This window comes from Schistocerca serialis, chromosome 3, assembly GCF_023864345.2.
Source record: "Schistocerca serialis cubense isolate TAMUIC-IGC-003099 chromosome 3, iqSchSeri2.2, whole genome shotgun sequence".
In the NCBI taxonomy this organism is placed as follows: Eukaryota; Metazoa; Arthropoda; class Insecta; order Orthoptera; family Acrididae; genus Schistocerca; species Schistocerca serialis.
In genome coordinates this window covers 51,580,038-51,724,216 of record NC_064640.1, presented here as the reverse complement: position 1 = coordinate 51,724,216, position 144,179 = coordinate 51,580,038, and positions in this window count along the sequence as shown.

Sequence of the window (144,179 nt, the reverse complement as noted above, 5' to 3'; positions counted from 1 at the left end):
GATCAAGTGTATAGATGATCTGAGGGTATAAAAACCGCACAGTTTACAACAGACAACCGCCACCCCCCGCATCAACAACTATATGGTTCAAATGGCTCTGAGCACTATGGGACTCAACTGCTGAGGTCATTAGTCCCCTAGAACTTAGAACTAGTTAAACCTAACTAACCTAAGAACATCACAAACATCCATGCCCGAGGCAGGATTCGAACCTGCGACCGTAGCGGTCATGCGGTTCCCGACTGCAGCGCCTTTAACCGAACGGCCACTTCGGCCGGCTGACAACTGTAACCCGACACTTCATCGAATCGAACCGACCTTAGGTCACTGATATCTGAACGTCATTCCAAACTGCTGCAACTCTCTGGTGAAGGTCATCAATCTTAGTAAATGGCGGGTGCAGGCATCCTGTGACTAGATGTTTTCAGTGAGTGGCAGATCCTGGAAACGTTCTGTTCAGGGCAACATCCTCACAGAGCGGGAAACATGCGGTCTTCCTATATCTTGTTGATAGACAGCGTCACGGAGACCTGAAGATAGGACACAGCCAGCAGCCTTAACATGTCAGAAATTTAGCGCCTGCTTTCCAGATAACTGGCTATGTGAACAAGAAGAGATGGTGTTGTATTGCCAATGGCAACCCGTTCCTTCACGACAGGTGCTGGGCCCACATGACGAAGACAGTGCAAGCTGTCAACGTTGATTGTGCTTGGAATGTTCACTCACGGGTATGTGCACAGTGATTTAGTACATACGCCTGGGGTTTGTCTGAAAACATGGGGGGGGGGGGGGGGGGGTGGCATTGTTGTGCCCAGTATTGTCGCTGGGTGCACCACTACTAGGGCACCTCTTTCTGCTGCTGGGTTGCTCGCGCCACTGCTAGAACGCCTCTTGCTGCTACTGATGCACTGGGCACATCCCTACTAGAGTACCTTTCCCTGCTGCCACGTCAAGCATGGTTGTTGCTGAGTATTCTGTGACACTAGAGACGTCGCAATCTCGAAATAAGCCTAATTCCCAGCTCAACAACCGTGATGCAGCTGGCCGGTCGGTGTGGTCGAGCGGTTCTAGGCGCTACAGTCTGGAGCCGCGCGACCGCTACGGCCGCTGGTTCGAATCCTGCCTCGGGCATCGATGTGTGTGATGTCCTTAGCTTAGTTAGGTTTAATTAGTTCTAAGTTCTAGGGGACTGATGACCTCAGAAGTTAAGTCCCATAGTGCACAGAGCCATTCGAACCATTTTTTCGTGATGCAGCTGTACGATCTTTGATATCAGAGCAAATAGTACGCATGGTCTCTTCCACTCTAGTCATGTTGGCCGGCTGAATTCCTGGATGGCGTTGATTATGGCCTTCCTGAACCAATCGATTCCATATTCGCAGGAGGTCGTGGAATCTTGACGAACGTGAGCAACAATATACCGAAACGATAAACTGCCAGCTCCATAGGCTACGGTCCTGTTAGACGTTTCCTCTCCTTGCAAGAAGCATAACGCGATATTTGCACAGACAAACAACATTAAAATTTGATTTATGAATTTGAAATCTGATTCGTGATCTTTCCTTCATATAGAATGAGGATTATATTACTCATCCCTACTTTGTAAGTTTATACATTTGTGCTCAAATTCTATTTATTTACACATCAAAGCGTACAGTAAATTTCATGCTAGTTTTGCTTTTGATACTTGCTGCCTTCATAGAATTGCACTTTTAATGACCAACAATGTAGAAAACCTTGAGATGAAAGTGTCTGAATGTCTCTTACCTGGCAGAGCTGTGATTCCGTTTGCCTTGAGGTACAGCAGAAATGTAGACACGATATTATGGTGGTATAGGAAGATATGGTGGTACATTCAGATATAAATATCATGTGACTAGGGCATCCCGTCGGGCAGATCGTTCGCCGGGTGCAAGTCTTTCGAGTTGACGCCACTTCGACGACTTGCGCGTCGATGGGGATGAAATGATAATGAGTAGCACAACGCAACACCCCGTCCCTGAGCGGAGAAAATCTCCGACCCAGACGGGAATCTAACCTGGGCCCTGAGATTGACAGTCTGTCGCGCTGCGTTCTCGCTTCCCGCGCCCGGGTTCGATTCCCGGCGGGGTCAGGGATTTTCCCTGCCTCGTGATGACTGGGTGTTGTGGGATGTCCTTAGGTTAGTTAGGTTTAAGTAGTTCTAAGTTCTAGGGGACTGATGACCATAGATGTTAAGTCCCATAGTGCTCAGACCCATTTGAACCATTTTCGTCGCGCTGACCAGTCAGCTACCGGGGGCGGACGGCACATTCAGATGGACTACAACGCTTCCCTCATGGACGAATATCCTCAACAGCAATAACTTCGGACATTGGAGTGATCGACTCTATTTCCCGAGCTGAAGTGCTTGGACTACGTTTGGATCTTCTGTTGTGCGCAATCATCATCCGAAAATCCTTGCCGTGCTGTCATTCACACCCTATGCAGATGATAGACGCAGTCGTTAACAGACTGAGGTTTCGTAGAATGTGATTTTGGTACATTCCGTACTGGCGTAACTTGTGCCGTACAAAACTGAACCTTCACTTCTGCACGTTTAAAAAAGTTCTAAATTTGAACAAAATGCTACGTCTGTAGCTGCGGTAGTTTGGTTTACTTGCACTATGTCTCATATTTCCTTTACTGACTGTTTCATCACATTTACGACACAAATGTCCTATTATTTCTATAGTTTTCCCTTAATTGGTAGTAGTCTGATTTACGTAGACTTGAACTTAGTTCCTCCAGTTCTAAGTAGCTTCTCGGGAAACAAGTTCTCTCCAGGGAACTACCCGTAGATAAGCAGCCAGATTTTCTGCTTTCACCGAGTTCCGGTCCATGCAGTGAAGATTCTTGGTTGCTTTCCAGGTGGTACGAGGTCGTCCTCTACTTCTGTATCCATTCGTTGGTTTACACAACAATACTTATTTCGGGATTCTTCCCTCTTTAATGCACACAACATCCTGCGAAATCATCAGTCATCTTTGAACAACGATTTTGTGCACTTTTCGTAGGCTATGTCTACTCAGTACTTCATCCTATGAAACGTGGATACTCTTTCCAACGTATACCGATGTTGGAGTTGTCCATAGGTTTTCTCATTATGAAGTTTGTGATTAATATAAAGAGTTATAGTGACAAAATCCATCCTTCCTTGACGTCTTTCATTATGCTAAAGAAAGATATTCTCTCATCTTTTGCTCTTACATGGCAACTCTCGTCTAAGAACGTCAGTGAGATGGTCAGGAATTCCATATGGACTTACAGTAGTCCACGATAATTTTTGGCGTTTCTTGTCAAAAGCATTTTTAAAAGAACGAGATTTAGGTGCCGTGGACAGTTTAATCCCACACATTATTAAGTTACATTTCGCAGCACTAATATTTGTTCAGACCAGGATCTCCCACTTCGTAAGCCAACTTGTTCTCCTCACAGCCTATAATCTTCTGCTTATTCTATCCTTTTAAGAAGATCAAAGAAATAGACTTTACTTGGCACTGGGAGAAGCGTGATAACTTTCCAGTTTTCCAGTTTCTTCCTTCGGTTAGATTTCCTTTTTTTCTGTTTTAACAATCGCGTCATGTCTCTAGTGTTTTGTCAGGTGCCAGCCTTACCTACAGCTGTTGTATAGTTTGTTAAAGTGGTAAATGAAGTCCGGACCCACATTATTTGAGAAGTTCACGAGAGATTTCATCCAAACTACACTTGACGCTCCATTGTTTTTAAGTGTTGTGATTGCTGCACACTCCTTTCTTCTGTGATATCATCTGTTTCTTCCGTTAGTCCTTGCATTTTTACTTATTTTCGAATTTGTAAGAATTGAGTGGGCTGGGCTGGTTTAAGGTTTCTTTGAAGTACTCAACACATCGGGCAGTTCGTTCATCTTTTGGGGGAAGAAGTTTACGCTATTTATCCTCTGTGGTCCTCTTTGAAACATTATAGGTTCCGTTAAGGTGTCAACCGATACAGTTTGTCGTCCTGGTGTCATATAGTAAGCAATAGTATGCGCCTCCCTATCTTTCCGTTCAAATCACACTTTTTGTCGGCTGTACAACAGCTTTGCAACTACATATCTTTGTCTAGATACTTGTGGCTAACCTTGATCCTTAGCTTTTTGACGCTATTGCTTTACCATCTTCCTTTCATGTATCAGATGTCACTTTCGGTATTGAATCCACAGATCTTCCCGCGCTCATCTACGTCGTTTAATTGTATCTTCTGCACATGTACACGCAGAATCTTTGAATTGAAATATTTGCGTTTCATCGCCATCGGATGGCTCTTGTAGTGTCTGGAATCTATTCTTAAGGCTGCTTCAGAATTAACTTCCTACTCTCTCGTCTTTTAGATCAGCTACATCAAACGATCGCTCAGGTTGTCGCCAATTCTGTGATTTGAGTTTCATTTTCATGTCCGGTTAGACAATGAAATAGTTCGATCCAACATCGGCTGCGCGATTTATTAACAGATGTTCTGCTATCCTGTCTGCTCTTCTTGTCAGTATTTTCAATATATTCATTTCTTCGCCGATTCTCCGGAAAACCTTCCCATTCCTTACCTTATCAGTCCACCTAATTTTCGGCATTCTTCCGTAGCACAACATCTCAAATGCCTCGATTCTCTTTTCCTGTTTTCTCACAGTCTGTGTTTCACTACCATACAATGGTGGGCTCCAGACGTACATTCTCAAAAATCTCTTCCCTAAATTAAGGCCTACGTTTGATACTGTCATATTTCTCTTGGCCTGGAATGCCCATTCTGCTAGTGCTGGTCTGCTTTGTATGTCATCCTTGCTGCGACCGCCGTGGGTTATTTTGTTACCTAAGTAGCAGAATTCCTTACCTTGGTCTATTTCGTGTTTACCAATACTGACTTTAAGTTTCTTGCTGTTCTCGTTTCTGCTACTTCTCATTAATTTCGTCTTTCTTCGATTCACTCTCAATCCATATTCTGTATTCATTAAACTGTTCATTCTATTCAGAAAATCCTCTAATTCTTCTTCACTTTCACTGAGGATAACAATGTCATCAGCCAATCCAATAGCTGATGTCCTTTCACCTTGAATTTTAATTCAATTGTTGAACCTTCCTTTTATTTCCGTCATTGCTTCTTCGATGAATAGATTGAACAGCAGGGGCGAAAGACTTCATCCCTGTCTTAACCATTTTTAATCCGAGAACGTCGTTCTTGGTCTCCCACTCTTATTGTTCCCTCTTGGCTCTTGTAAATATTGTATTTACCTGCCTTTCCGTATAGCTTCCCCGTATTTTTCTCAGAATTTCGAACATTTTGTACAATTTGACATTGTTGAAAACCTTTTCCAGGTCGACAAATCCTCTTAACGTGTCTTGATTAGTTCTGCTTCCTTTATCAACCGCAACGTCAGAATTGCCTCTCTGTCTCCTTTGCCATTCCTAAAGCCAAACTGATCGGCATCTAACGCATCCCCAATTTTCTTTCCCATGCATCTTAATATTGTTCTGGTCAGAAACTTGGATGCATGAGATTTTAAGCTTATTGAGCGATCATTCTCTCTGTTTTCGGCTGTTGCAATCTTCGGACTGAGTAGATGATGTTTATCTGAAAGTTAGATGGTATATCGCCAGACTTATATATTCTACACACCAACCTGAATAGTCGTTTTGTTGCCGCTCCCCACAATCGTTTTAGAAATTGTGATAGAATATTATCTACCTCTCCTACCTTATTCGATCTTAAGTCCTCTAAAGCTCTTTTAAATCCTGAATCGAGTACTGGATCCCTGATATCTTCTATATCGATTCCTGTTTCTTCTTTTACCACCTCATCAGGCAAGTCCTCCTTGTCATTGAGACCATCAATGTACTCTTTCCATCTATCCGCTCTCTCCTCTGCATTTAACAGTGGAACTGCTGTTGTATACCGCCCGTGTTTTAATTTAACAGAAGGTTGTTAAGACTTCTTTATATGCTCAGTCATTTCTTCTGACATTCATTTCTTTTTCGACTGCTTCACATTTTTCATGCAGCCATATCGTCTTAGCTTCCCTAAACTTCCTGTTTTCATTCCTAATTGACTTGTATTTCTTTATTCTTAAATTTCCCTAAATGTTTTTGCACTTTCTTGTTTCATCGACTAGCTGAAGTATTCCTTCTGTGACGACAGGTTTTCTCGCAGTTATCTTCTTTGTACCTATTTTTTTCTTTCCACCTGCTCTGATTGCCCTTTTTAGAGATGTCCATTCCTCTTCAACTGAATTGCCTACTGAGCTATTCATTATCTCAGTACCTACTGCCTCAGAGAACTTCAAGCGTATCTCTTCATTTCTTAGTACTTCCGCATCCGACTTCTGTGAGCGTTGATTTTTCCTGACTAGTCTCTTAAACTTCATCTTGCTTTTCATCACTACTAAATTTTGATCTGAGTCTATATCTGCTCCAGCACACGTATCTGTTTTCTGAATCTCTGCCTGACCAGGATGCAATCTAACTCAAATCTTCCCGATTCTCATGAGAACAAAACTATCACTGAACTTTTCACAGTAACTTACTCTCTGTCCTACCTCCCTATTCATAAAGAATTCTGCTCCCGTTATACTATTTCCTGCTTGATATTACCGTATACTTATCTGAAAATAAATCTTTGTCTTCTTTCCATTTCACTTCACTGACCCTCACTGTATCTAGACTGAGCCTTAGCATTTCCCATTTCAGATTTGTTAGCTTCCCTAACACATTCAAATTTCTGACATTCCACACCATGACTCGTAGAATGTTACTCTTTCACTGGCTATTAAATCTCTTCTTCGTGGTCACCTACTCCTTGACTGCCCCCTCGCTGATATCTGAATGGGGGACTAATGCAGAATCTTTTGCCAATGGTGAGGTCATCAATACAATTTTCATTTACAGGCCACAATACCTGTGGATATACGTTATGTGTCTTTAATGCCGTGATTTACAAGGCGTTCTGCATCCTCACGCCGTTGATAATTGCTGATTCCTCCGCCTTTAGGAACAGTTTCTCACCCCAAGGGCAAGAGAGTTTTAACGACACATTAATAATACGGGCATAATGATGCTGAAAAGAGGTACATATTTTTTCTTTATTTATGTATCTTAAAGTTTTTAATCTGCTTAATATACGCACTTTCCATGTGGGACCCAGTTAATTTCATTCACTTTTGCAAATTCGAAGTCTCTCGCATTTATTGTGTTTCATTATAAAATAGTTTGTCGAGAATTTCTATGTGCATTTCACTATATGATGACCATTTTGCACAATAAGCTCCTTTCTATTTGTAAACCTAAACAGCTAACTTTCCTGTTCTTTTTGAAAGTGAATACTACTTTTAGTGCTGGAGACAGATTTTCTTGAAACTGAGAAATATAGGATTTAGCATCAATACCCACTAGTCTGATGACACTTCTCCATCTGCAACATCAGCTAATTAATTCAGCTGTAAGATGTGTTGACTCCAAACTATGGTGAAGCAAAATTAAGCACTAATATCTTAATGAAACAACAGTCAACAACAAAACTCAGTGGAATTTAATTTTTTAGACTAAAGTATTACGCAATTTTGATGCATTGAATTAGAGCAGTTACTAATATCAACTGTCAATTACTGAGATTTTACGTTACATATTTTCGTTCATCTTTGCTTAAATATTATCATTTCAATGATTAGTACTCAGTAAACAGTTTTTGATGTTGCTGAGCAACAGTCATACAATAATATATATATGAACTCACCACCATTTGACTGTATTGTTGTTTATTTAATTACCACCCAACTTTCGGCATTTTATGCCATTTTCCAGTGATTGAGAGTACGTCATTAACATATACATTACGGCTCAAGGACATATGTTCATCTTTTATATACTAAAGCAATCCTGCTTTTATTAAATGTGACGTGCTCCCACTATTATTTATTGATCTTTTTACAAGACGATGATTTTACATCTCGCATTCCATGGGGAGCGAATATTTTTCTTAATTTGTGGCCAATTCTGAGCTTGATGTACTGCAATATATGTTAATGACATAAAGTGGCTCTGAGCACTATGGGACTTAATATCTATGGTCATCAGTCTCCTAGAACTTAGAATTACCTAAACCTAACTAACCTAAGGACATCACACAACACCCAGTCATCACGAGGCAGAGAAAATCCCTGACTCCGCCCGGAATCTAACCCGGGAATCCGGGCGCGGGAAGCGAGAACGCTACCGCACCACCACGAGCTGCGGACTGACATATAGTCAATCACTTGAAAATAGCATAAAAGGTCAAAACCTGGGTCATAATTAAATAAACAACAATACAGTCAAATGGCGATGTGTTCGTTTAAAAAGAAAAAAAGATTAATATTCAGTCGCCACAGTTTATATACAGGTTCCTAGCACTTTCTCACTAATTTCTCATATTTTTTTCTTAACTCAAATACTACCATTTTAATTCACGTGATGTACTGTCTATAACATATGTAACCACACGGAAGTAGAGACGTTTACTAGCATGAATGCATTTTTGTTATACCACCAGGATCATAGCTTGTGTCTGATTTGCAATTGTTTTTGTGATAGCATTTGTTCGCTCTGCTTATAATCATAAACACACCAAAGAATTAATCTCAACATTGTGATAGCTCATAAGTTGTGATTTTAGGTTATAATAATATTCACGAGTTCAGTAAATCGTTATCACTCGCAATGTGGTCGCTGTAATCCGATGCCACGCTCTGTAAAAATTATACTTTCTAAATAGCAGAAAACTTAATGACTTCGGCCGGCCGCGGTGGTCTAGCGGTTCAGGCGCTCAGTCCGGAACCGCGCGACTAGTACGGTCGCAGGTTCGAATCCTGCCTCGGGCATGGATGTGTGTGATGTCCTCAGGTAAGTTAGGTTTAAGTGGTTCTAAGTTCTAGGGGACTGATGACCACAGATGTTAAGTCCCATAGTGCTCAGAGCCATTTGAACTTAATGACTTCGTTGTACGTGACGTCTTGCTAACATATAGGCATACCAAACTTGGTGTCCGCGCAACTCATAGCGAAAGCACGTTGCGCATGCTTGTAAGGTAGATAGTTGAGAATTAACCCCATTTTCACAAGCAACAGTTTCACAGTTCTGTTATTTCTCTCGAAGAACAAGTGGTGTATTGTTGAATCCAATTGAAATGTTTTGAGGTTCGTGGAGCAAAAGTCACAGCTGGGTGCTAACACTTTATAAACAGTTAGCAACAACTTTAACTCTTTATCAGCGCTAGATTTATATTCAAAATTCAGCAAGGTGTTACTACGCTTGAGATTTGATTCTGGTGATAATACCAACTGAGGATAGAAGACGCAAATCAGTAATTGCATCAGTGCATTTCATTTTCTCAGCATAGGCTTGTTAAAGTTACACCAGTCACATACTTCTATCTCAGTGCCTACGGTAACGATTCTCTAGTAACAACTAGTCGAACAGCTGCAGCTTACAGAAGTGCAATGCTCCTACTTTTGAACCTGCGAGATTTGCAACACTGCAATTCGTAATATACTTTCCCTTCTCACTTTAAGCTTAAAATAATATCTACAGACAGAAAACAACACGGAAGCTCAACGAGGCGCGAACGTTTCACGACAATGAGCGTAATTTTCATTTCTCTCTCTCTCTGTCTCTCTCTGACTCTCTCTCTCTTTCTCTGTGTGTGTGTGTGTGTGTGTGTGTGTGTGTGTGTGTGTGTGTGTGTGTATGTGTGTGTGTGTGTGTGTGTGTGTGAGTGTGCCTATGCTGCTGTGTGTGCAGGCATGGACAATGAGAAATTCTTGTCCAAAACGTTGTAATGTTGGAGATAAATGCTGCCGTGTTATTTTCTCATATCTAAATTTTATTTGTACAGCTCTTTGCCGACCCTCTCAATAATCGTAGCGTAGTACGCATGCCTAAGGTATTTAACATATTTCTTGTTTGGCAGCTGTTACTATGTGTGGTCGTTCACTTTTGCGGTGTCATAGCTTTCACAGCAGTGCAGCTGGAAAGTAGGCGTACTCCGTCTGGTACGAGTCGTTAAAGCGCAGCACAGAGATGCAGCACTCGGGCCATATGCATATTGTAAATATAAAATAGATATGATACAGTTAATCAAGATATCTGGAAGGAAGGTAGAGAATCTCTTCAGGTTGTAAAGCCAATGAGGAGCATAACATTTATTCTTCTGTTTCAGCAGAAGTAGTATGACAGAACCATCCCTTACATAAGCAATGATTTAGAAATGATCAGTTACTGCATCTTCCGGTTCTTGCCGTATTCTTAACGATAGAGGTGTTTAGAATTTGGGACGAGCGCCGTCAGCCAGCTATGTTTAGGTTTAGCGTGATTTCCCTAAGTCGCTTGAGGCACGTACTGCAATTTCCTTCCCCATCCTTCTCCAGTCCGAGCTTGTGGCCCGTCGTTAATAACTTCATCGTGACGGAACACAGAACCTAGCTTTTCTCTTTTCTAACAGATGGAACTGAAACTATTCACGTGTTATGTTAGCAGTCCGTAAGAATGTGTTACTATCATGATGGAAACATTCATTCTGAGATTTTAAGCTTACCTCAGTAAAACATATCGATGGGGACAAATGTCTAGAGCCGTTTTCGTTAGAGAATTCTAGAATTGGATCGGCATTTACTTGAAAAGGTAGGCAAGTTTGCTTCAGCAGTTCATCGACCAGAGCAGGTAATAACATTATTTGCGTGAAACTGACTTCACAGGAGGTTTTATTCTGAAAAATCAAAACTGTTTTCTTCTATCAAAGTTCTTCCACTATTCGTCATGCGCGAAACCAGATATTCTGGAAAAGTCATTAATAAGCAACAGAAATCCTTTTTCAAGCGTTGAACGTTATAATACGGATATAAAAGTATCATTTCCATCGATGCTCTAATGTTCTCGTCTGTACTCTCCAGGGGCACTCATTACTTAATTGCACATGAATTTATGGTGTAGAAGAAGAAATCGACCACCCAACTATTCAAAAAACTGGATGTGTAACGCATGTTCTGAGCAGATTATGATTACTTCAGGGTATGCAGAGAGGAAGATGCCCGGTCAGCTTCTACAGCAGTCCGGCTGTGAAGCTGGCGTGCGCTATCTGATACGCAGCAGAGAGATCCAGCGCTCGCGCCACATGTACGGCTGCTTCCTGACTCGATGGGGAAGGCTAACTGCCTGAACGTAAAAAGGAACACTGTGTAATGATCTCAGTGATCTGATTATCTTGGTAAAAGAATCTCAACTGTACGAAGGGCGGAGAAAAAAACGGAAGGCATCTGAACACAAAGTTAATAAAAATGAAGTGATAACTTTTGAATACGGAATTTCAGTATCATAAACAGAGCGTCATTTGAGAACGGGCATTAAGTTCGCAAAGCAGATTACCGTTAACCGTAGAGTAATCAGACATAAACGCACTTTCGTTATAGAAACGTATAAACAATTAGTTTCTTAACTGCTGTATTTTAGCGTAATTCTGACGTTACCACATATACGTTTATGAGGAAACACTGTACGTTCAGGTAGCTCACAGTTGTTAGATATTACGAGGGCCTTTCTTTTTTCAACCTCCGATAGGCTATAAATAAAAGACATGTTCATAGAAAATAATTATTTTATTACCAAAAGTTTTGTACACTTATTTTGTACAGTAGATTTCTACATTATTTCATTCATGTAGATCGTCCTTGTGTTTGACGTTTCTGTTTCTCTTTTGTATTTGAATTCATTGTAATATTCAAATATTAATTTATCTTGTACTATCATTTTTAACATCTATCGATGGTTAAATGCGAAGGGTGAGCACGCTGGTGTCTGTCCCGGTAATACCACCAGCAAGTTCTCCCGGAGCCCCTCCCAAATCCACTCTCCCTAGTGCATCATCTACAATCCTAATGGAGCCATTAAACATCACGAAGGACGCTAGACCAACTCCCTCAACGCTCACCTGATAATTCCCTCATACAACCCACAGCTCCTCGTCAGCTCCCCACTCATGTCTCTTCTTTACTTCTCTTCCCACAACCCACACCATTTATACTGCCCATTCAGAGATGGATATCATGCCCCACACAGACCATCTTCATTTTAAACACAGCAGCTCCGGCATCAAAATGTCCAGAGCATATCAAGGCCACACCTCTTAATTAATGAAGTATGCATTTTTTATATTTTATTGTTTTTATTTCCCTCTCTGTTCTATGTAAAGTATCTACGTAGATGCGCAGATGCCTAATTGCTGCCAGACATCCCAAGTACAGGAATGGAAAGCAATAAATGAACAAGAGGGCCATCGAAAGTCGATTTTGGTAAGACATACAGCTCTATTAATGAAGCTGCTTCGCTTTCTACACTCTATTTCATTTTCATCCTGAGCAGTCACCTTTCTTTGGGAAACACTCCTGAATATCTTCGTGGAACTCTTAATTTTTCGGGGATTTCAGTGAACAGTTTGGAATATATGTAGCTATGCCAGCTACAATAATTGGAGGGACTTTATACGTATGCATACTTGCGCAAAACAGTTAAAAATACAGGGGTGTTCAAAAAGAAGGAAAAGATTTCAAATATTTATTGCTTCCAAACTACAAAAGATAGAAATACAATTCCAACATTCCTGGAAACACAAAAGTTCAAAGTTTTATGCATTCAATGTGAGCACCATGTGTTACATGACAAATACCAAAACTGTGGCTCATTTCCTGCCACACACAAAGCAGATGGCGCTCCATTGTCCAGTTGCTTCGTGTGTGGCTAGAAATGAGCCACCGTTTCCATATTTGTCGTGTATCGTATGGTGCGCACACTGAATGCATAAAATTCAACTTCCCTCTTTTTAGGAACGTTGGAGTTCTTTTTCTTTTTTTTGTATTTTGGAAGTAGTAAATGTTTCAAAGCTGTTCCTTCTTTTTGAATAGCCCTGTAGTTTGTGCGAGTTTCCTCCCGACCTTAAAAACACTTTCAAGGTTTCTCAGGAAAGTATGAATAGCGAACTACCACCATTATGGCTGGAGTGCGTTATTTGACCAACCTTGTTGCCTCAATATACAATATTTCATCGTGCTGTATTTTTATTGGAATAATTCCCTGCTGACAGTTGATTAGCTAGCTGCAAAGTGAGTTAAATTTGTCACAGGTCGCAGTCCATCAAAAGGAGAGGAAAAAATGGTTCAAATGGCTCTAAGCACTATGGGACTTCACATTTAAGGTCATCAGTCCCCTAGACTTAGAATTACTTAAACCTAACTAACCTAAGGACATCATACACATCCATGCCCGAGGAAGGATTCGAACCTGCGACCGTAGCAGCAGCGCGGCTCCGGACTGAAGCGCCTAGAACCGCTCGACCACAGCGGCCGGCTAAAAGGAGACCAAATCATGTAAGAATTGAATTATAACAGCAATTTACTTTTAGGCTGGCGAGGTCCGGGAAGAAAATTCAAATCTGTCTTTCCATTCCCCGAGGCAATAGGTCCTCGAGAAGCTCCTGTCGTCTATCTTAGAGCCTAGAACACTCCAGTTTGGCTAGCTCACCTTACATATATCTTGTCTGTAACAACGTCAATGCGTACGCTTCATCTGTGTAAATCATTTGGTAATTTTATCAAGTGTAGCGGAATTTAGTACAATATACGATTGCCATGATAAAAAACGGTTCTGGTTTGGGACACTACTGTTGTGAGCAAGGTCCAAGCGACACATAAGGCCGCTTTGGGCATCAAGCTTAAATCGGCTCCCGAAGACACCCAAGTGCGACGTTTTCAAAGGTCTTACCACTTGATCAAGAAAAAGGGGTGAGGTGGGTGAGCGCCAAATGATATGTCACCCGCGTGGAAATATATTTTCTTTAAAAGGTGTGGGATGGATGGTGCGGACGAGTGGTTCTCTGCCGGAGACGAGGAGGTGTGGTCGATGAAGTCCTTTATCGTTAATCGTGAGAAAGTGTAATGTAGCATACCTGCAGTAAGTACAAGGCAAGGCGACGGGCGTTAAACCCTGGACGTAGGCACGCAGCTATAAGCGTTTTTCGTCGAGCCCGGTGGCAGGTGACCCTGCTGTCAGCTCATCCCGACGGCTGGCTTTGGCCGTGTCAGGATGGCGTGACAGTGTTTCACCTTGGGTTTGCCGGTGGCCTGTCGGCGGTGTCGCCCGGGGTAACTTGCGTTGGACAGACGACTGCGGCGTCGGAACCAAGCGGCACCGAGCGGCACCGAGCCAGCAGGTCATCAGTTTGTACCTCGGGCCACGAGGTGGCGGCAGGCGACCTCGTAGAGACGGTGGTCGAGTGAAGGCTGTCAGGTAGCGGTCGTCGATTCGGTGGCCGGCTCGGACGGTGGTAGCTGCGTCAGAAGAGCGTCGGCGACGCCACGATTGAGACGACACCCGGTGGGCGTCGCTGCGCAGTCCGGCGGTGCTTATAACCTGCTCGGTTAGCCTGGGAGTACACAGAGTGGCCAGAAACAGTGTGAAGGGCTTTAAGGGTGGTTCTACATCTACATCTACATCTACATCCATATTCCGCAAGCCACCCGACGGTGTGTGGCGGAGGATACCTATCGGTTCTCCCTTCTATTCCAGTCTCGTATTGTTCGTAGAAAGAAGGATTGTCGGTATGCCTCTGTGTGGTCTCTAATCTCTCTGATTTTATCCTCATGGTCTCTACGCGAGATATACGTAGGAGGGAGCAATATACTGCTTGACTCCTCGGTTAAGGTATGTTCTCGAAACTTCAACAAAAGCCCGTAACGAGCTACTGAGCGTCTCTCCTGCAGTCTTCCACTGGAGTCTATCTATCATCTCCGTAACGCTTTCGCGATTACTAAATGATCCTGTAACGAAACGCTCTGCTCTCCGTTGTATCTTCTCTATCTCTTCTATCAATCCTATCTGGTACGGATCCCACACTGCTGAGCAGTATTCAAGAAGTGGGCGAACAAGCTACTGTAACCTACTTCCTTTGGTTTCGGACTGCATTTAATTAGAATTCTTGCAAGGAATCTCAGTCTGGCATCTGCTCTACCGATGATCAACTTTATATGATCATTCCATTTTAAATCACTCCTAATGCGTACTCCCAGGTAATTTATGGAATTAACTGCTTCCAGTTGCTGACCTCCTATATTGTAGCTAAATGACAAGGAATATTTCTTTCTATGTATTCGAAACACATTACACTTGTCTACGTTGAGATTCAATTACCATTCCCTGCACCATGAGTCAATTCGCTGCAGATACTCCTGCACTTCAGTACAATTTTCCATTGTTACAACCTCTCGATATACCACAGTATCAGCCACAAAAAGACTCAGTGATCTTCTGATGCCATCCACAAGGTCATTTAGGTATATTGTGAATAGCAACGGTCCTACGACACTCCCCTGCGGCACACTTGAAATCACTCTTACTTCGGAAGACTTCCCTCCATTGAGAATGACATGCTGCGTTCTGTTATCTAGGAACTCTACAATCCAATCACACAATTGGTCTGATAGTCCATATGTTCTTACTTTGTTCATTAAACGACTGTGGGGAACTGTATCGAACGCCTTGCGGAAGTCAAGAAACACGGCGTCTACCTGTGAACCCGTGTCTCTGGACCTCGTGGCGAAGAGCGCGAGCTGGGTTTCACACGATCGTCTTTTTCGAAACCCATGCTGATTCCTACAGAGTAGATTTCTAGTCTCCAGAAAAGTCATTATATTCGAACATAATACGTGTTCCAAAATTCTACAACTGATAGACGTTAGGCATATAGGTCTATAGTTCTGCACATCTGTTCGACGTCCCTTCTTAAAAACGGGGATGACCTGTGCCCTTTTCCAATCCTTTGGAACGCTCCCCTCTTCTAGAGACCTACGGTACACCGACTAAAGAAGGGGGGCAAGTTCCTTCGCGTACTCTGTGTAAAATCGAACTGGTATCCCATCAGGGGAGACTGTTGTGGGAAATAATTGTTAAGAAAAAGATTCGATACGTTGCGTCGTCTCCGAGTTATTTAGCATCGAAGTTAGCCAGTCAGGTCGTAGCGCGCGCTAATAGGACCAACTGCTCGTGCTAAAATATGGCGATGTGCAGACATTTGTGGGTCCTTGAGTTACCACGTGTTGAAACGCTCATTAACAGTTACAATGTGCCTTTCTCGAAAGTGATAAATTTAAGCTAGATGAGCAAAAGCTACGGTTCTTCGTATTTTGGAAAGCAAACGAAGAACATCTTTGGCGACACCGCCTCTGACAAGCTGCTTGAATTAGCGCGTGTGACGACCTGATTCACTAAATTCAATGTTAAATAACTCGGAAACGGCACCATGTAACGAATTTCTTTCTTAACAGTAAACTTCCCCTGCAACACCCGTACAAGCTTTTCACACTGTTTCTGACCACTCTGTATATATGACCGAAGTGGGCTTCATAATGTGGAAACATGTACTGTCGCATACTTCAGTGCCGTCGAAACTTCCTGGTGGATGGTCACAGCTCGGAGAACAGGGTAGCTACTGCGGATGCTGGCAGCGGGATCAAATGCTGTGTAGGCTGGGCTCCTATCTTGTGTCGTTACATCTCAAATCGACACTGGCTATGAGTGCTACCTCTTCCTGATGGATGGCCCTCGCCTAATCATAATGAAGTACTCAGAAACATCTAGGTAACTTTCTGGTGTTAACAGATGTAATCATTTTCGACCGAAAATTAAACCGTAACTTGTTGTGATCCCCACTGTGTAGTGACAACGTCTTGTGAAAGTAGTCGCACGATGCAAGAATAACACTAAAATGATCCGTGAAGTGTGTCTTCTATGGTCAGTATGAGACCAATGCATTAACTTTAAATTGAAACAAGTGAAAATTTTATACATACATTCTCTAATTTTTCTGTTCCCCTCTTGTTTCATTTTACGCTTAACCGAAATTTTAAATTGCAGTCTCCAATTTTCCAAATGTAAATCATATTATCAATTAGCTTCCGCTTGTGATCCCAGTAGATTTTTTTTTGGTGTAGTGATTATTTCGTTAAACTCTTGTCCATAGAGCGAAACAAATGCGTTTTTCCTTATGCAACATGGTAAGATTCACCCTGGCACACGTATATGTATACGTATATTACAAGTGGACTGGCAACTAACACCACACACGCCTCCCATTTTGGGCTGGTTGAATCTTTGTAATGACATTTTATTGCGTATGGCACACCAGTAGATACGACTGGGCGTACGGCAAGTGTTTCCAATTTCAAGTGTCACTGAGTTTAAATACTTAATCGGTCACCAGCTTACTTATTTCATATTCCTTCGTTGGGTCGCAGCATTTACTACTTTCCTGAAGTGCGTAATTGGCGACTGAAGCTTCTGGCTGTGACGTGCCGTGGATCCTCACATCGTGCCGAATTTGTAGCGCGAAACGGTAACAGTGCTCAAGAAATCGTAATTTAGTTGCCGAAACAGTGGAACGAGTATGCCATTGATTGCACTTGTAAGATATACATCCAAGTGCGTAGCATCTTCAAAGGAATAATTGAGAGACGAAAATATATCTTTGAGTTTGTAGGAAAAACTATACGTTGATGCAAATTGTATCAAAATATTACTCATGATGCATTATTTCCAGAAGCTTAAAATAAAGGCGCAGAAATTAATAGGATTTCGTAAAATATTATGTCAGTTTTACATTCCCATTCTCCTCATAACATAAAAGCGATGTTGAATAACATACTGTATTACACAATGGTGTTGAGAGAGATGGTTTAGCGCTAACACATTTTTTGTTCTCAGATTGCACACATTTCCTTCAGCCGTCGTCATTTAGATATCATATTAAAATTCTGTTTCCTTACCGGAAAATTAGACAGACTACTTCTCTAAATTTTAATTTTCCAGCTTGTAGGACTTAAATATCATATACCAGACGAAAATTGTTCTCCATCTATCACGGGAAGTAAGCATGAAATTCGAAAGCGATAAATCCTTTTCCATGTATCCTACACACCACATTATTTGCAATATACTGGTGTCCTGAATACGTCCTGACAAAGAACGTGTTGCCCTGTCTTTATCGTTGAATTCATTTACTTTTTTGTAATATCGGATACTAAGAAGAAGCTACCAATCTCTGACTCTCGAAGAAACAAATCATTTTCTGATTTAGGTGTGTGAAGCAACAACGGAAGCTGAAAAGTAATGAAATTCCACGTGCATTGTGGAATGATTCGCACTGTCTGAAGCGTTGCGTCTTCCTTTTTTTTCTCTGGTCGCAGGTGTAGAGGAGGACGTCTTAAATGCCTCAGTTGGCACTCTGAATTTCTCTCTGTTATCATTCATATCCGAGCTCGCTGAGAATGTAGCTGGCACCGAGATAACAGAAGTGGATGTTGCGCTCTGCATCTTAAGCAAGAGAAGTTGGCCTCAGGCAAGCCGTGCTTCAGCTTAAACTTTTTCAGCATAGCCTATATATCTTCCCTGAAGTGTATCCGTATGTACCTTGCTATCATGCGGACAGACAAAAATATAGGTCCCACACAAGTTCCAGTTTAGAAGAAAACGTTAAACATGCATTACATGTACCGTACGCTGAGAATTCAGTCAGTTTTCCACATTCAGAATAGCCTTTAAAAGGGTCGTCAAATGGTTTTATATTTAATATTACGCATTGTAAGCGTCAATATCTAGTGTAGGTTAGTGAGAGAATTTCTCCTCTTTAGAACTTCTCAAAGTTGTTAATGTTAATACTCGAAAATATTTAGCCTGTTATACTTTTTACGTTGTTTAATGGGCTTTAACTCTGAGTTCCTTAGACATGGGAAATTGAACGATGACCTTGTCAGAATCTCATTCCAGTGTACATCTGAAGCAACTAAGAAATACTACAGAAAACGTAATACAAGATGGTCGAAGTGATATTTGAACTAAACGTGCCTCAAATATGCCCATGTGTCGCTCATTTTAATAGCTGCGTCGCTAGGGTTCTCTGTTGACTTTAAAGTTTTTGATTTACGAATTTGATGGTTCTGCATTGTATGCTTTTAGTGAGTGTGCCGCTGTCTCACTACTTTTTTATAAATTTGGATTATATGGTAAAGCACGTGTAACGACGTGTTCTGGAAAACAGGAGTCATTAATACACTATTACGATTCTCACTTTATCGTAAGTGAATCACCACGAACGAGTCAAAATTACAAATTCACATTCGAAACTAATCACCTTACGTAATTAGCAAAAATTTAAAAATAGAAGCACAGCTACTGCCTTCTTAGTATAAAGGCTTTCCAAATGCCCCAAATTCAGCTACGATTTGTAGTTTGATAATCATTTCGTCAAAATTTTCGTCTCATTCCCTTGTGACCAATTCAGCAGCAGCATGAGATAGAATAACAAATATTCATGACTCACCTACCTATTACGATGTAAATAAAACGACATAGTTAACGCATTCCGTCTCTGCGGTATTTCGTGTCAGCGAATGCCATGTGGGAATAGGCAATTTGTCTGATTTTTGGTACGATCGTTATTGATAAAACAACAACTGTTGCATCCACATCTGAATTTGCACTCTGAAAACCACTTCGAAGCGTATAGCAGAAGGTATTTCCAATCCCACTACATACTAAGGGTTTTTTTTCATTCCATTCGGGGTATGGAGTGTTGGATGGGTGATTTCTTGAGTGCTTGTAAATAGTGTAGTTTCATCCTGGCTTCGTGGTGCCTGCGGGGGCGATACGTAGCGGGTATATTTTATTATCATATTTTTGGCTTAACACTGTTTCTGGAGACATTGTAAGAGGAACATGTGTTTCTAGCTTGACACGTCTCCCAGCAGGGGTACTTCAGTGTCCCACTCGTGGCTCAAACAAAACCGTGACAATTGGCACCACCCTTCATGGATACGCTCAAGATGTCCAGTAGTCCACGCACTTACACAATATTCAAGAAAGAGTCGTTCAAGTATTTTGTAAGCAATCTTCTTTCTAGACTTATTGCATTTTCAAACTATCTTCCAATAAAATAAAATAATTATATCATCTGCAACGAGGTAATGCTTTATTCGTTTTCATTACAGTGCTCGAAACAGGCAAGAGGTAACAACCCGTCACTATTACGACTGAAAGTGGGAAAAAATCTGTTTCGTACACTCTGACACACTTTTAGATTTGTAACTACCCAGGACTAAATAGTCAAGTTTTGGAACAACACGAGTCGTCCTTCGATGCGACTTAGGATCATCAGATGTGTCAACTATATTGTTTACTGATACCTTTCAATAAAAGCTATTACCACCCCTGAGGGTAATCAGATTCCGTATGAGCCGGCCGAAGTGGCCGTGCGGTTCTAGGCGCTGCAGTCTGGAACCGCGAGACCGCTACGGTCGCAGGTTCGAATCCTGCCTCGGGCATGGATGTGTGTGATGTCCTTAGGTTAGTTAGGTTTAACTAGTTCTAAGTTCTAGGGGACTAATAACCTCAGAAGTTGAGTCCCATAGTGCTCAGAGCCATTTGAACCATTTGAACCAGATTCCGTGTGAGGCATCAAATGCCGTTATATTGAACGAAAACATAAAATCACGGCTGTTGATGCGCTTTCTGACAAAGATAATTTTGCAATGAAAACCTAGTATGCACTTTCTTAAAGGAAATATAGCCGAATACGGAAATTACCACTCTCTCACGCCTCGTGCTAATAGTTGGTATTAAGCAACTCAAGCTGACAGCATTTATAGACGGTGACGAAGAGCATAATATCGGCTAAATGCCCGCAGTCGTCTACACATAGGTGGGCCTCGGTGTGTTCCATTAACCAAGCAGTATCACGATGCTCTAAGAACTGTGTATGTTGGCTGACCGATGGAACAGTATTTTTATCTGCATCAGACGGATGTTTACGAAGGTGAGTCAATACATAAGTCTCACATTGAGATACAGATGCCAGCCTGGGATTTATTTTACTATTTTACACGTTTCTCCCGTAAATTTACACGCATATTCCATCGACACAACGAAAAACCAGCCAAAGTTGCAAATTTCACTTTTTTAATTTACTTGTTGACTAGTTTCAGGTCAGGAACCATTTTGAAATCATCGAAACAGATAGACAAAATGATATTTCCGAAAATGCAAAAAAACATGGCAAAAATGTATACGTATTATGAAGTGGAAACGAACAGTTACAGCGCTTCCAGCATGCTGCAAGTTCGTGCATATTCCATCGTTCGGTAAGGCCTTAAAAGGCTGCAGCATGGAGTTCTTTTGGCAGCGTTAGTATCCAACGAGTGAACTCACTGGGTGTGACAAGTTTATTTGATTTCTCTAATTGCTGCGACCCACAAGACCGATGTGCAGTGCGCGTAGCAAACTATCCCTAGACAGGAAAAACAATGTGGCGTCAGTGGATAACCAGGGCGACCAGGACGCTCGTTGTTTGTGAATTTTTTTTCCTTCGTTGAAATGCTGTATTCGGCTGAATGCAAATTTCCATGAAATACAGTTCTAACCATATACGGGACGAATTTCTCTATCAACGTCCTCTGCAGACAGACCCCTGGCTCACAAAAATCGTTCTGTTCTAATTGGGTCACATATACGTCTAAGCTGCAATATTGGCCAGCCTGCAAATCATTTATTGTTGGTCGCGGAATACTGTGTGTCGACTACCATCTATGCCACATGTTTTTCCATCTTCTATATACGTACGGGCACGAAATTAAAGTGATATATGGTACTCCGGTGTTTGCGACTTAGTTATTGACTCACCATCGTAATTAAGTGCTAAAGAAATATTGTGTTCCCGCCTAAGGAAAAACATGAGCTTTGAAACTATTCCACGTTTATTAAAGGTACCATCTTTAGGTTCGTTTATATTCGAGCGAATGGAAAAAAACACAAGCGAACGAGAGTTCGCGGAACAATTCGCTATTTTTCCCCCAATGAAGAAGCTTTTATTCAGGAGCATAAGGAAGGGTACACGAGAGACGACGTAGTTTCTGAATGTTTACTCAAGTCTGTTACGCGTGGCGGATATATACTTGTCACCGCACTGCAGCGCCATTCTTCATTTCGCTTGTTCCATCAACATAGAAGTAAGAGTGTAACCGATTTTCACTGAATTCTCACGGAAATTTACGGGGAAATATCAGAGCAGGACCCAAAAACTGAAGACGAACATTATCTGAAGGAGGTAAGCATTTACAATTGGTTCTCAACAAATGGAGACAAGTACTCCAATACGTATCCGAATTTCAATAGCTGCTATTGTCAGACACATCCTGACGTCTGCTGTACCTTTTTCGAAGCACCCAAGAATATTAATAAAATATTGATCACTGACACGTTAGATATAATTCAGTTAATGTAATGTAAAAATTTCCCTATCACGTACCATATAGGCTACTTCATACAATTATCTCTATAGTTAGTTGCATGAGGGGAAGAAAGATTTAATATTTTTCTGGGATCTAAAATTGAAAAACCTCTCACACACCGGCCTGATTTAGCTTCACTGATCAGGATAGTAAAAAACATGCGTATATTAAGGGAATTTTCATTCACAAAGCAGGCTTATCACATTCACACAGTTCAAAACTGTTCTATCCTGATTAAATTGAGCTTAACTTAAATTCCATAAGGCACTGAAGCAATTTCGAAGTCTCGGTGCGACGAAAATTTCAGTCGATCTCCGGAAAACATTTGTAATAATTATTAACTTTCGGTGATCACATGGGGAAGACCGGAGATCTGCTGGTAAGACCGTGTTAGCCTATTTATTGGAAGTAATAAACTGGATATCTTGAGCATACTAAACGGCAGGTTCGTCCAGTGTAAATCAGACGTTCCCCACTGATCCCGTCAACACAGCGTAGTAAGCAGACCCTGTCAATAATAATCAGTTAAATAATACGCGAACACACTTACTTTAGTTTAGTTCATGTATTAAATTCCTTCTCATACAGAATCTCATCAAGATGGCGACTAGCTCGACAATACATACATATACATGTTCGTTCTTTCCTGGCTAATCCGCAAGATCTCAATCCTTCTTTTCATAAGAGAAAACACAGATAGCAGAGAAGCTATTCCATGGAGTAAATGCACGCTCCAAGGAATAATAGGGCTTGAAACTACTTTGCATTTATAATCATCGTATATTAAAGTTTAGGAATCGGTAAGATAAGAAGAGATATTTTGAGATATGTACTGAGTTATATAATTTATAAAAAAATTTCAGAAAATATCGCCGAGAGACCGCTGCAAGAGACATTACAAAGATGTAGAGAAAAAAGATTTTTGTTAATTTGGTTATTACGATAAATGATAGGAAAATAATGATACATTTTTAACTACTTGCAGTTAACATTACATTATCCTCAGATTACTGTACCTCTCACACAACTCATATCTTATAACAAACACAGTTTATGCATAAAGGAAAAAAAAGAATGCTACAGCGAATGCTCTCTGTCCTGTTGACATCTAGGATAGCGCCTAAATGGAGAGAGCGCAAATTTCCTTTGACGAATCGTCACGAGACCAACAGACCGGGAAATACGACGGAGCACCGTTGAGTGCGAACCAAACAAGAATAAATTCTGTTCTCTCACACTCATCTAAGCCAGGGAGAATGTTCGTTCACTCGATATCGTTGGTACATGTTTACTGCAGTATGAAATTAGACAAGCTGCAGCTTCTGTCACTTCAGCACGGCACACCGCACACGGCACACGGCACACCGTTTCGTGTGTGACTTGTTGCGAACTTGTAACTGGAAATGGCTTATTTTGATTTTTCTGTGTGATTTTCAGTTTAAATTTTTAAATTTCTTGCGTGTTTCTCTGTTAACTAGGCACTGTTCCGCATTTTAATAGCTGTGTAGTGTACAGTTCAACCGTCTGTATTATGGATAGGGACTGTATTACTGTGTTTGGGTGTGAGCTGAATTGGTGACCCTTCGCTCACAGCTCCAGGCAGTGCTGCCTTTGTTCACAAAGCCTAGGGCTGCTGGCAATGGGTATCACTATAGGGGCCCGGATGTAGGGATCCAGGGGAGGTCCAGCATGTCCTATGTGTCACCCAATCGGTCGACTATCTTGGTCACCCCAGCTACTACCCGCATTGAGGTTCACTCCTAACACACAGTTGAGTTGGAGATCGTTTCAGGGTGTGGTATGTATCGACGAGGCTTTCCAGGGTGCAGATCAAAAGGCCTCCCCAGTTCGTCTAACAAACATGTTTCAGGCGCTATCTGTAGCTGATAGGGGCCCTTAGCCAGATGCAGTTGCCTTCTATGTTTGAGAGGAAGCATCTCGGCTTGTAAGATCTGGACATTCACAGAAGGGGAAGAAGTCCAGGAGGTGAAGTCATCCGAGATGTGGAACGGGTGCTTCTAGATGCTATGTAGAGCACAGGGTGCAATGAACAATAGGTGTGTCTCATGTCGGTACTAACTTTAGACTGGGAGATATTCTCTCTGGTTTCTGAAAACTATCTGAAGTGGTAAAGACTACCAATTTTCCTTGTGAGATGAAAGCAGAGTTCACCATCTGTTGCGAGGTCGACAGGACCGACCGCAGATCATTGCTACAGAGCCAACTAGAGGATCAGACCGTTCTGCGACCGTGGAGGCTGCAGATTCCTAGACTTGCACCATAGGGTGATGGGGTTTCGAATTCCATTTTATACGTCAGGAGTTCACCACGTGCAGGAGACGGCTACACAGGATGGCCTGGACTGTTTTGAAAGGACTGAGCAGTTTTTACGGTGAGTGTGTGTTGAGAAATCACGGAAAGGCCTTCACTCTCACTGTGTGTAGGAGAAATACAGGATGATGGTAGACCAAGTTGTAAACTGTAGTAGCTATGTTTGGAAATAACCAGACTTCCCAATCGCTAATAGAAAGCAATGAAGCTGAAATAGATATCAGTATTGAAAACTGGCTAAATTTGGAGATAAGTTGTGCCGAAATTTTTGCATAGCACCAAATAGTGTTCAGAAAAGATACAGCAAACACAGTTGGCGATGGCTGTTACAATCAGTTAACATGTAGTGAAAATGAAGTAGATATTTACAGCGAGCCAGTCTGGGTACGGGTTCTATCTGACAGCCGGAATACTTTAATGAGTGCTTCCTTTTACCGATCCCCTAATCCGATTATACAATTGCTGATCAGTTCAACGAAAATTTGAGACTGATTTCAAATGGTTATAGCACTTACTTAACGCTAGATGGTGACTTCAATCTACCCTCGATATGTTAGTGGAAATAGGTGTTTAAAGTCTGTCGTTAGGCATAAAACGTTTTCCGAAATCGTATTGAATGCTTTCTCAGCAAATTATGTTAAACAATTGGTTCAGGAGCCCACTTGAAGTGTGAATGGTTCCAAAAACCTATTTGATATCTTAGGCAAAAGTAACCTGAGTATGTAGGGAGTATTATGACGGATACAGAGATTAGTGACAACAAGGTAATTGTATCTATTGTTATGCGACTGTTTTTTTTCCAGAATCGTCCCATAACTAATATAAAATCAGTATATAAAGACCTCACATATCGGAATAATTAATCAACACCGAGGAGTGAGTTGCATATTAGTACCAGTGGCTGTCGGTAGTTAATTATCGTAATTCACACTTTTATTAGGATTTACGTGGTGTATATAAGTGAGAAACCATCTAGAATCACACTGGGCTGAGGTGCCAGGCCTTAAACATTCCGCGATGCTTCATAGCCTGAGAGAGGTACCGCCTCTAGGTGATTTCTCAGAGGGGCGCGCTATACGGTTCATAAGTCCATGTCACTCACTTGACCAGACTTCCCTTCTGAGTTGCCATAACTGGCCGCCGGGCTTCCCACAAACGAAACAGATACGATCTCCCATGATTTAAGACATCCAGCAGCAACTGGTTTACGACTCAAAGGTGGAAAGAGGCGAAATGCTGTTTATAGCAAGGTCCAGGAAACACACTATTATGAACACAACGTAGAATACTGTGTTTCTATGGGACGCTCTAGATGCCACAGATAACACCTAGAAAATGGAGTGACAGCCTATAGTCTGGGACATATTTAAAAGCGTGGGAGGTCACCAAAAGTCAGGCCCACAAAAAGGAAATATTTACGCAAAACGGGAACTACTAGGATTGCCTAATGTAAATAAACTGGGACTAGATAGAGAAATTCGACTTTGCTGCCGAGATCGCACTTCATTGACTCCAGAGAGAGAAAGAGGGGGAATAAGATACCTTCTTTCAGCTCTAAATGGCAGGAAGTGCATTATCCGTTAACCACCTGAAGAAAAACACAGGAAAGGGGACCACCAAATGTAAGGAATGTTATTTCCGGTCGGCGCTTGGAATAGTCCTAGGCCACGTAATCCGAACGGAGTAAAGAACGCAAACAGCAGAAATACAAATTTTCCTTTTAAGAATAGGTACAATTTCATTCGATTTTCGGCATTTGAATCTTCGATTTCTTCATCTCTGTGAGATTCCACTGTCCTGCGGCTCTGCTAAGGCCCATCTCCGAGCGTATGAGTTGATGGACTTAGAAAGTTTGTTGACTGATTAGAACGTAGCTGCAGGTGGGGGTTGGTGCGCCGCCAATGACTGATTCTACTGTCGTTTCAGTCTCCACTTACAGATCGATACGGTGAGGTCGTGCCGCGACAGTGAGATGATCCACAGGGACAGTAAGGTGAGTTTTATAAAACTTTAATAGCCGGGCGAAGTGGCCGTGCGGTTAAAGGCGCTGCAGTCTGGAACCGCAAGACCGCTACGGTCGCAGGTTCGAATCCTGCCTCGGGCATGGATGTTTGTGATGTCCTTAGGTTAGTTAGGTTTAACTAGTTCTAAGTTCTAGGGGACTAATGACCTCAGCAGTTGAGTCCCATAGTGCTCAGAGCCATTTGAACCATTCTTTTTATAAAACTTTAATAACCTCGAATTTCACCCTGAAGGTTTGAGTTCAGATTCGAATAACTAATTTGCTTCCATCCCCGACTACACAGATGACACGCATACCCTTGCTATTGTCAGGCGTATTAGCGGGTAGCTGTTAGTGCGGTGTTTGCAAATAGTGTGTCACATGCACTTTACAGTCACATACACCTCTGTTACTCGTTGCAATAGTTTCTACTTTCGTCAAAATCAATATAATCACGTTTTCTTGGTGAAATATTGATTTTAGGCCATGTTAGTCATATCGTTATGAAAACAACGTATGTAGACATTCTTTGAATTTAAAAGCATTTTGAAAACCTTACCATTCAATTCGTTATTTGCAGTCTATAATGTGTAAAATTATTGTAGACAACATTAGGTATTATATGTTTATATGGAGTGTAAACGTACGTAAATCACTGACAAAGACACAATTAGGATACAAACGACTATAACTATCGGAATTATAAGCACATTAGTACACTAATGGAAATGCATAATTATTCAAACTTAGCTGAGTTCATTACGAATGGTAATCTTTTGATTTGTTTGTTTCGCTACATCTGTAAACTAATTTCCTTTCCTTAATAAAACCAGTCCTCGCTGATCACACATGCCCAATAATCAGTATGGCCCGTTTCCTAACAGGTAGCTTAACGTCCGCATTTCTGCCATACATACTTTCTCATCCAAATAGAAAATAGATCACATGTCACCTGATGTACGCACTGAATTCATCATGCGCATAAATTTAATTGTGGTGGCCACTATGTCGTTGCGTAAAAGTAACAGTTGCCTGCCTTCATTCTGATGCTTGTATCTCGTAAATCCTACATCGTTTAATTTGCGTCTCACAAATCTAGCATATCAAGTAACATTAATTTTTTTAAGTTAACATTTTTTTTCATTTTTTCTGATGTCGGCTACTCGCCATTCTCATAAAATTCATAGTCTGTTCACCTGGCAACCTCTTTTGATAAGTCGTTTATTTTAGCTAAAGAGCTGTGTTGTTTAATATTTTTCTGTGGAGAACTGAACGTTCGAGATTTTCCATCACTATAAATGCGCAGGATAGTTCTTAAACCAAGCCACAAGCTGCAGCGAAAATAGGCTGTGTGGTAGCAAGGTTTTTTCTTACAAAGGTTGTTTTCTTCTGTAACATATCACAACATTTTTTATATAGTCGCCACTGACTCTGTCTGTTTTCCGAAAATCTTTCTTAAAGAGCGTGCATGTTGATGCTACCACTTCACCATCATTGTCTATAAATGTTTTAAATATTTATAGTTACTGTAGATTATGGATTTGCTTTGCCGCCGAAACTCAGTTGCCTTCTTCAGTCGCATTCTTCCTGCTGTCGAAATGCGCCTTTTTAGAGTTGTTTGGAAGCCCTACCCACACAACACAGGGGGAATATCTCTTTCTCCCTGCTTATCCATTTTCAAGTTACACAAACACTTCTACTCAATAAATAAATTGCACAAATTATCCCACTAGGTACACTTTTTTACTTCGAGCCAAAGCGGCGAAACTAATAACTTAAAAAGAAATGGAAAACAAGAACTGCTCGATAATCTACACTCCATCTCGCCCCTTACGTTCTACTGGCACCCGAACTTGACAACTACGGACGATCAGAGTTGCCGTTTTTGAATATTAGACAGAGAGCGCTACGCGAGGCTAGCTAGGTACAAGTGCGGCGTCAGCGCTCTTGCAGGCACCCACCAGTACGCTGGCCACAGCTGTAGCGCTATCTGTCTTCTATAGTAACATCACGCCAAACACAGTAGGACAGAGCGAATGCAATTGTTTCGTTTTTGTTTGCGATATTATAATCTTACCCCAGACCCTTTCGTCAGAAGTGTCATTACTTGTCAGATGATTTGTGAGTCAATCTAATAAAATAAACCGAATTAATTGTTATTTTTGTTTCATTTAGTAATTATTGACTTGCTAATTAATTAATTAGGAGGGCATGTAATTAATTCATGTCAGATAAAAAGGCAAATTGGAATACATCAGACTAGACAACCCCGATGTCCGTTTGTACTACACTGAGTATGGAAACATCGAAACCGATGAAAAATAAACGCACATTATACCTACTTAAAAAAGAAAAGTTAGTTTCAGACCTTCATTAGAGACTGTCTTCATTCCTTCCGAACTAAGTGCCGTACATAACCATAGACCTGATACGGTTTTAATTCAAGGAAATAGATTCGGCGAGAACTGAAAGATACGTTTGTAGGCCAAATCAATTAATAAGAGATCTTACTGATCCTCAATAGTATACAAAAATGTCAGAACAGAGTTGCAGAAGCAACAAAAAATATTCAAAATTCAAAATAACGCAATATCTCTAAGACTGGAGATGTTTTACTGAAGCTCTCAATTTTGTGCAGAGTTTAACGCAAGATGCTCTGTCTCGAAATCTGGCAGAGCATCCGAAAGGATTCTGTTCGAATGAAGACAAAATAAATACACCAAATTTTCATTAAGATCAGCTGCCAACATGGCTAGCTTAGAAGCTGATATTCTCTGTCCAGCGAAGCAGCTTAAATCACTTAATAGAGGCAACTTCTCCGCTGCAGACTGAATACCAATTAGTTTCATTTCAGCGTCTGCTGATACATTAGCTCCATACTTAGCAATGATGTTCACCGCTAGCACGACGGCATATCCATACCTAAAAACTGTAAATTTGCACAGGCTACACCAATATTCCACACAGAAACTGGGAGTAGTCCACTGAACCACAGATCCATATCAGTGACGTCAATTTTCAGTGGGATTCTGGAACGCGTACTATGTTCGAACATTATGAATTACTTGGAAGAAAACGAGCTGTAGACAAACAGTCAGCTCGAATTGACAAAATACCGTTTTTATGAAACACAAATACCGTTTTTTCACACGAAGGAATGAGTGCTGTCGGCGGGGCATTTCCAGTTGATTCCATATTTCTATACTTCAAGAAGATTCTTCACACCATTCATCACAATCAACTTTCATTCAGATTACCTGTTGATTATAATCTAATTTGTGAGACTGTATTCGTAATTTCCTGTCAGCAGGTCACAGTTCGTAGTAAGTGGCGGAAATTCATCGAGTAAAATAGAAGGGATATCTGGTTTTTCCGAAGGAGATGTTAAAGGCCCTCAGCTGTTCCTGATTTATGTAAACGATTTAGGAGACAACCTGATCACCACTTTTATGTTTCTTTACAGACGGTGCTGTTGTTTACCGTCTAGTAAAGTTATCAGAAGATAAAACAAATTTCAGATGATACAGACAAGATGTCTGTATCGTGCGAATTTCGTTTACGCGGTAAATTACACAAACCTAAAGCTGTATATCCGTTGAATATTTACGTATAACAATTACAAATAACTTAAATTGCATCGATAACACAGACATTGTTTTGGAGAAAGCGAACCAAGTCTGAGTCATACTGGGAGAACCGTTAAACGATGCAACAGGTCTACTATAGAGACTGCTTACATTATGCTTGTCCGTCCTCTCCTGAACTAACGCAGAATCATTATCAGATAGGGCTAACGGAAAACATCGAAAAAGTTCAAAGAAGGGCAGCTCGTTCTGTATTATCGCAAATAGGAGAGAATTGGGTTGGCAATTATTAAAAAAAAAGGTGTTTCTCGGTGCGGCGAGATCGTTTCATGATATTTCACCAACCAATTTTCTCTTTCTAATTCGACAAAAATTGGTTGGCACCCACCTACACGGGGAGAAATTATCTTCGTAATAAAATAAGAGAAATCAGAGCTTACACGGGAAGATTTAACTGTTAGTTTGTCCATTGCGCTGTTCGAGAGTGAAACGGTAGAGAAATAGTCTGGAGGTGGGTCGATGAACCATGCATCTGTAAAAAGATAGATGGACGAAGTCTACAACAACTACCACCGTCATACGTTAACAAAAGATCTGACAGAGAACCCGAGAATACTCAGGTCCTATGTAAAATCTCTAAGCGGGTCGAAGGCTTCAGTCATGTCAGTCGTTGATCACACTCGTGTGGCAATACGAGAAGCAAGAGGAAAGCTGAAGTTTTAAATTTCACGTCTTAGAAATAGATCACGCACGAGGATGAAACAACCAAGCCGTCGTTTGACCATCGTACAAACTCCCGTATGGAGAACACAGTAATGGACATTCCTGGCGTAGAGAAGCAACTGAAAAGGTTTTATAAAGCATCTCTCGTGCTAAGCTCAGCTTACTCTTTTCTCACATGATATTCTGCGAACTATACCACGAAAGGTAACTGGCAATTTCCATATCTCCAGATTTCCAAAAAGTGTTTGATACTGCACCCCCACTGCAGAGTGCTAACGAAGGTACGGGCTTACGAAATAGGTTCCTAGATATGTGAGTGTCTCGAAGGCTTCTTAAGTAACAAAACCCAGTACGTCGTTCTCGATGACGAGTGTTCATCAGAGACAAGGATGTCGTCATTAGTGCCCGGGAAAGTGTGGTAAGACCGCTATTACTCTCTATACGCATTAATGAGCTGACGGTCAGCAGCAATCCGTGCCTGTTTGCTGATGATGCCGTGGTTTACGGGACGATATCGTCGTTGAGTGACTGTAGAAAGATGCAAGATGTGATGAATGGTAACTAGCACTTAATGTAGGAATAAGTTAATGGAGATTAGTAGGAGAAACAATCCCGTAATCTTCGAATACAGTGTGCTGACTGACTCCGTGAGATCGATTGTATATCTAATCGTAACATTGCACAGCGATATGAAATGGAAAGAGCATGTAAGGATTTTAGTTGGGAAGGTTACTGGTCGACTTTGGTTTACTGGGAGAATTTTAGGTAAGGATGGTTCATCTGCAAAGAAGACCGCTTATAGCACACTAGTGCGACCCATTCTTTAGTACGGCTCGAGTGTTTGGAACGCCCAGCAGGTCGGATTAAAAAAGTCATCAAAGTGATTCAGAGGTAGCTTGCTAGATTTACGGCAAGGTTCGGTCAATACACAAGTGTTAAGGAGATGCTTCGGGTACTCAAATGGGAATCCCTGGAAGAAAGGTGGCGTTCTTTTCGAGGAACACTGTTCAGAAAATTGAGAGAACCAGATTTTGATGCTAACTGTAGAATTATTCTACTGTTGCCAACGTGCATTTCGATTAAGGACTAGGAAGATAAGATAATAGAAATTAGGTTTGTTCGGATGCATAAGGACAGCAGTTGTTTCCTTCGCTCTATTTGCGAATGGAACAGGACAGGATGTGACCAGAAGTGGTACGAGATACTCTGCATCACGCACCACAACGGTGGCTTACGCGAAGTATGTATGTAGGTCTAGATGAAGAAGCAGATGAACCCCCACCAGAAAATTTAGCTGCGAACAGCACAGCAATCATGTAGATGTAGATGTAAGGCAGGCTTTAATGTAAGGCACGTCTTGTACCATGGAATGGAATCAGTCTCCTATCCGGGTGTATATCCTAGCCACATGTTATTCATCTATGTGCAAACTCTGCAAACAACTGTGAATTGCTTGGCAGTGGAAGCTTCCCATTGTATCAGTTGCTAGGTCTTCTTCCCGTTCCATTCACGTATGCTGCGTGGGAAAAATGATTACTAACAACGCACCTATGGGAGCTGTAATAAGCCTAATCTCGTCCTTACTGTACATACGAGAGCGGTACATTGTAGGCTGCAATATATTCCTCGATTCACCACTTAAAGCAAGATCTGGAAACATTGTACGTAGGCCTTTTCCGGATACTTTCCGTGTATCTACAAACGTCTGACAGTTCAGGTATTTCAGTATCTCTATGAGGCTCTCCCATGGGTCAAACTAATCTGCGCCTATTCGTACTGACCTTAATTTTAGGCGTTTAAAACCCACTGTGAGTCCTGTTTGGTCCGCTTCGAAACACATGAGCACTATTCTAGGATGGGTCGCAATAGCTTTCTGTTAACAAGCTCCTTTATGGACTTATTACATTTCCCTATTATCTTACCAATGAACTGAAGCGTTTCACGAGCTCTACTTATGATGGAACCTATGTAATCGCTCCATTTCATATCCCTAGAAATAGTTACATCCAAGTATTTGTGTGAATTGACCGATTTAAGGTGTGATATTATAATCACAGTTACAGCATACTACGCACTTTCGTTCCCCAAATCTCTCACCCATTAAAAATACCTATTCTGGGGTTGGTGAGACAATGGCATGCCACCACTCGCCAACCAAGACGACTGATGAACGCGGGCATGGAGCTGTGCTGCGTGGAATGACGTCCCATATCTGTGGTCTACCCTCAGTTCGAGACAGTATACAGCTGGGTTAGAGCTTATGTTGCTCACAGCGGTGGCAGCTCTGAGTACTACATTTGGCTCCCTAAATAACTCCAGATTACCTCCAAATTTATTTATATATTTCTCCCACTATACCGTATATATGCAGTAAGTTAAATTTCTTTATCTGCTACTCTTCCTGGTATTGCAATATTAATAGCTAGCAGTTTATATGAGCGCTTCTGACGATAGGTTCTGGTTTGGTGTTTCTTCTTGTTGAGGAATAGCACGGTGCCCTTCAGGAATTCTTAAGAACTGTTCTTTTACAAATTTTATGGAATAATGCGTTTTATGTGTAATGCCAGGGTAAAATGAGAATATATTTTTACATAATTTACAGTACCTTGCTTGTTCCTGCTACGGCTTTGATCAATGTGGACGAGTCGTAACCAGGATTCCACACAGCTCATTCATAACATTGTCTCACAGTGGAATATTTGCTTCCCAGAATTGTTATTCTGGTAAGTCATTAACCGTTACACTACGTACAGAAAGTGATAAAAGACGAATTTCGCGGATACCACTTACCAGATTCAAAATGGATGGTGTTTCTCGTCAGCTATAAGACGATTACGTATTTTTTAGTGCATTTGAATCAAATGATAGAAGTCGCTCTATCAGTGAAGCAAGTGCTCTGCTTACAGTTTTGCTTAGTCACTATGCTTAGATAAAGACACATTATAATAAAGGACAAAAATCATTACTAAGTAATTACCGAATTATTTCATTATGGGTGTTGATTCGAAAACTTGCGAAAAAGTTACGTACATCAGAAGTTATGAACACTTGCAAAGTCATACAACGTAAGTTTTCACGGCTGGTACTACGTCAACAGCGAAGCTAAACATAAACAGTAATAAGCTGTTTCTCTATCAAAAAGTGCTGCCAACGAAACAGGCTGTATTTATCTTAGCAGATCATACTCTGATATCAATAAACAGCAACTATTATCAATGGGAATATTTTGTGACTTGGCTAAGATTTTCTCTTGCATAATCTATGGTATCAACAAAGGAAGATTAAGATGTTATGAAACAGTAGACAATGCAGGTTCGTGGTCGTTATTTCATCTGAATGACGGAAAGAAGAGTGTATTAGTTCCATGTCGCTTATATAACTATAGGTACACGGAGAAGAAAGCTATCAGACATTGTGTACCACAGAGTACTATTTTATCTTATTTTTGACGTATATAAATGATTTTTCATTTCCAGTTCAGCAGACGTGGATATTTTTATTTTTGCGTATGATACAAGTATACTCATAGGATCAAAAACAGTATCATTCCGATTATTGCAAAGACAGCTGCCGAAATATTTGAAAACAACAATCAATCGTCAATGCGGGTGGACTATCTTTGAATTTTGACAAGACTCATTATATACAATTCGAGCTCCCTAACGTACAGAACAGTCTTTCCACACATTTAAATATAACAAGACGAATGTGTTAACGTTTTGGAACTACAGATAGATTAGAACCTTAATTTGAAAGCCCATTGCTCAGAATTAATGTCGCGCCATAGTTTAGTTATGTTTGCAACACCTATGATTACAGCCGTAAATTATTTAAATGCGAATAAACTACACTGCCTGAGAAAAAAGAAGTGAGACATCCAGACGGGGAGGTTGAAAAGAAATGATACCTCACAGATTGATGGGGTATGTGATGTTATTTCAGTGATTAGAAGATAGATTCAAATTTGCAAAGACATTGACAATGAGAGCCCACTTATCAGAATGACATTCTAGCTTGGACGGGTTGTAAAGGTGGCATAAAGCCACTGTGTCCTCTTCTAAGGCAATCTGCCGCATATCTGTTGTAATTGGTCCTTGAAGTCCAGGATACGGACAGAGGGACAGAGTTACCTTCCGAGCTAAGTCCTGTAGTTCTATCAGGGACATACGTGATGTTTCTGGCCGTGAAAGTACTTAAACATCAGGATAACAGTGCGTAGAGGTAATGTCATTTGAGGACCAGCATTGTTGTAAGAGAGATACCACACGAGGAGGCAGGAAGTCCATGAGGTTCCGTTGTTCCGTCAGAGTTCTCTCTATCACCATACGCTGTGACCTGAATTCATTTCCAATGGCTATCAACACTAAGAAGCAAGGGGTAATGCCTCTCCACAGATCGTCACCATATTCGCCGACGATGGTCATCTGTCGTACTGCAGAATTGGGATTTCTTGCTAAACACAGTTCGACGCCATTCATCAGAAGTCCATACTTCTCACTGACAGCACCACAGCTATTTGTGTTGTGGTGTTAACGGCAGCCTATACGTGGGGCGGTAATTACCAAGTCCACATGCTGCTACCGTCCAACAAATTGCGCAGGACAATGCAGAATGGTGCAGAGGGTGCAGATGTAAGGGCTTATGATGAACATGGTGCACCACAAGGTGATCCTATCTTGGGCTGGATAGACGTGGTCGACCGGAACCTTGACGACGATGCAAACCTGTCACTCCCAAATGCCCCACAAATCCGGATGCTGTGCGATTTGATCAGCTAGCCACATGGAGACTCATAATGAGGTCCGTTTCAAACTACGCCTGGTGATGCTAACGCTGTATCAGACAAGTTTGTGCATGACGCGGTTCACGCACTATATGTGCCCTACCCGGCCTGGTAATAAGCCGGCCGCGGTGGTCTAGCGGTTCTAGGCGCTCAGTCCGGAACTGGGGGACTGCTACGGTCGCAGGTTCGAATCCTGCCTCGGGCATGGATGTGTGTGAAGTCCTTAGGTTAGTTAGGTTTAAGTAGTTCTAAGTTCTAGGGGACTGATGACCACAGATGTTAAGTCCCATAGTGCTCAGAGCCATTTGAACCATTTGAACCTGGTAATAACACCAAACACAAAGAGCACCAATATCCCCTCATGATAGTTGTACCTATCACAAAGAATTGCAGAATTGCATCTTCAACAATTTACGTACCTGGCGTTGGAGTCTCACTCGACCGTTATTGTTAAAACTGTCACATGGAAAGCTAATGTGTTCTGTTTTCGGCGGGGACGTCTACCGGCACCAAAGAGGTGTGTGGTGAGCTAACAGCGATAGTGCATTCAGTATAATAATGCCTTGCACAATGCAGAAAACTAGTACTCTGGTAACTGCTGGCGCCATGTTAATCGAATTGCTGTTGACTCTTCTAAGAAACAGTAAGAGCAGATACCACTGGATAATATAAATAAATTCCGGTGTGTGAGAAATAACTCGCCTGTGCATACGTGGAGAACGATTTACTGGCTGAATTGGGAGTAGGACAGATAGCAGGAGTCAGAGAATGGCTGTTTCTAGCTGCAGCACTAGAAATTTCTACGATAGGCTAATTCTACTAAATATGAGTGTGGGAGGGAGACTACTGCTACATTAGAATGCATGTCATTAGTCGCACTTGGAAGAATCATTGTGAGTGTTGTTCAAAATCATGCACAAGGCTCACACTCAACAAGATATGTAAAAATTCGTCTTCTTGCTGAGAGTGACCTGTAGAACTACTTCCATCTGATACTCCCTAGGGAACGCTTCACCTGAGAGAGGGACTTCGGTTCAGGCTTTCCAAATGTTGCGTTGACTTTAATGTATTTACGTCAAACTCATTACCCGATCTTCACCAAGATATTAACATTTTGAGCCCACTGTAACTTGTGTTAACACTTAATGAACGTAACAGATTCCTGTCTTTGTTCACTTGTGTTTCATCTGAAGTCTACAGGGACTTGTAATACATAGGCATTTACACTGAGCTGAGAAAGTCACGGGACAGCGATATACACATGTACAGAATTGCGGCACTATCAGGTACACAAAGTATAAAAGGGCAATGCATTGGCGGAGCTGTCATTTTCACTCAAGTGATTCACATTGAAAAGGTTTCCGATGTGATTATGACCGCTCGACTGGAATTAACAGATTTTGAACGCGGAATGGTAGTTGGAGCTAGACACATGGGACACTCCATTTCGTAAATCGTTACGGAATTCAATATTCCGAGATTCACAGTGTCAAGAGTGTGTCGAGAATACTAAATTTCACGCATTACCTCTCACCACAAACGACGCAGTGGCCGACGGCCTTCACTTAACGACGGAGAGCAGCGGCGTTCGCGAGAAGCTGTCAGTTCCAACAGACGAGCACCCTGTATATAATTACCTCAGAAATCAATGTAGGACTAGGACGCATGAATCCCTTAGGACAGCGCGGCAAAATTTGTTGTTAATGGGCTGTGGCAGCAGATGACTGACGCGAGCGCCTCTGCTAACACCACGACATTGGCTGCAGCGCTTTTCCTCGGCTCGTGACCGTATCGATTGGGCCCTAGACTACTGAAAAACCGTAGCCTGGCCATGTGAGTCCCGATTTCAGTTGGTAAGACCTGATGGTAGCGTTCAAGTGTGGCACAGATTCAACGAAGCCATTGTCCCAAGTTGCCAACAAATTACTGTGCAAGCTGTTTGTGGCTCCATAATGGCGCAGACTGTATTTATATGGAATGGACTGGGTCCTCTGGCCCAAATGAACCGGTCACTGACTGGAAATGATTACTTTCGGCTACCTGGTGACCATCTGCAACCATTCATGAACTTCATGTTCCGAGACAACAATGCACCATGTCACCGAGCCACAACTGATCGCAATTGGTTCAAATTGTTCAAATGGCTCTAAGCACTATGGGATTTAACATCTGAGGTCACCATTCCCCTAGACTTAGAACTACTTAAACCTAACTAACGTAAGGACATCACACACATCCATGCCCGAGGCAGGATTCGAATCTGCGACCGTAGCAGCAGCGTGCTTCCGGTCTGAAGCGCCTACAACCGCTCGGCCACAGCGGCCGGCATCGCAGTTGGTTTGAAGATCATTCCGGACAATTCGAGCTAGTGATTTGGCCACCTAGATCGTCCGACATTAATCCCATCGAACATTTATGGGGTATAATCGAGAGATCAGTTGGTGCTCAAAATCCTGCACGTGCAACATTTTCGCAATTGTGGACGGCTATAGAGGCAACATGGCTCAATATTTCTGCAGGAGATTTCAGACGAATTTTTAAGTTCATTCCATCCGAGAAGCTGCACTACGCAAGTCAAAAGGAGGTCCGACAGGAAATTAGGAGGTATCCCAGAATGTTAGTGTACAGAGACCATTTTTTCATTCAGAATTTTGATGAGCCACCTATTTTCATCATCTCGTGAGTTCAGCGCCCAGGTTTCCTGTATGCTAAGGCCACTCCAATTTAGTAAATTCAGTTCATTAAGTTCTGGATTGTGTGACACCTATAATTAAATTCAGATGATCCTACGCGCATCAGTCTGTCTCTCAGCAGGCCACCGGGTGCAGCTTCTACTGGCATCCACAAGGGTACGCCGATGCCGAGTTTGAAATTACTTTGACATCCTACCACGTCTTCTGAGTCTTCACTTTATTATCTCACATTGTAGTTTATTTGACATATTTTCATTTATTAATGAGTTACGATACATTTTATGGGGTAAAGCCAACTTGCAGTGATTATATTATTAGGATACAGACATTTGACATGAGAACTATATCTGATGTTAGTTGTAGAATATATGGCAGAGATATCTTAAAAAATCAAAATAATAAAATACTTCGAAAATTGCTTCACAACATGTAGACTCATTAACATATGGTTGTCGTGTGACCTTGTCGGTTGGCTGTGTGTTGGCGAAAGTTAGTTGAGCTGTTGGATGGGGCATGAGCCTTTTCTGTGTGACATATAAGTGTAACAGCTATCCTTGGTATTTCGGAATTATGTGATGTTATATCACCTGTACCTGTATCAAAATTGTAATTCATTTTCCCTTCAGTGTGCCTTTGGATTTTTAGTGATTGTGTATTCAACTTAATGCTATTTCTAGCAAGGTAAAGCACATGTCCGGTGTATATCCTGCATTGTTCTTTAACATAAATGAACATTCCACTTTTAATGTTCTAGAGATTTTAAAAATTGAACTTGACCCGGAGAAATGTGTATCTGAATCTCTGCCAGAGATTTTAAGATACTTTACAACGAGTCATTATGTTTATGAAAAAGGCAAGTACACTCTAATAAGACCAAAAAAAACGACTCATCGCGAAATAATTATCCGAATGCGGCGGAAATCGGTATACCTATGCGATGAACATATGAATACAAACACGTAATTACAGTTTCAGAAAAACTGGAATATTTATTGGAGAGAATGTACTTCAAAAATTGGACAAGTTAATACCGTATTGGTCCACCTATGGCCCATATGAAAGCAATTATTTCGCTGCACATAAACTTATAAAGCTTATCGATGTCCTCCTGAGGAACATCGCGTCAAATTCTGTTCAATTGGGGCATTAAGTCCTCAAAATCCAGAATAGTAGGAGGGACCTGACCATAATGCTCTAATCGTTCTCAATTTGGGAGAGAATCGGCGATCTTGATGGCCAAGGTAGGGTTTGGCAAGCAGGAAGACAAACAGTAGAAACCTTGGCCATTAGTGGGCGAACATTACGTTGTTGAAATGTGAGGCCATTATGGCTTCCCAAGAACGGCAACAAAACGGGGCACAGAATACCGTCGACGTACCGCTGTGGTGTAAGAAAGCCGCGGATCACAACCAAAGGGGTCCTGCTGTGGAAAGACACGGTGTCGCGTCCCAAGCGTGGGTATTGCGAGGGATTGAGCGACACGGTTCGTGGATGGGATTTTAGCCGGTTGACCGTAATGAGAGGGAGACTTTTGATCTGGCTAAGATGTAAAAATCCCTGGTTTTCACAAGGCTAGGAAGGTGATAGAAATTAAAGTCGTGATAACTTTAACAAATTGCAGTTTATTCTAAGTGAATACAAATCGCCCTATCTGACGGTGGTTGCACTCACAGGAAGGCCGAGTCTAATACAGAGACGGTGACTGACTCCACCGTTCCGACTGCCTACTAGAAGGTCTGCAACGTCTCTTAACACCCTACGTTAGAGTCCCGCGGCTACGCCCTGACGCGCTCCAGCGACTATCTCCGGCTGCCTGCCTACAGCCCGTCCCTCAGCCCATGTCGGCTGCTGCTATCTAACTCTTCGCCCTCACCAGACAAGACCCGACACGACAAGACTTAGCTGCCCAGAGCGGCGTGCTCTCGGGTTTTGTTAACGTTTCCCCTCCGACCCCGCCAGCGCTTGGCATGACGTAGCGTCGAAGGCAACTTGCCCTTATTTGGTCTCGTTAAAACATTGTTGTTGCTATTGTTCTTCAGAGGCTGAGTGGAGGGGCAGAGGCGCCTCTCCCTATATGGTCACGCACTGCGTCCTGAGCCCTTCATTGGCTCCTCATGACGTAGTGCGGTCCCCACCAAGGGCCCTCTTTCTTTCTCTCTCCACTCCCAGACCTCTCTCTCTAGCCAGGAATGCTTACTGTTGATATTCTTAATTGAATGCTTATCATGAGTCCCTGCACAGACCCTCGTTTGTATCTACCGGCTGTTTACTTTCTTATCAACACACCCAGCTGCCCTGCAGCTCGAGTGCCGCCTCGGCTGACCCCTCGGCCACGTCTGGCGCCCAGCGCTACAACTTTAACTTCTTCCTACGTACTATTCTCAAGGTACTGCAATTTGACTTGGCTTGTTCCTGCGGTTACAACAACGGCACCCCCGACCATCACTCCGGGTAGTCGGGCCGTATGACGGCCGACAGTCAGGCTGGTGCCCAAGGCGTCTCCAGACTTTTCTTGCTGGTCATCGGAGCTCAAGTCGAACCGGAACTCATCACTGTAGACAATTCTACTCCAGTCAGTGAGATTTCAGGCCGAAGACGCGTCTGGAGACGCCGCAGACAGCGGTGGGTTACCAACCTGACTCTCGTTCACGTATGGCCTGACAGCCTGGAGTTATGTCTCGGATGCCGTTTCTCTTCCTAGCAGAACCCATTTGGCTACCGTTTCTTTTCGTAGCAGAACCCATTTGGCTGTCATCCGCCGAACACTTACAGCTCAGCCTCACGTAGACGATATTCTACGCCCCATTTTGTAGCCATATGGCAAGCCATCCTGGGCTTTCATTACAGCAATTAATTCCTGGCCGCCAGCGGATTGTGAAAGTTTCTACTGCTCGTATTCTTGCTTGCAAAACCCTACCTTAGCCAGCAACGTCACCAGATCTATCCCCGTTGAGAACGCTTTGAGCATTATGGGCAGTGCCCTCCAACCATTTCGGTAATTTGACGATCCAATGCCCTGTTTGGACAGGATTTGGCACGATATTCCTCAGGATGACATTTAAAATTCTGGCAATGAATGCCAAAATGAATAACTGCTTGCACAATCGCCAGAGGTGTACCAGGGCTTTATTGACTTGCTCAATTTGTGTAACTCCTTCACTTGAATAAATAAGCCAGTTTTTCTGAAATGGCAATCAGGTTTTTGTCTATATATGTATGTGACATCCACTGATTTGCGTCGCATTGTGACAATTCCTTTGTGGTGCATCCTTTTTGTTTAGTATGTATTAAGTGGAATAAAGGAGCTATATTTTGGATGTTTACATTTATTACGATATTTACTTCTTGTTGATTCCCAAAGCAGTGCTTTTCTGCTTTCTTCATTGTAGAGAAGCTGTTATTGCAGGACAAAAGTTTGAACATCTTTCAGTATCTGAACGAAGAGCCGCAACACGTCTCTCTGCTCATACACACGTTTGATGCTTCTGGTTAAAATCATCTCCGAAATCACTACTGCTCTTTTCCCTTTAGTATTATCTCTTAGGACTGGTAGTCCACCAACAACGGATTATACTTAAGAAGATCCATAATCTTTAAAACCTATAGATTACTACCAACTAACGATGTCTGACTTACACGTAGTGACAAGTACCTGAGTGTCCTACACTAGCAAATGAGGAAAAGACTGCTGTTGAAAGTGGTACTTAGATTTTACCCACCTTTAAATTACATTATACAGAATTTTTAAGACCTACTATACTTGTCATTTGTGTCAAAAACGGCTCGTTCCGTATTCCTTATTGAAATGGATGTGTCAAAATAAAAATTTTAAAAAGTGTATTAACAAATAGCTTTTTCTTACAGGTCCATAAATATAGCCTCAAAATCATCATTTTATTCATAAATTATTAGAGAGGAGCTCATTTCTCTACTTTCACGTTCCCGCAACAAATGTAAAAATGTGTTTCCCCCCTCCCCGTTCTAATTACAGTCGTGGACTTGTGGACCTTCGCAGCAGACGGCAGACGTCTCTCTTGCCAGATGCGATGAACCATTTCATTTCTTGATGTAGAACACTGTTTATACACTCTGTGTTCTCTGTCACCGCAAGAAGTAGTGAGAGCTTCCTATAGAAGACGAGGGTTTTGTAAGTACCTCTGGCAAGAAACGAACGCATACAGTGCGTAAGACAGGGAAATGTGTTCTTATTTATAATTTCAAATAAAACAAACTTTCCTAATTTAAAAATCACAATTTTTACTGATAAAACGGAGTAATGAGTAATCATAAAATGTCAAGTGTAAAAAATAGCCGTTTTCTCAGTACAATATAATAAAATGATTTTAAACACTCTGTTATCCAACAGAATTACTGTTTAGTTCCTTATACGTTGTTCAGTGTATCATTGCCAAGTAGATTATTTTAATGATGCTAGCGAATCGGCAAACGCATACAGGTAGACGTTCAAGCAAAAAACATTCATTTTCAAGATCTTTAGACAATAAAATTAATTTTGTATCATATGACATTCGAATATTTGAAGTTGGGTCCATATCCTCCAGTTTCCCGTACGAACAAGTGAAAGTGATGCTCACCATTCGATTCTTTCTTCAAGGATTTTTCAGTACGCAGCTGATCGGACTGACCGTTTTCGAGAACAAGAGCCAGTACTGTACCTCTCTGCTAGGGGTTTGCTAACCAGATCTTATAAGAAGGAAGGTGACTGCCTCTCCACGGTAACCTTATTAGACTGTACTCGTAGGTATGGCAGCCGTCAGTCACGGGAAAGGCCGCGTATAAAGCTTCTGTCGTGCGAGCAGACGATGCAGGAGCCTTTAGCAAAACTTGCGCCCGGGGTTTATGAGGCTGCTGGCATGCTCGCGTGCTAGAGGACCCTAGTTAAACGCAGCGCCACATCTAAATATATCGGTAACCACTGTTACAAAAATCAAAGAGTGTAAAAATTTCATATATTGCTTTAGTGTAGTTTTCAGATAAATGTTTAACGCTAATAGAAATATGTAAAGTAAACCTTAGATCTATAAAGTTGACAAAATAATCAATAGAAAACTATCCAATCTTACACATTACTGCATCACTGTAAAATACGCTGTACTACAGTCGTCAGTTAGCATAAAGAGTAGTGTGCCTGTGAAGGGTAATCAATGCAGGAGACAGCGGCTTGTGCTGATTACCTGCGATGAAGACGAGTATGAAAATAAGTGGCATGAATTTCCCTTATAATCACATTCTTCCCCTACGACTGTGACCGGAAGAAAAGGAAAGAAGGGAGATTATGGTTTGATGTCCGACGGACATCGAGGTCATGAGAGACTGAGCACAGCCTCACAGTATTTCAGAGACGGAGAAGCAAACGGGCCGAGCCCTTTAAAGAGGCCAAACCCACAGTTGCCTGTAGCGATTTAGCGAAATCACGGACAACCTAAATCTGGACGTCTGGACTCAGATTTGAACCACCGTCCTTGCGAGTGGGAGTCCAGCGCGCTAACCATTGCGCCATCTTGCTCTTTACTGTTCATACAATTCAGTTATTAAAATAAAATTCATGAACGCCGTGTGTTTAGCACAAACTTGTCAGCTTCCAAGTTTAAAACATAAAACTGACAAGTTCGTTTCAGTCATTACTGTGTAGCGTTGCTGGTTCGTGTGAGGTGTTAGCCGTAGCTGTTGTTCATTCGTCGTGTTGTAGCGACAGTGTAGATATTGGAAAACTGTTAATTTTCCATCAGACCTTCCCAACGACCGACTACAAACTAATTTAGCAAATCAGTATTCAAGTTCCGCTATACAAGAATCCAACATGAGATGGTAAAAACCTGAAACACGTACTGAATTATTGAACTGAACATAGACTGAGAACATCTTCCGTTTTTATTAGAAAATAACGCGGTCGTACCCATAAAATGAGGAGCATCAAGACCAAAGAAAAGTGGTTAATCATCGAGATCTGAACTGTGCTATATAATGCTGTATAAAAGAACACTAACTACTGTATTTGATGTAACGTACTGAGATCTTTGTTCTACTTTGCCGTACTTTACTGTTTGGCCAAATCCGTATGTGTTTGTTTTAGTTATTTTTGCTTAAGTGACTAATCTGCTTTTACTATTGGATCTCCATGGCTGTGAACTACAATCTGAAACAGAATCTGCGTTTTGTGTCATAATCTAGGTCGTCGGCGTAACTGCATTGAATGAATCTCCTTGTGACACCTTAAGCGCTCACAGCCGATCACAGAAACCATGAACCATGGTGGCTGCAACATAAATCTCGCCTGGACGAGTCCAGAGATTAAGTAATGCGTCTCTTATCTTGATCCACGGAATGTTTTACCTATTTATGTACGAGTCTCAAGATTTTTTAGGATTTCATGTGTGCCCAGTAATATCAATTGCTTGAATCAGCTACAAAATACTTGCTGCAAGTTGTATCTATGCTGGATTTCGTTCGAGAACTGCATCATAAAATGTACTACAATATTCCAAGAGGTTGCGGCACACCATTACGCTGTATGTGTATCTCTACCAACGGATGCCATTTATATCATGGCTATCTAGTGACTCCTGAGTACCAACATTCACTTTTTCTATAAACACATCGTACCTTCCTCTCAGAAGTTGATACCGTACTCGTTCCAGCAATGTTCGTATTCCAGATTAATTTTTTCTTTTGAATGTTATTTGCTAACGATTAGCTGTTCATCTGATTTCTAAAATTAGGGTTTCTGAGGCTAGTCTTCTCTGTCCTTTCACTGTTATGTGTAATCTTATTTATGTCGTTATGACACGACTGTCTCGTAGCATGGTTGTGGCTTCCCTTTAATATCACTAGATCATAATTCTACACTCTAAGACATAAGAAAAGAAACGACACAACACGAAGAAATTATCCGAATGTGACCGAAATCGGTAGACGTAGTGTAGACGTACAAACAGACAAAATATTATAATTTCAGAAAAATCGGATGATTTATTCAAGAGAAAGAGATGCACAAATTGAGCAAGTCAACAACGCGTTGGTACACCTCTGGCCCTTACGCAAGCAGTTATTAGGCCTGGTATTGATTGACAGATTTGTTAAACATCCTCCTGAGGAATATCGTGTCAAATTCTGTCCAAATGGGTGGTTAGATCGTCAAAATCCGGAAATGGTTGGAGGGGTCTGCCCACAATGTTCCAAATGTTCTCAAGTGGGGAGAGAGCCAGCGACCTTGTTGGCCAAGTTAGGGTTTTGCAAGTACAGAGACAAGCTGTAGGGAACCTCTGTGTGTGCGGGCGGACAATATGTTGCTGAAATGTAAGCCCAGCATCGCTGCTGAAGAACAACAAAATGGGGTGTCGAATATCGTCGTCGTGCTGCACTTGACAACCAAAGGGATACTGCTATGAAAAGAAGTGGTACTCTAGACCTTCACTCCAGATTATTGGGTCGTATGGCGGGCGACAGTAAGGTTGGTATTCTACCGCTGTCCTGGGCGTCTCCAGAGAGATCTTCGGTCTGGAGCCTTATTGACTGGAGAACAATTATCTTTAGTGATATGTCCCGCTTAAAACTGAGACCCTATGACCAGTGAAGACATGTCAGGAAACGCCCGAGATAGCGATGGGAAACCAAGCCAAATGTCGCCCGCCATACAACCTGTGAATGCATTTCTTTTCATAGCAAGACCCTATTGGCTGCCATCGACGGAATCCTTACAGCACATCGGTATGTCGGCGGTATTCTACTCCCCATTTTGTTACCCTTCATGGAAAGTCCTCCTGGCCTTAGATTTCAGCAACATAATGCATGCCCGCACACGGAAAGTGTTTCTACTGTTTGTACTCGTGCTTGCCAAACCGAACCTTGGCCAGCAAGGTCGCCACATCTCTCCCCAATTGAAAACGTTTGGACCATTATGGGCTGGTCCCTACCACCATTTCACATTTTGACGATCTAACGCTCCAGTTGGACAGAATTTGGTGCGACATGGCTGTGGCGGATATCCAACAACTGTGCCAATGTATGACAAGCCAAATTACTACTTCCATAAAGGCCAGAGGTTGACAAACACGTTATTGACGTTGTCATTTTCTGAAGATCTTATTGTTAAATAAATCATCCAGTTTTCTGAAACTGTAATAATTTATTTGTCAGTACAGCTGCATCATGTCTACTGATTTCCGTCCCATTCGGATAATTCCTTCATGGTGAGTTCTTTTTTTTTCTTTTCATTTTTAAAGAGAGTATTGCAAACATTTCGCCTAATTGATTTTAATTCTTTTCCAAAGTATTTGTTTTCTTCCCGAAATATGAGAATATTTTACATAATTTCTAGCCATATTCCGTGTTTGTTTGGATAGCTGACTGGTCAGCGCAGCAGAATGCCATGTGACCATGCGGTGGACCCGGGTGTGATTCCCGATCGTGCCGTAGATTTTCTTCGCTCGAGGACTGGGTGTTGTATTACCTTCATCATCATTTCATCCTTGTCGACAAGCAATTCGCCGATGTGTTGTCAACTAAAAAGACTTGCACAAGGTGCATGGTCTACCCGACGGGAGGTCCTAGCCTAATCCACATTTACATTTGTCATATTCGGTTGCCATGTAACGGCGAATATAATAAAAATGTTGTAATCCAGAATTCAGCGCATTTTTATGCTATTAGTTCTCCTGGTGAATATGAGCTAATGTTTTTGAACCGCTGTCATATATTTTATAATTATATTTCTTAGAAATGTACTTTAGTTGGTAGCCTCTCATGTATAAAGACGTACATATTCAGAAAATTGAGAATGAATTCGACGATGGATCACTCATTACCTCATCGTTTTGCTAAGAATGAACTCAGTAAGCAATAAAGTTTTGTATTTCTGTAAATGATTGGGCTGTAGCTACATTACTGTGTACGGTGCCCATTTCATGTGTACATGATCGAAAGGCAAGCACTGCTGCTAGACGAGGTACAGTACTGTTACCATGTTGGGAGTCCGTTGAGTCCGTAGTCCTCCTCGGTCATCTTCACTTTCTGTTAGTTAATCGCTGCAACAGTCTTGAAAAAACGACGTGCCTTCGATATCTTCTACGAGGGTAGTTGACTCCATAAAACTTTTCAGTTTCATTACAGGTTTCATTGTCAGCTAATTACAAAATGTTCAAATGTATGTGAATTCCTAAGGGACCAAACTCTTAGGTCATCGGGTTTCTAGACTTACACACTACTTAAAATAACTTATGCTTAGAACAACACACACACACACACACACACACACACACACACACACACACACACACACCCGCCCATGCCCGATGGAGGACTCGAACCTCCGGCGGGAGGCAGCTGCTAATTGCATACCCGGAAACAACGCCATTTCAAAAGGATTGATCGACCATCAACTTCAGCTTCTTAATACAATATGCTGAAGTAGTAGAAATGCTTTACATTTAGCGATATCAGTCCTAGGCACAGTAATACGGAGCCTCACATTTGTGCATTTCGCTTAGTTCAGTTTTTCTGCTTTCACGTATGTAACGTAGTAGCGTAGTTGAAGCTGGTGACAAACGGTACTGCCACATGATTCAGATTCGATCAACAACCGCCAAATAACAAACAATACGTAACAGTTCAACTTGGTTACGTTAATTTCGCGATTCTGTCGAACAAACGTGTTCCTTTTAATATCCTGTCATATCAGAACACTACAAGCAGTGATACAGATGCTAGCAGGAGTTTTTAAGTTCGTACATTGCTCCTAGTTAATATTTTATGTAAACACTACCTGGTCTTCGATTTAACGCCACTAGTTACTTCGGTCTGCGAGAGAGCTAGGTTCACGTGTAGACTGTGGCCATTGCGAGATCGTCGTGGCGTCGACTGCTGTTTGCGAATAGCTGTAATCTAAGTTGGCAACTGTCTGCCCGCTTTACACGGCCGCTGCGAATTGCGCCGGTGCTGGAGTGTCCGGGCAGTCTCCCGCGGAACTTCCTGCCGCTTCTGCTGCCGACGTGGTCCTCAGGGCACTCCGGTCCGGCGTCAAGCGGTCACTCGATGGTGGCTGGCGGGACATGCTCAGATCCGCAGTCGGTTCGCGGCGAAGGCGGTATTTAGAGAATGCCTGTAAAGCAAGCCCCAATACTTCTAACAAGTAGATCATACGCGCTGTGCCCTTCTGATAATGAGAAAGGAGCCAGCGGAACTTGCCTCACCTGCTCGTGCAGTGCTCTCCCTCTCGTTTCGAGGTCCGGGCATCCAAGGACTGAAATAAAGGCTATCACTTCGTATGGACTTCAAATGTCAGGTACGTGATGGTCTCTCTTGAGGAAATAGTGTGACGTCGGGGAAAGGAACCAATTGTACACCCTGTAAGTATCCCGGCAGGTACTGTCCGCTAGGTGGATGTGGCTATCCTAGGCTCAGTAGAAAGCACACATTGCAATCAGATGCAAGCCGTCGCCCGCGTCGGCATCAACGACGTCTGTCATTTCGGTTCGTAAAGGATTCTCGGAGCTTTTCCGAGATTGGCGGAAGTACAGATGATAGCTCGCCTCTCTCGTAAGCGCTCTGCATAGCTGGCGAGGTTTGATTGTGGTCCTCTGGTCTAGAGGCGGGTGTAGCGTATAAACCAGAGGCTTCTTCGGTGCTGTGGTGATGCTGACTGCACATTCTTCCGACAACGCTAGGCAGAAGAGACTAGTAAATCTACTCTGAAGTGGTCATGTGAGCACTATACACCGGAAACAGTCACTCGAGTGGCAGACAACGTATGGAGTGCATGTAATACTTTTTTGTGTCAGGCGAAATTCCGAGATCGTTCCAGTAGGAAAGTAACATATTCAGTTACTACAACAGATGAAATATCAAGTAGGTAAATTGAGAACCTGACAATATTAGCGGTTAGCTTCCGGAGTATTGACAGAAAAACCTCAGAGCTCGCGTCTCTCGTAGCAAGCAATCGTGCATACATTATATTAGGAACTAGAGCTTGTTTTAAACCCAAAGCAAAGTTTAGATAAGTTTTTGACCACACGTGAAATGCATATCGGAATAATATATTAATGTTTATGGTGACAAACAGAAACATGAATTCTAATAACAAACAAAACCCGATTGCAAATAAATATAGACAAGAGTAATCGTGGTCTGTACATTATATTAATAGCCAGATGTTTCGACCGACTATCAGATTCAGACACTTCTGTCGCTGACATTCAAATATTGCCTAAAATCGATAGCAAAGGAAACACCTCTGTCATACGACAGTACGGTAGTAATGGCTTTAGCCTCCTCAGTATCGACTGGGCAAACTACGTGTAAATTACCGGCGGTAAAGACAAAAAGCCTTGCGATAATATACTGACAACTGTCTCAACTGAAGACATAATAAAGAAGTCAGAAACATGATATTCCACTTTAAAAATGTATTTACTCATGAGAAAACGTTCGTTTTCTTAATCGCAAGAGAGAGATACGGAATTAAGGACCCCCGATATTTCAAAATAGTTAAAACTTCTTAAAGTGAATAACGCACCTGCCGCTTTCGGAATTAAAGCAATATTACATAGAAAACGCTGCGGAGTTAGCCCCTCTCCTAGCTGATATTTATCGAGAACTTCTTCCCCTGGGAATGGTTTCACGTGATTAGAAAAGAGTGCAATCCAGTCCTGTTTACAGAAACAAGTTAAAGATAGGATGAAGAGACCTACATCCCAATATCGCTGACGTCCACCTGTTGCACGGTGCCGGAGAATATTCTAAGCTTAAACACTGTGCTTTTTCCTGGACAAAATGAACCTTCTCTCAGAAAATCTAGTGAATTCAGGAAAAGACACTCATTTTAAATGCAACTTCTAATCATACGCGATATCCTGCTGACAGTAACACAGGTTAACTCGTAGTTTCCATATTCCTAGATTTACGAAATGCTTTCGGCACTCTATCAGGTAGTACACTAGCAAACATGATACATTGATAAAGAATATCTTTGAAGAAATGTTGACTGAATGGATATTTGACTAACAGAACGCAGTACGTTATCCTGCACGATGAATGCTCAACTGAAACGACAGTAACATCAGGTTTCCGCAAGATAATATAATAAAAACTCAGATTTTTCTCAAAATTCATAAACTACTTACTATATGATATCATCAGCTATATAAGGTTATGCACTGGGAATACTGTTGTGTAAAGGAGAGTATCGCCATCGGAGGATGGTAATGAAATGCAGGGACGCTTGTACAAAATTTCCGCTTGGTGTATTGAATGGCGGATACGTGTAAGATAAAGTGAGACAGAACGATGTAGTAACCGACGAAAACTTTATCTGTGATTATTCTGAGTAAAAGTGTCTATCGGTAAAAGTAAGGAGCATTATAAAAGGAGACGAATTCGTAAACTCATTATTATGGGAAGTGAATAGAACGTTTAGGTTTGTTGGAAGGATTCTCAGAAAACGCAGTACCACAGTATGAAAATCGTGTACATTTCGGTAGTGCGGCCAGTTCTAGAGTATTATTCCAGTGCTTGGGGACGCTATCTACTAGGCATGACAGAGATGCATTAATAGGATCGTAACCGGACGATATTAGAAAGTGTACCAGGAATTGTTGAGAAATTTGAATAGAAACTCTTGTAAGGACGACGACGTAGTTCTCACATACGCTGTTGGTTAAATTTAGAGACCTGTATTCGAGAATGAGTGTTCTACCACTTTACAGCCATCATCGTATTTCTCCCAAATGGCCTATGAAAAGAAGATAAGAGAGTTTAGGGTATAGAGTAGTGCACTGTCCAGTCACATGAATGTGACTTTCGCAGCACGGGCCGCTGGGAGACGTACATGAAATGAGTCAATGAGGTTCTGGAAGGTAGCGACAGGGAAGTGGAGCCATGCGCTAGGTTTCTCGCGTGAGGCTCCATGGCGCGAACAGCCCGATTGAAGTGCTCTCGCAGATATTGGGTTAAGTCTGGGGAGTTTGGTGGGCAAGATAGTACCGTAAATTCAGCCTGGTGCTCTTCAAAAGAGGTCCAAACTGTGTGACACGTTGCATTGTCCTGCTGTTACATGCCATCGTATCGAGGAAAAGAGAAACTGCATGATTGGGTATGGTCCTCAAGGACAGATCCATACTTGCGTTGATCCATGTGCCTTCCAGAATGCCGATAAACACTCCACTGGCCTGGACCCTTCCCACTATTGTTGCAGGGTGTTTGCATTCAGACATTTCTCGCCGTTCACAAATGACTCAGAGCACTATGAGACTTGGGAGGTCATCAGTCCCCCTAACCCCCTAACTAACCTAAGGACATCACACACATCCATGCCCGAGGTAGGATTCGAACCTGCTACCGTAGCGATCGCGCGGTTCCAGACTGAAGCACCTAGAACCACTCGGACACTCCGGCCGGCTCGCCGTTCACACCAGCGGCCATCTGTCCCAAGAATCATAAAACATGATCCATTTGAAAAGATCATCTGTCGCCCTCTTAGAGGTTGTCCATTTGTAGTACTGGCGCACGATTTCCAAACTTCGTCGCTGACGAACAGCAGTCATCATAGGTGCATTAACCAGGGGCCAGCCGCAGAGGCTCATACACAGGAATGTTGGCTGAGGAGACACTGCTGGTAGCCCCTTGTTTCATCTGGACGGCCACTTAGTCAAAAACTGCAGGCATGTTTGCCCGTACAGATCTGCGCAGCCGTTGCTCAACGCAGTCATCCATGGCCCGTGGTGCACCACATTTTCCTCGGCGCCGCCATTTTGCTATTCACGGTATGCTGTAACCACGGCTGCACGCGAATAGTTTACAAGCTTCGCAGTTTCAGAAATGGTTCCACTAATGCCCCTAAAGCCAAACCTTTGGACGCCAGATAAATCACTCCGTTTCCGCATTACGACAATGACTGCATTGTTTTCCTCGTCCCCCCGACACGCCTCGTATACCCTGTTAACGCTGCTACATGCTGTTTGTGAGTGGTTATTGCACGTTGACGTCGAATATACTCGGTGGTCACATTAATGTAACAAAACTGTATATTTCCCTAGCTCAATACGCCAATGAGTCCCCAATATTGGTACGAGATACCTTCCATCATGCACTTAAGTGGTTTGCGGAGGACGTATACTAATGCCGGGACCGATTTCTTTAGTGTACAGTACACACTACCTGCAAAGCGTTGGTAAAGTTTCTAGTCCTCACAGCTCATGGTGTTCGTATCCATTTTAGTTGGGTCTTCAGGGTTTTCCTACACTGGAACGGTAGCAACTAGTCAATGGCCTTTCCGGAATGGTAACACCGATTCCAGTCGAATCACTTAGATGGGTCTGTGGAGCGCTAAGAGCTACACGATTGAGAAGTGGCTGCTCCGGTCTCGTAAATTGACAACGGTCGGGAACGCGGTTTTCTGAGCACATGCCCCCCTCCATATTCGCATACAGTGACACTTATTGGTTGAGAATGACACATGCGGCGGTTGGTACGGTTAGGCCTTCAAAGCCTATTCGGAGTTCATGCTAGCAACCATGTACTTAATTGATCAGTTGATTACACCGTACACGCGACGATTCCTGGGGGGTCTCATTTTTCACTATCTTGGTTATTCCACAAAGTTTAGCTTCGTAACTTCCCATTCAGTCGTTTCCGTAGCAGACTCACGCATTTTCCATTCTTCAATACTCCTCGAAGTTGTTTATCATCGCAACGGTAACTCGCAGTACGTCATTCTATTGGTTGATAGTGTAAGAGGCAATCGTCATACACGATGTTGTTTTCCTTCAGAAACAAGTAACCTGTAAAACTGGAATAAAATCCAGTCATATCAGAAAAGAAATTTCACTTCGGTCTAAATTGCTGACTGGTTCTTAATGTTATCGTCATCAAGAGTAAATACACAACCTCTGCTGGTCAGAGGACGCTTTTACACTGTCCCTTGCGTTACGGTACAATGTTGCCCCTGCATATTTTCTGCCCGCCTACGCTGCTCTATGCCGTCGTCTCTGTCTTTCCATATGCCTTAGAATCCATCAAAGAACATCGACTAGCCATTTCGCAGGTTACAAACCGGAATTTTTTTCCGTATGGTCTTAATAACGTGTGACCCTCTCGTTTCTTCTGTAAGTTATTCTTGTCTCTTCCAGTAATTGTCAGCTTGGTACCCTTTTTGTCACGAAATAAAATCTATGTCTCATTGCAGTACGTCAAAGATGGCTACATACAATTATTGTAAACTTTGTTGCCTTCAGCTATTCTAAATACAAAAATTTGTCAACTGGCTGTCTCATTGTCAATTTGTACCACTGGTTCTCAGTGTATCGGTTACACATTATTTTAGTCTCTCTATGACTTATTGTCAAGCCTAGTTCCAAACTTTTCAGTTCACTTCTCCCATTCGTCGCTGCACTTCTGGAAAGCAGTACAACGTCGTACAGAAAAGGTATGCGGTTCATATACGTTCCATTGACACGTACTCGTTTCTCCAATTGAGTGATCTACAAACGTCAAAACATTTAGAAACACTTTTGATGTTATGGACCCTGCTTACCAGATATTTCTGTATCTTTAGAATTTCTCACTGCCCTGATATATTTTAATGGAAGCTGCAGCGTTGGCGTGTACGTTGTCTAATATACTCGTACAAACATCGTCTGAATCACTAGCTTGGTCTTACAAGGCTGCTTCAACAAACTTTGTTTCAGCTTCGTCAAAACCTTTCCCAAATCCATGAATCCCTTCCGAAGTGGTAATTCTATACCCAATGTTGCCTTCTGTAGCTTGTTTTACGATCAACTGATACCCCATTGTTAAGCCGAGCTGTTCTTTTGCCTTATCAAAATTCAGTATCCGTGGTGATAATTTTAGTGAACATTTGAAAACTTCGATTACCAGTTGATAGATGCATAATGCTTAATGCCTTTTTTATGTCATTTCTTATGGCGTAAAACTGCTATAACCCTGTATGAGTTTTCGGGAGTTCGTCCTCTTTCGTAAACATTCTGCATACAAAAATGCAAGCTATTTTTTATTTTTCCTTCCCCCCCCCCCCCCTTAATCATTTGCGTTGAAAAAAACACCATCTAGCGATGCCTTCCCGTCTTCTAACCTCGAATACAACGTTATTTCTGTTATATCATTATTTTGTACTTGACGTTTTTCGTTGTTTGTGAAGTTGTAAGCCGGCCGTTGTGGCCGAGCGGTTCTAGGCGCTTCAGTCTGGAACCGCACGACCGCTACGGTCGAAGGTTCGAATCCTGCCTCTGGCATGGATGTGTGTGGTGCCTTTAGGTTAGTTAGGTTTAAGTAGTTCTAAGTTATATGGGACATATTACCTCAGATGTTGAGTCCAATAGCGTTCAGAGCCATTTGAACCATTTATGAAGTTGTAAATTTCACAATTATTAATAGATTAACAAAATTTCACTACACGATTAGTGATTTACAACCAGTCATACGCGAGTTACACATTCTTCATTAACAGCACCTGGATATATTAAATGGACTGATCATATAGGCCCAGTCAAAAACACACGGTAACCAGCATGATACTACTACTCAGACACTGCACGGCTAAACTGCAGTTGCTTTAAGAGAGGAACTGTAACAAAACATTTCTGAGACCTGTAATGCAATTCAAATATTTCAAGTATATTTGATCTATGTTACTTCGGGCTAACAAATAACAGTGAGAAAAATTCACATAAATTATTGTCATGTTTAAATCTACGAGTACTCTCCAGGAGTCAATGTCTATCTCCCGAAGGCCCATCAAGAAATGATAAGACTAGTAACGGGTGACAATGAGGCACATAAACTGTAAAATGCCATTCGTCACGTGTAACATCCGTGAAAGGGGGAAACCTTAATTTGAGGTACTGTACAAGGTGAGTCACCTAACATAACCACTGGAAACACCTCCAAAACCACAACAAACACTGAATAGCCAATTCCGCAGACCGAAATTGAGGAGAGGGGGCCGGTCTGAGTGGCCGATCGGTTCTAGGCGCTACAGTCTGGAACCGCGCGACCGCTACGATCGCGGGTTCGAATCCTGCCTCGGGCATGGATGTGTGTGACGTCCTTAGATTAGTTAGGTTTAAGTAGTTCTAAGTTCTAGGGGGCTGATGACCTCAGAAGTTAAGTCCCAAAGTGCTCCGATCCATTTGAACCATTTTAAGGAGAGGGGCTGTGGTATCTGGTTAATACAATCCATTGAGAAATGCACGGAAGTCAGATTTTCAACACATGCTGATGTTTTTTTAATAGAAACTTATTATTATTTTTAGCAAAACTGTAAATTGAAATATGTACTTAATCAATGCCGTTAGTTACATTGTAAAATGTTAAGTACACCCAGAGTAATTGATAACGTAATGTTGACGCTTGAAACCACAGACGTTCGGTCGCATGTTGTAATAAACAAGATCTGTAGGGATATGTTTACGAAAACTACGATGTTTACGAGTTTCGCTATCTCCGTGTCTGCATTTAGCGCTTGCTTGCCGGCCGCGGTGGTCTAGCGGTTCTAGGCGCGCAGTCCGGAACCGCGCGACTGCTACGGTCGCAAGTTCGAATCCTGCCTCGGGCATGGATGTGTGTGATGTCCTTAGGTTAGTTAGGTTTAAGTAGTTGTAAGTTCTAGGGGACTGATGACCACAGATGTTAAGTCCCATAGTGCTCAGAACCATTTGAACAATTTTTTGTAGCGCTTGCTTAATTAGTTCTTGTACTCAGAATAACTGTAGTACCCTGTGTTACCGGACATCTGTGATAGTGTACTGTACGTAAGCAAGAACAGAAGTACGCACAGTAGGAACGTGAGAAGGTCGCAAGCACAACAGAGTGTTCAGTGTCGAATGGTATTCATCTATGGCGAGTGTAGACAAAATGTAGCTGCAGCCTGCAGGTTATATGCAGAAAGGTACCGGACGGAGATAATCCAACGCGCAGCACATTTGGAAACAGCTACAAACAGTCGTACGCAACAGGTATGGTCGTAAAACGCAAACGGGTCCGTAACAAACCCATCACAGGAGAAGCAGGTGCAGTTGGTGTGTTAGGTGCTGTTGCTGTGAAACCACACGACTTCACGTGACATCGCTTGGGCAGTGCAATGAGTCAAAGTAGTATAATGCGCATACTTCAGCGTCACAAATTTCACCCGTATCACGTGTCGCTGCATCAGCAATTACGTGGAGATGACTTTAACAATCGAGTGAATTTCTCTCAATAGGCATTAACAGAGACTGCGTTGCATTTCTTCCTATTTACCAATGAAGCAGGTTTCATAAACCAGGGTACAGTGAATTTACGAAACATGTATTACTGGTCCGTGGACAATCCTCGCTGGCTTCGACAGGTAGAGCGACAGCGGCCGTGGAGTGTAAACGTATGGTGCGAAGTAATTGGCGACAATCTCACTGGCCCTCACTTCATTGAAGGCACCCAAACTGATGCAAAATACATTGAGTTTCTAGAAAATGATCAGCCAGCATTGCTAGAAAATGTCCCGCTGGAAACGCGTTGACGTATGTGGTATCAACATGATGGTGCTCCTGCACATTCTGCAATGAACGTTAGGCTCATCCTCGACAGAATGTTCGACTGGCGTTTTATAGGACGTAACGGACGCATAAATTGGCCAGCCCGTTCTCCAGATCTTACACCTTTAGACTTCTTTCTGTGGGGTACGTTAAAGGAGAATATGTACCGTGATGTGACTACAGCCCCAAAGGATATGAAACATCGTACAGAGGCAGCCTGTGGCAACACTACACCAGATGTACCGCGTCGTGTAAGACATTCATTACGCGGTAGATTGCAAACGTGTGCAGCAAATGATGGGCACCACTTCGAACATTTATTGGCCTGAAATGTCAGGACGCACTCTTTTACATTCTGTAACTAAAAACAAAAAACAAATTTGTAAATTTAGCTAAATTCTAACGTTAATGTACATTTTCTTCTAACAGATCAGTGCCGTATAGTATTCTTCAGAGAAAAAGACTAATAAAATTTTTAACATGGGGACGTAACGTGCTGTTGAAGTCTCTTCTGTACCTACGTTACATCACTGTTCTTTTTGTATCCCTAATTAATTCGGTTCTCTCCGATACACACGACTGAACTGCTGAGGAGTTACTTAAGCGCCAACTTTACGTTACAAATTACTCTGGATGTAATTAACATTTTATAATGAAACAAACGGCAATGATTAAGTATTTTTCCATTACCAGTTGTGCTAAAAATGATAACAGGTTTCCATAAAAAAAACATGAGTATGTGTTGAAAATCATACTTCCGTGCATTTCTCAATGGTTTGAATTAACCAGTTACACCAGCCCCTCGCCTCACTTTCGGTCTGCAGAATTGGTTATTCCGTGTTTGTTGTGGTTTGGGAAGTGTTTCCAGTGGTAATGTTAGGTGACTCATTCTGTATAATGTACATCCTGAATCACTCTTCACAGTAGGAGAAATTATGCAAAGATAGGAATGCAGGAGTAAGATACTGACGAAAGTGAAGCTGTGAGGACGGGTCATTAGTCACGCTTGGATAGCTCAGTCCGTAGAGCGCTTCCAGTGAAAGGCAAAAGTCCCAGTTTCGTGTAGCAACCCGCCACTGAGTTCCAATCTGGCAGGAAGTTTCACACTCTTCACAGTTTTTGCTGTGAGTAGATTTACATTAACCGTCGTGTCGAATAAGCTAAATCCACTACAACAACCTAAGCTGGAACATCCGAGACTTATGCCTCCAGGTTGAGGGCTGCAGGTCTTCCCAACCGCATGAGAGGTGCATTACACACCAGGCGTGGCGGCCGTAGGGAAGGGATACGTGAGCAGGTTACTCTCCATCCATTAAAATAAATGTTAATCCTTCAAGAAACTCATATCTTTAAATACTCAAGTGAATCAGGATATCGATATATTAGGCATAGGTTGTATAACCACACATACAAAAGTGTTAGAATTTGACGCACTGCAGCGGTATTGAAAAGCTGTGGGTCCCTCATAAAATTCGGGACCGACAGTTAGTTAAATGCAGAAACTGATCACAGCGAGATATTTGGAACAAATCTAAATGACTGCAGGAGCCATATTGTGCAAGAATGGTGTATTTGCAGCATCAAATGACATTGACCCAACTGATGTAGAAATTTAGTTTGCGTTCAGAATTATTTGTCAGGAATAACAATCACGATAGTATAAAACTTGCCACTTTCGGCCACCAGCCTCAGCTGCAGAATTAATTGGCTACTTCAGAGAAAATATGCATTTCTTAGTACGTACGCATCGTTGTCATGCTATAATACTCGCATAAAATTTTAGTCACCTTATAGTTGGTAGTGAACACTACATCATGCAACGTCTTGTGAAATAGCTATAGAATCTTCATCGGAAAATTATCTAGAAAAGATGTTTCGCTACATTGCTGGCTGGCCGGTGTGGCCGAGCGGTTCTAGGAGCTTCAGTCAGGGACCGCTCGACCGCTACGGTCGCAGGTTCGAATCCTGCCTCGGGCATGGATGTGTGTGATGTCCTTAGGTTAGTTAGGTTTAAGTAGTTCTAAGTCCTAGGGGACTGATGACCTCCGATGTTAAGTCCCATAGTGCTCAGAGCCATTTTGAACCAGCTTTCAAAAACTACCGTAACAGAAGCGTGTATTACAGTACCTGTCTCGAGACCTCAAGAAATTTTGGTCATGTATTAACACTACCTCTCCCGAAAACAGGTGTTAGACAGTTGTAGGTGGCATAGGAACTAAAGCAAGAAATAGGAAAACAAACGTTGAAAAGTACAGTTCTGGTTTCACATGTGGATAGTGTTCCTGTCGTAATGTACTGCATATCCGTTCAGTAGGGATATGTTCCATGTGACTGGAAGACACCCAACCACCCACCCACCCACACCCACCCAACCACACACACACACACACACACACACACACACACACACACACACACACAAAGGAGGGAGAGCAGTGGCTTCTATTTCTAGCAGAATACTACAAAATATTGAGAGTTTAAGCATCATGTTCTACATGGAATAAATAATGGGTTTCGAATGCAACTGTCATGCGAAGCGTCTCTCTGGGAATTCACGCGTGATAGTCTGTATGCAGTAGATAAAGAAAATGAAGTCGATTCGGGGTTTCTAGGCTTCGTAAATGTTACGATTGAGCATCCTTAAAGGGGCTGTAAGAGGACAGTAAAAATATTTTGCTGTTGAATATGAAACCAGATTTCTAGAGAACTAAAAAGTTGAGACACGTAGTACACAAGACGTTGTCCTGAATGGAGAGACTGGCATGATATCCGTGGCGCTCCACAGAACAGTAGCAGGGCCGTTGCTGTTTATGTTACAAATTAGTGACTTTGAGGATTGTATTACTTGTAATCTCAGGCTTTTCGGATATGATAAAATTATATAGGAGGAAATTCAGTATTGCAAAACTGCAGCAACAGCCAAATAGAAGTCAACAAAATATCAGTCTGGTCTAAAGACTGGCAACTAGCGCTTAATGTGAGGAAATTTAGTGTTGTGCATTCCACTAAATATAAAAGAGCGTTACTTTGTGTTTACTCGATTGATCAATCATAGATAGAGTGAGTCATGTCATACATACGTTTGGGGTAACACTGTGTAGAGATATAAAAAGGAATGACCATTTGGACTCAGGTGTAAATAAAGGGAATGTCGCGCTGAGATTCAGGGCTAGGATACTGAGAAACTGCTATTAATTTAAAAATGAGAAATTCTAAAAAACTTATATCACTTCGGATATTGATAAGGGGTGCGGGAATGAACACAGGTTTCTTTTCTTCGATTGAAACTTCCGGGCTGAGAGGCCGTGGTCGATGCATAAAATTTCCACCTAACGTTTCGTCTGCATCTGCGGGAGCCATCTTCTGAGGTCGTCCGGCTACTGCAGTAGCCGCAGATGGAGACGAAACGTTAGGTGGAAATTTTATACAACGACCACAGCCTCTCAGCCCGGAAGTTTCAACTGAAGACAACACCGGCCGTGAAAGACTACATTGTATGAATAAACACAGCCTTGTCTGACGGAAGAGAGACTGTTAGAAAAACATTGAAAACTCTGTACTGCCCTACACTCGAAGGAATATGCCGTATACCTCGTTAGAACCTACTCAGAAAACTTCAAGAACTATCATTCATGGAAGAAAATACTAATGTTCTTCAAGCTCTTTGTGTCTATTTGGTAAAGATCGTGAATAAAGAATTAGGCAAATAATAGGTCACACACAAGGGTACAGGTTGTGATTCTAACCACACACCATCCTTGAATTGAACGGGAAAAGAACTCTAGCATATAGGGAAATCACAAGTTATATCTTACACACACACACACACACACACACACACACACACAGACACACACCCACACACATACGTTTTATAGAGGTAGACGTTGAGGTAATAGTCACAGGTACAGCGATTATCTTTTTAGAATAATGTTATTACATCTGCTCATTGTTGTGCTTTTGGAAAGACCGTCATTGGTTGACGTACTCCAAGTACCGATAAGGCTTGTAGGAGTAGGTGATGTAGTGGCGAGTTTTGCGCTGTTACTGGAACGGTGCCCAGGAGCGGCCAGGCCACTCGCCTCGTTTTCCCTGACGCTCTCTCACCCACAGGGCACTGCCGATGCCGCCCGTACCGACACGTCTTCTTTTTTGCGGCGAGAACGGTCGTTTAGCGCTGGCAGTCACGTAGTGTGTGGCCGAGAGCATTCCAAGTGCAGGCCGGCCGCATTTGCTATTCAATCCCTGATGCAGAGCACCTGAGCCTAGCTGCCTTAGATTTTGCATGGCAAAGGCGCTCCGGCCACGCGCCGCTCTAAATATTGTATGGGCGCGTTATAAACACCGCCCCGCCGCCGAGGCTGCCGATACCGCTTAGAGTCGACTCCTGACACCCGTCTCACCCAATACCCGCCGTTCCGCGGGCCATCACATTTGTCAATCTCCTCTCACTGTTTCTCCGCCCACCCAGCGTCTAGTCTTCGTAATGGAAAGCGACAATCACGATTATCTTTACGTTTCAGTGTAAAATTAGAACTACAACAATCGTGTACTTAAGTGGCGTGGAAAAATGTCTTAGAACACAGATAAATAATTATATTTATCGTTTTACTGCACGACAGAACTAAGCTGGCCCACATATCTTCTCTCCCTCCTTTATCTTCTTCCTGACCGTATCGCCTATCGCCAATGGGTCAGCATGTTAACCTGGATTTGGCAGTGTTAGTGGCAGGCGGTGGCAGACACCAATCTTATTGCCACGCCTTCCCACTCGGAACGGAATTTGTGTAACTGTGCCTGTGTCTGGTGCTACCTCATGTTAAAGTGTTTGAACTTTTTCGAAATCTTTGAAAATCATGTAACTAAGGCGGGACGCGGGCATCAGCCCGATATTCACCTACTCGGATGTGAGAAACAGTCAAAAAACCACATTCAGAATGGCCTGAACACTGGAACTTGTGGTCGATCAACTGCCGCCGTCCATTGCCGAATCCCGAAAGTGGCTTAGTAACACGATCAGCTATTGGGGCGAGTGCTTCGGTATCAGTTCTTTCTGTATCCATTAACGAGTTTTATTTAAGCCCTATCTCCTACTACTTCTTAACTGTTTATTAAAAAAATGGAAGCACTCATAAAATTCGGGTCTATTTGTAACGGTAGCACCTGAGCCTAGATACGAAGGGTTGCCCGGAAAGTAAGAACATCATTATTTTTGTTCAACAATTTATTATTGAACATAATGAGAATTACACACACGAAAGAACGGTGTTTTATCTACACACCCTATTTTTCTACGTAATGTCGATGCCATTCTGTTGCCTTCCTCCAGCATGAAAGAAGGGCGTGTATGCCCTGTCGGTACCAATCCTTGTCCTGGTAGCGGAGCCAGTGCTTCACTGTGTTTATCACCTCCTCATCTTCCTCAACATATTGTCCACTAATGATATCCTCCAATGGCCCAAACAAGTGAATGTCCTAGCGGGTTAGGTCAGGTGCGTCAGGTGTGACAGCCGTGGATGGTCTCCCTGGCCGCTGCAAATCGTGGAGCTCCGCCGAACCGCCTTGTGATGACCTCACCCTCCATGCCCAGTGACTATGGTTCAAATCACGTTAGACGGCGCTTCCGTGCATGGAGGTGGAGCAATAGGGGAGTGTGGGGTGGGGGGGTGGGGGGAAGTTTGAGTAAATGTGGCGGCAGAGAGCAGGCAAACAAAAGTCCATGTTGCCAAACCGTGTTGGTGCTGAGAAGAATCAGATTAATTTGCTTACAGTATATCCTATTACACATTCAGATCTGTGAGGAACATAATAAATTTTATAACTGATTCGATCAGTCACCTGTATAAGAGAAATCTTAATTCAAATGTCGAAGCATTGCATCAGATGCTCAACAGCTTTATTCCGTGTAATGTCGGAAGGCTAGAACAGCAACTTTTCTCAAAAAGACTATTGTCCAGAGACAAGTAAATCGACATTGATTACAATATTTGTCATTTTGGTGCGATTATAAGGAAAACTGTAATACACAGTCGCCTGTAGATAAAAACAGAAAATGAAATTTACAGATTACAAATCTTTAGCGTCCAAGCTCTGCGAATTATCCCGTTATGGGTAACAGCAGAGATGCAGATGCAAATTTCAAAAGCTGTCTTAATTTCTCTCCTTTCGTTCACTAACTTGTTATCGCATAATACACTCCTGGAAACTGAAATAAGAACACCGTGAATTCATTGTCCCAGGAAGGGGAAACTTTATTGACACATTCCTGGGGTCAGATACATCACATGATCACACTGACAGAACCACAGGCACATAGACACAGGCAACAGAGCATGCACAATGTCGGCACTAGTACAGTGTATATCCACCTTTCGCAGCAATGCAGGCTGCTATTTTCCCATGGAGACGATCGTAGAGATGCTGGATGTAGTCCTGTGGAACGGCTTGCCATGCCATTTCCACCTGGCGCCTCAGTTGGACCAGCGTTCGTGCTGGACGTGCAGACCGCGTGAGACGACGCTTCATCCAGTCCCAAACATGCTCAATGGGGGACAGATCCGGAGATCTTGCTGGCCAGGGTAGTTGACTTACACCTTCTAGAGAACGTTGGGTGGCAGGGGATACATGCGGACGTGCATTGTCCTGTTGGAACAGCAAGTTCCGTTGCCGGTCTAGGAATGGTAGAACGATGGGTTCGATGACGGTTTGGATGTACCGTGCACTATTCAGTGTCCCCTCGACGATCACCAGTGGTGTATGGCCAGTGTAGGAGATCGCTCCCCACACCATGATGCCGGGTGTTGGCCCTGTGTGCCTCGGTCGTATGCAGTCCTGATTGTGGCGCTCACCTGGAGGCGCCAAACACGCATACGACCATCATTGGCACCAAGGCAGAAGCGACTCTCATCGCTGAAGACGACACGTCCCCATTCGTCCCTCCATTCACGCCTGTCGCGACACCACTGGAGGCGGGCTGCACGATGTTGGGGCGTGAGCGGAAGACGGCCTAACGGTGTGCGGGACCGTAGCCCAGCTTCACAGGAGCAACAGTGTCCCTAATTTGCTGGGAAGTGGCGGTGCAGTCCCCTACGGCACTGCGTAGGATCCTACGGTCTTGGCGTGCATCCGTGCGTCGCTGCGGTCCGGTCCCAGGTCGACGGGCACGTGCACCTTCCGCCGACCACTGGCGACAACATCGATGTACTGTGGAGACCTCACGCCCCACGTGTTGAGCAATTCGGCGGTACGTCCACCCGGCCTCCCGCATGCCCACTATACGCCCTCGCTCAAAGTCCGTCAACTGCACATACGGTTCACGTCCACGCTGTCGCGGCATGCTACCGGTGTTAAAGACTGCGATGGAGCTCCGTATGCCACGGCAAACTGGCTGACACTGACGGCGGCGGTGCACAAATGCTGCGCAGCTAGCGCTATTCGACGGCCAACACCGCGGTTCCTGGTGTGTCCGCTGTGCCGTGCGTGTGATCATTGCTTGTACAGCCCTCTCGCAGTGTCAGGAGCAAGTATGGTGGGTCTGACACACCGGTGTCAATGTGTTCTTTTTTCCATTTCCAGGAGTGTTGCTTTTGATAACTTTTCCTAAAGGAAGAAAGTGTTTCCACACTGAAACTTGTAATAATACGTAATGTCCACTCTAGAATTTGTTGAAGGCAGCCGACCACGGTGGCCATGCGGTTCCAGGCGCTGCAGTCCGTAACCGCGTGACTACTACGGTCGCAGGTTCGAATCCTGCCTCGGGCATGGATGTGTGTGATGTCCTTAGGTTAGTTAGGTTTAAGTAGTTCTAAGTTCTAGGGGACTGATGACCTCAGATGTTAAGTCTCATAGTGCTCAGAGGCCATTGAACCATTTTGTTGAAGGCAGCTCATTAAACAGTTGTTTCTAGTTATCAATTAAAGTTCGAAAACAACGGTAGGCTAGCATTCATTACAATAAAAGGAAGATATTTTCCTTACACTAACCCATGATCCATAATATTGGTCACAGAAATGAGTAAGGTATTTTGCCACAAAAACCTTTCACCACTTGATCATTGAAGTGAAGTATCTAGTGGATAAGAAAATTAATTTCAAACACAAAATGAAACCATTATAACATTTCCTTGACAAATCCTCCTCTACAGAATATTTTGAAAATGTGAAATTTTATAATATGCTTATGTGGGTGTATTTGAATGTAGTTATATCTAAATCATTGTGTGCAAAAAGAATTACTGGTAGCAAAGATTAATGCAAAACACTATAGTGTAAAAGATCAGTATGTTGTCGTATTTTTCGCTGAAAACCATTATTATGAGCGTAAACTACACTTTCCACAGTACAGCTAGAGACCACATTTGTTATCCACGGAACAACGAAACAACTTACATCATCCTCGAGGGAATGCTGCCCTATAAGAGGACATCGAAAGGGTGCAAAAAAGGGCAGCTCGTTTTGTATTGTCACGTAGTAGGGGAGAGAGTGTGGCAGATATGATACGCGAATTGGGACGGAAGTCATTACAGCAAAGACGGTTTTCGTCGCGGTGAGATCTATTTACGAAGTTTCAGTCACCAACTTTCTCTTCCGAATGCGAAAATATTTTGTTGAGCCCAACCTACGTTGGTAGGAATGATCATCAAAATAAAATAAGAGAATTCAGAGCTCGAACAGAAAGGTTTAGGTGTTCGTTTTTCCCGCGCGCTGTTCGGGAGTGGAATGTTAGAGAGGTAGTATGATTGTGGTTTGACGAACCCTCTGCCAAGCACTTAAATGTGAATTGCAGAGTAGTCATGTAGATGTAGATGTAGATAAGTACTCCGAAAACGGCCGATGTCTCGACAGGTAATCCTCCCTATTATTTTAACATATTTTCCAACTTGTGCCTTGAAAACTACAGGTTGTTAGTTTTTAACTGTTAAAATATCGCAGTTTTTGACATATTTATCCGGCTGTATTCTGGCGGGCGATAGTAAACGCTGGAAAAAGCTTAAAGTTCACAACTAACAAAGTAGCTAGCTAATTCGCCTTGGGCAATACATCGAAAATTATAGGTATGTCACTCATAAAAAGTTAATGCCTGCATACTTCTTAGGATACAATAAAGGCCAGGACGTTTTCATATACTGCATCTGATATTTTGAGACACAAAAATACATTTTTAAATTATGAGTCTTTAGAAACAAGAACTATTATTACCTTACTTTGTTCCTGAGTCTACATCGTACAAATACCATCGTCATAGCGATCTGAGGCTGTATTCGAACCATATGACTGCAGATTTACGATTATGGGTTCATGGCTTCTATCCATCTTCACCTCCCTATCAAAGTCATCTTCCTGAAATTTTTAAGCGTGCTGCACACAATCTGCCCACGCTGAAGGGGATATGTGGTCTATTGCTTCATGCACAAGTCTTTAACCTGAGCCCAAAATAAATCGATCGGGCTATACTGGCAGTGATACAGTGGTAACCTCAAAACTGTGTGACCACATTTATGTGCAAGTAAGTCAAGTTCGTACGTTTTCTCTCGTGACTTGTTTAAAATGACGAGCTGCAAGAATTTCGCACGGGTCTGGCTAATACTGTGCGCAGTATTTTTTTTTTAAGCAAGAGCACAATATCCGCTTTGCTGGTGTTTGTACTCGATGTTTTCTCTGTCACGGTTGTCCACTACAATGACAGATTGCGGATCCAGGTATGGCAAGAACTGTTCAGTGAACCACTTCTTGAAAGTGACAGCGTCCGTTTCCGAGTGGTAGTCACTGCTGTTTTTCTTACATATAAAAACAAGTTTACTCTCAGTAACAAAACCGGAAGAAGAGCCAGCATGGAGAGTAATTTTAAGAGAACCTTTTCCTATGGGAACTTTAAAACCGCCACTACCATCATTCATTTTCCAGCAGCTTTTCCTGGAATGGTTTTGATTCACACATCTTTCATCCAGCTAATGCGCTGTTGATCTTCCTTACCTGATTTCGTGCACCTTTCTCAGGAATGTGGCTCGTGCTGCAGCTTTGTCACTTCATTCCATTAGAAATTTTCTCTCATCACAACTTTAAACATATTTGAAACCAACGGCTTTCAGAATTCTTTGCATTGATGAAACACTTCCTCTGAAGCTAGTTTTGTCATTCACAATTTTAACAAGTTTTTGTGAAGTCGGATATTCACCATTCATATACATTTCAAAGATGGGGCGCTTGAAACTCCTTGTCGAAACCATCCATTTGTGTGACAGGTTTCTTGCGATTATGATGCTTTCCAGGCGACACGAAACAAGCTTCTCCTGACATTAATTCACTGTACAGTTCTCTTACCGACACCACACGCTTCTGCAGTCCGTTTTTGTGTCTTCGAAATGTCGTCAATGGGAGTCCCACTTTCAGATTCACGTCTGAAGAAGTTGTAAAGACGGTAAATAATCCCCCTCGCCTGTTCATGTTTATTGCCGTGACGTGACATATTTATTTGGAAATCGCACTAACACGTTTAAAGATAGACGTTTACAGCTATATGGCAACAAGAAAATAACACCAATAATTGAATAACCAATACGCTCGCTCTGTGAATTAAATTGCATTGTTGCGAAGTATAGCAACAGTGCAGCTTGCATGAGAGAGATTCTCGTAACTCGCGGCTAGCCACTCGGAAAGGGAATGAATCTTATTGGCTGCCAGTGTTTTATGGAAGGGGATGCGCAGAACGGCTGAGTATTGTGCCGTCTTCCTACGTGAGGCGCACAATGACTGTAGTTCTGTCGACAGTAAATGTTCCATATGCTTTGCACAAGCATTTCACAATATTCCCCACAGTTTCTTTCTCTGCAGTGATAAATTCCATGACGGCACATTGCTAGTAACGTACATCACTTACAGACGCGATGTTGAAACTGTCCTACGGCTACGCTTTCTGTCGGAAGTGATGGAAACATGGCGCGCTTACTTAGGAGACTTCAAATAATACGTACGTAATGTTTTGCATTCATAGTTTTGTTTTCGGCTGAAAAAAAAATTTGGTGCATTATTTTCTGGGCGACCATCGTAAAAAAAAAATGGTTCAAATGGCTCTGAGCACTATGGGACTCAACTGATGTGGTCATGAGTCCCCTAGAACTTAGAACTACTTAAATCTAACTAACCTAAGGACAGCACACAACACCCAGCCATCACGAGGCCGAGAAAATCCATGACCCCGCCGGGAATCGAACCCGGGCGTGGGAAGCGAGAACGCTACCGCACGACCATCGTAAAAGTCAGGTCTTTATTAACTTCCGATTAGCAGTTGGGGGCAGCGAAATTCAGCTTTCGGGCCGTCACAATGGGACACAGCTGGGACTTGCTTGTGGCTCATTCCAACGTACAGTTGACCACAGTTCGGTTCGACGAGTTTTACGACTTGTGCGATCTGTCGAATTTCCAATTAATTCTTCTGTCGGAGATGTGGCTCAAACTAAACATCTCTTGGGACCCTGCTCAACACAGAAGGTTTACGCTTCTAACAGTCGATCATCGTGAGTACTGTGTGGGTGCACATGTTCGTTCTGATCTTAAACAGAAGATACTAAGTACATCCAATGAAAATACTGAAAGGGAAGCAGAATCCTTTTTCCTCAAAATACAAGTATCTAACAACAAATTTGTAATCGGAGTGATCTGTAAACAACCTAAACTCGACGTCGTATCGTCCTTCGAATCAGCCTTGTCCTCACTAACGTCACAGTAGTTGCATGCAATTGTTTAGAAGATATACACTAGTGGCCATTAAAATTGCTACACCACGAAGATGACGTCTACAGACGCGAAATTTAACCGACAAGAAGAAGATGCTGTGATATGCAAGTGATTTGCTTTTCAGAGCATTCACACAAGGTTGGCACCGGTAGCGACACCTACAACGTGCTGACATGAGGAAAGTTTTCAACAGATTTCTCATACACAAACAGCAGTTGACCGGCGTTGCCTCGTGAAACGTTGTTGTGATGCCTCGTGTAAGGAGGAGAAATGCGTACCATCACGTTTACGATTTTGATAAAGGTCAGATTGCAGCCTATCGCGATTGCGGTTTATCGTATCGCGACATTGCTGCTCGCGTTGGTCAAGATCCAATGACTGTCAGCAGAATATGGAATCGGTGGGTTCAGGAGGGTAATACGGAACACCGTGCTGGATCCCAACGGCCTCGTATCACTAGCGGTCGAGATGACAGGCATCTTATCCGCATGGCTGTAACGGATCGTGCAGCCGCGTCTCGATCCCTGAGTCAACAGACGGGGACGTTTGCAAGACAACAACCATCTGCACGAACAGTTCGACGACGTTTGCAGCAGCATGGACTATCAACTCGGAGACCATGGCTGCGGTTACTCTTGACGCAGCACCACAGACAGGAGCGCCTGCGATGGCGTACTCAAGGACGAACCTGGGTGCACGAATGACAAAAGGTCATTTTTTCGGATGAATCCAGGTTCTGTTTACAGCATCATGATGGTCGCATCCGTGTTTGGCGACATCGCGGTGAACGCACACTGGAAGCGTGTATTCGTCATCGCCATACTGGCGTATCACCCGACGTGATAGTAAGGGGTGCCATTGGGTACACGTCTCGGTCACCTTTTGTTCGCATTGACAGCACTTTGAACAGTGGACATTACATTTCAGATGTGTTACGACCCGTGGCTCTACCCTTCATTGGATCCCTGCGAAATCCTACATTTCAGCAGAATAATGCAAGAGCGCATGTTGCAGGTCCTGTACGTGCCTTTCTGGATACAGAAAATGTTCGACTGCTGGCCTGGCTAGCACATTCTCCAGATCTCTCACCAACTGAAAACGTCTCGTCAATGGTGGCCAAGCAATTGGCTCGTCACAACAAGGCAGTCACTACTCTTGATGAACGGTGGTATCGTGTTGAAGCTACATTGGCAGCTGTACCTGTACACGCCATCCAAGCTCTGTTTGACTCATTGCACAGGTGTATCAATGGCGTTATTACGGCCAGAAGTGGTTGTTCTGGGTACTGATTTCTCAGGATATATGCACCCAAATTGCGTGAAAGTGTAATCACATGTCAGTTCTAGTATAATATATTTCTCCTATGAATACCCGTTTATCATCTATATTTCTTCTTGGTGTAGCAATTTTAATTGCCAGTAGTGTAGAACTATAGTTAAAATATCGGTCTGTAAAAGATTCAACGAGACCGCTCCACTCTAATGATTTGGTATTATACCTCTAGGTCCAACACATCACACATTACTTAGCCACGCTCTTATAGGTATAATAGCAACAAAGAATACAGATAAAGAATTTTGCGTCAGTCACATTTGTGTTCCAGGTCACGTCGACGTGATGTGACATTCTTAATGTACAAACTGCCTATTGGCTTCTGTCTCGGGTTCTTCGGCCGAAGTTCATGTAATGATTTTTCTGACGTTTCGCCAGCACGAGTGGCTGGCATTGTCAAAGCTTCACCCTCCATTGCCGGTGGTGAACAATGGATGGTGAAGCTTTGACAATGCCAGCCACTCGTGCTGGCGAAACGTCAGAAAAATCATTATATGTACGTCGGCCGAAGAACCCGAGACAGGAGCCAATAGGCAGTTTGTCAACAAGTGGCCACGAAAAGCCTTAACAATTTTGTATTCTTAATGTACTCCAGATTCGCAAGTAGAATTCTACCTACTGACCAACAGAAACTTAGAAGACTTAACCATATAACCCTACAACTTGACTTTTTAAATTCAGCGGCAGACTTTGTATAACAAACATGTCCCCAAACAATCTGTCAAAGGAAAAAGAACTCCTGTTCCGTGGCTGACTACGGTACAATGCTAGATAACGAACGAAAGAGGCTTTCCACGTAGAAGATTAAAGTGAAATCTAGTGCCTGAAGGAGATGATGTATACAGGAGGCTGCGGAATAATGTAAAAACGTGTGCAGCGCCAAAATCGGGTACGCCAGCTCTGTTCTGTAGAATAAGGCAACATATTGAGAAAACTGCTCAACTCAGGCATACCAAAGGCAAAATCTGATGCTGGTTTTGTAGCCTCTACACATGCACTACGGGAAGCAAACAAGAGCATCTCTTCTAAAGCAGAAGATAACAATGGGGTGAGTGCAAGTATGATTACAACTGCTGTCGATACTTTTACCCCAGTTCTCACAGACATCTTCCATCTCCATCTTTTGAGGCGAAGCAAAGAATTCCCCAAAATGATCTCCCAAAATCAAATAGCGATTACAGGCCGATCAGCATATAACTCACAGTACCTAAACCCTTCAAGTACAGTGTTCATAAATAGCTGTCCGATTACCTTATAACATCCACGATATATTTCCATCAGGCTCCTGAAAATACTGTGCACAGAGACTGCGTAAATTAAAATGACGGTCGACATTAAACGTTCCATGAACAGGCGACGTAATCATTTTAACATCTCTTCATCTCAGCAAGGTTGTTGATACTCTTACTATCGACATGTGCCTTATTAAAATGAAGCAGGCGAAATTCGCAGTTAGCGCAATATTCTGGAACGTCACGTACTTCGAAAACAAACATCAGCGACTTGTCTGGGGGTTGGAGAATACATTATGGAAACATGTCCTCTGCAGGGCTCCGTCGTTGTCTCTTGTTTTTCTCGCTATACATAAATGAGATTTCTTCTGTTCTTCATTCTTGTAAGTATCATTTACATGCTGATGACAGCTGCTGTATCCAAGCGCCAGATCTAAGAACATTTCTGCTGCTGTAATTGGTATGACTGACGACCTTTGTGCCGCGCGGGATTAGCCGAGCGGTTTAAGGTACTGCAGTCATGGACTGTGCGGCTGGTCCCGGCAGAGGCTCGAGTCCTCCCTCGGGCATGGGTGTGGGTGTTCGTCGTTAGGATAATTTAGGTTAAGTAGTGTGTAAACTTTGGGACTGACGACCTTAGCAGTTAAATCCCATAAGATTTCACACACATTTTTTGACTACCTTTGCTCAGTATTACGATACGCATAAAACCTTTGTCTTAAACTAAAATAAAAGGTATCACACGCCATCCGTATATCCCACCAAAACTACATTAGCGGACATTTTTGGGAAACTGTTCCTCCAATATTTGTTAATGGTTTCCAACTGCTCTATTAAAATAGCATATACCTCGGCACAATCTTGGATGACCATCTGGATTGGAGGGTCAAGCTATTACAGTAAGCAGGAAATCTCTTTTTTGCTCAAATGCATATCCCACAATTTTGAAAAGTATTTGAAAACAAAACTGAAGAAAAATTTCCCCGATCTTTACTACTGTGATGTGGTTTAACACGCACAAATAGCGGAACCTCCAGAGGACTCCAAGAGCTACAAATACTTGCGTAAAACACACTGAGATGAAAAAAGTCATGGGATAGCGATATGCACATATACAGACAACGGTAGTATCACGTACGCAAGATATAAAGCGTCAGTGCTCTGGTGGAGCTGTCATTTGTACTGAGGTGATTCATGTCACGACAGAAATGAACACTGGAATAACACTAACTCTTCGTAGTTACCATTGACTTGCATTTCGGGATCTTCATACTACGTTTGAATACTGATTTTTCAGACGTTACGCCAGCGCGAGTTACTGTTATTGTCAAAGAGTCATCCTCGATTGCTGGTTGCGTGATGGAGTCGTGCTCGCGGCCGGATGTTATAAATACTTGCCACGCCAATGTCTGAGATCCTTTCTCTGGTCATTTCCGGGGTGTTTCTCCCTTTCTTGCCAGTGACAATAGTTCATTGCAGGATTCGTTTACCTTAAGATTTTCTTCTTTCTTATTTAAGCTACTGTCGTACTTACGACCAGCAATGGGATATAGCATCTCTTCTCCACAGCGAGAACCTGCGCGGCGGCTTCTACGGCTTTGTACCAAATCCTTCTCAAGTTTCATCACCTTCGCCATTGCACCCATACTACACTGAAACGAATTATCCTGCGAATGCGTCTTATCAAAAACCACTCTCCATTCAACAGGAGATAAGTCTTTGTCTGTTATCGTCAGCGTAGCTTCCCTCTGCGCATGTCCATGTTCTTTTCTTCTTGTCCAACAGAGGTTCAATAGCTCTCTCACACTCTAAACTATCCATGCTTTTATCGTCGATTTCTGTTTCTGTTTACATTCATCCACCTCATCTGCTAATCTTAATCTGTTATTTACCGCTATCTCTCTGACCAGTCAACTTTTTCTCCACCGTACATATTTATCAGATGTCATTCCTCACAGTGAACAAGAACGCAGTGAGGTAATTGCTTAACAAAAAGTTAATATGACTGACATACGTTAATTTACAGGTAATCATTACTACATTACTATTATTATCATTGTCATCGTCATCATGATGTATTGTTCATACACTATACAAACTGTAACGTTGACTCAGTAAGGATTAGATAGAAGTAGATGACCATTATCTTACCAGGTGAAATAAATGGATAAAAAAATAATAATAAAAATACAAGCCCATCGTCAGTAGGGAGACCATGCCGATTGTGGCATAAAATTGACCTTTGAGGTGCCCACATTCAGGGGCAGGTGCCAATAACCTTTGACTTTGGGCTTGAAATGAGTGTGCATGACATTGTCATTGACCTTGAATGCATGATGTACTCAAGAAGGTGAATTTTGGGAAATTAGAAAAGCGAGTCGGAAATTAAGAAAAATTAAAAAGATAGTGGTGGGCAGTAAATTAAAAAATGCATATTTTTTTCAATCAGTGAACACAGACACACACACACAGACACACACACACAAACACACACACATAGGTTACAGGTATGCATTATTTTCACGAGATTCGAATATGGTAAAGGTAACAGACATTTGTCTATGAATTATCTAAGTGTGCACATGCGCGCGCACACACAACACACACACACACACACACACACACACACACACACACACACACACACACACACACATGCACACAACTGTTTATGTCGAATACTGTAGCAATTTGATTGCTTTCGTGATTTACTCTTTCAATGAACACCCTATAAGTGTGTGTTGTATTATTTCTCATTTCACACAGGTTAGCTCTTAAGTGTTTCACAAAGATCAACACAATAATCTATTAGATTAATGGTCAACCATCAACTGACTTTCAGATAAGAGAAGTAAGATAAAGGCATTAGGGCTATTTTTCAATGTTCTACACTTTCACAAATACACAGTAAAATCGACCATAGCGAAATTGTTTGCATCACCGACTTTGGGGCAGGAGGATAGAGGTTCGATTCCCATTGTCGCCTCAGATTAATCTGAGGCAGGGATGTCTGGCGTGGGATTCACTCGGCCTGACAATAAAATCAGTCATCATTATTTTTCAGACGGTAGTAGCCGCAAACGTGGTATTTATAATATCAAAAAGTATCAAACAATTTTCTTCTTGTGCAGGTAAGGCAAGTTTACGTTGTCTAACAGTAGATTCATCATGATGTTCAGATTGAACCTTGTACTGCACAGTTCTTAACACTTCTGTCTCCAACTCACATTGTCTGTAATCATTGATGGTTAAGCAGTAAACAGAAGATTGCTTTATTCGTTTTCTCCTGTGCATCACATGACTTTCTCTATCCTTGGATATTAGCTTTTATCTTGTGGTGCCACATAGTGAGAATTATGTGACACTATGGTGGAATACCATGTTTTCCTGTGGAGGTATCAATTTTCCACTTGTTTCAACAACCAAAGGTACTTAGTCAGTGGGATCAATACTTTCACAATCACCATGCATGCTCTATGTCGCTGACATAGCAGAATGTATATCTGCTTTTCTCAGGACAAGTTTATGGATGCAAAAATGTTTAGATTGCGAGTTGATACTTGTTGAAGCATAATTATACTGCTCGTCATATTACACTAAGTCGAGAGTCCAATACAGTCGTCCCCACCACATGTGTCGATAGCTGATGTGGAGCTGTTACGTGTTTTCGTCTATATTTTCAATTCTCCTCGGAACTAATGGCCTGTGGAGAGAATTACGGTCAATGAAGAATAATTGTCAATGAAGATTGATGGTCCATAGAGATGGTCAGTGGAGAAATATGGTCAAGGCAGATTTCCGATCGGTGGATAAAAGGATGAATTTCGGTACTATATTCGCTGATTTCAACGAAAAGGTCAGTGATGTCGGTAAATCATTCGTTGATTTCGGTCCTGTTCCATTCGTAAATGGAATGAGTGGTGAATGACTACATGCTCCCATTGATTTTTCTTGTATTTGGTGTCCTTAGGCGAAATACGTGTTCACAGCATACATCACATTGCCGTCTGCTCTAGGTGTGCTTCCGTATGGTCCTGCCTGACCCAGAATGTCAGATCTCCCTCTAGTACCATCCAAGTTATTTCCTGATGTGGTAATACACATACTGTGATGGTTTCCAGTCACGATAGCTCAAAACGGAAAGATACCATGGCCTGTAGTAGTCAATCAAATAAATAAATTATTCTCCGTGGAGACGAGAGAGATTCACAGACACTTGCTTGTTGAGTTGATAATTCTGAAGTGATAAGTTACTAACAGTAAGTGGTATTACACTGTGCGACACTGTTAGGCTGTCACTTTTTGGTAACCCCTTAATTGTCTCCCCCTGTAGCACAGAAGTTTGGTATTTGGCTCAATGTGGCCTACAACCTTCCTCTGTAGCGGTGCGAAACTGTGGCTCCTGTGACATCGACCTCGGCCTCGTCGATGCTTTAGACAGCAAGGTGTCGACGCATTCGAGAAATAGGCCAGAGCTCAGAAGTTTATGTGTGGTGTAAGATCAGTTAATGACGTCAGACTGGTACCAAACTTCACAACAATTCTGCCCAACGCCACAGTGGACGGATCCTTCGATCGTAAGGCCAACACACACCCAACTACCGACATTTCACCCCTTCTTTTGACGCCTTTGTGTTGGAGGTCAGCACCGCGCTGTGTAGCATTGAAACCATGACGTTTTCTTATTGACGGCCGAGGAAAAGATTTCATACCCACACGCTCTCAGAATCGACGCGAAAAGCTCTCATACTATGCAGTAATGGGTGCCAATGACATCACCCTTTCCTTACACATTTCGCAAGCAAAAGCGAAGGTTCGTGGTGCGATGAGCAGCAAGACAACATTATTAACAACGTCGGATGCTGCCCTCCCCTCCCCACCGCATCACCTTTTGGAGTGTAGCAGCTATTTTCCCGTATACAGGGTGTAACCACAAAGGAACATTCAAGACCAGTCGACGAAATATGAATGAAATCCGAAGAAGCAAGTGGTGTTTATGCTTCTTCAGTCCTCCTGTTTCGATCCCTCCTGTGTGTGTGCGTGTGTGGGAGGGGGGGGGGGGGGGAGGTGATCATTGCAACATTGACACATGCATGAATAAAACGGCAAAGCGTTCCTCTACCTCGCCCCCTCCACCACTCCGGCAACAATCATAGTACCACCCACACACGTCTGCTGAGCACTTTTAAAAATGTACCTGTGCAGAGACTTCAACACGCATTCTGCTGAGTGCCACTCCGCCTACGCTCTGATGATGCTCCGCTGAATGTAAGGGGTCTTGAAGGGGTTGCCTGTCTGACCTCAACCACCCACAAGGAAACCACATGACTTCAACATTGGGCGGCGCAATTCTGACCTGGTGCAACGACCTTCGCATCATGACACGACCTCGGTGGTGTGGGGCAGAGTTATGGTGAAATCTGGTGCTAATGTGAAATTATTAGTCCATCTAAACCTAGTATCATCCTCTGAGGAATGGCCTTTTTTTCGCACGTGTCAACACCTTGCTGTTTGAAGAGCCGCCGAGCCCGAAGGTGGCGTCACGCCTTAGCTCCATCACAGAGGAAGGCTGTAGGCACCTTTCAGCTAATTTCAAACTTCTATGTCACAACTGGAGATAATTATGAGATTTCTATAAAGTGATCCTTTAATAGTTATGCGCAGTATTTTTGTAGAGCATGTGGATTAATATCAGTGCGTATCTACTGTTCCATCTGATTTTCAAAATATTTGCAGTTATACTAAATTCAGTTAACAACACTTGCTCGTTGACGATAGAGGGATATAGATGCCTCCAATGTGTAAGCAAGCCTAGACCATGAATGGTGGAGCAGATACAGCTTATGGAGACACTCAATATGTTAGGTTAGAAAATAATCGGAATGATCTAGATTGGGAACACGTTGTACGATTGTCTTGAATATAGTCTACATGTAGAAAATTATTCGAAAATCTGTAAGATATTTCTCAATTATTGCAGCAGAAAAACCAGTAGCGAGCCCCTTCTGCGCGTACACAGCGTCATATTCTGGTGGCACATTACTACTTTTTAGACACAGTAGCTGACATCCGTTTGGTGTCAGGAATACTCTTTGATGTCATGTAGCTAACACATTTCGTGGTACAGCAATCGAATCTCCGTCGTTTACGAGTACTTCTTAATCTAAAAGTTTTTTCAGTAGTGCTAATATATAAGCTACGTGTGTAAATAAACAATTTAGATGTGGAAATATTTAATTAGAAGATCAGTTGTGCTTGAAAAGTATGCGACAGTTGAGATATTTCGAGAAATAATAAAATTTAATATTGCTCCAATTTTCATAGAGATGTGTAATTATTATACTTGTACATCTGAATAAGCAGGCGGTGTGCGCTTATTTTAGTACTTAATAAAGACAGTTTAGACGTGGAAGTTTTCAATTTCAACGTCCGGGATGAGTAAATATTCCTCATTACCACCTACGAGATCTTCAAGTGACAACCTTAAAGAATGATAAAATAAAATGCATACGGGAACCAGCAGCCAGCAGATTGCTTCATTTTCTCTGAAAAACTGTAAAACTTCCTAGGAACATAAACCGAATGTACATATGATATCGTACGTTTAACCGCAGTGTAACTACTAGTGTCATTATGAAGTTTATTACTTGCAGGTAGCTATTCGGTAACTTGTAACAAATTTGAAGACCTATGGCATCAAGAGCTTGCAAAGAGTATCACGTAGAAATACGATTCAAGAAGCATCCACTTCAGCTTTCCATCGAAGTTTATGAATCATGTTGAAAATGACGTGTATATTTTTATTAAATGTATGACATAAAATGTGTTGCTGCTCCAGGAACGGTTATGTCTCGTGTAGACCATTGCATTTTAATCTCAGCTTGGTGTAAAAGTATACGCATGCCAGTTAGATAACAGGAAGTCTCAACTTTCCCAACATGCATTTTTTCAAGCATTATGTTATTCTGAAGAAATCACACATGCGTTTTTGTCAAGTCAGTGACATATAACATGCTCCGATATTGCGAAGATCATTTATTTGTTGGAACAAATTGGCACATGATACCTCAATACGAAAAATGTATAAATACCGGACAACTACTAGTAGAAAGTAAGCCATTGATGGTGCTGCGGTCCTCTGTATCTGTATGTATGTATGTATGTATGCTTGCGTGCGTGTGCGTGTGCGTGTGTGTATGTGTGTGTGTGTGTGTGTGTGTGTGTGTGTGTGTGTGTGTGTGTGTGTGTGTGTGTGTGATCCAGTGATTTTGTGTATGGACATACATAACCGTCTTCAGCTTCAAAATATAAGTGTTAAAAACGTTACTACCAATAGTCTCAATTTTTATTTATTTTTTTATGTCAGAATGCCCTGGAAGTCGTCATATTATTACAGAAAAAAATTTAACCTCCGAAATGGCATATATTAAAGCGAGAGCAGGTTATTGGCGTTGTTGTTTTGCGTGATTAAAATGAACAAAGTTAGAATAATTTCGGTTATCTCTGCCAAGCAGTCAGTGAGTGCATTAATTCCTAACTTAAATGAGGGAAACGAATGTGATTTACAAGTTCTAAATTAATTGGAAGAGTCTTTTAAAACTTTAAACTCTTCCAAACAATTACACCTAAAGGGAACGTGGACTGATAAACGCTGGTGTTTCCACAAAAGTTGCTTTGGGAAGATGTTTTCAACATGTTTGAAAAAAATTATCGATTCTGATGTCAAAATGCTACAGCTTAGAGACTATGGATCCAACAGCGCTGCTGAAGAGCCGCTGGAGGTTCTTCCGCTGCATACGTCTTGTGAGTGGATTAAATAAAAAATATACTTAAATTACTTTTATTGCAAGTTATGCAAAATTTAGAGAATATTACCATATTTATATAATATTTCGCACAGCTTTCGCACGCTGCCCTTAGTCTTTCAGTATCCATACCGTTATGAGCATTACAGCATGAATGAAACGTGTCATACTGATGCTCCACCTCCAATTAAACTGAATTCTACAGGTCGTAAATGATACATTTTGATGACAATAAAAGAACAACATTAATTATTATGAGTTTATTTATTTTTAGCCTTTCCTTCGCCATTCCCCAATAATACGTTACAAGAACAGAGATGAAATATAATGGTGATCAGGCAGTACCGTATTTGATATAAACAGAGAGACATGAAATGCACCAAACTAAAACTATACAATATAATTCTGGGATATTACACCAACACAAACATATGGAAAACCAGCTATCTACATAGTATTCGAGAATAAGAAGTAAAATTCATGAACTACTTGTCAGTAGTTATGAATTAGTGTCGTCAAACCCAGTTGACACTGTTTGCCTCTTTCAGCATCGTGTGACCACTGGTATAGACGAGTTATTAGCTTCTTTGTTTTGTAGAACAGATATGGAGAAAGGAGGAGTTGTCACATTCAGCCTGAAGTGTCACAAATTCAAGAGCATAGACAATCATGAATTTTCCCTACAGCAGCATACAGAAGCTTCTGCAACAATAGCAGCGTTTAATAATATTAAATGTATGCCAATCAAGTGCAGGTAACTTTAATCTGGTCGTAAATCACGTGGAAGCTCTACTGGCCTATTTACAACAAAACAATAAAGAAATATTGGTTGCTCGTGGTTTGAATGTAGATTTACTTAAAAAATTGCCCAGTAAGAATTTATAGGAGTCAGTAATACTATCATTCAAGATAATTCCTGCTGTAAACTTCCTAAACAGGGAAGTTATTTGCTCACAAACAGTCATAGACAATATATTAATAGAAAGGTGTAATAAACAAAATTGTGTAACAAAAGGAATAGTCAGTGGCTTCTCAGACCATGACATGCAGACCCTACTGTTGGATTTTAATACAGAACGGGATATAAAACATGTTAAATCTGAATTCAAGGGGGTAGTCAGTACGCCAAAACTAGATTATTTTAGGATACTGCTCAAAGACATAAACTGGAGTGATGTATTCAGCGCTCGTGACATGAATGAAAGCCATAACACTTTTATTGAAAGAATACATAACTTATTTGATTACCGTTTCCACCTAAACCAAATCGGGTTAGACCACAGCCCACCAATAAAAAAAAAAAAAAAAAAAAAGGCTCTGAGCACTATGCACACATCCATGTCCGAGCCAGGATGCGAACCTACGACCGTAGCGGTCGCTCGGCTCCAGACTGCACCGCCTAGATGCGCACGGCCACTCCGGCCAGCGCCACAGTCCACAAAGAAGTCACGGATTATCCAAGGAATAAAAGCACTGTGTAAAAAGGAAACTGCATCTCTCACTCGGAAACACTTCTGATGATGATGGTATAGCACATTACAAGACATACTGCAAAACGTTAATGATAGTAATATGTACACCATAGCAAATGCATTACGAGAAAAAGATGAACACATCAGATAAAAAAATATAGAAAGACGGGACACAGTGAAGAAACAACTGGTAGAACCAGACATGAGGAGTGGCAGATACTATTAAGCGTAAATGACACATTGGTAAGAGACTTGTAAAGTGTTGCAAAACTTTTTACTAAGCATTTCATAACTGTTACTGAAAAGAAAGGGCTGTCAGGTTCAATAAATGCTGCCAAGGAGTACCTCACACCACTCGTCACACGCAACTTCACTAATATGAAATAACGCCCAACAGGACAGCAGAAGTAACGCTCACCAATAAATATTAAAAGTAGAACAATTCTAATGGTTAGGATAAAATACCAGCAAAGTTAATTAAAGAGTTTTTAACCAGTCGTTCATCAGTGGAACATCACATTTCCGTCGAATTTCACTTTTGCCATCATTCTAAAATTTTAGAAAATGTAACATGCAGTATGCTTCTTCACCATCTGACGGCAAATAATATATTGTAAAGTCAGCGGCCTAATTTTTGAAGGGTTCTAGTACTGAGAAGACTGTCTAAACGTACAGAGAAATTTTACTTAATTCTTTAGTCAATAGATTACAGGCTAACGGTATATTCTGAGATCTTTCAAAAGCATTTGACTGTGTAAATCACAATATCCATTTAAATTAATTAGAATGTTATGATGTAAATGGAAATGCTGCAAAATGTTTCAAATCTCTGGCAGTAAACAATGGGTGCCATTAGGAAAGTGACATGTATTAAGCTATCAGGAATTACGAGGGGCGTTCAGAAAGTAAGCTCCGATCGGTCGCGAAATGGAAACGACTATGAAAATCCGATAAAGCTTTGCACAGATGTGTTGGGTAGTGTCTCTAGTATAACCCCAGTTAGCATCACGTCGCTCTTCTCATTTCTGAGCTCGCAGTGAGTGCGTAAAGATGTCTAGAAAATAGTGTCTGCCGCCAAGTACGAGGGCCTGGTGAGAAATTTCGCCTGAAGCTATGCAGCTAACATTACATAACTGTCGTGCTGTTTCGTCTTCACGACAATTCTCAGCCGCATTCTGCAGGGGCAATGAAGATGCTCCTGCGTCGTTTTCAAATGGAAATGTGAGATTACCCACAATACGGTCCGCAATTGTCTCCCCCTGAGTTTCATCTCTGGTCACATGAACCGCTGTCTTTGAAGACAACATTTTGACACAGACAACGAGGTGTAGGCCAGCGTGGAGAATTGGCGGAAAGCACTGGCGGCTGCCTTCTATAATGAGGCTATTGAAAAGTTGGTACAACGCTATGACAAAAGTCTAAGTCAGAACGGCGACTACGTAGAGAAGTAGCTGAAAGGTGTAGCTAATTGTTACAAGTAAAACATTTCTGATGTTCACTGTGGTTTCAATTTGGCAATCAATCGGAGCTTACTTTCTGAACAGGCCTCGTATCCATCTGTGTACTAATTCCAAGTTACTTTTCTTGTTTGTGTCAATGACCGTTCATGTGTAGCATTGCCAGATACTAAGTCTGTTTTGCTTGCAGATGATACAATCGTTTCAATAAATACCAAATCAAGTAAACCGCAAGTTTCAGAAAAGACATATCTAATAAAAGTGAAAATGTTCAGTAGACATAAAAACTACATAGATAACTTGAAACACAAAGTTTGCACATAAAACTATTATGCAGCTTTGGAATCCTGTATTGTCTCAATACTAAAAGGTAAACTACTCGGTCATGTGACATCAGGAAATTATTCTGCCTCCGAATGTTTTATGGGAAAGCTCTTGAAGCTTTTTCGATAAAACAAACTTTATTAACATTGTACATCTTTATTCTTCATGTCTACGTCAATATAGTTACTCTGGCAACGTAAATATTTCTCGAAACGAGAGAGCAATTTGTCGATACTGTTACTGTAGAATGTCTGACTTTGTTGACAGAGCCATAACCTAACATCTACTAGCACCGTGTCATCACTATCAAAGTGATGTCCGCCGATGATGTTCTTTAAGTTTTGGAAGCAGATGAAAATCTAATGGGACCAGATCGGGACTGTAAGGAGGACGATCGATGACAGTGAATCCAAGGCGTCGGATTGTTTCAGATGTCGCAATGCTCGTCAGTGGTCTGGAGGACGAAGTCTCAGAATTCGTGCTCAGTACCTTTCAGAGCTTATGGTGATGCCTTTAGGCATGAATTCCAAATGCATCTCACCTTAAACATTGCAGAACACTGTGAGCATAACTTTGCCACCTGATGGCTTGGTCTCAGCGTTTTATGGAGTCGGTGATTCTTGTGATTGATGTCCTTTGATAGTCTCTTATTTTCGGGGTCAAAATGGAGAACATAGCTTTTATTACCTTTCATTATTTTTAAGAAACCCATCACCTCACATTCAAAATTCAAATGAAATTTTTGACGGATGTCCAATCTCCTCTTCTTCATGTCACAAGTGAGCGTTCGAGGCACATACAGTGCATATAATTTTCTGTACCACAGTTCTGCACTGATGGTCTGTACACGATCTCGTGATATGCCAAATTTACCCAAGAGCTGTGTCGGCGTTACCAGGTGATTTTCTCTGATAGGGTCATCGACCAGATTCCGGAGAGTCTCGTCAGTTGCTGTAAACGGTAGTCTACTCCGAGTTCGGCCAGACACGTGGATATCAGCACCATTGTTCCCTTCGTTACGACCACGAACAAAAAACTTCGCTCCTTACTGATGTCGATATAATCATCACCGTTTACAGCTTTCATTCTTCTATTGATATCAGTTCGAGGCACGTTTAATGCGGTTAGGAAGTCGATTACAGCACGTTGTTTCTGGGGCATCTACATATTTACGTTACACACCACCATGTTACACGCTAGAGTTCTAAGCCCTCTAGCGGCAGTGGATTGTAATTTGCGTCAGCGAAGCGGAAAAGTTGACCGAGCAATACGCATGACATATAGTAGTTCAACAGATATTGAGAACAGAATTAAACAATGAGAGCAACATCTTCGTATACCGCACAAAAACACTTCTTGCAAAGAATGACTTTCACAAACATAGGATTTTTAAAAATTATAATATAATAAACAATAAAATGCAAGAAGACATGTTGTATTATTATTTCACAAGATAGAAAATGTGGAATGGAGATAAACTCGTAAGGGTCTTCATAAAAACGTTTTAAAGAGTAATTAAGAGCAGATTTTCTTCTCGTTCACTGTCATCTTCTTCTTGTCGGCCTTTTGAAAAGTGACTCACAAAATTCATGGCATTCTGCAGGAATACGTGGTGCAAGATTAAGGGGATCCTTCGATTTTTTTATCATTATTGGAACCCTACCAGTAACGTATGCTTTCTGATGAGGTAGGCCTGGCACGGTATTATTGAATTTAAGAGAATATGTGTGCTGGTCTAGTCCATAAATATACTCACAAGAAACAGTCTTCCCTTTCATATTTGATTTACTAATTATCCTTCTGCTTGGTCAATATCGTTTCCTGCTGTCTCATATGATGGACACACCTTTTTGTAGTGGCTGGGCCACTCGACGGGGATTTGTTTCCAATCAGAGAAAAAGCTGGAGATGTTTCTGCGTCACATTGTTGAGGTAGTACGAACTAAACCATGTAGATGTACAGTAAAAGTTCTTTCGCACGAAAGAGTACCAGCAAGTACAGGAAAGTTAATTTGGGTCAGAAAATAAAGTGCTGGGTTATGGTGCCAGTAAGCCTGAATATCCTTGGAATGAATGCTACAGATACTCGATGAAGAAGACATCGATGGGTTAGATATAGGGCACAATGCCAAGCAAACCGTCCGCGCGTCTGCAGTAGTTAACAAGGTTAGTCATTTAAACGGAAATGACCGGTCAGTCTTAGAATCATTGTTAATTCGGTATAAAGATCTGTTTAGTTAAGATGCTCCTTTTCCAGCCACACCCAGAACACAGCATTATATTTCAAAATGTAGTCATGCACCAGTCCACCGTATGCTGTACACGTTACTGTAAGATAGCAATTGAAACCAGGTATAATATCCTGGATAACGTCGCCACGAAATTTGTGTCTAGTATGTCCCACGTCTGACTTAAGGAGCCTAAGTGTGATACTCGTGATAAAACAAATCTTTGATCATACAAGAAGATCGAATGCAACTCTCTTTCTTTTCTCTAAGTTCGTAATATAAATGATAGGTAAGTTTGGCCACTGTACGTACGTAACACTGCCTCAATGAGAACAACAGACAAGGCTTAGAGCAGCTTATATTTGTTATCTGTGTGTCGTCTGACTATGGAAAAGCCGTAGTACAGCGAGTGATCTTCAAATTTAAGTGAAGACTGAGATTGACAGTTATTTAGTTGCTCTAACGATTGACACAAAACACAATAAAATTAACAAAGAAAAAATTGTTAAAAACTCAAAGCTAATTACAAAAGGACTTTAACAGTATGTTGAGTTACCAAAAAAAGCGCAACAAATCTGCTCATCTGGGCAGATCGCGAAATGAGAGACCGAGCGAGGTGGCGCATTGGTTAGCACACTGGACTCGCATTCGGGACCGAGCGAGGTGGCGCAGTGGTTAGCACACTGGACTCGCATTCGGGAGGACGACGGTTCAATCCCGAATCCGGCCATCCTGATTTAGGTTTACCGTGATTTCCCTAAATCGCTCCAGGCAAATGCCGGGATGGTTCCTTTGAAAGGGCACGGCCGACTTCCTTCCCCGTCCTTCCCTAAAACCGATGAGACCGATGACCTCGCAGTTTAGTCTCTTTCCCCAAAACAACCCAACCCAACTCGCACTCGGGAGGACGACGGTTCAATCCCGCGTCCGGCCATCCTGATTTAGGTTTTCCGTGATTTCCTTAAAGTCGCTCCAGGCAAATGCCGGGATGGTTCCTCTGAAAGGGCACGGCCGACTTCCTTCCCTGTCCTTCCCTAATCCGATGAGCCCGATGACCTCGCTGTTTGGTCTCTTCCCCCAGAAAAACCGAAACCAAACCGCGAAATGAGAATTAACAATACAACAAGAGGCCATAAATTACAACCAAAGTAAGCTACACAGATTGCATGGCAAAGTAAGCAAGTAACGAAGTACTCAGAATGTAGATCGCCCCACCACAATTTGCGACACTTATATTTCTCCATTTCAGATAGCATGTGCCTGTCAGCACCTGACGGGAAGTGGAGACTATTCCCTCTCACCAATGGTTCAAAGACAAATGCCCAGAATCTAAGTTCAGAGCCCTAGAATCTCTCATTTCAAAACACGCAACATGAAGGGAATGACTCTATGCTCGAGCACAAGATTGGTAACAGGCCAGATCAGTGATTCCTCGATGACGGGGGCTCTTCGCCCCGAGCGTAGTGGCGGTGCAGCTCAATTCTACAGCATAGCAAAAGTTTTGAAGTGAGAGCAACTGACATTCTCATGCTGGCCAGTTGATAACTCGGTATCTCGGCCTTTTATATCCATGCTTAAACAGGAACAAATGTCAAACACAATTATTCACTAGGGATGGCGACGGCAGCAAAGCACCCCTCGCCACAGCTAGGTGAGTGCGCCTTCTCTGTCCACAATAGCACGAAGGAGGCAGCAGCCTTACTTGCACCAAAACTACCTGACCTCCTGCGGAGGCACACCTCTCCTAATGAGATTCACTGATTGCCTTCTGCCGACAACAGTACGCTGAGACTAAAACTTAGTGAGCTCCACATTAACCAGGAAACTCCTGATAGCATCCTATTCTAGAATCAATGTAGCGTTGCACCCCTGGTCTCGGTGATTCCACTGATGCGGATGGAAATGGTGTCGTAAATAAGTTGTATCGTCTCGCAATTGTTGTAACTGGTCCTCGATATCGTTGATACTGAGTTGATGTTCGAGCTGATTCCACATACAGGGTGTTTCACTAAATGTGCTTGCCTCTCTAAGTTACGAAGTAATAAGCGACGGAAATATGTAATGCGATAGTTCAGCATCACAAACGTTACACTGTCTGCGGAACTATGAGCGTAGTTTATTGTGTTATTATCCAAAGAGTTACAGCAAAAAGATACAATTTTTAAATGGAACAACAGTTGTTTCTATCGTGCACTGGAATCAGTAACACCAGCTGTGTATACATGAGTTTAAATTACATTCCTATCACACAACGCTTCAAAGTTTCAAGGCAGATACCACAAAAGCTGCGCATAACGCAATGCGCCCTCTAAATGTGGTGCGGCCGAGTTGTAACGTCGCCGGTGTCACGGAGCGAGAAGCTTCCTCGATGCGCTGTTAGCCTGCCGACTGTGGCCGCACACGGCCGTATACCCGACAGTTCGAGCAAAACAAACAAGCGGGGCTCAATATACAACAGTTACTGACGTCGAATGAAGATGGCATACACGAATAACGAGTACATTGACGTGTTGCTGATGCTCGGCGAGTGCCGGCACGATGCCACTGGCGTACGCCGTGAGATAGCCTAGGTGAAGAGCTGCGGCAGCCATTACGTTCTTACGTGCCGAACAACGACTTCGGGAAACAGGCAGCTTAGTAATGCGACACAGCAACATACGAAGAACTGCAAGAAGTGAGGAGACGGAGGTGTTTGTTTTAGCTGCAATACACCACGATCCTCATGTCAGCTTACGAGCCGTTGCTGCAGTCGCTGGTATCAATCTGACATCTGTGTGGCGTATAGTACACTGCCACGGGTATCACCCGTAACACCAGTCACTGACCCAGGGGCTGCATGGGAACGATTTCCGTGCGAGAGCTACATTCTGTGAATGGGCCATGCGTTATTTCACGCTGGAGTCTTTACAAGGTGTTATGTTCTCTGATGAGTCGACGATCAGAAATTATGGTGCAGTAAATCGCCATAACGTGCGCTACTGGGCCGCAGACAGTCCTCTGTGGATACGACCTGCCGACCGTCAACGTAGGTGGTATATTAATGTGTGGTGTGGAACCCTTGGGGATGAAATCATCGGTCCACACTACTTTCCAGGTACACTGACAGGTGAGTTGTATCGCGCGTTTATAGTCGACAGTTTGGGTTCTCCTTGAACAAGTGTGTCTACACATGAGAGTCCGCATGTGGATGCAGCAGGATGGTTATCAGCCCATTCTGCGAGTTCTGTTGTGGAAGAACTAAACAACAGAATGAGATTTTCACTCTGCAGCGGAGTGTGCGCTGATATGAAACTTCCTGGCAGATTAAAACTGTGTGCCGGACCGAGACTCGAACTTGGGACCTTTGCCTTTCGCGGGCAACTGCTCTCCACTGAGCTACCCAAGCAAAGTGGTAGAGCACTTGCCCGCGAAAGGCAAAGGTTCCGAGTTCGAGTCTCGGTCTGGCACACAGTTTTAATCTGCCAGGAAGTTTCAACTAAACAACAGGTTTGCAGGAAGGTGGTTGGGGCACCATGGTCCTCATTCATGGCCCACAAGGTCGCCCTATTTAACACCATTAAATTTCTTTTAGTGGGGATATCTAAAGGATCGTGTTTATGTCACTGAGCCTACATCCCCAGATGATTTAAAACGTCGCATCGAGGACACATGTTGCTCCGTGACAGCGGCGATGTTACATCTCGTCCGCAGATCCTTTAGAAGGTCCAGTACGCCTTAGATAAGTTCGTACCGACTAAGGTCCAAAGCGAGGGGAAAGATCCACCGTGGTATAACAATCATGTACGAAAGGTACTACGGAAACAAAGAAAGCTTCATCATAGGTTTAAGAGTAGTCGAATCATAGCTGATAAGGAAAAGCTGAACGAAGCGAAAAAGAGCGTAAAGAGAGCAATGAGAGAAGCATTCAACGAATTCGAACATAAAACATTGGCAAACAATCTAAACAAGAACCCTAAAAAGTTTTGGTCATATGTAAAATCGGTAAGCGGATCTAAATCCCCTATTCAGTCACTCATTGACCACGATGGCACCGAAACAGAGGACGACCGAAGAAAGGCAGAAATACTGAATTCAGTGTTCCGAAACTGTTTCACTGCGGAAAATCGTAACACGGTCCCTGACTTCAGCCGTCGCACGGACGCCAAAATGGAAAATATTGAAATAAACGATATCGGAATTGAAAAACAACTGCTATCACTTAGTAGCGGAAAAGCATCCGGACCAGACGAGATACCCTTAAGATTCTACAGTGATTATGCTAAAGAACTTGCCCCCTTTCTATCAGCAATTTATCGTAGATCGCTGGAAGAACGTAAAGTACCTAGCGACTGGAAGAAAGCGCAGGTCGTTCCCATTTTCAAGAAGGGTCATAAATCAGATGCGAATAATTATAGGCCTATTTCGCTTACGTCAATCTGTTGTAGAATAATGGAACATGTTTTGTGTTCTCGTATTATGACGTTCTTAGATAATACAAATCTCCTTCATCATAACCAACATGGATTCCGCAAACAGAGATCATGTGAAACTCAGCTCGCCCTATTTGCCCAAGAAATTCACAGTGCCGTAGACACTGGCGAGCAGATTGATGCCGTATTCCTGGACTTCAGGAAGGCATTTGATACGGTTCCGCACTTACGTTTAGTGAAAAAAATACGAGCTTACGGAATATCGGACCAGGTTTGTGATTGGATTCAGGATTTCCTAGAAAAAAGAACACAACATGTCATTCTTAACGGTTCAAAATCTGCAGATGTAGAGGTAATTTCGGGAGCACCGCAGGGAAGCGTGATAGGACCTTTATTGTTTACAATATACATAAATGACTTAGTTGACAACATCGGTAGCTCCTTGAGGCTATTTGCAGATGACACGGTTGTCTACAAGAAAGTAGCAACATCAGAAGACTCGTACGTACTCCAGGAGGACCTGCAGAGGATTAATGCATGGTGCGAAAGCTGGCAGCTTTCCCTAAACGTAGATAAATGTAATATAATGCGCATACATAGGGGCAGAAATCCATTCCAGTACGATTATGCCATAGGTGGTAAATCATTGGAAGCGGTAACGACCGTAAAATACTTAGGAGTTACTATCCGGAGCGATCTGAAGTGGAATGATCCCATAAAACAAATAGTGGGAAAAGCAGGCGCCAGGTTGAGATTCATAGGAAGAATTCTAAGAAAATGTGACTCATCGACGAAAGAAGTAGCTTACAAAACGCTTGTTCGTCCGATTCTTGAGTATTGCTCATCAGTATGGGACCCTTACCAGGTTGGATTAATAGAAGAGATAGACATGATCCAGCGAAAAGCAGCGCGATTCGTCATGGGGACATTTAGTCAGCGCGAGAGCGTTACGGAGATGCTGAACAAGCTCCAGTGGCGGACACTTCAAGAAAGGCGTTACGCAATACGGAGAGGTTTATTATCGAAATTACGAGAGAGCACATTCCGGGAAAAGATGGGCAACATATTACTACCGCCCACATATATCTCGCGTAATGATCACAACGAAAAGATCCGAGAAATTAGAGCAAATACGGAGACTTACAAGCAGTCGTTCTTTCCACGCACAATTCGTGAATGGAACAGGGAAGGGGGGATCAGATAGTGGTACAATAAGTACCCTCCGCCACACACCGTAAGGTGGCTCGCGGAGTATAGATGTAGATGTAGATGTAGAAGGTTCACTGCATTGTGCATTCAGGAACATGGACACACATTTGAACATCTCATTTAAATCAACTTCCCACCGCCAGAACATCCATCACCCACCACACAGGCATGTATTATATACAGCGTGTGGTATCTACCCCAGAAACGTTTAAGGAGTGTAGCTGCCAAACTAAAAGTGATAGGAATGTAATTTAAATTGATGTATACACAGCTGGTGTAACTGATTCCAGTGCATGATAGAAACAACTATTGTTCCATTTTAAAAAAAATTGTATCTTTTGGCTGTAACTCTTTGGATAATAACACTATAAACTATGTTCATAGCTCCGCAGACAGTGTAACGTTTCTTATGGTGACCTACCGCAATAAATATTTCCGTCGCCTATTACTTCGTAACTTAGAGAGGCAGACACATTTAGTGAAACACCCTGTAGGTTCCACTGGGACAGAGCTGGGCCTCCTGCTTTTCATGGGAATATCTCAACATCACAATTCGTGGATGCCCGTTTCGTATGTGTTTGAGCCTTGTCCTGCTGAAAACAAAATGGCATCATCTTACTAACGCTTGAGAGGATGCAGGATGGCAGTGCGCTACCTCCGTGCCATCAGAGTTCCCTCAATCACTACCAGCCGTAATCTGAAATCATACCCAGCGACCCCTCACACAATGACGGCAGGAGTAACACCGCTGTGGTTCTCCAAAGCACCAGAAAAATGATACCTCTCCCCAGCTCGCCAACTAACTCATCTGCAATAATCACCTGGAGTAGTGCATTACCACGAATCACCGCTGAACACAAAACGGCGTTATTTGTCAGCAGCTCTCTCGTAACGGCACCATTCCAAACGCAGTCACCTGTGTTGTGGCATTAACGGCAGCCTACGTATGAGACAGCTGCTGCTAATTTCTGAGAAACGGCATGGCACTAAACAGAACTTTGCTGGTAACTCATTACTTGTTCTCGGAAGGCATGTGCAGATGTGAAGGGGCATAGTGCAGCAGACCTTCCTTATTGTTGGCTGATGGCTCTAAGCACTATGGGACTTAACATCTATGGCCATCAGTCCCCTAGAACTTAGAACTACTTAAACCTAACTAACCTAAGGACAGCACACAACACCCAGTCATCACGAGGAAGAGAAAATCCCTGATCCCGCCGGGAAATGAATCCGGGAACCCGGGCGTGGGGTGCGAGAACGCTACCGATTCCTTATTGTGGTCAGACATGATCTACTGGAACACTGAAGACGTAAACGTTTGTTCTCACGTTTCCATGCAGTCCAGCATCAAGCCGCTCTCACATCCAAATACCCCAAAGCCAAAGTATTGGGCCGGCCGGTGCTGCCGAGCGGATCTAGGCGCTTCAGTCTGGAACCGGGCGACCGCTAGGGTCGCAGGATCGATTGCTGCCTCGGGCATGGATTTGTGTGATGTCCTTAGGTTAGTTAGGTTTAAGTAGTTCTAAGTTCTAGGGGACTGATGACCTCAGAAGTTAAGTCCCATAGTGCTCAGAGCCATTTGAACCATTTTTTAAGTAGTTCTAAGTTCTAGGGAACTAATGACCACAGATGTTCAGTCTCATAGTGCTCAGAGCCATTGGAACCAGGATATTGCATGATCTGACCAGCTAGTCAAGAGGAAAGCCACATATTCTGTCACGTGGTGATGATATTGTTTCACTCGAGTTCTCAGTGTCTCAGTATTCTTCACAGTGAATACTCATCATATAACGCTGTTCAGTCTCCTGGTATGCCCTGCCATAGTTCGTAACAACATTAAGCACCAGCAACACAAATTACCTCTGGTGATCATTCAACTTGTCAGAAAGAATTCCAGCCTGGCAATTGACAACCCGTCGACTGTGTTCGTGAGTATGAAGTTACACTGTCGTCTGACCACATCCTGTGAGCGTTTCACTTTTCCTGTCATGTAGAGTAAGTTTTCATCTCCTGGAAAATTACAGTGAAAACATGTTTCTCTGCTGTGACGCGTTTTCGTTACTTTGTTCGCACTATGAAACATATTTATTCAATTCTCTGCTCGTGCAAAAGCTGCGTCTTTAGACGGTAAGGCCCTGCTATTTCTCGTACAATTTTAATTATTGAAATTGTAATTCAGCCGTTGTTAGACGCGTTTTCTATGTTTCATTCACAGAGACGGTAGAGAAGAATACAAAAATCCGGGGCCTTTGAATCAAACTTTCATGCCAAGACGTCATAAATGTAATGAAGTATTTGGTTGGTGCACATTTTCGTAGCCGTTCCGTTTTGCGCGTTGGTATTCTGGTTGCTATGGGTTTATTCATCGATTGTCCTTTTTTATTTGTAGTTCACTATTGCTCTTTCAGTTTACATATGGTCATTTTATCAGTTGGAGGTAGTGAGTGGGGCTGTGGACACTAGAAAACGGAGTGCCACGTGGAGAAACCGGAACATTTCCGACGTATTCATCTGTTTGAGTTCAGTAGAGGGCTGACTTCAGCGGAGGCAGCCAGAAAATTTGCGTCGTATATACGGAAAACGTCATTGGACAAAGCACGGCAAGAAAATGTTTTTCGCATTTTAACGAGGACCTTTTTAACATTAGCGCGTTTAGGAAGACATTCTGGGCTTGATGAAGGTCGTTTAAAAGCATTAATGCACAATGATCCAGGTCAGTGTACTCGAGGACTGACAATCGTGATGAACTGCGAGCATTCCACCATCGTGCGACATCTGCATGCAGTGGGGAAGGTTCAAAAATAGGGTGTATGGTTACCGCATGCGCTAAATCAAAATCACAAAAATCAGTGGGTAGCCATATACACATCTCTGTTTGCTGATCATCAATTGGCTCGAGATAAAACCCGACCATTCCTATCCTGTACTGTTACTTGTGACGATAAATGGACTCTTTGTGTTAACATAATGGAAACAAAAAAGTATCTGAGCCCAAAGGAAACAGCTACCCCCATACAAAGACTTCCACAAAAGAGAACCTTATGCATCTGGTGGACCAGCGATGGTGTGGTGTACTACGAAGTGCTTCCCCGAGGTGTAGCCACCACTGCTGACATTTACTGTCAAGAAATGAGACGTGTTGCAGACGCAGCTCTAGAACAACGACCAGGAAGCCTGCTGGAGTCAAACTAGTCCACGATAACGCCCACGCCAGCCGGGGTGGCTGAGCGGTTCTAGACGCTACAGTCTGGAACCGCGCGACCGCTACGGTCGCAGGTTCGAATCCTGCCTCGGAAATGGATGTGTGTGATGTCCTTAGGTTAGTTAGGTTAAAGTAGTTCTAAGTTCTAGGGGACTGATGACCTCAGAGCCATTTGATTTTTGATAACGCCAGCCTGTATTCTGCTTGACTGACAAAAAACGCTATACAGTATTTGGTTGGGAAGTTATTCCGCACCCAACTTATTCACAAGATCTTGCGTCCTCGTAATTTCACCTTTTCCGCTCTCCGTCGAACAACCTTCTAGGAACATCCTTTCCGAATGAAACTCTTCTCCGATATAGGCTCGACGGGTTTTTCGCCTCAGAACCACGTGACTTTATAGTTACGGAATCGAAAAATTAGCCCAGCGTTGGCAGACTACTATAAATGGTGAAGGAGAATATACTGTTGATCATCGAAATCCCTGTTATTTGTAACCGTTTTGTTTATTAAACTTAAGGAAAAACGCTACAAACTTATGCACCAACATAATAATTGCATGGAATTCCGGCTATTATATATTTTCTGTCTGTAGAATAAACTTAACTCTGGTCGTTCTTTGACAAAAAACCATCGAATGGCCCTCAGCGCTGTTTCTGTTGCTGTGAAAACTTATTCTTTACGTGGCTTGTTAGCCCTCTGTTCAATGGATATATATATAAGTGAATCAATAAGAGAGTCATTACTGAAATAATGATGAGCAGATATGGAATACTACTGCGAAATAAATCTGTCACAGGGCGAAAATACAGCAGATTCCTGAAAAGTCATTAGCGAATATAAAAAGAGGCTAAAACTGCAAAGATTGTAGCTGATACGTTTGGATCAGTACCGTGGCACTCCATTATCTATTGTTCGCTTCCCGGAAGAGAGCTAACATTTCATGTCATTAGTGTTTCCTATCTATTCATCTGCAGCTGACTAGACAATAGCGAACGTGACATCGGGTGGTTTCTCGATTAGAAACACAAAGTAGCGACTAGCGCGAGGGCGCCATTAGGAGTATCGTGCAGTATCACAGTTATGTTGGTTGACAGTATGAACCTAAAATATCTGGACGAAAACTACAATTATCTCGCTTAAAATACACTCGTGGGGAAAGAAATGAGCACAGTAAAACGACAACAAAAAAATGAATTAACTTTTATTCATATATCATTTTATTCATATATCAAGCACCAAATACAAATCTATACCCATAAGTACCATTTGTAAATTAAATGTGTACGGATATAAGTTCGTTATCTCAAATATTTATCTACCTTCTCGAAAAACCATTATTAGTGTTTTATTGTAGCGAATTGTGGAACTTGCAATGTGGCACAGTGATCGCATCGCTGGCTGGCATGCTGCGGGCCGCCAGTCCAAACGCGACCACCAGTTATTATTTGTTATTTTGTTTTTATCATTTCTCCAAAGTTCTTGAAATATCATATGTTTGTAATTTTTGTATATTCTGGAAATCGATAACTGTATAAATACCTGCATTCTGGAGTGTTCGATTCTTCTATAAATAGCTGCACTCTCCACGAGGTCTGTTCTGTTCTGGCCGTATGTTGGTGTTCGTTGCAAATGAGCTTTCAATACCAAATGTTGTGTTTCATTGACGTCCCTGCTTCCAGATATGGACTGGAGTGTCGTTACGACGTGACACTGTTTCGTGAAGACACCGGGTATTTCAAAACATCTACATCGCCATGGCTCCAACGATCAGCAAAAAATCCGCTTATCGGAAGAAAAATTGAAGAATAGTGGCCAACGTCTGGCGTAACGACACAGTCGTGCACACAGAATTTTTCGGTTTCGTGCCACATTATGAATCCAAATATGACACAACCTGACAAAATCTCACACTTGACCAAAGGAGTTGCAGAAGTCGTGTACCAAGGAAACAAGCTCGTCTGATCAAGTATGTCGCAACTACCGTGTAATTCATCAAGTGATGTCAGCACTTCGAGGAAATACAACACAATAGAACCGGAAAAAAGACGTAAGGCCTTCTCCCAAATGTGGTCCCTATATCAGTTTTGAAAGGCCGCACCATTACTTCGCCCCTCTCAAATGCCAGGTTGGATCGGAAGAGGCAACCAGAACCATCGGACCGAGTAAGCAAGAGAAAGGTGCCATCTGATACGTCAGGAGGTAAAATAAAATGTTGAACACGAGTTGTATCGATCTTCAGCACAAATCTCCGTCACTAGTGATACGCTTCAAGAAGAATGGAGTCGGTAAACTGAGGCTTATGTCGCAGCCATTAAACGGCAACGCAACACTCTGTCAACGCAGATACAACCAACTCTTACGCCAAGAATCATCCTCCATAGAAGAAAAAGCATTTGGAGGACACAGGACAAAACGCCAGTGCGTTTCCACTGTGCACGCTCTGGATACATTTTACGGTGCTGCAGAGAAAGAAGGCGAGATTTCGACGACTACTACGCCACCAAACTTAGACTAGTCCAACAGTTCTGTTCAAGCAAGTCAATTGCAGACCATTACAGCTGACTTGTGTGACGGCCTGTCTTGGCAGGCACGATGACGTTGCTTCCCAACAAACCACAGTGGTTCACCGTCGACATAAAGAGTTCCAGTTGCTCACTTTGACACCTAATTCAGGGAAAATAAACGAGGCAACAATCTACGGAGGTGAGGCAGCCACAAGAAATCCTTTCTAGACGACAGTCACTAAGATGTCAGGAAATCTCAATGACCTCATTATCGATGGCCACTCTGTTCGGCTGTTTGTCGACTCAGGGTATTCCTTTTCTGTGAAATCGGATGCTTGTCGTCATCAGCAAAAGACGACACTGTTCCGTGATATGAGAGCGATTGTGCTGAAAATTGTAAATGCGAAATATGTCCAGATGACTGGAATGTGCTTTGTAGGTATTACTATCAGTAAAACAACACAGCCCTTTGATTTTGTCGTCTTAATAGAATGTGATCATAATTATAATCTCCGATAGGACCTCTCTCAAGTATCACAAACAGTTATAGACAGTGGAAGATCAGAGATAGAGAATGACGAAGCTATCACAATAAGAACACCTAAAAAAATTCTCTGGTCGGTTGTTTTCCGTTGAAGACTTTGTTACCTCACCATCATGGTTAAAATGGCTCTGAGCACTATGGGACTTAACATCTATGGTCATCAGTCCCCTAGAACTTAGAACTACTTTAACCTAACTAACCTAAGGACAGCACACAACACCGAGTCATCACGAGGCAGAGAAAATCCCTGACCCCGCCGGGAATCGAACCCGGGAACCCGGGCGCGCTATCATCAGTGACACGGTTTCCAGTAGTCGGTTGAGACTACTGGAAGCTTTTGTCGCTTTCGAAAAGCGACATCTACATCTATGCTGTTCACAATAACGTGCCTGGCAGAGGGTTCAATGAACCACCACTCAAGTTCACAAAAAATATCTGTCTGCCAGCGACGATCATAAACATTGTAGGTGGTCAAAGACAGATATGGATAATTAATTGTCACGAGCAGCCACAACTCATCCCTAAAGCTATGTGCACAGGGACACCAGAACCAGTCCAAGAAGGGCATTTTATTGTCACTGACGAAGAATTATCCTCTGCTACCACTTCGGAAAACGCAGGTTAGGAAGCTACTATAGAAATGCAAATAGGATCTTCCCTGACTGAGGAACAACGTCGGCCAATGATAGATAATAAGCGTAAATTTTTGGTTGCTAAGAGATCCAGAATCAAGAAAAGACAGTTCAAGCCGTCCATGGTAAAACACTTTGTCCACATTGCGGATCATCCACCAGTTTCCCAGAACTCTTCCATCACCGGCTGAACAACGGGTAATTTGGGAAAAAATGGAGAAGTTACTGCAAGATGATATCACTGGACCTTCAGAGAGTCCTCCTCCCTCTCCAGTGATCCTTGTGAAGAAGGACGGTGCACGGCGTTCCTGCGTCGACAAGCGACGGCAGAACAAAATCACGCAGACAGATGTCTGTCTATTTCCGCACACTGATTTCTCAATATACTGCTTGGAAGCAGCAAAGTATTTTTCAACTTCGGACATGGGGACAGGCTGCCGACAAGACGAAGCTTACAGGTAGTAGTCTGCCTTCAGAACACCTGAAGAGTTCAATGTGTTAAAATTTATGCCATTGGGGCTGTGGAACGCTCCAGCCACTGTCGATTGTATGATGAACAACCTGCGTCGTCACCTTAAATGGCCGACATGTCTTTGCTACTTGGATGAAGTTGTTGTTTTTCCGACAATCGGGAGATACTGTGTTCTGCCTGTAGGCCTCTACTTAAATCCGCTTAAGTTCGCAGCCGCCGAAGAGTTAAAAACCTCGTGAATCCTAGTGAATGGTGTCAGAGTGTGTCACGATCAAGAGGAAAACAAAAGTAGTCACAGATTTATCAACTTCTCCACTCATTCATGACGTGAGAAGTTTGCACGGAATGTACTCGTATTGCCGGTGATTCATAAATTTCTTCTGTACCAAGTCATGTCACCGGCTAAGAATTGCTGCAGGGAGAAGAAAACTTGTCCTGTAGCCATGCGCATGGAAGATCTCTTCGTGCCCCTGAGAAGGCGCTAACCTCTGCTCCAGTACGACGATGATACCAAGAGAGAGCTTTAGACTGAAGGTACTGTTTATGGGATAGGCGCGGTTCCAGTGCAAACCCAACAAAGCATTGAAAAGTTACTCTCCAAGGCCGAGATTAACTACTTTACAACCGACAACGAGTGCCTTGCATTCATCTAGGTCATCAACTCTACGCTGGCTAACTAGTCTGAGAGATCCGTCACGCTGACTGACTAGATGATCACTGACGCTACAGGGGTAAGTCATCACAGTGATGTAAAACCGACGTCAGTACAAGGATGCTGACTGTCCTTAAAGGAATTCTTTGACAGGACACTGCAGCGTTGATGAAATCTCTGTCATCGCTGCAGTAAACGACATTAATGGTGAACAGAGTGAAAATTCAGCATTGCTGAAAACTGTAGAGGCCTTGATAAAGGAGGAACTGACCAAATGAAGATTCCCATTACCGAGCGGAACATTGTACATATAAGAGGAACTGCGGTCCATCGTGACGGAAATGGTTACTCGTTATCCCAGCTCATCTCTAGCCAGTTATCCTGAGGTATTTCAACGACGCTTAAGTATCTGGTTGCATTGGATTCATTGAAGACTCTATACCAAATCAGACTCAGGTGTCACTGGCCAGGTCTCTACCGATCCGTTAAAGGATGAGGAGGTTCCCGAAATCGAAAAACGGGAATCGATGGGTAACATTTTGCCCTGACTACCTCACCATCATCGGCGTCACTAAAACTGTGCCGGCTCCGTAGCTCCGAAAATTGCAAAGTTCCTCGTAGAAGGACACAATATTTGATGACCTCTGATCTTTGGAAAGTCTTTCAGTCGACACCAGAATCAGAGTTGATTTCACATTTCGACCCCACTCACCGGATGATACTACCTGCTATCCGCAGTAGAATGGCCACACAGGACGCTTTATTAAGACATTGGCAGATATCCTCTGGATGCGATGTAGAGCACAGAGATTGGGATACAATAGTGCCTGTTTTGACATTCACATACAACACAGCAAAAGGAAGACACTGCCGGATTCACGTCGTTCTTTCTCTTCCACCGCGAAGCGGAAACAATAACGGATACACTGTTTCAGTTTCAACCAGAAGATACTCAAAACGACATCGTGAAACACTTTAACACCACGATCGAAAAAGCATACGGGTTCTTGACGGCCAGGAGAAATACCGAAAGCACTACAACCCCAATCAGTGACTAGTCAGTCACAACCAGTGGGACTTGTTACGAATATTTCCTCCTATGCAGAAATTGAGACTGTCTGAAAAGCTACTACTTTCGGCCGTATCGTATCCTTGGTCGCAATGAAGTCGAGGATTATGACAATTCATCAAAAAGACAAAAGGTCAGAGTCTTCGTCCATGTCCTCCGCATGATACTCTACTACAGTCCATTGGCGCAGATCAACGGTGGGAGGTTCAAGAAAACTAAAAGACCCACTCGACGATCACGAAACTTCGACGGGAGAAGCTGCCTTCACGTAGATCATAGTGAAGACCACCAGAACGAGAGGACCGTCCAGCGCCACCATAGAGATGACCATTGACCAGATTAATACCTGGGGTGCTGTAGAGTGCCACAGTCAGAACTCCTGAAACGGAGTTCTCTGTTTATTTACGAGGGGAAGCAATGCCATGATCTATAGTTCGTGCAGTGTGACGAAATGGTTAGCGTTGCTGTCTGGAGTGTTGCAAGCCGCCAATCAAACTCGAAAGCCATCAGTTATTTGTTACTAAGAATTCATCAGTTATGGGAGGTGCTTGAAATATCTTAAATTTGTAATGTTTGTATTTTCTGGAATATTCTAGAATATTCGAAGGAAGGAAGGAAGAAAAAGTAACGTGTAACGTCGTGTCGACGAGATCATTGGTGCCAGAGCACAATATTAGATTGGTTAAGAATGGGAAAGGAAACCGACCGTGCCATTTCAGAGGAATCACTTGTTGATTTAAGGAACTCACGGAAAACCCAAATATGGATGACCGAATAAGAATATTCTGCCTGTACATTGGTGTTCGTTATAAACGTGCCTCAAATGCGACGTCTTGTATTTCACTGACGACTCTTCTTTCAGATTTGGACTTGAGTGTTGTTACGACGTGACAGTATTAAAAAATAACGACTATTTAATATATTTTCTTTTTAGTTACACGTACTTACTTTTCACTAAATATACATATTTCTGCGCAGGAAAGTGCATTTGCCTGTTCCCTAACTCCAGGGAAACAGTAGCAAAGCTTGCAACCAGCGGCATTCCTAAAGGTTTTCTGTTGGTGAAACTCCACTGTCCGGCGCTGATGTTTACCAACACATTTCCTGATTGTTCGTAATAACTGATCTAAATCGCGCTATGTGATATGAACGGTTGTAGGTCGTGACTGAGTCCTTCACGATGAACTGGAAGACGCCAGTGGAGTTCATCACCACACTGCCTCTCTGCTGCACATTGGCCTGTACTCTACCTGCAGGACCACCGTGTGCTGGGGAATTGCTTACCCACAGTGTAGTGCTTAAAATTAGAACGGAATATACGGCCAGCAGCAGAGAACGCCTTGGCTGTGAATGCAGGAGAGCGTTTGAAAGTTTGAGAAATTTCGTATCCTGGCAGAGTGCAAGCATAGTCGTGCAGTGGTCCAGTAAACACTTTTCACCCGCCATAAAGGATCTCATTACCTTTTCTTAAATGAGTGCCTAATGCAGTCTGGCGGGCAACTGATGTTATCCACAGCCGGAGCAAAGTCGGCTCCCGGATTGGGTCTTCGAAAACAGCCATACTGCATCTGATTGTCAAGCGGGTTGCCTCAAGTGTGTAGGCAACTGCGTTCTTAGCCTCACAGACAAAGTGGGAAGATGAAACTACTAAAACACAGTAAACAAAACCTATGGCCAGGAGAGGGACAGTGTGCACGACTGGCTCTCCAATATTAGCCCTTTCGGCCCTGTGTGGCTGCTGTTTATTTGCTTTGTAGCGTCATATCATTGTACTATGTAGCTGAGTGCTGAGTGGAACAATTGTGCACGAATCGCTGTTTCGCATGCAGCTCAAAAAATGTTGATATATTGTTAAGGACAAGAGGACTGTGTCTTAAACTTTGAAAATTTTGAAGACTGTTGGTCGGGTGCTCCTTCATTGAGGAAAGTCTTAATTGTGCGTTATTTAATGGGTTTTGACACTTGAAAACAATTTGTTTCAGAATCTGAGAGAACTATAAAAGTAATAAAAATTTGCCTGCCAAAACATTTAAGCAGTTAATTTGTGGATGTGGCAACAGATAAAGCGTCCAGCATAAAGAAAAGAAATGAAAGTTGTTGTTGATGGCTGGTTGCAGGAAACCATTAACAGTTTATTTCACGTAACAGGCACGGTCACCTACCATGCCTTTATTTGACAAAATGGCAAAAAAGCCCTTCAGTATAAAGCATGTGTATGCAACCGAATTACGACCATTACTGAATATTTCTTCGTGATTAAGACAATGTTTATCGTTGGTTTACAGACTTAATCACGCAAACTTTTCACAGAGTTGGCGCCGCTCTTTCAGGTGAGTATCAGTGCGTCTGCAACGATTGAGCGAAAGCCTCGTTATTACACGCAGTGTGGCCCTGTCTGTAATTGAAGTGGTGTTATATGACGATTTCCAATAACGGCGAAAGCTATACTCGCCTGGCAGCTGTCCGCGCTACGTTGGTGCCACTCCTGCTGTACATTCGCGCTGATCTGCTGCACCCCGTATTACGAGACAGAGCAACAAATGGTTCAAATGGTTCTGAGCACTATGGGACTTAAAATCTGAGGTCATCAGTCCCCTAGACTTAGAACTACTTAAACCTAGCTAACCTAAGGACATTACACACATCCATGCCCGAGGCTTGATTCGAACCTGCGACCGTAGCGGTCGTGGGGTTCCAGACTCGAGCGCCTAGAACCGCTCGGCCACAGCGGCCGGCCCAGACAGAGCAACAGCAATCCCTTCCTTTTCAGCGTGTTTTTGAAGCCACGTTTTCTCACCTCCCGCCTAACTGTCATAGTACTTGCAGTGTATCCTGATGCAGTTTGGAATTACTGTGTGATGGACTGGATAAATGTCTGCCTATTACACACTACGACCCTCTGCAACTGTCGACGGTCTCTGTCAGTCAACAGACGAGGTCGGTCTGCACGCTTTTGTGTTGTATGTGTCCCTTCATGTTCTCACTTCACCATCATCTCGGAAACAGTGGACCTAGGAATGTTTAGGAGTGTGTAAATCTCACGTGCAGACGTATGACCCAAGTGACACTCAAAAACCTGACAACCTTCGAAGTCCGTGAGTTCGCGGAGCGACCCAATTTGCTCTCTCTCGATGTCTAATGACTACTGAGGTCGCTGATATGAATTACATGGCAGAAGGTGGTAGCACAATGCACCTAAAACGAAAAGCGTTTATTTTTGGGTGTGTACGGATACTTTTGATCACATAGTGTACCTCTCGAAGGGGTGGGGTTGGGGGTGGGGTGATGAAGTAGTGTAGCCTACGACGGGCGAAACCCCATACTTCATTCATCCAGTATTTAAGAATGAGAGCACTTAGTGACTTGAAACAAACTGACCAATAATTTCAAACCTTCACGAAAGTTTCCTCGCTGAGTAATTCACAAATTTATGAAAGCAAACAACTTACTACATTTTTGCTGTTCATGCAGTTTTAATTTATAACTTCTTTCCAACTAAGCCGGCCGGTGTGGCCGAACGGTTCTAGGCGCTTCAGTCTGGAACCACGCGACCGCTACGTTCGCAGGTTCGAATCCTGCCTCGGGCATGGATGTGTGTGATGTCCTTAGGTTAGTTAGGTTTAAGTAGTTCTAAGTTCTAGGGGACTGATGACATTAGATGTTACATTCCATAGTGCTCAGAGCTATTTGAACCATTTTTTTCAACTAACTTTATTCGCGACACATTTTACCGACAGTATTTTCGTAGCACTGAAGGTAACAGCATAATCATACCGTTCTGCTACATGTAGTTCTGTAGGTATGACGTCACAAACAGTCAGATGCGTAAGCAGCTGCCACATCATAAACAACGTTTTAATTTATTACTTCTTCACCACAAACTATATTCACAACACCTTTTGGAGACAGTAACGAAATATACCATTGGACGTACCTGCAAAATTATATGATTTTGCGGCAAATAGTTCACGAGATACGACTTCACAAACTCTGAGCTGCCTGAAAATGAAACTGCAGGGTGAAATTCGCTAGAGATATAGGTCAAATACGTGTACGAATTCCCGTGGAATAGGGTAAGCTACGGGTAAGAAGCTCATCCTAAACCCTGGAAGGATTTCAACCAAAATTCGTACACATATTAGCTACGATCTGCGAAGAAATACCATGGGGTTAAGAACGACCAGCCTCAAAAAATGCTTCAAATGGCTCTGAGCACTATGAGACTTAACATCTATGGCCATCAGTCCCCTAGAACTTAGAACTACTGAAACCTAACTAACCTAAGGACACCACACAACACCCAGTCATCACAAGGCAGAGAAAATCCCTGACCCCTCCGGGAATCGAACCCGGGAACCCGGGCGTGGGAAGCGAGAACGCTACCGCACGACCACAAGCTGCGGGCAACGAGCCTCATATTTTAGTGGGGATGACGGCGTGGAGAGAGAAGCAGAGTGGAGGAGATGGACAGACAGAGAGTGGGAACGCGAAGATGGACACAGATGGGGGTTAGAAGGAGATGGACCGAGAGAGGGGTAGGAGGCGATGGGCAAAGAGGGGATGTAGGAGATGGAATTACAGGGAGCGAGGAGGAAATGGGACAGCGGGGTGAAGGAGCAGATTAACAGAAAGAGGAGCGATGAGCAGATGGCCAGAGAAAGAGGTAGGGACAGATGGACAGAGAGAGGCGCAATATGAGATGAACTGATGGAAGACTGGAAAAAATACATACCTGGGCAATGCCGGGTACTCAGCCGGTAGATAAATAAATTGAGACAAATGCTGGAATTTTATCCTTAATCCTTGTGAAGACTTGTCAACCCAGAAATAAATAACATAAAACAGGAAGGTACGACTCGTCTGAATATCCGAGCACGTTAACGGCCCCTTGCGGGTCTCGTGGAAGCGAGCCTGATCCGTGTCTAATCCGCTTGGGAGATTAACGACAAGTACTTGTGAGCTGGCTAGCCTGGATGTACGTTTCAGGCGGTTTCACACATGGCACAAGGAGAATACCGGGCTGGTATCCATGTCCTGTCTCAGGTACAAGTTACGCAGACATTTAGAAAACGTTGTTTCACTTGCACGCAGGATTAGCACTAGACAATGACGGATGGGGTGCACGGATGGGGTGCACAGATTCCGTCCTGGGGTGTGAATGAGAGGCTGATAATCTTAGATGTTTAGTCTCTTGAAGCCCTTCATCAACAGCAGCACTAGAAATGTACGCATTTTACATACGCACAAAACCTGACGACACGAAATCTGAGACGAATGCACATTAGAATTTGAACCTCAGACACACTGATGACAGCTTTCGCTAAGTCTGAAGACTGAGCGAAAATGATGCTATGAGAAACCTGAAGCGATCTGTTCAACTCACTATTAATAAAACATAGGCTGTACCACAAAACTGCATCTGCGTAGAAGAGCGTTGGGCTGAAGACTACCAGCAACGATTTGCCATGTCTCATTAGTAGCTACATCCAATTATTTTGTATGGGGGAATCTGTATCATACAGGGCATGCTGCTCAGCTGTAGAGTAGCACAAAGCAAGTACAGAAGTCCTCGTAGTATCTGTTACGTGCCGCACTTTGTCCTCATCATTGAAGTCACACGATTGTTCCTTCCCATCTAACTCCTTAACAACAATATCGAAAAGTATTCAGACAGAGCTTTATCATATTATTTTGTTCTCTCATCACTGCATGGTAGAAGAACTTCACATTTATAAATTAAAAGCACTAAACTGTGGAAGTTCTACGTGTACTGTATATAGAAATTAATCGCTACAAACTATCACACTGGTTAGTTTATTTTTATCGGAAACACATACAAAGAATAAACATGTTACCCGATAATTTTGTTCAGTTTAGAAAATAAAATGGTTAAGCTCAATAATGCTACGGGCAAAATCTTTGCCTCGAGTGAGTGTTTCTACAAGCTTACACAATTAAAAATCAATTCATTTTTTATTTAGAATATGTTGCCGAGCTGAATTAGGGTGAACAATACGTTGAATTCCAGCATATATTTTCAACTTTAATCATATGTATTAGCTTTGTTTCGTGAAGCGTTCATATTGTTGTTCATGATCTCTGTGCGCTATTACGCACATTCCAGGGGTTCAACAGTCGCTTGCAAAATGAGTGGAGCGGAGAAATGGTACAACTAGCTTCTCGCGACAGTAGTGCTATGAAGTCATTAATGCGTGCGGGTTCCAGATCGATAAGAGCTCCAGCCGCAGTCGTGGGCTATCAGTTAACGAGCGAATCTAATTAGTGGCAGTTTTCATGGCGCAGACACCAGCACATAATTCGTTGTTAATCCGTTTACAAAACTGGACGTTATCGTTTAAACCATAAAAACCTAATCATGTAGAAGAGAGAGAGAGAGAGAGAGAGAAAGTGAGCGAGAATGTAAAGACTATTAGTATAAAACACTCATTGCAAAATCACGTAATATATTTGAATCACATGCGCATTATTAAAATGGCAGAAATTCCCAAAAAGAAAAAGGTAATCCTTAGAAAATTATTTGCAGGTAAATGAAACTGCGCCCTTCACATTTGTTGCTAAAGATACTGTGACATGCTTCTCTGAATAGGTTAATAATAGATGTACTACGACCGTGAGAGTTTGTAGTTTATTCCATATAGGCATTTTTTGCACTTACTGCCAACTACAACTCCCAATTATTTGGTAAGTCGTTAAGAGTTCCGTGTAATCGTACAGCATTAAACGAACTTACGAAACGACTAGAGCGTAGGTGTTTAAAAATGTAGTGCACGTATGTTGCTCATAGCAGATGATTTGGATGATTATCTTCCTTCAACACCACAAATATATTCCTTCAAGAATATGAGGAACTGGACACTAGATTAATGTAGACTTTCATTCTAGAGGGGAGAAGAAAGGTAATTTTCTTATAAAAATGTGTATGTGATTTTTTTGAATTTTTATGGCGCCATTTACTCCTTGTTTCCTTCCCTCAATGGAACTGTAGATTGTGACAGAATGACCGGAAAATCTGCTAACGGAGGAGCAGGTCTGGAAATTTTAATTACATAGTTAAAGCGGGAAAAAAGAGTTGGGTTGCTGTGAAAAATGAAAGGGGAAAATTTTGTTAACGAATTCGTAATTCAGGTAATCAATATACTTTGCTTCCTAAATTATATGGCAGGGTAACCACTTCGTATAGATATAGAGAAATGTAGGGGTGCAGCAAAAGAATGCCATATAACATACAGAAAATCTGGGTGAAAAACAGAATGGGAATACAAGAGTTCTGCTGGTGAGTACCGATCATGGGTGGATTGTACGCCTGCAACTACAGAAAACACTGCCGGCCACGAACCCATGGACGTCAACCTGGATGCCCCTACTCCTATAGACGTTTGTGGTGCTGTTCATTCTTTTTCCAGGGAGAGAAACGTCATAGTGACTCCTTATCAGTTTGAGGGCCCACACAACCGACACGGAAGGTGGGCTGCTGACATCCCTTCAAGAGTGCAGAGCGAAACATTGCCAGTGGATATAAACAATAACAGGCTTTCCGAATAAACATGGAACTACTTCGCCACGCAACATGTGACGGTGTTCCATCGATCGGAACTCATGTGTCTCATGTAGCACTCCGCCGACTCGGCCTTGTAAGCACATTCGGACAGTCAAACCGGCAGTGTTTACCTACCTACCCAAGCACGACTAACGCCCCGTCCTCATTCTGGAAACATCCCCTAGGCTGTGGCTAATCCATGTATCCGCAATATCCTTTCTTTCAGGAGTGCTAGTTCTGCAAGGTTCGCAGGAGAGTTTCTGTAAAGTTTGGAACGTAGGAGGTGAGATACTGGCAGAAGTAAAGCCGTGAGGACGGGGCGTTAGTCGTGCTTGGGTAGCTCAGTTGGTAGAGCACTTGCCCGCGAAAGGCAAAAGTCCCGAGTTCGAGATTCGGTCCGGCACACAGTATGTGGCTCCACCGACGTCTCCGGCTTTCGATAGGTCCGTCGAACCATGGTCAAATTGTGTCGAACGGTTGGAACAACATTTAATGACTCATGGGATCCACGACGCGCACCCAACTGGGGAATGATGTAGAAGACTTGGCCATCAATGGAATGCGAGGCTTCCACGTCCTGAGGTGACGATTCGTGATGAGCCAGTGTGTCTGCAGGAAGCGTGGCACGCACGCGATGTTTCTGCGAAGCCTGACACACCACGGCGATATGCACGTTGCTTGCCCGTGGGTGCACTCCGACCGTTGGTGAGTCCGGGAACAATCTGGACCGGATGGAAACCGGGTGAAAGACTGTCACGGGATGGATCAACGGATCGACGAGACTCCTGCTCGGCTATTGGCAACTGGCGAGCCGCGAAAACAGCTGGCGATTGTAGCTACTGAGACTGTTCAAACGCACGAATGATCGGCAGACGAGGGTCGAGGGCCGGATCCTGTAACTTCAGAATATCAGCCCGAAGACTCTCGTCTGGTGCGTGAAACACCACCATGTCATGATTCAACGAAGAGGTATAAGACTGCTTGCAGGCAACGCTGGCGCACCGGAAATTACAATCGCGGGAGAGACCCAGGAGCGTCTTAATCCATTCCCGATGTGTCTGACCTAGGAACTTTCGACGAAAAAAGAAAGTCTGACGGGCGGAGGTGACGTGTATTTGTGCGTCAAAAAGTACTCAGAAAGGCGGCCCTTAATATGGGTAAATGAGAGATCGCGAGGAGACTGCTCAGGGTTGAATTGTTGAATTATATGATACAACTGTGGACCGACTGCTGCTAAAAAAAAGCCCGACTTATGGTGGCCGGTTGTGAGCCGCTAGAATCATAGCAGGTGAGGCTGCGCGGAATAGGGCAGTGACGATACCGACCGGTGTTAGGCGAGCAGTGGTAGTTTCATCTGGTGACTTCAGTTTTATATTTTATGGAAAGAACGACCATGAGAGCAGTTTTTTTATTATTTTTTATTGGTTGTGACAATGATTTTTATTAGATGGTCTGCCTCATGTGCCATGATGTCCATAGGGTTTATAAATGTTAATCCACCTTTCAGGTATGTGGTTCTGTTATAGTTGTAATGTGTATAGTTAACTCATTTGAGCCCTCCCTCAAACTTGTTATGTTATACTTTCACAGAGCCGATGGTGGCACCTCCAGAGTGCTGAAACCGGTCAGCTAGTAAACGATATTGAAGCGATCGTGGATTTTCAATTATTTTAAGAATTAATTTTATTTTGCTCTCTCTCTTTGTGTTTGGAACTGAACAGCACAATCATTGTGTCTTCGTCACACGCGACCTACGGCCGCGAAAAGTTTGTGCTTATCACCTTTACGTCACCTGGTCAGTGAAATCTGTGAAGTGAGAAAGCATCGAACTTGTTAGAATTGAGTAAAAGATGTACTTTTGGTAGGTGAATTATCACGCAGAAATGATAAGCCTACCTTACAAAATTGATGGTAACTTCTTTTCCAGAACTTCTCAGTTTTGAAGGCCAAGGGGCATCCTTTCCCATGATCCTACCAACCTCTCATTTTACTATACTTGTATTTACGTAGAATGGAACCAATCTCCTTTTTAGACCAAGGAAAAGTGTTAGAAAACTTTTGAAATATGCTATATGAGAACCAACCTAATGAAGGCATAAAGTCGTTCTGCTGGCCCGACTTACGCTCCGAGTTTGTCCTGCTTTAAGATCTGAGTTCTGCTGCAAGTGACGCACACAGCCGTGGACTTGGATCTGAAAACAATAGCCGTTCTGTACAGTTACACCGAAAGATAGTTCATGCTTCTGGCCACAAAGAACAAGCGGATTTATTAGAATTCTGAAAAGCGTGACAATTGGAAAATCAGAAAAATTTACTTGTTCTTTCCTAGGGCATCGAGATACTGAAATCTCTGGAAAACGTTGGTAAGATGAGTACTGATACAAGTGATGTAGAACATATCAGATTATATTTAACGAAACCTTTAATTGGAGGAGATGATATCAGAGGCAGGCCCATCAAGTGAACTGAGTTGCAACATTTCAGTAGAAGTCTTGGACATGGGGACAGAAAATTTCCAAAGAGCTGACGCTGTCGACGACGCCATTTCGGACTTGCTTGCTGATTTTTATTGCCTTCATTGCTTAGTGTGATGGAGTCTTCTTATCGAGCTTATTCATCCGATGATGTGTGCTGAAAAACGCGTTAAGCCATCTTGTGATAGAGCTACTCATTCGTCAGACGTAGCTACTAACTAGTCAAAAACCATAACACAGACGAATACCGAGGTCGCTAGGGAATTATTATCGCCGCACATTAGTGTGGAGGACTTCACAGAGCTTTCATTATATTACTCTACTGTAGAGTGCCTCTCTAGTTGTCTATATGCTGATGAAACGAAGTTGTAAGTTTTTGTTGTGTCGCAAAATCGGTCCTCAGATATCGACACTTAGAGTTTGGACTCTGCCGACGTGGTAATGGGAGACGCGTTTAGGATAAGAAATTTCTCCTTGGGCAGGCATAGCTTTATTTCGGCTGAGCTGGAGTCTCACGTTACCAAAAGAGGAGCTCGTATGACCGCGGACGAGGGAAAGGCAAAGCTTTCGCGCCGGAAGAGGGCGACGAGCGCGCCATTGTTAGTCGTGTGTGGTACGCGCTGACTCAGCCGCTCAATAGCGCCCTCTACCGATTGACTGTTCCTTCCGTCCGCCATCGATTTGCAGTCGGCCTCATCGCGCAATAATAGCATTTCCGTAGGACAAAAGATGCCCCGTCAGCGAACACTGCTGTCTCCGCAGCGGGACCTTCCCTGACGTATTCGCAATGTCCGCGCACTGCGACACGTCTACAGTTTCCTTAGTCGTGTGCATCGTCAATAACGTGGTTCCAGAAAAGTGTTACAGTCTCGTGAAACTAATAAACTCAGTTTTAGAATGGACAATCATATTTTATTCACTCTAATAAATTAGTAATGGATGACATTTGATTGTAACTTCGCTGTTCTTTAAATGTTTTATGTCGTGTTTGTCATTTAAATAGGTACATAATATTTTAATTTTTCTTTTGTAATTTGAAGATGATCACTGAATCGTTGAAACTAGGAACAATTCATTTTATATAAAGGATGTTAGGAGTATAAGTATAGGTATTGTGATCATTGGACCGTAATATGTGCCCACTTCGGAGTGTTAATTGTTTTTCCTCTCAGTCTTCCTGCAAACACGTCATATAATTTACCATCTGATGTTCTGTGCCGGACATAGCTGCACCAGTAAATGGACTACACCCGCCAGTATAGACTAAGCGATTTGTGTCAACATTTCACTCCTGACCCGCTGCAGAGCGGAAAATGAGCATTAATTGAGTGCTCTTGCCAGACGCACTTGGACGTACGAACCAACCTAAAAAATACTAAAAACAAATTCTTTGTTCAGTGCACCGCCCTCAGTCATCAATAAAAACATCTAAACTTATACCCCTAACACACTTCAAGTCTCAGAGATAGAAAATGAAATTTTGATCATCTTAAGAAAGTTAGAGACAACCTGGAGTTGTAAAAACATAGGATGAGTGAAGACAATGAACAACAGAGCAAATATCGATTAAACACGTTTCGGCGTGGCGAAATAAGGGAAGGAGTACCGAGAAATCTGAATATGGTAAACATCCAGGATTCAAATGAGCCAGACACAAGCGCGTAGTTCAATGGAAAGTTATCGAAGCAGCGACCGCTGAAAACTGTTGCAGTAGGACGGTTGTTGAGTGCAACCACACTAGTCCTGTGATGCGTTCGAGCCTAAACATTGAGCGTGGAGAGAACGAACTCGAAACGAATGTTTATAAAAGCCTGTTCTATCTCATGACGGGTCATACGTGACAGTAAGGAGGAAATGCTGGTGCTATTGTATGTAGCACCAGAAAATCTTAACGAAATGAAAGAATACCTGCCGAGGTTCGGTTCTGACTAGCAACCTTAAAGAAACAAACGAATGCCCTAAGGTTCCATTGTGATTACACCACTGATGACAAATCATCGGAAATAGGCACATCCGTAAAATATGTAGGAATATTTCCCTGGAGGAAGTTAAGAAGCAACGATCCTATGAAAATGTATGTCGCCCACGAAGGAAAAAAATCAGAAACGCTCGTTCGAAGGACTAGTGACCAATGCTAGGTGATTTGGAACCCTAACATTTTCAAAAATCAATGCAAGACGAAGAGAAGAGTCAAGCAAAAGCGTTTTGTCCGTAGCTGGTTTAGAAAACGGAAGAGGGTCACGAAGAATGTTATCTTTCCTGGTTGCAGTCGCATGAACGTGATTGTGTGTTACGGGACGGCTCACTCTTTAAAATAAATCAAAACAACTCCTGCCACATATTAATTCTTCCCTCGTATATCTCACGAAATGACCATGGGGCTAAAGTTACAGAAATTCAAAGTTAAAGACAGACTTAGCTACAGATCTTTTCCCCCCAGATTGTTCTTCATACCGACGCTATATCGGCTTTGGACAAAGATCAGTCTACTCAGCACACACATGGCTGTTTGCGTAGCCAACTAGAAGAATAGTATGAAGAATGTAAAGTCTTTTCGAGAAACACGAAACGATAAAAATGATTAACTTCTAACGATCGACGTTAAGACTAAATGGTACTTGTACGCTATGGCCGAATATGTAAATAATGATAATAAAAATGGAATTCGAGATCAATATTCAGAAAATCGTCCATGGCTGGAGTGCGATCGGAACTTAACTTAGCTTTCATTCTTTATTTTACACCAATTACAATATCCCTTTACATAAATATGTGAGTCGATGAGAAAGTGAACAAATTTATTGATTCTTGAAAATAAAAACCAGCAGTCACTGTTAATCATTATATTTTTTTATACAAATAGCGCCGGTTTCGAACTGACAGATTTCTCTTACGACGGCTGTTCACGCTTAGATTTAGTTTGCTGTTGGCTGCTTGTACTCCCTTGTGTCCAGAAGTCCTAGTGGTGGCTGTGCCTTGCAGCAAAAGAACTACGTTAGAAATGATCTGTAATTGTACCTAATAACTAATGAAAACAATGTAACCAAGTCTCTAACGTGGAACTGGAATAGTTTCAAGATACTTATATCGAAATTCTTGCGTCATTATCTGTCGCTGCTTACTACTTATGTTAGCGAAATAGCTGTTGTTCCTGTAGCGTTCCGCCAAAGACTAATTCTATAATTACTGCATGCTGCATCCTCTTGAACCTATTTACTGGACTTGTCTCTCGGTCTTCCTATAGAATTTTTAACCCCCCACGTTTCCCTCCAGCAATGAAAGCTGATTGTTCCTTGATGTCTCGGAAATGTCCTATCAACGGATCCCTTCATTTAGTCAAGTTGCGTCACAAGTTTCTTTACTCCCTAGTTCTGTGCACTAAGTCCTTATTCGTTATATGTTCTTCCCATTTAATCTCCTTCAATCTGTAGCGCCACATTTCTAAAGCTTCTATTTTCTTCTTACCTGAACTGTTTGTTAATCGTCCACGTTTAATTTCCATACAATGGTACGCTACAGTCAAATAGCTTCAGAAAAGACTTGCGAATATTTAAATCCATAACGAGCTTGTTTGCGTGGCCATCCTCCGCAGCAAGCACAGAAATATTTGTTTTGTAAACAAAAAACGCCTTCTCTTGCTGCACTGTATTTTATTCTCCCAGAAGCGTTTCGCCTCGTTTCATTTTAGGGCATCATTAGTGGGACCTATAATGATACAGTTATGATACACTTTTGTTTTGATATGTATTATTCGTGGATTATAAAACAGTTCACTTCTCACTTATTATGTAAATAAGTGATTACTTACAGTTCTTCGCGTTTCTAGTTGGCATCTGCGTTTCCTCTCGTCTGGTCACATGCTGGAAGCCGCATTACCGTTCTATTTACGAAACATAAGAGTTGTTTTATGTTTTGAATATTTTTCTTCCCACTTTCCATTTTGTTTGCCCTTGTTGTTGTGATGCGCCATCAGTGTTCTGTCACAAATATAGACACTTGATCAAAACTGTTATTTCATGGAGTAACTACTTTGGGTTCACTGTGTACCTCATCCTGTTTGATTTGTTTACGTACATGTTGCCAACCTAACGAAGTATATGCTGTAAACTAATGCCTATTCATTTCTTTTATATTTCTCTCTCTCTCTCTCTCTCTCTCTCTCTCTCTCTCTCTCTCTCTCTCTGTGTGTGTGTGTGTGTGTGTGTGTGTGTGTGTGTGTGCACAAGAGAGAGAGAGAGAGAGAGAGAGATGCATGGATTTTTTTCTGTAGAATGTTGAACACGAATGTAGTAGCTGTTAGCGTATTCTGTGACAGCTACTACATTCATTTTCAGCATTCTAAGCAAAAAAGTCCATGCATCTCTCCTTCTCTCTCTCTCTCTCTCTCTCTCTCTCTCTCTGTGTGTGTGTGTGTGTGTGTGTGTGTGTGTGTGTGTGTGTGCACAAGAGAGAGAGAGAGAGATGCATGGATTTTTTTCTGTAGAATGTTGAACACGAATGTAGTAGCTGTTAGCGCATTCTGTGACAGCTACTACATTCATTTTCAGCATTCTAAGCAAAAAAGTCCATGCATCTCTCCTTCTCTCTCTCTCTCTCTCTCTCTCTCTCTCTCTCTCTGTGTGTGTGTGTGTGTGTGTGTGTGTGTGTGTGTGTGTGTGTGTTTGTATGTGTGTGCACAAGAGAGAGAGAGAGAGATGCATGGATTTTTTTCTGTAGAATGTTGAACACGAATGTAGTAGCAGTTAGCGCATTCTGTGACAGCTACTACATTCATTTTCAGCATTCTAAGCAAAAAAGTCCATGCATCTCTCCTTCTCTCTCTCTCTCTCTCTCTCTCTCTCCCTCCCTCTCCGTCTCTCTGACACGAGTGTTTTGTACTCGAAATCTTACATATTTTGAGAAATAACACAATTCTATTTTCCTCTTCCGTTCGAATTTTCGATTGTGATATCATATTTGTAATTGCATTTGCATGCTAAGATAAGCAACCAGTGTGTATGTTTTGTACTCTAAATCTTTATTTAGTCTAATAAATACTTTCCTTCTTATGCAAAGATGGTCTTTTCGAGATACTGACCTTTCATCTCTGTCTTGTCATACCACAGTTTCTGCCTGTATTTCAACTTTGTCTTGCTCCACCATTGTCTTAGGTTCATGTTGAGTGTAAATATTTTGTATTCCGTGCATTATGCAGGTCTCCTGGTGTATTAAGATAATAAGCAGATCCAGTGACATATCACAATCAGTGTTTCATCAAAACATTTTCTCCCCTCAGTAATATGGTGCCTGGCCATTTTGTTTGTCTTTTAGCTATGTTGTTTGCTTTTATATCGCGTGTTCTGTAGCATTACGCTTAACGTTTATTGCGGAAATACAATCTATAGATATGTCAGAGAGCCTAGACACCATAGTTTCGATTGGTAAATGTTGCAGCCTTCCTACAGAATCTTTATTCCTACATAACTTCTACTAAGTAAAGCTCCAATGTAACAAAAAGTGAAATTAGCCAGTAAATAACATCGAATATGTTTTTCTAGTGCTGAATATGACGCATTATCTTCTTTCTCCATAAAATGAAGCGTGGTGACGTGAAGCAGTACTGAAAAAACTTGTAAAAAACTTGGGTGCTGTAATTCAGTCGCGGAATCATTGTTTCACATCGAAGTGCTAACATTCTATATGTATTTTGACAAATGTTTTAGACGTGGAGATGCCGTTGTATCTCTTTAAATAATCATGTGTGTCTTGTTGATGCATCTTTTGACAAAGTGTGGATTAAAATTGACATAAATATTGTATTGCTGAAGTATTTTCTCAAACATGTTAGATGTTGATTTAACACTGTGATACTTGAAAAGCAACACAGATAAATTTAGTTGTAGAAATATTTAATCTGAGAGGCCATTTTGACATACTCATGTGTAGACCCAAATATGGAATTAACTGTATTCTTACAGTAGCTAATTCATATTAAATATTTGTTTTTTATTCTTACCATAGTATTCCAATTAACATATGTTTTGTGTAGTTATAGGTCAGGTCAGGTCAGGTTCGTTTTGATACATCATGTCATTTAGGGCGAAAGATGAAATGTCATGTACTTGCATAGGATGTTTCTTCATCAACATGTGTTAAGTAACAGTTTAGATATAGAAACAGCACAAAGTCATTTAATTTGAGAGCCCAAAATTCATTTTTTACAGATAAATTTTGATCGATGTGTGTTTGTGAGTGTGTGTGTGTGTGTGTGTGTGTGTGTGTGTGTGTGTGTGTGAGAGAGACAGAGAGAGAGAGAGAGAGAGAGGGGGGGGGGGAGAGGGGGGAGAGAAAGAGAGAGAGAAAGAGAGAGAGAGGAAATAACATTGCCTGTCATATGATGATGGTGTCATAGATTAGGAGGGCATGTCTTGTGTTTGCTCCTGGCATATAATCAACCTCCACTAACTGCTGGAATTTTCAAGATCATCTAAGTGTGAACGAGCCAGTTTTCCAAAAAAAAATATACTACTACTAATTTCACGTCCTTTGGCATTTTGAAGCTACCTTTTCTACTTGCAGCAAAGTAAAAACTGTAAGCATCAGTGTTGTAATAACATGGGCCAAGGTATGGACCCAGGGCTGTAACTGGGGCATACATAGCCACAGTCACAGTCAATGACCTGCTGACACCAGCGATGCTCACTGTGCGTGTGCTTCCGCCCTGTCATCCTTCCGTGGTACAACACACTGCTGTGTAGCAGCAGCCGGTCCTGGGACAATAATTCTCATTCAGGGAATTTCTGCATGACGTGTGAATGATGCATTGGTATATATTTTTCTGGATTAGCTCCAGATACCTCTATTTAAACCTTCTGAGCAGCCTGTCTTCACTGGTACAACTGGGACATGCTGTGACGCTCAATCAATACTGTACATGTAACAAAGATGGATGTAGGAGGATACGTAAGAGTAGAAACAGGAGTGCACAGTGGGGTCTCTCAGGCTGCAAAGAATGTAGAGAGCATCGGAAATAGAAGGGACATAGAGTCAACGAAAGGGAGTAATGTTCAAGAAGATAAGTATGCGAGAGAAGGTCAAAGAAATATCGTCGAAATGAGAGCATACTTTGCAAAATAGAATACTTAACTAATATATGTATGAGACAGTAAACTAAATGACGGATGCTCAATTGATTGTGTTAGTCAAGTCATCAAAAAAGAAGAGAATAGAATGGGAAAGCGAACCGACCATGTGGGAATTCATGGCCTTTATTGCAGGGAAAAAGGAAGCAGTTAATAAGGAAACCCTTGTTAAACAGAGTAGATCCATACCAACATGAAAGGAAAAAGAAGAACAAGAGGAAACAAGGGCTAAAAAATTCAAAGAGCAGCATATGGAAATGCGTCAAGCACTGCAGGAGCTAATGAAGAAGCAAGATATACGTACAGGTAAGCTGGAGAACTGTCGGAGCCACTTGCAGTAATAGGTAACAAGGTTACTATGATAAAGGGAAAACAGATGCAACCCAAAAAGGAAGACTGAGAATGTGGAAGACGTATAGATGCGGTACGAGACTGAGTATGCATGCCTGAAGAACATACTTAGCAGCAGTTGTGTGAGGCAACGGATACTCTGCACATACAGAAAAGAAAAACTCTCAGGGAAGAACCATGGAATGGGTGTAAAGAATCAGAGGGCACGCCTCCAGCTTCAATAGATGAAATACTGGAAGTACGGTTCCTATTGGAAATCAAAGAGAAGAAGAAAATATTAACAAGAAAGTGCGGAAACAAGTAGAGCGTTTAGAGGAACAGTGCAGTGGCCGCTATGGGCGATATCAGTGGAACAAAGCATGTCAACAACTGTGTACCACTTCGAAGCATTACCAATTATGAAGACAGCTGAGGTAGGGGAAGAGACAGTGTGGAAAGATCAAGCGGATCAAAGTTGCAAGGGAGCAGCAATGCAAGTGGAACAAAGTTATTTGGGCGTGCGGAGACATGTGGACCTGACCCATTTGATTACAAGCAGTACATGTCGGTTTGTGAGTTCCATGTGTTCAAGGAGTGCGGGAATATGCACTACCCCAAGGCCTGACTGAACACTTTGATAATTTAAATCCAACACTGTAGATTCTGATGCACAACACTGAATACATCTGCAGTTTATTCGAGGGAGAATCTACTGTGAAGATGCAGCTGACGGCACTAAAATGCACAACGTATTATGAGTTCAAGAAGACGTTTTTGGCCAATTACTGGTCCAGACAGAAACAAACCAGAGCTAAGAAAGAAATTATTGTGGAATGTCACTTCGAATAGTCACGACTGTAGCGTCTGGTACAGTTCTTCGAAGTAATGAAGAAAAAGTATCAGTTCTTGGATCTATCATCTAGCTCAAAGGAGATGATTAGATTTTGTTTCAAAAGATTACCCAGTTGTTACCAACACATTCTGATTGGACGCTGCAGTGATGACATAGATTAATTTAAGGCTCTCCTGAAGAATATTGAATTTGTGCATTGTAGTGATCACCGATCGAATGAGCCACCGAATGAAGGACATGATTTTACCGAACCATAGAGACCGCACCATAGGAGGAGAAGTAATCGTTCACATCCCAAAGCCAGAGGACAATTTAGGCATTATCAACAGAGTCGTGGAGCATGGAATAATTTCGATGGCCAAAGAAGGTATGGTTACAACAGTTACACAGATAATATGAATACGCATTACAGATAGGCGCAACCACAGCAAGCAGCTGAAACTATTGAATTTCAAGAATCTGTCCCACATACAAAGAACCCGATTGTGATTCCATCACTTCAACAATGAGTCAACAACTTCATGAGCACAAGAAATGCGAGACGCGTGAACAAATTATATTGCATACGGAGATTTGCAATAATTACTATCAGAGAAGAAGGAGACTACCCCGATGCAAAATTTTACACCTGGTAGTAGATATACTAGTAGCAGAAATAGGCATTGAAACCATTCTCAAAAGTCACAGCAAAATTTTGATGATTTTGCATGGTGTACTTAAGGGTTGTTAGCAAGAAAACAACTGACCAGTATTAAGTTTGGGCTAGAGTAAAGTAAAAGGCCCATTTATAGGAAAGAGCTCCGATGTACAGTACCAAGTACAGTTGTAGTAGATGTGTCAAAGTTATACTCTTGAATGCAATTTCTTAATTACCTGAACCTGTCTATATCGTGGACTTTAGGGGTCGATTTTATGCAAGCATATCTCATTGCGATGGACCTAGGTAGGGCCGAGATAATTTTACGGAAGTGCACTGAAAGCCGCCTACGCTTCGAAGAACGTGTTGTGCAACAGTTGCTGCAGAAATTTCTCAAACTGTATGTGGAGTGGGAGGATCAGGTGGTGTCAGATAGAGGAGGACAACAAGATAGCGTTGAGTGTTTTGGACCCGACCATGTGAAAACGGGAGACGAAATCAGGAGACAAGTTGAGGGAAAGATGGAAGTGACACAGGAGGTGATGAACAGAGGGGAAAAAGGACGCTCCCATAGTGCTGCTGAAGAATAAGTTAGCAGGCGAGAAGATTACAGAGATGACAGAATTACCAAGCAGTCACCAACATTAACATAAAGAAGTGCTTACACTGGCAGTAACTAAAATGAAAGCAATGGCTGAAAATAAGAGTGAGAGAATGGTTAGGAAGCCGACCACCCGGACCTATGAAATAGAGCAGAAGACCTTGATACTCCCGCATAAGCTATCAAGAACGCAGAAGGCGGTATGTCGTAAGCCCTTCCCACTATATTCTGGTCCAGTGAGGATTTGGCATAATACTGATGCGAATGTGGTACACTTGAAGTCCCTCAATGTCGAAAAATGTGGAGGAAACCGCCATATTAGGAACAATGAATCTTTTAGTGCATGAAGCAAGAATTGGAGTAAGGTCTTTGGGATAAGCAGAAATGATAGGATCGTGTAGGTTAAAATGAGATCAGTAGTCATTTATCCAAATTTGCGATGGCTCAAACCGTATGGTGTGTGAGTGAGAGAAAATAACGTAAACTTTTGCTTCCCCTTCAAGTACAACTTGGTCATTTGTAACGGCTGCTGATCTGTCTAAACACACAGCCCTGTACCTGGCAACAGGACATCCAAAGACACGTTGGCTTCATCTGAAAAGGACAAACAAAAAGCTACTGACAAATGTATCAAAATCTCCTGTTTCTCTGGCGCTCAAGGCGTTCCAACATAAAACTAGCACCGCAAACACGAGAAGATAACCAGTTATTATACTCACCGCACTGTGTTCTTGGTATTACACATCGTGGCTGCAGACGTCATCGTTAATGTAGCTCTTTCCTTCACAGGAACGATTCTTATGCCAAACCTAGGAGTCAGTGGTGAATTCACGTCAACGGAGTGTGGAACAGTCTTTCTTCAAGTTGTTAGGACGGCGTCCATATCTCTTCCCAGAGCATGGCTACAGCGTGGCGGTGGGTGGACATCAAGTGGAGGCTCGTGACAAATTAAGAAAATTAGCCTTGTGATGTGCTGCATTGGACCACTATTAACCTCTGTTGTTTGGCGTCTTAAACCTGCCGTAAGGACGCAAATGCGCGCAGTCCATTACACTGGATACTCACTACCGATGGTGCGCCATGTGTGCATTAGCAGCCGAAGCACTGATTAAACACCCCAAATGAGTGATATTAAAAGCTGTCTACTGCAGTGGACAACTGCAGCGTAGCGATAAAGCGATAATCATTTCTTCCTTCACCTACTGTGCCCGTCTTGACACAGACAGTGGCCAGGATCTAGCGTCGGCCCTGTGGCGCATAGAGGATGCTGACCTCAGCACTCAGTGCTTGCCGGTATCACCAATTCAAGGTGTTATCAGGCCATATCAGGACAGTGTTACACCATCTTCAGTACAGTGGCAGGAAACGCAGAGTGAAGACTGCTGCCCAAGCGGTATAGAGCCTCGATGGCATCTAAGGAGGTCACACTGATCAGTGCAGGTCGCACTACAGGATGCAGAGTTGAATTATGGACTCCATCATACACTGTAGTGACTTCAGCTGTCAGTGAAACACACATCAAAAAAGTTTCCGGGAGTACAGAAAATTGGAAGAGAGGTCAACATGGACATCACTACCGCCCTTTTTATTGCTCAGGAAAAGCACACATTGCATGTTGTACCACCAGACAGTGAGACCTTCAGAGTTGGTGCTCCAGACTGCTGTACACACCGGTACCTTTAACACCCAGTAGCATATCCTCTTGCACTGATGTATGCGTGTATTGGTCGTGGCATACTATCCACAAGTTCATCAAGGCACTGTTGGTCCAGGTTATCCCACTACTCAACGCCGATTCGGCGTAGATCCCTCAGAGTGGTTGGTGGGTCACGTCGCCCATTAACAGCCCTATTCAATCTATCCCAGCCACGTTCGATAGGGTTCTTGTCTGGAGAACATGCTGGCCAGTCACGTCGAACGATGTTGTTATCGTGAAGGAAGTCATTCACAAGATGTGCACGATGGGACTGAACTGTCGTCCATGAAGACGAATGCCTCGCCAATATGCTGCCGATGTGGTTGCACTATTGGTCGGAGGATGGCATTCCCATATCGTACAGCCGTTACGGTGCTTTCCATGACCACGGCGTACGTCGGCCACACATAATGCCACCCCAAAACATCAGCGAACCTCCACCTTGCTGCACTCACTGGACAGTGTGTGTAAGGCATTCAGCCTGACTAGGTTGCCTCCAAACACGTCTCCGACGACTGTCTGGTTGAATGCATATGCGATACTCATCGGTGAAGAGAACGTGATGCCAATACTGAGCGGTCCATTTGACATGTTGTTGCGCCCATCTGTACCGCGCTGCATGGTGTCGTGGTTGCAAAGATGGACCTCACCATGGAAGTCGGGAGTGAAGTTGCGCATCATGCAGCCTATTGCGCACATTTTGAGTCGTAACAGGATGTCCTGTTGCTGCACGAAAAGCATTATTCAACATGGTGGCGTTGCTGTCAGGCTTCCTCCGAGCCATAATCCGTAGGTAGCGGTCATTCACTGCAGTAGTAGCCCTTGGGCGGCCTTAGCGAGGCTTGTCATCGACAGTTCCTGTCTCTTATATCTCCTCCATGTCGGAACAACATCGCTTTGGTTCACTCCGAGACGCGTGGACACTTCTCTTGTTGAGAGCCCTTCCTGGCCCTAAGTAACAATGCGGACGCGATCGAACCGCGGTATTGACCCTCTGGGCATGGTTAACTACAGGCAACAAGAGCCACGTAACTCCTTCCTGGTGGAATAACTGGAACTGATAGACTGTCGGATCCCCTCAGTCTAATGTGCGCTGCTCATGCGTGGCTGTTTACAGCTTTAGGCGGGTTTAGTGACTGAACAGCCAAATTGACGGTGTCTGTGATACAGTATCGACAGTCAACATCTATCCTCTGGATTACTTGGTCCCAGGGTGATGCAAAACGTTTGTGATGTGTGTATAATGTGCCCACAAAGTACGAACCAACAGCTCTAGAGTATGTCCACACTAGAACAATGCCCAGCGGTGAAGTATGGCTGCACAAGGTAGTTAGTCAGGTAAGAGACGTGCAGACGATGGAAGTCGGCCACCAGGTCGCCTTCCGGCTAGAAGGCACCAGTTCAGCTCACAGCGGTATCTTGACTTAGATACAGCAGGCAGACGTGCAGCTTAATGAAGACACAGAGTAGAAGAGGCTGCTAAATAATCCATTTCAGGACGATGACTGGTTTTCCTTCAGGCGATGACTGATACTGTTGTGCTACAAGGGTAGTATATCTGAGGCCATGATCCATCACTGTTTTGGAGGGGCGTCGTTTTTCCTCCACATAAATCACAGCAGGCTCTTTCTTGTGGGAACATGGTCATCATCAGCACAGTGCCTTTTGTCTCGTCACTGTGTCAGTGGAGTTACAGGCCTGGCTCTATTAGTTACGCTTGAATGTGTGGCAGTTCCACATATTACGAAGCCCAGGCGGCGTTTCTTGAGGTATCAGCATACGAGTAGTGTGCATGTGCTTTCTTTTACAAGAACACCTAGGCAGCTTCTGCAGCAGAGGTTTCTTGCGTCGACCTGCCACGACGTTTCGCGCTAAATGTCACAAATCTCTCCTGCCAACCCAGGTGAAGCTGTGGCAATACAGTAGTCAGTAACTGTTCTCAATAGATAATTCTGGATTCTATGGTCATCGGAGCTCAGTTCGACTGATCACTGTAGACAATTCTACTCAAGTCAATGAGATTCTGCGCCTTATACGGGTCTAGAGACACCCCAAATAGCATTGGGATACCAAACTTTCTGTCACCCACTGTACGACCCGACAAACAGGAGTGATGGCCATTATCAGAAATTTTAGGTTCAGCATTCAGCATCCGGTTTTGTGCTAAACAATCATAATGTGGTGCAACGTATGTCATTTTTCCTTCTGGTATTGTAATTATGCACATCATTATTCGTTCTGAACTGCATTTTGTTTCTTACAACCTACAACAAACTTCATGAGAGAGTACATACAGTGTGAAACAGTAGTCACTATACTCAACTCCTTAAACAAAATATGAGCAAATGTGTGTGAATTCCTAAGGGACCAAACTGCTAAGGTCATCGGTCCTAGACTTACACGCTGCTTAAACTAACTTAATCTAACTTATGCTAAGAACAACACACAAACTTATACCCGAGGAAGGACTCCAACCTCTGGCTGTAGGGGCGGCACAATCCGTGACATGGCGCCTCTAACCGCACGGCCACTCCGCGCGGCACCCTTAAACAGATGTCTACAAGATGATCTTGGGTGAGCACAACAAGTTAAACTTGAGCTGTAATGACGTTCTTTCTTAAAGATGAGTTACCCCAAAACATTATTCCATGCGACACTACCGAATGAAAATCTGCAAAGTGTGTTAACTTGCTGATTTGTCAATCCCCAAGATTTCCAGTGACTGTAGGCGCAAATGTGGTTGAGCTAACTTGTTTTATGAGTTCCTAAATATGCTGTTTTCAATTTAAATTCTAATCAATATGGACACCTAAAAGTTTTGAAACATCCACCCTATTTATTATTTCCTCATTATATACTATGCTTATTATTGGTGTAGTAAATCTAGATATGCAGAACTGGATACTTTGAGTCATTTTAAAAACGAGAGGGAGACCATTTGCAGAAAACCAGTCGGTGAAATTTTTAAGAACATTGTTTACCATTTCTTCTATTCCTGTATGTATGGTTTGATTGATTACAGTACCATTGTCATCTGTCAAACGAACTAAATCTGCTTATTGTGTATGAGATGGAAGATCGTTGACTTATATGAAGAATAATAGTGGACCTAAAATTCAGCCTTGAACAACCCCATATGCGATTTCTCCCCAGCACAGAATAATGTCCCCGGACTATATAGATCGAATCACGAGGTACAATGTCCTGTATTTATTTGGCTAGATATCACATTATCCATTGGTTGGCTATACCATCACAACCATGAAACTTCGATTTATCTGGGAGAATACTGTGTTTACACATTCAGATACTTTAGATACGTCGTAAAATATACTAACCGGTGCTATTTTATTATTTAATGGTTGCAACATTTGGTGAGTGAACATGTAAATGGCATTCTCAGTGAAGAAACTCTTCTGAAATCTACAATGTGATTTGCTGAGGATATTTTTGCTCCTCAGGTGAGAAACTATTCTAGAATACAACACCTTCTCAAAAATTTTGAAAAATGATGTCATCAGTGAAGCAGGTCGCCAGTTACTGACATCTCACCTATCACCTTTCTTAATTTGGGAGCTGACAACGACTTAGCCGCCAGTGGTGACCGTGCGGTTCTAGGCGCTTCAGTCCGGAACCGCGTGAATGCTACGGTTGCAGGTTCGAGTCCTGCCTCGGGCATGGATGTGTGTGATGTGCTTAGGTTAGTTCGGTTTAAGTAGTTCTAAGTTCTAGGGGACTGATGACCTAAGATGTTAAGTCCCATAGTGGTCAGAGCCAGCCACTTACTTTTTCAACATACTGCTGCGATTTTCCTCTAACTACTTTTCCCTATACTGCCTACCTTATTTAAGAAATCATTATTATTAAAAAGATTTGCTACCTGTGACTCATCATTTATAGCCCATACATTAAGTTCAATAGTGATGTTATCGTACTCTGTGACTGGTTGTCCTAACTCTGGTTTCACTTCGTTCCACGTAGCCTTAATTCTATAGTCGGACTTACAGATTTCTGACATTATGTACATGCCCCTAGGTTTTTAATAATTTTTTTAGTAATTTTGAGCAACTACCGCAGGATATCAGCATGTTCCTACCAACAGATACGTTTCCGTTTTCCTCTCACAAGGTAGTTTGCCAATGGCCTTGCCGCAATGGTAACACCGGTTCCCGTCGGATCACCGAAACTACGTGCTGTCGGATTAGGCTAGCGCTCGGATGGATGACCATCCAGTCTGCCGAGCGCTGTTGGCATGCGGGGTGCACTCGGCCCTTGTGAGGCAAACTGAGGAGGTGCTTGATTGAGAAGTAGCGGCTCCGTCTCGTAAACTGGCACACGGCCGGTAGAGCCGCGCGCTGACCACATGCCCCTCCATATCCGCATCCAGTGACGCCCGTGGACTGAGGATGACACGGCGGCCGGTCGGTACCGTCGGGCCTCATGGCTTGTTCGGGCGGAGTTTAACTATAGTTCTCACAGCTTAGTTTAGTCCCTCTAGTGATACATGAGTAACTTCACGACAGCACATAAAGACGGCAGGTTAACAAAGCGGTCTCCACGCGCAGAACTTGGTCATCTACACTTCACCGCACACATGTTCTGTGAAAACTGCCTCAATAAGAAAGTAATCAATTTTTTATAGCTGTGACCAAAAGATTTATCTCTATTTATATTGTCGTTAGTGTTGGTACTAACGTAGAAATTCATGCTCATTTGTAGACGACTAGGAATGCTGAAGTGAATAATACGAACTCCTTCCTAAAACATTGTTATCAAGGTGCCTATTGGTACAACAATTCGGCTTTGTTATGCAGTTTTTCTACGATATATATTTTGAAGAAATTACAAATCATTGTGATGAAATAGGATAGCTAGTTGCATTTTACAATTGTTTCTGACCTAACGCGATAACGTGTGTAAGAAAGGAATGGTAGACAATTAAATTGAAAGACTGCCTTGGGTTGCACAAAAAAAATTCAAAATGGAGGTAACATAATTTACTGGGAAATAGAGACCAAACTAAAGAGCTGCAGTAAATAGAACAAATGGAACAGGGGAGAAGGATGGTACGAAGAAAAAGGAAGTATAAGGATGGTCTGAGTTCTGGAAGCAGTGGTTGGGAAGGGAGTGAGACAGGGTTGTAGCCTATCCCCGATGTTACTCAATCTGTGTATTGAGCAAACAGTAAAGGAAACAAAAGAAAAATTCGGAGCAGGAATTAAAATCCATGGAGACGAAATAAAAACTTTGAGGTTCGCCGATGAGATTGTAATTCTGTCAGAGACAGCAAAGGACTTGGAAGAGCAGTTGAACGGAATGGACAGTGTCTTGAAAGGAGGATATAAGATGAACATCAACAAAAGCAAAACGAGGATAATGGAATGTAGTCGAATTAAATCGGGTGATGCTGAGGGAATTAGATTAGGAAATGAATCGCTTTAAGTAGTAAATGAGTTTTTCTATTTGGGGAGCAAAATAACTGATGATGGTCGAAGTAGAGAGGATATAAAATGTAGACTAGCAATGGCAAGGAAAGAGTTTCTGAAGAAGAGAAATTTGTTAACATCGATTATAGATTTAAGTGTGAGGAAGTCGTTTCTGAAAGTATTCGTATGAAGTGTAGCTATGATTGGAAGTGAAACGTGGACGATAAATAGATGGACAAGAAGAGAATAGAAGCTTTCGAAATGTGGTGCTACAGAAGAGTGATTCAGATTAGATGGGTAGATCACATAAGTAATGAGGAGGTATTGAATAGAATTGGCGAGAAGAGAAATTTGCGGCACGACGTGGCTAGGAGAAGGGATCGATTGGTAGGACATATTCTGAGGCATCAAGAGATCACCAATTTAGTACTGAAGGGCAGCGTGGAGGGTAAAAATTGTTGAGAGAGAACCAAGAGATGAATGCACGAAACAAGTTCAGAAGGATGTAGGTTGCAGTAGGTGCCGGGAGATGAAGAAGCTTGCACAGGATAGAGTAGCATGGATGCTGCATCAAACCAGTCTCTGGACTGAAGACCACAACAACAACAACAACTGAGTTCCATGGAGCGTTTTAATGTTATGTACAAGGATCAATAGGAAAACTGAAGTTCTTCATGGAGATAACTATTCAGTTAGTCAAAACAACCAGTACAGTATGTTGGTAATGAAAACACATTGAAATGCGAAGATGAAACCGAACACCAGAAACTTTTATATCAGTTAAAAGTCTGAAAGGGAAAGAACAAGAAAACAAGAATTTGGTGATAGTTAGTGGGCTCTAGGTTTCCACTGTGTTCGTAAGAGGACTTCTGAGTAACGGTCTGGGTGGCTAATAAGGGGCTTGTGGACTTCCATCTATGCCTGACTCAAATGCAGCTATACAGAAGCATCTTGTAATTGATCAATAGCCTGCGGCCAGAAGGCGTATTGATACTAATTTATATCCGAAGTGCACCATCACCTAAACGTAAATATACCAAGACACACCTGGGGCATAAAAGTTGTATCGACTTTCAGCTCTTCCATAATGCTTCACCCTTTTTTTTTCAAAAAAAAAAAACATATTTTGGCACATTTTTGGTTTCTGTGTGTTTAAATTACGCGTAAGACGGGACCGGGAGGATAATCCTGTATAGCGTTGGACAGGAGTGTTATTGAACTTCCAGTCATCATTTTTTTCAGCAGTCCGTGTCTATTGGTTACAACCACGTTGTCTGTAATCTTGGTTCGAATCCCAGTAGCACCAATAATTTTCTTCTGGAATAGTCAGAACCCATTCGATTTCCTTTGAACGACTGAGAGCCTACTTGAACAAGAAATAGCAGCATTGTTTACGAAAACTGGCATTAACGACCTGGAAAGCTTATCACAGGACCGTCCAGTGTCGTCCACTGAGGTGACAAGTCATGGGATACCTTCTAACATCATGTCGGACCTCCTCTTGCCCGACATAATGCAGCATCTCAACATGGCCTGTTCTCAAGAAGTCGTTGCAAGTCTTGTGCAGAAATACTGGGTAATTCTGCCTCGATAGCCGTCGATAATTGCGAAAGTGTTGCTGGTGAAGGATTTTGTGCACGAACTGGCATCTCGACGATGTCCCATAAATGTTCGGTGAGATTCATTTTGGGCGATGTGGGCGGCCAAATCATTCATAATAACCGAGCACAAGTCTTTATTTTCTCGCCCTCTTAGACCATAATTAAGATGTTTATTGTAGCATGTGTTTTTCAGAAGCCATCACTAGTTACAGGCAGTGGGAAAAACATCCATTTCAATTAAATCTAATTTTTAATGCAATGTGTGTGACTGGTTTAGCAGTTAAGTGTTAGGTTCTACAGAAAGGACTTTATCTACTATACTTTAAGAAATATTTAAAATTAAAAATTAGAAACTGCAAAAAAGCAGTGTTGTCTTACACTAATCACACTTAAAGTGTCATTTACAAGCCATGAAGTAATCAGTTTGCATATCAAACATAAGTATTTCAAACAATTCGAAATGAAGTTATTTTGCGAAATTCCAACCTTTCGTTTTTTATCTCGTAACTTCTTTTCAAAGACTCTTTGTACATTGGTTTGTTTAACAATCAGCTCAAGTTATCACTATGTTAAGTCCTCCTAAAAGCTATCTGATACTAATTACAGTAAGCTGCATGAAATTATAAAATTAAAACAACGAGGATTTTTGGGTAAATATAAGCGTACATCAAACGGACTGTCAAGTGGGAAATGGATGTACTGTATCATACAGATGAGTCAAAGAAGCCGGTACACCTGCCTAATATCCTGTAGGGCCCCGTGAGCTCGCAAAAATGCCGGAACAATACGTAGCATGGACTCGAGTAATATGTGAAGTAGTGCTGGAGGGAATTAATACCATTAATCCTGCAGGGCTGTCCATAAATCCGTAAGAGTACGACGGGGTGGAGATCTTTTGTAAACAGCATGTTGCAACCCACCCCAGATATGCTCAATGATGTTCATGTCAGGGGAGTTTATGGCAAGCGGAAGTCTTTAAACTCAGAAGAGTGTTCCTGGAGCCACTCTGTAGCATTGTCCTTCTGGAATTGCCCAAGTCCGTTGGAATCCACTAAGGACATGAATCGATGCAGGTGAACAGACAGACCTGTCAGAGTCGTATCTAGACGTATCAAGGATCCCGTATCACTCCAACTGAAAACGCCCCACTCCACTACAGAGCCTCCACCAGGTTGAACAGCCTCCTGCTGACATGCAGGGTCCATGGATCCATGAGGCTGTCTCCGTACCGGCACACGTCCATCCACTTGATACAGTTTAAAACGAGACTCTCCCGACCAGGCAACATGGTTCCAGTCATTAGCTGTCCTATATCGGTGTTGAAGGGCCCAGGCAGGGCGTAAAGCTTTGTGTTGTGCAGTCATCAATGGTAAACGAGTGGGTCTTCGTCTCCGAAAGCCCATATCGATGATGTTTCGTTGAATGATTCGCACGATGACAGTTGTTGTTGGCCCAGCATTGAAATCTGCAGCAATTTGTGGAAGTGTTGCACTTCTGTCACGTTGAACGATTCTCTTCAGTTATCGTTGGTCCCGTTCTTGCAGGATCTTTTTCCGGCCACATTGATGTCGGAGATTTAATTTTTACCGGGTTCCTGACATTCGCGGTACACTCGTGAAATGGTCGTAAGGTAAAATCCCCACTTCATCGCTACCTCTAAGGTGGTGTGTCCCATTGTTCGTGCGCCGACTATAACACCCCGTTCAAACTCTCTTTAATCTTGATAACCTGCCATTGTAACAGCAGTAACTGATCTAACAACTGCGTCAGACTCTTGTTGTCTTATACAGTCGTTGCCGACTGCAGCACCGTATTCTGCCTGTTTACATATCCCTGTATTTCAATACGCATGCCTATACCAGTTTCTTTGGCGCTTCAGTCTAGTTGCTGGGTTGTAGAAACTCGAATTTACCTTGTTAAAAAGCTATATGACTTCTTTAAGATTCAGTATCAAATGGCTCTGAGCACCTTGGGACCTAACTGCAGAGGTCATCAGTCCCCCAGAACGTAGAACTACTTAAAACTAACTAACCAAAGGACATAATACACACCCATGCCAGAGGCAGGATTCGAACCTGCGACCGTAGCGGTCACGCGGTTCCTGACTGTAGCGCCTAGAACCGCTCGGCCACCCCGGCCGGCGATTCAGTATCAATAGTAGGCAAAAATTTATGAGTGGGTCCTTCTTTGACGATCTTTCTTACCCATTGACGTTACCGAAAACTTCAGAAGAAACTTCATCTTGCTAGTACACGTAGTTCTCAATCGTACTGATCTCACTGGAAATGATTTGAACCATCCAAAGACTGATTGCTATAGTTACAGTTTTGAAGGTGGTAGAAATATCGAATTATTCTGCGAAGCAATACAAAATGCTTTCTTTCAAAACTACAAATAACATATAGTTCGGAAGCCAGCTCATGGCGGAAATATAATAGATCTATTGGCAATAAATAGATTTGAGGTTTTTTGGGGATGTCGACTGGTATCAATGGCCGTGGGAAGATTGTAGTGACAATCATTAGCAAAGAACAAAGGGCAATTCAACCAAGTAGGATTTTCATATTCAGCAGGCTGAAGAAAGACGAAGTACCCTCATATGTCAAGGAGGGACTTGAAACATTTGTATCTGGTAAGGAGCGTGTAGTGGAACTATGGTTGAAGTTTAGAAGCCTAAATGAAATGCATTTTCCTTTGAAGCCTTCAGTTACTACAGTAACACAGTACTATCGAAAGATCTCTCACGAAACCCAAAGGAATTCAGGTCCTGTATAATAGCTTTTAGTGGCATCAAAGTTGATTTCCATACATTCATGGCTGACACATAATCTGAAACTGAAGGCAGCAAATTAGATCCAGACACACTGAGCACCATTTCCAAATGTTTCTTGTCGAAGGAAAATCCAGAAGTAATGCTCCAGTTTAATGCTCAGACCATTGCTGAGATGACTCTCAAATAGCAAAACTGAAAAAGCTTCACTGCTCGATACAGTCCATACCAAGGTCTGGGTCTCAGTTGTTGTTGTTGTTGTTGTTGATGTGGTCTTCAGTCCTGAGACTGGTTTGATGCTACTCTATCCCGTGCAAGCTTCTTCATCTCCCAGTACGTACTGCAGCCTACATCCTTCTGAATCTGCTTAGTGTATTCATCTTTTGGTCTCCCTCTACAACTTTTACCCTCCACGCTGCCCTTCAGTACTAAATTGGTGATCCCTTGATGCCTCAGAACATGTCCTACCAATCGATCCCTTCTTCTAGTCAAGTTGTGCCACAAAATCCTCTTCTCCCCAATCCTATTCAGTACTTCCTCATTAGTTATGTGATCTACCCAACTAATCTTCCGCATTCTTCTGTAACACCACATTTCGAAAGCTTCTATTCTCTTCTTGTCCAAACTATTTATAGTCCATGTTTCACTTCCATACATGGCCACACACCATACAAATACTTTCAGAAACGACTTCCTGACACTTAAATCTATAATCGATGTTAACAAATTTCTCTTCTTCAGAAACGCTTTCCTTGCCATTGCGAGTCTACATTTTGTATCCTCTCTACTTCGACCATCATCAGTTATTTTTCTCCACAAATAGCAAAACGCCTTTACTCTTTTAAGTGTCTCATTTCCTAATCTAATTCCCTCAGCATCGCCCTACTTAATTCGACTACATTCCATTATCCTCGTTTTGCTTTTGTTGATGTTCATCTTACATCCTCCTTTCAAGACACTGTCCATTCCGTTCAACTGCTCTTCCAAGTCCTTTGCTGTCTCTGACAGAATTACAATGTCATCGGCGAACCTTAAAGTTTTTATTTTGTCTCCATGGATTTTAATACCTACTCCGCATTTTTCTTTTGTTTCCTTTACTGCTTGCTCAATATACAGATTGAACAACATTGGGGAAAGGCTACAACCCTGTGTCACTCCCTTCCAAACCACTGCTTCCCTTTCATGTCCCTCGACTCTTATAACTTCCATCTGGTTTCTGTACAAATTGTAAATAGCTTTTCGCTCCCTGTATTTTACCCTTGCCACCTTCAGAATTTCAAAGACAGTATTCCAATCAACATTGTCAAAAGCTTTCTCTAAGTCTACAAATGCTAGAAACGTAGCTTTGCCTTTTCTTAATCTAGCTTCTAAAATAAGTCGTAGGGTCAGTATTGCCTCACGTGTTCCCATATTTCTACGGAATCCAAACTGATCTTCCACGAGGTCTGCTTCTACCAGTTTTTCCATTAGTCTGTAAAGAATTCGCGTTAGTATTTTGCAGCCGTGACTTATTAAACTGATATTTCGGTAATTTTCACATCTGTCAACGCCTGCTTTCTTTGGGATTGTAATTATTATATTCTTCTTTGAGTCTGAGGGTATTTCGCCTGTCTCATACACTTTGCTCACCATATGATTGAGTTTTGTCAAGACTGGCTCTCCCAAGGCTGTCAGTAGTTCTAATGGAATGTTGTCTACTCCCGGGGCCTTGTTTCGACTTAGGTCATTCAGTGCTGTGTCTCAGTTAGCCCCTCCATTAGCCATAATGCACCTTAGATCCCTCGAACGAAAATCAGCGCCCTGTAGTCGGAAGAAATGTCATGGGTCACACCGAAAGTCTGCAAGAAGAGCAGAGAAGTGATACACAAAACTACCGTCCAATACACTTCATATCCATCTCTTGTATGATCTTAGAACATATTCAGAAGTTGAGAGTAGTGACGTATCTCGAGTAGAATTACCTACTCCATGCCAGCCAGCATGACTTCCAAAAACGTCGGCCATGGTTAATTCAACTTCCCCTGCACTCCCTTGACATTATGAAATCAAAAATTTGATAGAGATGGCAATTCTAGAATTCCGGAATGTATCTGATCCACTACCACACCAACACTTATAACTGCTGGGTGATAATACGTGGCCGGCCGAGTGGCCGAGCGGTTCTAGGCGCTACAGTCTGGAACCGCGCGACAGCTGCGGTCGCAGGTTCGAATCTTGCCTCGAGCATGGATGTGTGTGATGTCCTTAGGTTAGTTAGGTTTAAGTAGTTATAAGTTGTAGGGGACTGATGACCTCAGAAGTTAAGTCCCATAGTGCTCAGAGCCATTTGAACCATTTTTTTGATAATACGTGGAATAAAAAGTGAGATTTGTGACTGGGTTACAGATATGTCCGTGATGTCACTAACATATTTCAGGCTTGAACCAGGGAAATGTGGTGGGACCCTATATGTGTCATAATTTCTCGATTTCAGAGTAATTCCTAGGAAGTGTGTTTGCTTGTTTATCGCCCATTGGTATTCTCACTGATTCAGCCTCTTCTATAGCTGTACCACCACCACAACCGTGACCTTACTTAATAAACTGATCCCATTACGTTATTGGGAACACCGAATATCACACGCTATAGCAAGCAGTCGCGAGTGACACTTTATGCTTGAATTTAGGGTAATTCCCTATCCGCACCGGCTGCTAACAACATTCCAGCTCTCGTGAAGTTTGGAAAGCATTCCGAAACTGTAGCTAAGTCCCCAGCCCCTCTCTACGACAAATAAGAACTCTGTAATCCAACAATTACCTACGTTTTACGTTAATCATTCAATTATGAATGTTCCCATTAGATAAATAACAGTCTGTAAAACGACCGAAAGATCATTTTATCTACAAAAATGAGGTTTCAAAAAAATTCCTTGAGGACGTGTATGAGGCTAAATGGATGAATGGTTTGAATACGAATCTAGTCGGGAAATACACTACTGGCCATTAAAATTGCTACAACACGAAGATGACGTGCTACAGACGCGAAATTTAACCGACAGGAAGAAGATACTGTGATATGCAAATGATTAGCTTTTCAGAGCATTCACACAAAGTTGGCGCCGGTGGCGACACCTACAACGTGCTGACATGAGGAAAGTTTCCAACCGATTTCTCGTCCACAAACAGCAGTTGACCGGCGTTGCCTGGTGAAACGTTGTTGTAATGCGTCGTCTAAGGAGGAGAAATGCGTACCATCACGTTACCGACTTTGATAAGGGTTGGATTGTAGCCTATCGCGATTGCTGTTTATCGTATCGCGACATTGCTGCTCGCGTTGGTCGAGATCCAATGACTGTTAGCAGAATATGGAATCGGTGGGTTCAGGAGGGTAATACGGGACGCCGTGCTGGATCCCAACGGCCTCGTATCACTAGCAGTCGAGATGACAGGCATCTTATACTCATGGCTGTAACGGATCGTGCAGCCACGTCTCGATCCCTGAATCAACAGATGGGGACGTTTGCAAGACAGCAACCATCTGCACGAACAGTTCGACGACGTTTGCAGCAGCATGGACTATCAGCTCGGAGACGATGGCTGCTGTTACCCTTGACGCTGCATCAGAGAGAGGAGCGCCTGCGATGGTGTACTCAACGACGATCCTGGGTGCACGAATGGCAAAACGTCATTTTTTAGGATGAATCCATGTTCTGGTTACAGCATCATGATGGTCGCATCCGTGTTTGGCGACATCACGGTGAACGCACATTGGAAGCGTATATTCGTGATCGCCATACTGGGGTATCACCCGGCGCGACGGTATGGGGTGCCATAGGTTACACGTCTCGGTCTCCTCTTGTTCGCATTGATGGCACTCTGAACAGTGGACGTTGCATTTCAGGTGTGTTACGACCCGTGGCTCTACCCATAATTCGATCCCTGCGATACCCTACATTTCAGTAGGAAAATGCACGAGCGCATGTTGCAGGTCCTGTACGGGCCTTTCTGGATACAGAAAATGTTCGACTGCTGGCCTGGCTAGCACATTCTCCAGATCTCTCACCAACTGAAAACGTTTAGTCAATGGTGGCCGAGCAACTGGCTCGTCACAATACGCCAGTCACTACTTATGATGAACTGTGGTATCGTGTTGAACCTGCATGGGCAACTGTATCTGTACACGCCATCCAAGCTGTGTTTGACTCAATGCCCAGGCGTATCAAGGCCGTTATTACGGCCAGAGGTGGTTGTTCTGGGTACTGATTTCTCAGGATCTATGCACGCAAACTGCGTGAAAATGTAATCACATGCCAGTTCTAGTATAATATATTTGTCCAATGAATACTCGTTTATCATCTGCATTTCTTCTTGGTGTAGCAGTTTTAATGGCCAGTAGTGTATATTGTTCTCGAGCTGCAGTAACACACATGTAAAACAATATATCTACTTTCCCGTGTGTCCTGAGTGATACAGCGACAGCAGTCTACTTCGATAATCATCTTTTGAATGTTGCAGTTCTTGTTATTTCCGTGCTTGCTACGAAAATTCCTCTCCAAGTCAACAACGAATTTGGTAATTACTTCACCTATAACATAACTATGAGATAAAATTCCCACTGATAAGCATTGTTGTGGTGGGATGGCTTCTGACCATATGTGAAAGAAAAGGGTCAGAGTATGCAACGTGAGCCGAGACTACTGTCCCTTCAGTCTGGACACTGTCACAATGGCAATTGTTTGATTACAAATGTTAGTATCAGAGACACAAACAATCACTTTCACCGGAAGACGTAGAAAACTTTATTATTTATGAGTTCTCCTGCGACTTGGAAACATTCGTTATTTTACGTGAGTCTCTGTTCAAATCAATATCTACCTGACACCCTCTACTCGCCCCATTGGCTTTCAAGGGAAATGCCGAAACACAAACTATATGTATGTTACACGATCTTGATTATATGCACGTAATAAATTGTGTACTATACTGTACTTGTATCAGAAAATCTTAATGTGACAGATCATTACCACTCTTTGACTACATCCGAGTCATTATATAATACATGTAATAGAATGCTTACTGTGTGAATGACAGAATAGTGAAGAACTACTATAAAAGTCTACACTCATTTTACACACCATTTACTGAAAGGCAAAATAAAGAAATAACGATATGACGAACCAGTTATAATTATTCCAACTATCTGCACTTATCTCCTCTTCGTCAATCAGCAACTCAGTTCCTGTCATTAAAACATTCATTTTCTTTCTCTTGTCGTTGCTGCCCACATTCGTTGGCATTTTTTATCATCAGCTGGGATTACTCCTTTTCTGGATTCTCTACCTCAAACCGAATGACGTTTACTGTAAAGTACAAAGATTCGAAATGCTGTCATAATCATCGTAGACCTGCCTGGAGTTGGCAACTACACAAATACTCTGTGGGCTTGGGGATCTGGCCCGAGAGCAAGTTCGATTAATGGGGCTACGGAGGGAAGAACGTCGCAGCTTAAAACTTGGGAAGGTGGACACGTTTATCTGTGCTGGGAGACGAACAACGGCAGGGTCCTACGTCTTTCCTCAAGCTTCCAGAAAGTCTGACGCAGACAAGTTTTTTAGGTATTAGATTTACAAAAACCGCTCTTACCTATAACGCAATGTAATACATTCTTACAGTGAAATTCCTTTACATAACGTTATGTTTCTTACAAATCTCAGCGCATTAGGATTAAACTGAAATAAATGTAGCAGGTTGATAAAGAAATGATGTGATACCTGTTGTGGCGTAACAAGACAGCTACGCCACACTGAAGTAGCCGAAAGGCGCGCGTTAATCTCACGTAGGCTAGAGAGAGGTCTGAAACAGGATACGTAATGAATGGTAGCAAGAAAAGTACGTAGCTGCTATAATACTTAACTTTTAATCCATCATTTGTCTACAGCATTCCTTGATGATACAAGTGAGACTCTATCTTAAAATGGTTAATGGCGCCTTGCTAGGTCGCAGCCATTGACTTAGCTGAAGGCAATTCTAACTGTCTCTCGGCAAATGAGAGAAAGGCTTCGTCAGTGTAGTCGCTAGCAATGTCGTCCGTACAACTGGGGCGAGTGCTAGTCCGTATCTCGAGACCTGCCTTGTGGTGGCGCTCGGTCTGCGATCACACAGTGGCGACACGCGGGTCCGACATGTACTAGTGGACCGCGACCGATTTAAAGCTACCACCTAGCAAGTGTGGTGTCTGGCGGTGACACCACAATACCTACTTTGTCAGTCATTACAATACATTCCTTTCGATATACAGCTACCTCATTTGGTCACGATTTCCATCTGCCCCGAGTGGTAACATTTTCAATATTTTCATTGTAAGGGTCGGTCGGTCATAAAAAGAATACGTTGATTAGAAAAAAAACATTTATTAGCGGTATTAGTTTACAGAAAACGTACTTCATTTTTCCAAGTAATTGTTGTTTACTTCTAAACACTTTTGAAACATTACGCTAATTTCCACTTCTCTGAGCTGATAATTAAACCAGTTGACAACGGCGATGTTGAGTTCCTCATCTTCTTGAAGTCGATGCCCACCCAGCCATTGTTCCAAGTGAAAGGAAATGTAATAGTGTCTGTGTGCTGCTACGTACCGTGCACACAGTTCGCTTGAAGCGAGCGTTCCCGAGAGAGTGCAGCGTCCAACATGACGGAAATTCATCAGTCGGGACGCTTATCGTCAGTCGTCAATGAGATCAGAGTTTTTGGTCCACTGGTAGTACGATTTGGCAGGTGTGGGAAGTGGGTCTGAGACTCGGCACATCTGAGCGGCCACTCTTAGGACCTCGACATCAGTGCCTGTCTTTATTTTCCATATTTCGTTACTGTAGGCCCATACACTAGGTACAGCTCCTAATGAATTCGGGTTGTTGTCGATTATAGTTGAGTAATAGCACGATCTCTCCAGCTGGCGAGAGCAACGATTTTTGAAGCCTTAGTTGTTATCCCTACAGTGTGACGACTATATAAACGAAACAACGAGCTTTGTGCATTCGTCAACTCTCAGTGATGCGATTCCTTTAGGCTCAGTGAAAGATGGTCTAGGTTTAAGAAGGCCTGATGCGTGTAAGATGCCCTTCAGCTTGGAGGCGTCTTACATAGAACAACTTGTCGCACCGTGGATAGATGCGTCGAACAACGACGATACACACGTCTGGACCAGGCAGAGAAATCTGCAGTGGCGGAGCATTGCTTCACTACAGAGCACACTATGGAACACAAAAACACCAATTCTCTCGTCGACGTCTTCGCCTTGAGGCGGCGTTACTAAAGAGTAAGTGGAAATTTGCAATTCGATTAATTTGCTTAACAGGGACACGGGATGCCAAGCACAGCAGGGGATCCGGCGCTGGCTGTGTTAAAATCACAGCGACCACAAAGAAGAACTGTCGGTCGTACGAGGGATGACGCTGCGGTGGAGACTGACACATTCGGATGAAAACGGCGGGGATGGACACATGTGAGCGCGGTCACGTGTATTGGCAGGCGGCTCACAGCACAGGCCGACAACAACGAACGGTTTGAGTGACAGCTTCTACACGTGCGTCTTAGCTGTAGTTTCATCTTCTGTCAGGTGGTGTAACTTTCTCTCTCGTTATCGATCACGATATCTGCAATATCTGCAATATTTTGCTAGTTCACTGCTGCGCAGTTCCCTCCAAGACTGTCATAAATAGGAGGCTTCGGTCACAGCCTCAGGAGTGTGTTCGTTGTATCAGCAAATGTCTGTCAGTGGGGTCGACGAAATATTGTGGAAATCTGACAACGACGTCTGACGTCTCGCCCGAGAAGCATATTTACAGTGAAACTTTGTTATCAGTTGCCAACAATGAAATACAGGCAAACGATCCTTAGTTTTCGAATACACCTCGTAAATTTTTCTAGTATGAATGGCCCTTTCATTAGCTGGCTTTCAGTTGCTACAAACAATTCTCTTTGCTTACTATGTATCTATGTTCCACATGCTGTTGAATGTGAAACAACGTCTAGGCTGTTCTGCAACTCGACAGAACTTGAAGACTGCATAGCTCCGTCAGTTGTACGTGGTGTTTTCGTGGTGATGTTACAAACTTTCACGGATGATGATGAAGGGTAAATGTATCAAACAGAGGCAAGGACGCTGGTTCACGAACGACCGAGTATATGACAGTGAACCTCTTCTACTGCAAGCTCTTTCCTTTCCATGTTGTGGGAGGAAGTGTGGAACAAAAAATAAATAAATAAAAAAAGCTCAGTAAATATGGGCTCTAAAGTGCATACCTTAAAAGCCATGAGCAGTTGTTCATCTTTGCTACTGCGAAACACATCTCTTCTGCGGAACAAGTAATGATGTGTACTCATTACATTTGTCGCTGGTTTGCGTTAAGGAATGTGGTTGCACACCGATAAGTGTAATTAATCAATGAGGCTGGAGAACAAGTCTTGTGGGAAGCACCGTTGACCAGGGGATTTAGCAGGACGGCGCGCGATATATGTGTATACTAACAAGTTCGTACCTTGTCACTGCTCCATAGTTCTGAGAGTGTTCGTTGGATGGAAACGGTGATATTATTGACCCACCAGAGATTTTGAGTCATCTAAATGCACGTGTGAGCTACGTGTGGCGTGGAACTTACTGGCCTACGCTAGCTCATACCATCATGCTGCTCATCGTCATTTCAGAGCGGTGTTTCTCCATCTATTAGTACTTTACGGGGAGATAACTAACTAATTTGCATCAGTATAACTGTTAACTCTATAATGTGTGACAGAGTTCTTTTACCACGTTGCATGTAAACTACGATGGGATCCTATATATAATCCCGAGTGTTGTGTTGATGACAGTAAGAAAATGTTTCCTCTGCTAAAATGTCGTTATAAGCTACCGGTTTTCGAAAATTAAGTCTTCATCTTCAGACATTTGTTACACATAACTACATTATTGGACAGTCGAGCTATATATAAAATTAGTTAAAACTGAAAGTAACACCATGAAATCCAAAGATTTTAAATGAAATTGTAGCTCAGGTAACAGTGATAAGTTGTTTTATTTGCTGTAACTAACCGAACTATCACGAAGAAGTGACGGATGGCTAAATTTTCGTTGAATGCCGTTAAACTGATACAACGTAATTAATCTAATCATGTTTTAACTGAATCGACTGTGAGTTCTGGTGAAACATTGTAAATTAACTAATCAAACACTGTTTTGGCCTTGTTTCACAATTTTATTAATAATGTTATTGCACAACATAGGTTTCGGGTTATAAGCCCATTTTCAAGTACATTACTGATTCCTAACGATGATAATGCACAGATAAACATGATGACAAGGCAAAGATAATCACCTCAACTTAACCTCTTAAGGGATCGATCCATAGCTTAATGTACAATTACGACAATGAGCATTTTTTAACAAATTGTATACTGTATTACACATTCTGTAATTATAGTACAATGGCTGGACTGAAGTTATGCATCAGCCAAGAACTTTTTAACTTCAATGGACTGGGGTCCAAAGTTTGGCTTCCATCCTGGGTTGTGATCTCATCTAACAAAGGTAAATAATTGAGTTGGGTTTGCTCCTTTAATAATAGGTGTGGGGATATACACATCTGTCTTTTAATTTATAAAATTTGTAATTGGAAGAGTTTGGTCCCCTTTTCCTCTGCGTGTAGCACTTGTACATCTATTGTGTATTTGTGGTTATTGTTCAAGCACTGTTCTGTAATGGCTGAACGAGGCTGCTTCAATGTCCAGCTTCTGTGGTGTTCTTCAAGCATGGTACAGATTGACCTATTCGTCTGTCCAGCGTAGAATGACTGACATTCATGACATGTGATTTTATAAACCCCATTTTTGTGATAGCTGGTTGTTTGTCTTTTGCAATGGACAAGAAACCACCTATTGTCTGAGGGACAAGATTTTGCTTTTGCTATTTGATGTTTTACCTATAAAAGGTACTCTGCACCATTTCTTTTCCAGTTTGTCTGTGTTTTCCATTGTGAACAATAGGGACCTGACTTTCTTCTTCATCTTTTTACCTAAAATATTATCAATGGTGTTGAGGTCACATTCATTATTTGTGGCTATTGCTTTTATTGTGTTAAGCTCAGTTACATGAGGAGCAAGCTCGATTGTGCGAAAAGCACGAAAGTGAGAGTGTTAAACTAATTATTTATAATATTTTATTCATCGGTGATAAAACAAATAATTCCGCATAATAACAGTATCATTTAATTTCAGCATATTGCCAGTGCAGTATGAACTACAATGTAATTGCTCATATAAATAGAATTTTTTGAGTTTTGGAAGAATTTAGAAATGTGCCTTGTGTCACACAATGCCGCAACAGCGAATGGAATACCGATGAAAAATAATAAATCAGAAGGGTAAAACATAGATAATTATATATGGGACAGGATATAAATGTACATAAATTTGTGAATGTATCTATTAAATGTATATAACGTATACGACTCAGTAAAAATGGTTAATTTCAGTAACGTGGCCCTGGGAAAGTAGCAGTCTTGACCAATGGTTGGCCATATGACCCAGGTGTGAAGTAAGCAATCAGGGGCCGTCTCGTGGTCTTTCGCCAGTGTGATCTTGGTCGGTAATATTGGTAAGATTAGTCAGACGTCGAGTGTTACAAGTTGTTCAAAGTAGTTGTATTACAGACATAGTGTGATATTTGGAGACAGCGCTGAGCCGTTATACGAGGGGCGTTCAATCAGTAATGTAACACATTTTTTCGTAAAAGCAGGTTGGTTTTTTCAGGATTGCAGTAGACCATACTATTCCTCACTCCTTTGGCGACAAAACTCTATTTTTTAACGTAATCTCCGCTCAATGTGTCAGCCTTATGTCCTTTTACTGGGATGGTCTGTATACCCGCGTGGCACTACTCTACTGGTCGGCGTCAGAGTCAATGTCTTGCTTCATAAATAATCTCTCCATTACACATGTACTGCTTCCTGTGGAGTGTAACCTTCGTTGAGAAAAACAGATGGAAGTCGGATGTTGCGAGATCCAGGCTGTAGCGTGTGTGAGGAAATCCTTGATTATGAAGTTTTTAGCTTCCAATGAAGTTTTGTGAGTTCCTCTTGTGTGAGGATTCGCGTTGCCATGGAAAAGGAAAAGTTCTTTTGCATTATTGTGGCGACGAACATGATGGAGGGGTTTCTTCAGTTTCCTGAGTTAACACAGCGCGACCCAGAGTTGACTGTTGCACCAAGAGGGATGACATCAAACAGAACAACCCCTTTAGAGTCACAGAGGCTGTCGCAATGACGTTAAAGGCTGAAGGTGCGGCTTTGGAGGTTTTCCTCCGAGGGGAGGTGGTGTGGCACCGTTCCCTTCGGTTCGAAGTAATGAACCAAAGTTTCAACATCTGTGATGCAACAAAAATTTGTCACGATCAGCTAAGTAACGCACAAGCAGTTCCGCACAGATGGTCCTCCATTTCTCTTTGTGGTGTCATTTTAGGCGGCGAGGAACACACTGGGCAGACACCATTGAGTACCCCAACTGGTGGACGAGTGCGTCAGCACTACAAACAGAGACATCCAACTGAGCAGCGAGGTGTTTCACTGTGATCCGTCAATCGCCGCGAATGAGAGTGTCCGCACGTTCCAACATTGAGTTATAGTTGTGTGTGACTGGCTGGCACGCGCGAGCTTGGACAGGTTTGTGCGACTTTGCTGCGATAATGACACACGCCTCGCTCAGCGGCTCAACGTGCGTTCCTTCATTTCCATAACGCCTTAGACATTCTGCCAGTGCCTATGGCTATCTGCGATGCTCTGATTTTCCGCCAAAAGAAACTGAGTGACTTGTCTATGCTTGGAACGCACCTTTGTTACAGACGCCATTTTGAAGGCTTGGGTGTTGTGTATCCTTCATCATCATTTCATCGTCATCGTTGACTCGCAAGTCGCCGAAGTGGTGTCAACTAAAAAAAAGAACTTGCGATACGGCTGCCGAACTTCCCCGCATGGGGCCTCCCGGCCAACAATGCCATACGATCATCATCATCATCATTTTTTTAAATATTATTTATTGTGCAGAAGTGGTAAAAAGCTGTATCACTTTTCAACATACTCTCCCCCACGCTCAATGCAAGTCCTCCGCGTGCCGTACCTCTTCATCAGAACGGAACTTCTTTCCTCCCATTGCGTCTTTGAGTGGTCCAAACATATAGAAATCACTTGTTCTGTTCGAAACGTCTTTGGTTTTGGCGATGAGCAATGGCGCCATTCCTTGCTCGCTCTCTTCGTTTCTGGTTGGTGGACGTGAACTCATGTTTCGTCCCCAGTAACGATTCTTGCAAGGAAGCCATCGCCTTCTCGTTCAAAGCGCCGAAGAAGTTCTTCACATGCATCAACACTTCGTTCTCTCATTTCAGGAGTCAGCTGCCGTGGCAACCATCTTGCAGACACTTTGTGAAACTGGAGCACATCTTGCACAGTGTGGTGTGCTGACCCATGACTAATCTGTAAACATGCTGCAATGTCATTTAGTGTCACTCGGCGGTTTCCTTCACTATGGCTTCGACTGCTGCAATGCTCTGTGGAGTCACAACTCGTTGTACCTGACCTGGACCAGGAGCATCTTCCACTGAAGTCACACCATTTGCGAACTTCCTACTCCATTCGTACACTTGCTGCTGTGACAAACATGCATCATCGTACTGAACCTTCATCCGTACATGTATTTCAATAGGTTTCACACCTTCAATACGCAAAAACCTGATAACAGAACACTGTTCTTCCCTGGTGCAAGTCGCAAGTGGGGCGGCCATCTTTATACTGATACTGCGACGGTATGTGTGCATCTGCACTATGCTGCCACCTACAGGCCATTCTGCACGCTGTTTGTAGCACGCTTACCAACTTACAGCATAACAGCGAGAAATTTCGTTTTTTTATTAGAAATTTAAGGTTTTCATTTGACTAACCCTCGTTGTAATACGCGAGTGAGTAGCAGAGCTGATATCAATGTTACCTTGATTTCAAATTAAGGCAATGCAGACGGAATAAAGTAAGTAAACTGTTTATTGTGTCAAACGTAATCACCGTAACTATTAATACAATTTTCCCCCTGAGCGGTAAGACAGTTAATGCCGTTATTGACAAATATTTGCGGCTACCTACATAACCATCCTTGTACCGTGTGCACCTTTCTGTCCGAAGCAAATGGACGGCCACCAACGCTTTCTTCAGGGCTCCAATAATATGGAAATCGAAGCCTTGCGATTGGTATTGTATGGAAGAAGCGTAAGGGCTTCCCCTGCGAAACATCTGCAGCGTCCTCGAAACAATCTTAGGAATATGTGAGCCCGTTTGGTCAATTCTTAACATACGGTTTGAGACTGCCAACAATATCACATGAGCAATTTTCAACGTTTCTGATAACAATAAATATTCCAATTATCAACTAGGGCACCTGTTCTAATTCACACAGAAAGAGGCTTGGGAACTAACAGGCCTCCGACGTAAGATTAGGACTTTGCTCATTAACAAGGTTCAGGATACGCTCCGATTCTACTACGAAAATGCGTGGACAAAAATGGAAAATGTTACCCTGTGAACACCTAGACCGAACGCGACAGGACACATCATGCTGCGTACAGTACAATTTTACACAGCATGCCGTGTCTGCTGACCATACTTTTGCCAGACGGTGGGCAGAATGTTTATGATCATTATTTTAGGATTTTCTCTTTAACATTCGACACAACCAGGCTATTTACATCCTAACATAAGTACAAATCGGTAACCTGAAGATGTTTAACGAATGAAACCG